Here is a 144,179-nt window from a genome sequence, read left to right as displayed (position 1 = left end):
TAACATCATATACATTCAATTTTACATCCTTTAACTACCTCTTTGTACCACTTTTATACAAGTAAATTTAGGCCCATATTTTGACTCTAATCAACCATGTAAGTCACTCTTCACAATATTAGAGTCAGTTTGCACCCTATAAGAGTCACTTGCCACCATATATTGGCACAATTGACCTATAAACATCATATACATGCAATTTGACATCTTTTAACCACATCTCGGTACCACTTTTATACGAGTCAATTTTGGGAAACATTTTGGCTCTAATCAACCATGTAAATCACTCTTCACCATATTTAAGTCACTTTTCACCCTATAAGAGTCACTTGCAACCATATATTGGTAAAATTGACCTATTAACATCATATACATGCAATTTAACATCCTTTAACCACCTCTTGGTACCACTTTTATATAAGTCAATTAGGGCCACATTTTGACTTAAATCAACCGTGTAAGTCACTCTTCACCATATTAGAGTCACTTTGCACCCTATAAGAGTCTCTTGCCACCATATATAGGTACAATTGATCTATTAACTTCATATACATGCAACTGGACATCCTTTAACCACCTCTGGGTACCACTTTTATACAAGTCAATTTAGGGCCATATTTTGACTCTAATCAACCGTGTAAGTCACTCTTCACCATATTAGAGTCACTTTGCAACCTATACGAGTCTATTGCCACCATATATTGGTACAATTGACCTATTAACATCATATACATGCAATTTGACATCCTTTAACCACTTCTATGTACCACTTTTATACAAGTCAATTTAGGGCCATATTTTGGCTCTAATCAACCATATAAGTCACTCTTCACCATATTAGAGTCACTTTGCACCCTATAAGAGTCACTTGCTACCATATATTGGTACAATTGACATGTTAACATCATATACATGCAATTTGACATCTTTAACCACCTTTTGGTACCACTTTTATATAAGTCAATTAGGGCCACATTTTGACTCTAATTAACCATATTAGTCACTCTTCACCATATTAGAGTCACTTTGCAACCAATAAGAGTTACTTGCCACGATAAATTGGTACAATTGACCTATTAACATCATATACATGCAATTTGACATCTTTTAACCAGCTCTTGGTACCACTTTTATATAAGTCAATTAGGGCCACATTTTGACTCTAATCAACCATGTAAGTCACTCTTCACCATATTAGAGTAACTTTGCACCCTATAGGAGTTACTTGCCATCATATAATTGTATAATTGACATGTTGACATCATCTACATGCAATTTAACATCCTTTAAGCACCTCTTTGTACCACTTTTATACGAGTCAATTTTGGGCCATATTTTGTCTCTAATCAACCATGTAAGTCCCTCTTCATAATATTAGACTTACTTTGCACCCTATAAGAGTCACTTGCCACCATATATTTGTACGATTGACCTATTAACATCATATACATTCAATTTTACATCCTTTAACTACCTCTTTGTACCACTTTTATACAAATCAATTTAGGCCCATATTTTGACTCTAATCAACCATGTAAGTCAGTCTTCACCATATTAAAGTCCCTTTGCATCCTATAAGAGTCACTTGCCACCATATAATGGTACAATTGACATGTTAACATCATCTACATGCAATTTAACATCCTTTAACAACCTCTTTGTACCAGTTTTATACGAGTCAATTTTGGGAAACATTTTGGCTCTAATCACCCTTGTAAGTCACTCTTTACTATATTAGAGTCACTTTGCACCCTATAAGAGTCACTTGCCACCATATATTGGTACAATTGACCTATTAACATCATATACATGCAATTTGACATCCTTTAACCACCTCTTTGTACCACTTTTATATGAGTCAATTTTGGGCCACATTTTGGCTCCAATCAACCATGTAAGTCCCTCTTCACCATATTCGATTCACTTTGCACCCTATAAGAGTCACTTGCCACCATATATTTGTACAATTCACCTATTAACATCATATAAATTCAATTTTACATCTTTTAACCACCTCTTGGTACCACTGCTATATAAGTCAATTTAGGCCCATATTTTGACTCTAATCAACCATGTAAGTCACTCTTCACCATATTAGAGTCACTTTGCACCCTATAAGAGTCACTTGCCACCATATATTGGTACAATTGATATGTTAACATCATCTCCATGCAATTTAACATCCTTTAACCACCTCTTGGTACCAGTTTTATAGGAATCAATTTTGGGAAATATTTTGGCTCTAATCAACCATGTAAGTCACTCTTCACCATATTAGAGTCACTTTGCACCCTATAAGAGTCACTAGCCACCATATATTGGTACAATTAACCTATTAACATCATATATATGCAATTTGACATCTTTTAACCATCTCTCGGTACCACTTTTATACGAGTCAATTTTGGGAAATATTTTGGCTCTAATCAACCATGTAAATCACTCTTCACCATATTTAAGTCACTTTACAACCTATAAGAGTCACTTTCAACCATATATTGGTACAATTGACCTATTAACATCATATACATGCAATTTGAAATCCTTTAACCACCTCTTGGTACCTTTTTTATATAAGTCAATATGGGCCACATTTTTACTCTAATTAACCATGTAAGTCACTCTTCACCATATTAAAGTCCCTTTGCACCTTATAAGAGTCACTTGCCACCATATAATGGTACAATTGACATGTTAACATCATCTACATGCAATTTGACATCTTTTAACAACCTCTTGGTACCACTTTTATATAAGTCAATTAGGGCCATATTTTGACTCTAATCGACTATGTAAGTCACTCTTCACCATATTAGAGTCACTTTGCACCCTATAAGAGTCACTTGCCACCATATATTGGTACAATTGATCTATTAACTTCATATACTTGCAATTTGACATCCTTTAACCACCTCTCTGTACCACTTTTATACAAGTCAATTTAGGACCATATTTTGGCTCTAATCAACCATGTAAGTCACTCTTTACCATATTAGAGTCACTTTGCACCCTATAAGAGTCACTTGCCACCATATATTGGTATAATTGATATGTTAACATCATCTACATGCAATTTAACATCTTTTAACCACCTCTTGGTACCACTTTTATACGAGTCAATTTTCGGAAACATTTTGGCTCTAATCAACAATGTAAGTCACTCTTCACCATATTAGAGTCACTTTTGTAATAACCCCAATTTTTGGGAAATTTTTGAAACCCTTATGAATAGTGTTTTTGCTGAATGAGAAAACTTTTCATGCCACACTATGTAGGGGTTCTGATATGGATATTCTGAGATTTTATTAGTACTTTATATGGGATATAAGTGTATGTAAAGATCGTCAGAATCCAAATCCGAACACTTTGATTTTTCCCGGAAATACACTAGATACGGAAAGATTTGAGAAAAAGGTAACAAGATAAAAAGGATTTAAATTAAAGGATTATAGGAGAGGATCATAAAAGGAATATAATATATTGAGAAAGGTTAAGGGAACCTAAGTAATAAGATCCCGGGTATGATCCCTCAAACGATAAACGAAAACGAAAGTTAAGCGAACCGTATAACAGATCAGCGGTCATTAGGCAAACAATTAGGAAGTTAATCAAAGGGATTAGAGAGGATGATGTCACCCAACCAATAGAAAGAGGACAAAGGAGGGGTGATGACATCACAAAGTGATGTAGGCATGACATGGGAAGGAAGGAGGTGTGGTTGAATGAGAACCACACAAATTCAAGGGCAACAAGGTAATTGACTAAATCAAACAAAACAAAAACCTAGCAACCAAGCAAAACAAATCAAAAAACACCAAATCCTCCATTTCTTCATGAAGCTCTCGACTTCTTTCTTAAGAAATGGGAAGTCCAAGCTCCTCCACTTGCTATTTTACAAGGTAATTATCCTAGCTTCTCCTAGTTAAGTTACATACTTCCTAGAAATCTTAGCTTCAAAATCCTTTCCTAGCATTTCCTATAAATCATTCAAGAAGATGGTGAATAGTACTTTCTTGAAATTAATTTTTGTGTTCTTGATTTCTTTGAAAGAACAAGCTTGTAGGAGGTTAGATTAAGGCTTCCATGGGCATTCCAAGGACCTTTCATGGATTAAAAGCTTCAAGGAAGGTATAACTCTTCATGGTCTTAGTTTTAAGTTTTGTTGTTTAGATTTCCTAATGTTTAGATGATGGGTTAGTGTAATGGGTGTGTAATCATGTTTAGAGCTTGTTATGAGTAGTTTAGTTGGTGAGAGGCATGATTATTGTGTGTTTAGAGATTGGTTGATTTTGTGATATTTTTGGAGTTGGAAATCTTGGTTATTAGTTAATGAACTTAAGTAAACTCTTAGTTCATAATTGAGAAATAAGTATGAATTGGAAATATTGAATTGTTGGGGCTGTTGTAGTATGGTATGGATGGATGTTGGTTGTATGAATGATATGTGGTTGAATTGTGGTTGTTTTGAATTGGTTTAAAATTGGGAAATCGCGTAAACATAGCCGTCGTAACGTCCGATTTTCTTTGGACTGTTTTTGTGCATAGCATTAGGACCCGAGAACCCCCTGCTAGTTTATGACCACTGCCATGTTTAGATAGCTCATGTTACGAGCTTCGTTTTGATATGTAGTTCGTTCAATTCCGATGCACGGTTTAGGAGAAACGACCGTTTCAAGTAACGGCGTTTCGCGAACGAAACTTTTTCCCTCGCCTTACTTTGAAACATAGGTTAAAGACCAAAAAGGGGTAATTAATGTATGAAACATTTATGGTAAGTGTGTTAGGCAGTTGGTAAGACACTCGCGAAGGAATCGCTTTAAAACTCGTAAAGGTTAAATTATTAAAAATGGTGGAGCCGAGGGTACCCGAGTGACTTAAGCGAATCAGTGAGCGCAAAACAAGCGTTAGAGTCTAAGTTAGTTAAAGTATAGATTTACAAGTGACTTTGGTTTAATTCCAACTTACTTGTTGTTTATAGGTTACCAGACTCGTCCCGAGCCATTCGTAACCCCAGTCGCTCAGGCAAGTTTTCTACCCGTTATACTGTTGTTGTGATGTATATATGTATATGCATTATCTTGCGATAGATGCATGATGTTTATATTAGCAAATGTTGCAATATATTGAATCATGCTGCTATGGTATATATATGCATGCCTGTTTCATATTCTTTCCATATATAATTGTTGATTCAGTTGATAATACCTATGCTAGAGGATAGCGGTAACTTGCATATACCCTTAGTATAGGGACCCAAAAGGTGGAAATATTTTCTAAACCGGGAGTCGAGGATCCCGAGTATAATATATATATTTATATAAATATATGGTTATAGTTTTCAAAACTATTAATCGAATAAGGTTTATTCGATAACTTTATTTTATTTAATGAATATTATCTTGAATATTCATTCGAGGACTTATGACTCCTTTATATTATTTATTGAATATTACTTGGATATTTATTTGAGGATGTATGACTCCTTTATTTTATTTAATGAATATTATTTATAATATTCATTCGAGGGCTTATGACTCAGCTTTATTTATTTATTTGAATATTATTTGAATATTCATTCGAGGGCTTATGACTCTCTTATATATTATTATTGAATATTATTTGAATATTCATTCAAGGACTTATGACTCAGTTTATATTATTTAATGAATATTATTTGAATATTCATTTGAGGATCTATGACTCCGATTATTTGCTGAAATATATTCTTTATTTTATTAAAGAATAAGGTGTTAATAATCAAACTTATTTTCGATTATTCAAATAAAGATAATACTTTCATATAAGTATATCTTTGGTTATTTAATACTCGTTTCAAGTATAAGTTTTAATACTTCTACTTCAATTATTTTTATAAAGATTATTCTTTATGGGACTATTATTTAAATAATAATATTCAGTCATTTTCTAAATATTCTGGGGACTGATTTACTTCATTAAATCAGCTTTACTCCAAACACTCTTTAAAGTGTTTTCGAGTCTTCAAAATGATTTTTAAAGTCAGAGCGGATCCCAAAACTCATTTTTATATTTAAGATCTTCCTTTTTAAGGGGATTTAAATACTCGCTCAAAACCTGGGGAATCCGGCTCTGTGGTGTATTTTATATTCGCAACGAGGTTGCAGTTTTGGTAAATGAATTGATTACTTGCCCAACGTTCGGGAAGTAAGCCCATCTAATTGAGTCGGCATAAGCGACAGGCCGGGGTACGGTCTATTATTGTGTAAGTGGCTGGGTGGCAGTCCATCAACGCGTGAGGGGCCGGGTAACGGTCTAGCGCGAGGTCCTAATGCGGCCAGGGTGATGACCGGTGAGGAATTCATCCATCTACAGTAGAAAAGGTTACTTATTGGTATCTTTGCCTGATCAGCAAGATATCTGGTTTATGCCAAAATTCTTTTCCTTTCCAAAATTCATTGGATGTTTCAAACTCTGTTCATACTTTATATAACAGAGGTTCCAGGAAATGTTTAAAGAGATATATATGTGGATATATATATATATTGGGACTAAATAAAGTATCTCGTAACTTTATTTCATTCAATAATATTTCAAAGATTGAATCTATTCAAATCTTGTCTTGTAGTCTCATCTATGTGATGAACTTTTGAAACTGGTTATAACTTGAACGGTGGTAGTTCAAGTAGTATTGGGAAAGATATAAGTATATTGGGGTATTTGGTAACCTCATCTTTTAAACTTATATCTAATTAATAATTGTCTTATGAATGACAAAGATTTTCAGAAAAACGTTGAGACAAGGTTAGATATATGAGATCACCTTGCAACGATATTTTTATACAGTTATACACTGGAACTCTGTGTATATTATGCATGGAAGAGGACTTCCCATATTTTGAAAAGTATATATATATATATATATACTGAATATTTTGCGACTTCATCGCATTAAGATATCAACTTGGTTCATTTCTTTTGACCAAGACTTTCATGAGTGCTATGAGAAGGCTCATATATTGTTAATCATTATACATATTATTTTGGTGGGCTTGCTGCTCACCCTTGCTTTATTTCTTCATCACACAACAACAGTTAGGAAAGATGGCCAGACTCCAGCAGACCCAGCGCAAGCGCGTGGGAAGCGTCCCGCGTCTTCCCGTTGATGTTGTAGCTGCTATAGCTGCAGAGGTAGATCTATTGTAGATCAGACCATCTACTTTTGAGAATCAATTATGTATAATTATAACTTGTGGCAGATAATGGCAATTAACTGTAAATTTATCAAGTAATCATTTTGGGTTGTAATAACTTTTAAATTGTGGATTCAAAGACTTGTACTTATTTCAATTTCATCTCTGAGACTATAACGGGTTGTGGTGTGTGTTAGTGTGGGGTCACAGCATAAGGTTATTTATTATTAAGTAAGTGAAGTGATATTGTGGAAAGAAAGACCGTGACAACCCGGATCCCCGACCCCGGATCTGGGGGTGTTACAGAAATGGTATCAGAGCTAAGCGTTATAAACCTCAGAGATGATGGGACGTTAAGATAATAAGTTCACTAAGATAATAAGAACTCTTGCCAAGTTCATAGTCGGGCTACCTAACGTAGCACTGACAGTTAAAACCCTTACGGGAACCCTTATAAATATCGTGATAGGAGCGTAGTTCTTTATCGTATATGGTAGCGGGACTCCGAACCCTGAGGTTGAGGAGAAACAGTGTGATGATGTTTTATTACTCATTGGAGATCAGATTATGGATCCGATAGAGCGTCCTAACGCAGGACCGGATGATGTTGATATTGAGGATGTAGCGGTTAAGGATGTTGTCCTAGAAGGGATAGTTGTTGAGGAGGATCCATGGAGGATCCTGACAAGATTGGATAAAGGACCACTGATGAATTGATGACCATGGTTAGGTCGACTACCAGAGGTAGGATTGGCCGGTCACTACCGGAGGTTCGTTCAAGTTTGTAAAGATAGTAACCCCTTTAACGCGGCTTACTCGTAAGACTGAGAAGTTCGAATGGACAGAGAAATACGAGAACAGCTTTCAAGAACTGAAGCAGAGGTTGGTGATGGCCCCTATGCTGGCATTGCCGGATGGAAAAGGAGATTTTGTGAAGTGTAGTGACGCTTCGCACAAGGGCTTAGGGTGCGTGCTTATGCAGCACGGTAAGGTAATCGCGTACATGTTAAGACAATTAAGGTAATATGAAATTCGATATCCCCGCCCATGAGCTTGGGCTCGTGGCAATAGTTTTTCCCTAAAGATTGGAGGCACTACTTGTATGGAGAGAAGTGCAAGATTTACACAAACCATAGGAGCTCTAGTACATTTTTACGTAAAAAGAGCTCAACATACGCCAGAGGAGGCGGTTAGAGCTAATCAAGAATTATAATTGGGAGATTCTTTATCATTCGGGGAAAGCCAATATGGTGGCTGATGCCCTTAGTAAAAAGGAGAGACTCAAGATGATAATGTCTTTTGGAGAGTTTATAAGAGATTTTGAGAAAATGGAAATAGTAGTGAAGGTAACCGGAGCCGGTACCGAAAAGCTGTTTGAGATTGCAATACAGCCCGAATTATTGGAAAAGATCATATTGTGCCAGAAAAAGTTATGAATGAAGGCAGGGAGCCAACAATTAGATAAAAGATTAATATCGAGAAAGATAATAAGGGAATAATGAGGTATTCCTATAGAATTTGGGTTCCGAAAGTTCAAGAGCGTAAGGATGAGAACTTAGATGAAAGCTAGTTTGAGGAATAAGAGTTAGAGCAAACCCTGAACGTGATAGTCAGGGAGGTTGCCACCACGACAAAAGGAACCCATAATATGATGAAGTGGAAAATGAGGATTTAAATTATGTAAGATGACCCCAATTATGGGGAGTAGGAAGAAATATTTAGACTGAGGAAACAAAAAGTCGAGTAAGGAAAGGAGACCCGAGATGGTACCCCTATACGGCAATTCATGGACCTGTCTAAAGAGAACTTAGACTATTATCCCCAACCACCACCCTGAGGAGACAGTGCGGTGAGAAATTCTTTCAGGACCTTTAAGTCGCTAAGCTCTCAGAGTTCCATGGAACAAGCTGACCCAGCCGAGGCAAGAGCCTGGCTAAAGGAAATATAGGAATCATTTGAGATTCTAAATGATTGACGAATCTCAAAAGGGTTGTTTTTGTCACTTACCCTCCTAAGAGAGGCCACCCGCTGGTGAAAGGCCAAGGAAGGCACGGAGCAAGAGATTATAATAAACTGATTTAAGTTCAGTCAATTGTTTACAGGAAAGTACTTCCCAAGGTTATGAAGATAGTGTAAAAGCTTTAGAGCCAGAACAAAGGCAGACAAGTATGATAAATTATGAATCTAAGTTGTAAAAGTTGTCAAGATTCGTTCTGAGGACACGAATCCAGAATGACGGGATGTTTGAAATCAATGCTTATATTGTGATTGGTTTGTGAAATAATGATAAGAGAAAGGAAAATAAAAAGAAACTGAAGTGGAAAGGAATATAAAGGTGATAGAGTTTGAGGAATGATAAGGGAGTTGGGTATGAGGAAACCCTAAAGACTCATAGTAATAGAAATAGAAAAGTAAGTAATCGTCAGGATGAGGGTGATTCACCATGAGTTAAAATTGATGGTTGAAGGCATAAGAGTTATGTATATTTTATCCCCTTTAAGTTGGGAGGATTCGAGGAAAACCTTGAGATAGTTTGAAGAATAAATAATGAGACGCGGATAGACTGAGAAGACAAGAAAGTAAGAAATTAGGAAAATTGGATGAAGGAAGTGACCTTCAAGAATGTGAAGTGTAAGACCGGTGGCTTGATACCCAGAAAGGGAGACGCCAGGTATGAAAGATATCCCAACATTGAGGTGACTGTTGAGATAAACAACAAAAGTAAATAAGGAATTATTAAGAAGAAGTTCACGTTGAATACGGCCAATATTCTCCAGAACATCCTTGTTATCGTTACCAAATTAGGCGAGTCAAGCGGACAACCGTTGTTATCTTTTGGAGGCCATATTGATTGACCCCATTTTGAATACATATGTCATTGTGAAATTAGGCATATACTATCGAGGTGGGAATGATTGAATAAGACACCCTTATCAGGGATATATGACTTGATTTATCCATGGAAGGATGCAGGTACCTTTTAAAGGTGGAATTAAGGATAGAACATCGGTAACTTAAAATGAATCCTAGGGGAATGCATAAAGGTTGGCATTTCACCCTTAATAGGGACAGTATGAGTTTTGACAGAATGATTGGGAAAGGGTTAAGGTAACAACAACCTTTAAGAATCAGTGGAGAAATTTTTCAGAAGTATATAGACAATGATTCTGGTATTAATAAATGGTATCTTGATATGCTCTGTATCTAGGGAATACATGAGGAATGATTGAAGGATAACCTTAGAGGTTTTACAAGGAGAAAGGTAATATTCAAAATTCTCAAGAATAGAAATGTTGATAAAGAAAATATGACGTAAGTATAATGTTGCCAAGTGGGGCACGTGTTAAACCACGAGAAAGTATGGATCGAACCAGTAATGGTCGAAATTGTTCAGGGCAATTAGGACTTAAGATAAAAGATGTTCTAAGTATGATTAAGAGTCAGTCTTGACAGTGATTAGCCTCTAAAGACTGAGGCAATAACTTATGGAAAAATGGTGATATTTTTTTTTCTTTTTCCCATCTGATTTTAAGGAAAACATCTTCACTCAAGCAGTGATCGGAAATAAGGTAGAAAATTTATTTGGAGGTGGTTAAAATGACATTGACTGTAAGGAAATTTTACTATCAGGAAAGGCCAAAGAGGTGGCCGATACTTTAAAGGTAAGTGGATAATTATAGGCGCGTGTGCCAAAAGAATACAGTGATGATGGTTAAAAATGTGAAGGTTGAATTATGGTTTGGAAGATTGACATTCCTTCTGATGACTGTGCAATACCCAACCGTAATAGTAGTTGGTAAAGGTTTAATTCGTGTAATCGCCATGAACGGGCTATCTATCTTAGAAGGTCCTATCTTGAGATAAGCCAGGACCATGTTTCAAAAAGGACTAGATGAACCCTTGAGTTAATTCTTCTATTTAGGGCGTATGATTAAAAATGGTATTAACCTGCTATCGTTGCTTTGATTGAAACTCTTCTGCACTTTTATCTGCTTCATGTCATGTATGTATGTCAGGATCAGGAGTGTTCTTCATGAATCAGGAATGGTTATTATGTTACCTCCTTAGAAGGATTTGATACGAGATGTATGGACTCTGTATGGTTAGCTATTAAGACTTCAGGGAAAATGAATGACTACAGTGGGTCAGTGGTGGACCATAGTAAGGCAGCAATGATTCTGCGAGTAGTGAGCTGATTACAACCATGAGAGTTGTATTGGAATGGGTGTTGAGATTGAGTACCACTAATCGGGTCGTGGTAGTGTATAAGTTATCATTGATAGACTAATTAAGTAGAGTATCTACCTAGTGAATAATTATTCTTTCTTATCAATAGAGAGTCGTATTATTATACGAGGAAGGTTGCGGTGCAAGCATAGAATTCTAGTAACGATGATGTATAGAATGAGATCCCAGATTCGATTTTCGATGTCGAGGGAGTTTCAAAGGTGATTATGTATAAGCTCGAGGAAGAGTGTGGGTCCATAGAATGATGGACGGGATAGCGAAAATATTTAGGCATGGGAAATACGAGGCTATAATGCTTAATGTTGATTTATATACGTATATGATTTGTTCTCCTATGACAAACCTCTATAGTTCAGAGGTAGGTTCCAAGCCAGATATTTTGTGGCAGTATATTTTTTTCATATATACAATTCTCTTCAGTTCGTTCTTTTCTTTTCTTTTCATTTCATGTAAGCTGAGAAAAACAACCCTTCCAAAAGGGGAGGTATTGCCGAATGACTATCTATCTGTGTGATAGAAGCCGAGTAGGATACCAACTATTGTTTAATTGCTTGTCAAGTACTAAAGGCTGGCCACCTTCTGTACTAACTATGTGATATAACAAGTGTTCATGATCATAGTGATCTCTCAACAAATTCCTTTACTTCTATATGATTAATCAAACTTTGGAGAATAGAAATAACTGAAAAAGGAGTAATAAAGTGGTGGTAGTATGCGGAATGGAAACACATTCGTGATACTAAGGTTGACGTGGTTATTAAAAGGTTATAGAACGCTAACGAGCAAAAGTATAACCCGTGTAATATTAGGAACGGAAGGTAGTAGCGATTACGAACTGGAAAAGAATGGGTATTGAGAAGCAGAAGCTCTAATGCTAAAAGCAATAATGAGAGTCTGTGCAATAGACTTGAAAGAATTTGGAATGATCACTTAATTCGGATTGAGTTATCTTACGACAATAGATCATATGTCATTATCGAGATGTCGCCTTATGAGATCCTTGAGGGAAGACAATGTCGATCTCCCTTATGTTAGGATGAAGTTGTAGAGCGCAAGATGCTCGGACCCGCAGTAGTCCAAAGAACCAAGGATATGATAGATCTAATCAGAGGACGGCTGGTAGTAGCCCAAGATGGACATGATAAGTATGTTGATTTGACACGAAAGGATAAAGAGTATGAAATAGGGGACCTAGTAATGTTATAGGTATCCCTTGGAAAGGATTGATGAGGTTCGGAAAGAAAGGAAAGCTAAGTCTACAATTTGTTGGACCCTTGGATATATTAGGACGTTTGGGAAGTTAGCATATGAGCTAACCCTACCCCCGAACATGTAGCAGGTCGTAACGTGTTTCACGTATCAATGTTAAGGAAGTGTATTCGGATGCCAGATAAATAGAGGCATATGAGCGCATAGATATGCAACCAGACGTAACCTATATGGAGCAACCAGGAAGGGTATAGAGTAAAAAGGAACGAGTGCTTAGGAGAAGGGTTATCAAACTAGTAAGAGTTTGATGGTAGAACCACAATGTGGGAAAATTTACTCGAGAGTTAGAAAGTGCAATGCTAAGAGAGTATCCCTATTTACTTTCTATCTGATTCCGGGACGGAATCCTTTTAAGGAGGGGAGACTGTAATAACCCCAATTTTTGGGAAATTTTTGAAACCCTTATGAATAGTGTTTTTGCTGAATGAGAAAACTTTTCATGCCACACTATGTAGGGGTTCTGATATGGATATTCTGAGATTTTATTAGTACTTTATATGGGATATAAGTGTATGTAAAGATCGTCAGAATCCAAATCCGAACACTTTGATTTTTCCCGGAAATACACTAGATACGGAAAGATTTGAGAAAAAGGTAACAAGATAAAAATGATTTAAATTAAAGGATTATAGGAGAGGATCATAAAAGGAATATAATATATTGAGAAAGGTTAAGGGAACCTAAGTAATAAGATCCCGGGTATGATCCCTCAAACGATAAACGAAAACGAAGTTAAGCGAACCGTATAACAGATCAGCGGTCATTAGGAAAACAATTAGGAAGTTAATCAAAGGGATTAGAGAGGATGATGTCACCCAACCAATAGATAGAGGACAAATGAGGGGTGATGACATCACAAAGTGATGTAGGCATGACATGGGAAGGAACGAGGCGTGGTTGAATGAGAACCACACAAATTCAAGGGCAACAAGGTAATTGACTAAATCAAACAAAACAAAAACCTAGCAACCAAGCAAAACAAATCAAAAAACACCAAATCCTCCATTTCTTCATGAAGCTCTCGGCTTCTTTCTTAAGAAATGGGAAGTCCAAGCTCCTCCACTTGCTATTTTACAAGGTAATTATCCTAGCTTCTCCTAGTTAAGTTACATACTTCCTAGAAATCTTAGCTTCAAAATCCTTTCCTAGCATTTCCTATAAATCATTCAAGAAGATGGTGAATAGTACTTTCTTGAAATTAATTTTTGTGTTCTTGATTTCTTTGAAAGAACAAGCTTGTAGGAGGTTAGATTAAGGCTTCCATGGGCATTCCAAGGACCTTTCATGGATTAAAAGCTTCAAGGAAGGTATAACTCTTCATGGTCTTAGTTTTAAGTTTTGTTGTTTAGATTTCCTAATGTTTAGATGATGGGTTAGTGTAATGGGTGTGTAATCATGTTTAGAGCTTGTTATGAGTAGTTTAGTTGGTGAGAGGCATGATTATTGTGTGTTTAGAGATTGGTTGATTTTGTGATATTTTTGGAGTTGGAAATCTTGGTTATTAGTTAATGAACTTAAGTAAACTCTTAGTTCATAATTGAGAAATAAGTATGAATTGGAAATATTGAATTGTTGGGGCTGTTGTAGTATGGTATGGATGGATGTTGGTTGTATGAATGATATGTGGTTGAATTGTGGTTGTTTTGAATTGGTTTAAAATTGGGAAATCGCGTAAACATAGCCGTCGTAACGTCCGATTTTCTTTGGACTGTTTTTGTGCATAGCATTAGGACCCGAGAACCCCCTGCTAGTTTATGAACACTGCCATGTTTAGATAGCTCATGTTACGAGCTTCGTTTTGATATGTAGTTCGTTCGATTCCGATGCACGGTTTAGGAGAAACGACCGTTTCAAGTAACGGCGTTTCGCGAACGAAACTTTTTTCCTCGCCTTACTTTGAAACATAGGTTAAAGACCAAAAAGGGGTAATTAATGTATGAAACATTTATGGTAAGTGTGTTAGGCAGTTGGTAAGACACTCGCGAAGGAATCGCTTTAAAACTCGTAAAGGTTAAATTATTAAAAATGGTGGAGCCGAGGGTACCCGAGTGACTTAAGCGAATCAGTGAGCGCAAAACAAGCGTTAGAGTCTAAGTTAGTTAAAGTATAGATTTACAAGTGACTTTGGTTTAATTCCAACTTACTTGTTGTTTATAGGTTACCAGACTCGTCCCGAGCCATTCGTAACCCCAGTCGCTCAGGCAAGTTTTCTACCCGTTATACTGTTGTTGTGATGTATATATGTATATGCATTATCTTGCGATAGATGCATGATGTTTATATTAGCAAATGTTGCAATATATTGAAGCATGCTGCTATGGTATATATATGCATGCCTGTTTCATATTCTTTCCATATATAATTGTTGATTCAGTTGATAATACCTATGCTAGAGGATAGCGGTAACTTGCATATACCCTTAGTATAGGGACCCAAAAGGTGGAAATATTTTCTAAACCGGGAGTCGAGGATCCCGAGTATAATATATATATTTATATAAATATATGGTTATAGTTTTCAAAACTATTAATCGAATAAGGTTTATTCGATAACTTTATTTTATTTAATGAATATTATCTTGAATATTCATTCGAGGACTTATGACTCCTTTATATTATTTATTGAATATTACTTGGATATTCATTTGGGGATGTATGACTCCTTTATTTTATTTAATGAATATTATTTATAATATTCATTCGAGGGCTTATGACTCAGCTTTATTTATTTATTTGAATATTATTTGAATATTCATTCGAGGGCTTATGACTCTCTTATATATTATTATTGAATATTATTTGAATATTCATTCGAGGACTTATGACTCAGTTTATATTATTTAATGAATATTATTTGAATATTCATTTGAGGATCTATGACTCCGATTATTTGCTGAAATATATTCTTTATTTTATTAAAGAATAAGGTGTTAATAATCAAACTTATTTTCGATTATTCAAATAAAGATAATACTTTTATATAAGTATATCTTTGGTTATTTAATACTCGTTTCAAGTATAAGTTTTAATACTTCTACTTCAATTATTTTTATAAAGATTATTCTTTATGGGACTATTATTTAAATAATAATATTCAGTCATTTTCTAAATATTCTGGGGACTGATTTACTTCATTAAATCAGCTTTACTCCAAACACTCTTTAAAGTGTTTTCGAGTCTTCAAAATGATTTTTAAAGTCAGAGCGGATCCCAAAACTCATTTTTATATTTAAGATCTTCCTTTTTAAGGGGATTTAAATACTCGCTCAAAACCTGGGGAATCCGGCTCTGTGGTGTATTTTATATTCGCAACGAGGTTGCAGTTTTGGTAAATGAATTGATTACTTGCCCAACATTCGGGAAGTAAGCCCATCTAATTGAGTCGGCATAAGCGACAGGCCGGGGTACGGTCTATTATTGTGTAAGTGGCTGGGTGGCAGTCCATCAACGCGTGAGGGGCCGGGTAACGGTCTAGCGCGAGGTCCTAATGCGGCCAGGGTGATGACCGGTGAGGAATTCATCCATCTACAGTAGAAAAGGTTACTTATTGGTATCTTTGCCTGATCAGCAAGATATCTGGTTTATGCCAAAATTCTTTTCCTTTCCAAAATTCATTGGATGTTTCAAACTCTGTTCATACTTTATATAACAGAGGTTCCAGGAAATGTTTAAAGAGATATATATGTGGATATATATATATATATCGGGACTAAATAAAGTATCTCGTAACTTTATTTCATTCAATAATATTTCAAAGATTGAATCTATTCAAATCTTGTCTTGTAGTCTCATCTATGTGATGAACTTTTGAAACTGGTTATAACTTGAACGGTGGTAGTTCAAGTAGTATTGGGAAAGATATAAGTATATTGGGGTATTTGGTAACCTCATCTTTTAAACTAATATCTAATTAATAATTGTCTTATGAATGACAAAGATTTTCAGAAAAACGTTGAGACAAGGTTAGATATATGAGATCACCTTGCAACGATATTTTTATATAGTTATACACTGGAACTCTGTGTATATTATGCATGGAAGAGGACTTCCCATATTTTGAAAAGTATATATATATATATACTGAATATTTTGCGACTTCATCGCATTAAGATATCAACTTGGTTCATTTATTTTGACCAAGACTTTCATGAGTGCTATGAGAAGGCTCATATATTGTTAATCATTATACATATTATTTTGGTGGGCTTGCTGCTCACCCTTGCTTTATTTCTTCATCACACAACAACAGTTAGGAAAGATGGCCAGACTCCAGCAGACCCAGCGCAAGCGCGTGGGAAGCGTCCTGCGTCTTCCCGTTGATGTTGTAGCTGCTATAGCTGCAGAGGTAGATCTATTGTAGATCAGACCATCTACTTTTGAGAATCAATTATGTATAATTATAACTTGTGGCAGATAATGGCAATTAACTGTAAATTTATCAAGTAATCATTTTGGGTTGTAATAACTTTTAAATTGTGGATTCAAGGACTTGTACTTATTTCAATTTCATCTCTGAGACTATAACGGGTTGTGGTGTGTGTTAGTGTGGGGTCACAGCATAAGGTTATTTATTATTAATTAAGTGAAGTGATATTGTGGAAAGAAAGACCGTGACAACCCGGATCCCCGACCCCGGATCTGGGGGTGTTACAACTTTGCACCCTATAAGAGTCACTTGCCACCATATATTGGTACAATTGACCTATTAACATCATATACATGCAATTTGACATCTTTCAACCACCTCTTGTTACCACTTTTGTATAAGTCAATTAGGGCCACATTTTTACTCTAATTAACCATGTAAGTCACTCTTCACCATATTAGAGTCACTTTGCACCCTATAAGAGTCACTTGCCATAAAAAATTGGTACAATTGACCTATTAACATCATATACATGCAATTTGACAACTTTTAACCCCTCTTGGTACCACTTTTATATAAGTTAATTAGGGCCACATTTTGACTCTAATCAACCATGTAAGTCACTCTTCACCATGTTAGAGTCACTTTGCACGCTATAAGAGTCACATGCCACGATATATTGGTATAATTGACATGTTAACATCATCTACATGGAATTTAACGTCCTTTAACCACCTCTTGGTACCACTTTTATACGAGTCAATTTTGGGAAACATTTTGGCTCTAATCAACCATGTAAGTCACTCTTCACCATATTTAAGTCACTTTGCACCCTATAAGAGTCACTTGCCACCATATATTGGTACAATTAACCTATTAACATCATATACATGCAATTTGACATCCTTTAACCACCTCTTTGTACCAGTTTCATACGAGTCAATTTTTGGCTACATTTTGGATGTAATCAACTATGTAAGTCACTCTTCACCATATTAGAGTCAGTTTGCACCCTATAAGAGTCACTTGCCAGCATATATAATTGTACAATTGACCTATTAACATCATATACATGCAATTTGACATCTTTTAACCACCTCTGGTTTCACTTTTATACAAGTCAATTTAGGGCCATATTTTGACTCTAATCAACCATGTAAGTCACTTTTCAACATATTAGAGTCACTTTGCACCATATACGAGTCTCTTGCCACCCTCTTGGTACCACTTATATATAAGTCAATTAGGGCCATTTTGACTCTATTCAACCATGTAAGTCACTCTTCACCATATTAGAGTCACTTTGCACCCTATAACAGTCTTTTACCACCATACATTGGTACAATTGACCTATTAACATCATATACATGCAATTTGACATCCTTTAACCACCTCTTCGTACCACTTTTATACAAGTCAATTTAGGCCCATATTTTAACTCTAATCAACCATATAAGTCACTCTTCACCATATTAGAGTCACTTTGCACCCTATAAGAGTAACTTGCCACCATATATTGGTACAATTGACATGTTAAGATCACCTAAATGCAATTTAACATCCTTTAACCACATCTTGGCACCACATTTATACAAGTCAATTTTGGGCCACATTTTGGCTCTAATCAACCATGTAAGTTACTCTTCACCATATAAGAGACACTTTGCACTCATTACGAGTCACTTGCCACCATATATTGGTATAATTGACCGATTAACATCATATGCATTCAATTTTACATACATTAACTATCTCTTGGTACCCTTTTTATACAAATTAATTTAGGCCCATATTTTGACTCTAATCAATAATGTAAGTCACTCTTCACCATATTAGAGTCACTTTGCACCCTATAAAAGTCTCTTGCCACCATATATTGGTACAATTGACCTATTAACATCATATGCATGCAATTTGACATCCTTTAACCACCTCTTGGTACCACTTTTATATAAGTAAATTAGGGCCACATTTTGACTCTAATCAACCATGTAAGTCACTCTTCACCATATTAGAGTCACTTTGCACTCTATAAGAGTCACTTGCCACCATATATTGGTACAATTTACCTATTAACATCATATACATGCAATTTGACATCTTTTAACCACCTCTTGGTACCACTTTTATATAAGTCAATTAGGGCCACATTTTGACTCTAATCAACCATGTAAGTCACTCTTCACCATATTAGAGTCACTTTGCACCCTATAAGAGTCACTTGCCACCATATATTGGTACAATTGACCTATTAACATCATATACATGCAATTTGACATCTTTCAACCACCTCTTGTTACCACTTTTGTATAAGTCAATTAGGGCCACATTTTGACTTTAATTAACCATGTAAGTCACTCTTCACCATATTAGTGTCACTTTGCACCCTATAAGAGTCACTAGCCACCATATATTGGTACAATTGACCTATTAACATCATATATATGCAATTTGACATCTTTTAACCACCTCTCGGTACCACTTTTATACGAGTCAATTTTGGGAAATATTTTGGCTCTAATCAACCATGTAAATCACTCTTCACCATATTTAAGTCATTTTACAACCTATAAGAGTCACTTGCAACCATATATTGGTACAATTGACCTATTAACATCATATACATGCAATTTGAAATCCTTTAACCACCTCTTGGTACCTTTTTTATATAAGTCAATATGGGCACATTTTTACTCTAATTAACCATGTAAGTCACTCTTCACCATATTAAATGTAACACCCCCAAATCCGGGGTCGGGGATTCGGGTTGTCACGAGTTCCATTTCCCTTATTAACACCCAATCTTAATAATTACTCAACTACTCTGTATTGTGACCCCACAATAAACACACACACCACACGTTATAGTCTCAGAGATGAACATCCAAAAATAACCACAAGTCATTTTATTCCACAATTATCTGCTAATACACCTTAAAAGGGTTCTGAATAAATTTACATTTCATTGCCATTATTTCAATTCATAAATATACATAAATCTGGTACATCAAAAGTTGAAGCCTAGTCTATTGGTAGTTCCCTACCTCAGCTATAGTGACTTCAATGCCTATAGGAAGCTGCGGAACGCTTCCTATCCGCTCGCGAATTGGGAGCTTGGTCCTGTTCATCTTATCTATCTGATGTTGTGTGATGAAAGAAGAAAGCAAGGGTGAGCAGCAAGCCCACCAAAATAATATGTATAATGATTAACAATATATGAACCTACTCATAATACTCACGAAAGTCTTGGTCAAAAGAAATGAACCAAGTTGATAACTTAATGCGATGAAGTCGCAAAATATTCAGTATATATATATACATATATACTTTTCAAAATATTGGAAGTCCTCTTCCATGCATAATATACACAAAGTCCCAGTGTATAACTGTATATAAAAAAAATATCGTTGCAAGGTGATCTCATATATCTAACCTTGTCTCAACGTTTTTCTGAAAATCTTTGTCATTCATAAGACAATTATTAATTAGATATAAGTTTAAAAGATGAAGTTACAAGATACCCCAATATACTTATATCTTTCCCAAATACTACTTGAACTACCACCGTTCAAGTTATAATTAGTTTCAAAAGTTCATCCCACTGATGAGACCACAAGATAAGACTTGAATAGATTCAATCTTTGAAATATTATTGAATGAAATAAAGTTACGAGATACTTTATTTAGTCCCGATATATATATATCCACATATATATCTATTAAACATTTCCTGGAACCTCTGTTATGTAAAGTATGAACAGAGTTTGAAACATCCAATGAATTTTGGAAAGGAAATTTTTTTTGGCATAAACCAGATATCTTGCTGATCAGGCAAAGATACCAATAAGTAACCTTTTCTACTAGTAGATGGATGAATCCCCCACCGGTCATCACCCTGGCCATATAAGGACCTTGTGCTGGACCGCCACCCGGCCTCTTACGCGTTGATGGACTGCCACCCAGCCACTTACACTTTCATAGACCGTACCCCGGCCTGTCGCTTATGCCGACTCAATTAGATGGGCTTACTTCCCGAACATTGGGCAAGTAATCAATTCATTTACCAAAACTGCAACCTCGTTGCGAATATAAAATACACCACAGAGCCGGATTCCCCAGGTTTTGAGCGAGTATTTAAATCCCCTTAAAAAGGAAGATCTTAAATATAAAAATGAGTTTTGGGATCCGCTCTGACTTTAAAAATCATTTTGAAGACTCGAAAACACTTTATAGAGTGTTTGGAGTAAAGCTGATTTAATGAAGTAAATCAGTCCCCAGAATATTTAGAAAATGACTGAATATTATTATTTAAATAATATTCCCATAAAGAATAATCTTTATAAAAATAATTGAAGTAGAAGTATTAAAACTTATACTTGAAACGAGTATTAAATAACCAAAGATATACTTATATGAAAGTATTATCTTTATTTGAATAATCGAAAATAAGTTTGATTATTGACACCTTATTCTTTAATAAAATAAAGAATATACCTCAACAAATAATCGGAGTCATAGATCCTCAAATGAATATTCAAATAATATTCATTAAATAATATAAACCGAGTCATAAGCCTTCGAATGAATATTCAAATAATATTCAATAAATAATATAAAAGAGTCATAAGCCTTCGAATGAATATTCAAATAATATTCAGATAAATAAATAAAAGGAGTCATACGCCTTCGAATAATATTCGAAATAATATTCAATAATAAAATAAAGCTAAAGTTATCGAATAAACCTTATTCGATTAATAGTTTGGAAAAGTATAACCATATATATATATATATAAATATATATATATATATATATATATATATATATATAAAATCTACTCGGGATCCTCGACTCCCGGTTTTAGAAAATGTTTTCACCTTTGGGTCCCTATACTAAGGGTATACGCAAATACCGCTTATCTCTAGCATAGGTATTATGCAACGAATAAGCATTTGAACCAACAGATATATAAATCAAGAATACGAAACAGGCATGCATATATATACCATATCAGCATGCTTCAATATATCGCAACATTTGCTAATTAACCAACATGCATCTATCGCAAGATAATGTATATACATATATTCATCACAACAACAGTATAACGGGTAGAAAACTTGCCTGAGCGACTTGGGGTGATAAAAGGCTCGGGACGAGTCTGGTAACCTATAAACAACAAGTAAGTTGGAATTAAACCAAAATCACTTGTAAATCTATACTTTAACTAACTTAGACTCTAACGCTTGTTTTGCGCTCACTGATTCGCTTAAGTCACTCGGGTACCCTCGGCTCCACCATTTTTAATAATTTAACCTTTACGAGTTTTAAAGCGATTCCTTCGCGAGTGTCTTACCAACTGCCTAACACACTTACCATAAATGTTTCATACATTAATTAACCCTTTTTGGTCTTTAACCTATGTTTCAAAGTAAGGCGAGGGGAAAAGTTTCGTTCGCGAAACGCCGTTACTTGAAACGGTCGTTTCTCCTAAACCGTGCATCGGAATCGAATGAACTACATATCAAAACGAAGCTCGTAACATGAGCTATCTAAACATGGCAGTGGTCATAATCTATAAGGGGGTTCTCGGGTCCTAATTCTATGCACAAAAACAGTCCAAAGAAAATCGGACGTTACGACGGCTATGTTTACGCGATTTCCAATATTTTAAACCATTCAAAACCATTCCAAATCAACCTCAAATCCAACATACAACCAACATCCATCCTCATCACATCATAACAACCCCAACCAATTCAATTTAATCATTCATACTTATGCCTAAACTTAACTTTAATCATACTTAAGTTCTTTTAATCAAAACAACAACATTTACCAATCCAACAACATCCCAAAACTCACTAATCTCTACATACACAACCATCAAGCCTCTCATGAACTAAAATACTCATATTATGCTCTTAACATTCAATAACAAAGCTTGGTTAAGAGATTATACCTTCCTTGAAGCTTTTTAACACAACACAAGAGCTTTGAATGCCTAAAGAACCTTGATCCTTGCTTGTATAACCTTAATCTTTCATAAAAATTCAAGAAAACTAAAGTTATTTCTTGAAGGTTACTATTCACCATCTTCTTCCTTGATTTATAGAAAAAGATTGACTTGGAATTAGAAGCTTAAACTTATAGGAAGTATGTAACTATCCATGGGGAAGCTTAGATAATTACTTTGCTAAATAGTAAGTGGTGGAGCTTGGACCTTCAAATTTTAAGAAAGAAGCCGAGAGTTAGCTTGGGAAGATAGAGATTTTTGTGTTTTGTTTGATGAAAATGAAATGATTTGCTTGGTTGGTTGATTTTTGTGTTGTTTTTGGTTAATGACTTAATTAACCTTGATTTTGTGTGGTTATAATTCAACCACACTTCCTTCCCTTCTATGTCATGCTTATGTCATCCTCATGATCTCATCCTCCCCTCCTTGTCCTCTTCTCATTGGTTGGGTGACATCATCCTCTCTAATCCCGTTGATTAACTTCCTAATTGTTTGCCTAATGACCGCTGATCTGTTATACGGTTCGCTTAACTTTCGTTTTCGTTTATCGTTTGAGGGATCATACCCGGGATCTTATTACTTAGGTTCCCTTATCCTTTCTCAATACATTATATTCCTTTTTATGATCCTCTCTTATAATCCTTTAATTTAAATCCTTTTTATCCTGTTACCTTTTTCTCAATTCTTTCCGTATCTAGTGGATTTCCGGGAAAAATCAAAGTGTTCGGATTTGGATTCTGACGATATTTACATACATTTATATCCCATATAAAGTACTAATAAAATCTCAGAATATCCATATCAGAACCCCTACATAGTGTGTCATGAAAAGTTTTCTCATTCAGCAAAAACACTATTCATAAGGGTTTCAAAAATTACCCAAAAATTGGGGTTATTACAGTCTCCCCTCCTTAAAAGGATTCCGTCCCGGAATCAGATAGAAATGAATAGGGATACTTTCTTAGTATTGCACTTTCTAACTCTCAAGTCAATTTTCCCACATTGTGGTTCTACCATCAAACTCTTACTAGTTTGATAACCCTTCTCCTAAGCACTCGTTCCTTCTTAATCTATACCCTTCCTGGTTGGTCCATATAGGTTACGTCTGGTTGCATGTCTATGCGCTCATATGCCCCTATTTGACTGGCATCCGAATTACACTTCCTTAACATTGATACGTGGAACACGTTATGAACTTGCTACAGGTTCGGGGGTAGGGCTAGCTCATATGCTAACTTCCCAACGTCTTAATATATCCAAGGGTCCAACAAATTGTAGACTTAGCTTTCCTTTCTTTCCGAATCTCATCAATCCTTTCCAAGGGTTTCCAAGGGAATACCTTTAACAACACTAGGTCCCCTACTTCCTATTCTTTGTCCTTTCGTGTCAAATCAACATACTTCTTTTGTCCATCTTGGGTTACTACCAGCCGTCCTCTGATTAGATCTATTATATCCTTGATCCTTTGGACTACTGCGGGTCCGAGCATCTTGCGCTCTACAACTTCATCCTAACATAAGGGAGATCGACATTGTCTTCCCTCAAGGATCTCATAAGGCGATATCTCAATACTGACATATGATCTATTGTCGTAAGAAAACTCAATCCGCGTTATGTGATCATTCCAATTTCTTTCAAGTCTATTGCACAGACTCTCATTATAGCTTCTAGCATTATAGCTTTTGCTTCTTAATACCCATTCTTTTCCAGTTCGTAATCGCTATTACCTTCCGTTCCTAATATTATACTGGTTATACTTTTGCTCGCTAGCGTTCTATAACCTTTTAATAACCACGTCAACCTTAGTATTACGAATGTGTTTCCATTCCGAATGCTACCACAACTTTATTACTCTTTTTTTTAGCTGTTTCTATTTCCCAAAGTTGATCAATCATATAGAAGTAAAGGAATTTGTTGAGAGATCACTATGATCATGAACACTTGTTATATCGCATAGTTAGTACAGAAGGTGGCCAGCCTTTAGTACTTGACAAGCAATTAAACAATAGATGGTATCCTACTAGGCTTCTATCACACAGATAGATAGTCATTCGGCAATACCTCCCCTTTCTGGAAGGGTTGTTCTTCTCAGCTTACATGAAATGAAAAGAAGAGAAAAGAACGAATTGAAGAGAATTGTATATATGAAAAATATACTGCCACAAAATATCTGGCTTGGAACTTACCTCTGAACTATAGAGGTTTGTCATAGGAGAACAAAACATAAACGTATTTATATCAGCATCAAGTATTATAGCATCGTATTTCCCATGCCTAAATATTTTCGCCATTCCGTCCATCATTCTATGGACCCATGCTCTTCCTCGAGCTTATACATAATCACCTTTGAAACTCCTTCGACATCGAAAATCGAATCTGGGACCTCCTTCTATATATCACCGTTACTCGGATTCTATGCTTGCACTGCAACCTTCCTCGTATAGTAATACGACTCTCTATTGATAAGTAGAATAAATATACAATAGGTAGATACTCTACTTAATTAGTCTATCAATGATAACTTATACACTACCACGACCCGATTAGTGGTACTCAATCTCAACACCCATTCCAATACAACTCTCATGGTTGTAATCACTTTTCCATAAAATCTTAATATCTAACCATACGGAGTCCATACATGTCGTATCAAATCATTCTAAGGAGGTAACATAATCACCATTCCTGATTCATGAAGAACACTCCTGATCCTGACATGCATACATGACATGAAGCAGATAAAATTGCAGAAGAGTTTCAATCAAAGCAACGATAGCAGGTTAATACCATTCTAAATCATATGCCTTAAATAGAAGACTTACTCAAAGGTTCGTCTAGTCCTTTTTGAAACATGGTCCTGGCTTATTTCAAGATAGGACCTTCTAAGATAGATAGCCCGTTCATGGCGATTACACGAATTATACCTTTACCAACTACTATTACGGTTGGGTATTGCACAGTCATCAGAAGGAATGTCAATCTTCCAAACCATAATACAACCTTCACAGTTTTAACCATCATCACTGTATTCTTTTGGCACACGCGCCTATAATTATCCACTTACCTTTGAAGTGTCGGCCACCTCTTTGGCCTTTCCTGATAGTAAAATTTCCTTACAGTCAATGTCATTTTAACCACCTCCAAATAAATTTTCTACCTTATTTTAATCACAGCTTATGTGAAAATGCTTTTCTTTAATATCTGATGAGTAAATAAAAAAAAATATCACCATTTTTCCATAAGTTATTGCCTCAGTCTTTAGAGGCTAATCACTGTCAAGACTGACTCTCAATCATACTTAGAACATCTTTTATCTTAAGTCCTAATTGCCTTGAACAAATTTCGACCATTACTGGTTCGATCCATACCTTCTCGTGGTTTAACACGTGCCCCACTTAGCAACATTATAATTACGTCATATTTCCTTTATCAACATTTCTATTCTTGAGAATTTTGAATATTACCTTTCTCCTTGTAAAACCTCTAAGGTTATCCTTCAATCGTTCCTCCTGTATTCCCTAGATACAGGGCATATTAAGATACCATTTAATAATACCAGAATCATTGTCTATGTACTTCTGAAAAATTTCTCCACTGATTCTTAAAGGTTGTTATTACCTTAATCATTTCCAATTCATACTGTCAAAACTCACACTATCCCTATTAAGGGTGAAATTCCAACTTTTATGCATTCCCCGAGGATTCATTTTAAGTTACCGATGTTCTATCCTTAATTCCACCTTTAAAAGGTACCTGCCTCCTTCCATGGATAAATCAAGTCATATATCCTTGATAGATTATCTTATTCATCATTCCCACCTCGATAGTCTATACCTAACTTCATAATAGCATCCTTATTCAAATTGAGGTCAATCCATATGGCCTCCAAAAGATAACAATGGTCATCCGCTTTTCTTTCCTGATTTGGTAATGATAACATGGATATTCTGGAAGATATTGGTCATGTTCAACGTGAACTTCTTCTTAATAATTCCTTATTTACTTTTGTTGTTTATCTCAACAGTCACCTCAATGTTAGGATACCTTTCATACCTGGCGTCTCCCTTTCTGGGTATCGAGCCACCGGTCTTACACTTCACATTCTTGAAGGTCACTTCCTTCATCCAATTTTTCCTAATTTCTTACTTCCTTGTCTCCTCAGTCTATCCGCGTCTCATTATTTATCCTTCGAACTATTTCAAGGTTTCCTCGAATCCTCCCAACTTAAAGGGGGTACAATATATGTATCTCTTATGCCTTCAACCATCAATTTTAACTCATGGTGGATCATCATCATCCTGACGATTACATACTTTTCTATTTCTATTTTCTATGAGTCTTTAGGGTTTCCTCATACCCGACTCCCTTATCATACCTCAAACTCTTTTGCCTTTATATCCCTTACCACTTCAGTTCCTTTTTATTTTCCTTTCTCTTATCAGTTTTTTTTTGAACCAACACAACATAAGCATTGATTTCAAACATCCCGTCATTCTAGATTCGTGTCCTCAGAACGAATCTTGATAACTTTTACAACTTAGATTCATAATTTATCATACTCGTCTGCCTTTGTTCTGGCTCTAAAGCTTTTACACTATCTCCTTATCTTTGGGAATTACTTTCCCGAAAACAATTGACTGAACTTAAATCAGTTTATTATAATCTCTTGCTCCGTGCCTTCCTTGGCCTTTCACCGGCGGGTGGTCTCTCTCTTAGGAGGGTAAGTGATAAAAACAGTCTTTTGTGATTCGTCAATCATTTAGAATCTCAAATGATTCCTATATTTCCTTTAGCCAGGCTCTTGCCTTGACTGGGTCAGCTTGTTCCTTGGAACTCTGAGAGCTTAGCGATTTAAAGGTCCTGAAAGAATTTCCCACCGCACTGTCTCCTCAGGGTGGTGGTTGGGGATAATAGTCTAAGTTCTCTTTAGACAGGTCCATGAATTGCCGTATAGGGGTACCATCTCGGGTCTCCTTTCCTTACTCGACTTTTGTTTCCTCAGTCTAAATATTTCTTCCTACTCCCCATAATTGGAGTCATCTTTTAATTTAAAATCTTCATTTTCCACTTTATTATATTCCGGGTTCTTTATATCTTAATTGCGACCTCCCTGATTATCACGTTCAAGGTTTGCCCTTAATCTTATTCCTTGTGGGGGCATATTACTTGGAAAATTTTGAGAATCTCCGGATATTTGTCTTACTTACTTTGCTTAAGTCTTCCCCTCGTTTAGTCCTTGCACGATTGCAAATTATGAATTCTCAAGTTCGATAAACTTCATGACACTCTCTTAAGTGTTAATAGAGCAATTAACAATGTGATTTTATCACAAACAAACTGATCTGAACTGAAATTAACGAATATATACATAACCATTTGTTCGAGGGTACAACAACTGAACATATTAAAGAGGATTACATCATATGAACTTATCGCTCCTATCCCAAAAGTACTACCATAGATAGTCATCTCGTCATTAAAACTAATCATTCATAACTTAGGCTAATCCTCCAAAAGCGGTACTACATGAAACCCTAGTTTGATTGCTCTGGCTCTGCACACTACCGTGGATTAAGAGATGCGAGCACGCACGACATCCCTAACCTGCTCCATCACAGAGGTGATGAGGTCTAAGATAGTCGCAAGTAGAGCTGGATCAACCTGACCCTCAAATTGGCCTCTAGCTGTAACACGGGTGGTAGCCTCAATCCTTTCCATGCTATACGCTAATCCTGCCGGAAGTATCCCACCCTCAATCCTTGGTGTAGTAAGTCGATCCAACAGATCACTCCTAACATTCCGGGCCTCTGACAGGCCACCCAAAGTCATATGATAATCAGCGATAAGAGAAGCCTGAGTGGTAGCATCTAGCAGTCCATGGGGTGCAGGTGGTGCAGACCCAGGAGATCCAAATGGATAACCAAGCACGGTCTCAGGTGACAATGGTGCAGGGGATAAAGGTGGAATTTCCTCAGTATGTGCTGGGCTATGTACAGGGGAGGGAACAGGAATTGGTAGAACCTCATGGATGTCTATAGGAGCCTCTGGAAGAGGGTCTGATACTGGTATAATTGGGGTCGTGGAAGGCCCCACTTCTTCTGCCCTCATTAACCTTTGTGCCCTTGGTAATTCTTCATCCTCTATTGCCACCCTCGCGGCCATTCTTGCTCTTGTAGTCGCCCTGACTACGGTCATCTGTTCCTCAGCGGTCCTCTCTTCATTCTCATCAGGATCCTTCATGAGATCCTCCTCAGCCACAATCCTTTCCGGAATAACATCCTCAACCGCAACATTCTCTATCTGAACCTCATCCGGTCCCTCATTAGGGTACTCCATCGGATTCACAATTTGATCTCCAACTTGTAATAAAACATCCTCATGTTGATGCTCCTGAACCTCAAGGTTCGGTGCCCCGCTGCCCTATACGAGAACGAACTATGATACTATCACGATACTTATAAGGGTTCCCATAAGGGTTTTAACTGTCAGTGCTACGTTAGGTAGCCCGACTATGAACTTGGCAAGAGTTCTTATTATCTTAGTGAACTTATTATCTTAATGTCCCATCATCTCTGAGGTTTATAACGCTTAGCTCTGATACCACTTCTGTAACACCCCCAAATCCGGGGTCGGGGATTCGGGTTGTCACGAGTTCTATTTCCCTTATTAACACCCAATCTTAATAATTACTCAACTACTCTGTACTGTGACCCCACAATAAACACACACACCACACGTTATAGTCTCAGAGATGAACATCCAAAAATAACCACAAGTCATTTTATTCCACAATTATCTACTAATACACCTTAAAAGGGTTCTGAATAAATTTACATTTCATTGCCATTATTTCAGTTCATAAATATACATAAATCTGGTACATCAAAAGTTGAAGCCTAGTCTATTGGTAGTTCCCTACCTCAGCTATAGTGACTTCAATGCCTATAGGAAGCTGCGGAACGCTTCCTATCCGCTCGCGAATTGGGAGCTTGGTCCTGTTCATCTTATCTATCTGATGTTGTGTGATGAAAGAAGAAAGCAAGGGTGAGCAGCAAGCCCACCAAAATAATATGTATAATGATTAACAATATATGAACCTACTCATAATACTCACGAAAGTCTTGGTCAAAAGAAATGAACCAAGTTGATAACTTAATGCGATGAAGTCGCAAAATATTCAGTATATATATATACATATATACTTTTCAAAATATTGGAAGTCCTCTTCCATGCATAATATACATAAAGTCCCAGTGTATAACTGTATATAAAAAAAATATCGTTGCAAGGTGATCTCATATATCTAACCTTGTCTCAACGTTTTTCTGAAAATCTTTGTCATTCATAAGACAATTATTAATTAGATATAAGTTTAAAAGATGAAGTTACAAGATACCCCAATATACTTATATCTTTCCCAAATACTACTTGAACTACCACCGTTCAAGTTATAATTAGTTTCAAAAGTTCATCCCACTGATGAGACCACAAGATAAGACTTGAATAGATTCAATCTTTGAAATATTATTGAATGAAATAAAGTTACGAGATACTTTATTTAGTCCCGATATATATATATCCACATATATATCTCTTAAACATTTCCTGGAACCTCTGTTATGTAAAGTATGAACAGAGTTTGAAACATCCAATGAATTTTGGAAAGGAAAAGAATTTTGGCATAAACGAGATATCTTGCTGATCAGGAAAAGATACCAATAAGTAACCTTTTCTACTAGTAGATGGATGAATCCCCCACCGGTCATCACCCTGGCAACATAAGGACCTTGTGATGGACCGCCACCCGGCCTCTTACGCGTTGATGGACTGCCACTTACACTTTCATAGACCGTACCCCGGCCTGTCGCTTATGCCGACTCAATTAGATGGGCTTACTTCCCGAACATTGGGCAAGTAATCAATTCATTTACCAAAACTGCAACCTCGTTGCGAATATAAAATACACCACAGAGCCGGATTCCCCAGGTTTTGAGCGAGTATTTAAATCCCCTTAAAAAGGAAGATCTTAAATATAAAAATGAGTTTTGGGATCCGCTCTGACTTTAAAAATCATTTTGAAGACTCGAAAACACTTTATAGAGTGTTTGGAGTAAAGCTGATTTAATGAAGTAAATCAGTCCCCAGAATATTTAGAAAATGACTGAATATTATTATTTAAATAATATTCCCATAAAGAATAATCTTTATAAAAATAATTGAAGTAGAAGTATTAAAACTTATACTTGAAACGAGTATTAAATAACCAAAGATATACTTATATGAAAGTATTATCTTTATTTGAATAATCGAAAATAAGTTTGATTATTGACACCTTATTCTTTAATAAAATAAAGAATATACCTCAGCAAATAATCGGAGTCATAGATCCTCAAATGAATATTCAAATAATATTCATTAAATAATATAAACTGAGTCATAAGCCTTCGAATGAATATTCAAATAATATTCAATAAATAATATAAAAGAGTCATAAGCCTTCGAATGAATATTCAAATAATATTCAGATAAATAAATAAAAGGAGTCATACGCCTTCGAATAATATTCGAAATAATATTCAATAATAAAATAAAGCTAAAGTTATCGAATAAACCTTATTCGATTAATAGTTTGGAAAACTATAACCATATATATATATAAATAAATATATATATATATATATATATATATATATATATATAAAATCTACTCGGGATCCTCGACTCCCGGTTTTAGAAAATGTTTTCACCTTTGGGTCCCTATACTAAGGGTATACGCAAATACCGCTTATCTCTAGCATAGGTATTATACAACGAATAAGCATTTGAACCAACAGATATATAAATCAAGAATACGAAACAGGCATGCATATATATACCATATCAGCATGCTTCAATATATCGCAACATTTGCTAATTAACCAACATGCATCTATCGCAAGATAATGCATATACATGTATTCATCACAACAACAGTATAACGGGTAGAAAACTTGCCTGAGCGACTTGGGGTGATAAAAGGCTCGGGACGAGTCTGGTAACCTATAAACAACAAGTAAGTTGGAATTAAACCAAAATCACTTGTAAATCTATACTTTAACTAACTTAGACTCTAACGCTTGTTTTGCGCTCACTGATTCGCTTAAGTCACTCGGGTACCCTCGGCTCCACCATTTTTAATAATTTAACCTTTACGAGTTTTAAAGCGATTCCTTCGCGATTGTCTTACCAACTGCCTAACACACTTACCATAAATGTTTCATACATTAATTAACCCTTTTTGGTCTTTAACCTATGTTTCAAAGTAAGGCGAGGGGAAAAGTTTCGTTCGCGAAACGCCGTTACTTGAAACGGTCGTTTCTCCTAAACCGTGCATCAGAATCGAACGAACTACATATCAAAACGAAGCTCGTAACATGAGCTATCTAAACATGGTAGTGGTCATAATCTAGCATGGGGTTCTCGGGTCCTAATGCTATGCACAAAAACAGTCCAAAGAAAATCGGACGTTACGACGGCTATATTTACGCGATTTCCAATATTTTAAACCATTCAAAACCATTCCAAATCAACCTCAAATCCAACATACAACCAACATCCATCCTCATCACATCATAACAACCCCAACCAATTCAATTTAATCATTCATACTTATGCCTAAGCTTAACTTTAATCATACTTAAGTTCTTTTAATCAAAACAACAACATTTACCAATCCAACAACATCCCAAAACTCACTAATCTCTACATACACAACCATCAAGCCTCTCATGAACTAAAATACTCATATTATGCTCTTAACATTCAATAACAAAGCTTGGTTAAGAGATGAAAATGAAATGATTTGCTTGGTTGGTTGATTTTTGTGTTGTTTTTGGTTAATGACTTAATTAACCTTGATTTTGTGTGGTTATAATTCAACCACACTTCCTTCCCTTCTATGTCATGCTTGTGTCATCCTCATGATGTCATCCTCCCCTCCTTGTCCTCTTCTCATTGGTTGGGTGACATCATCCTCTCTAATCCCTTTGATTAACTTCCTAATTGTTTGCCTAATGACCGCTGATCTGTTATACGGTTCGCTTAACTTTCGTTTTCGTTTATCGTTTGAGGGATCATACCCGGGATCTTATTACTTAGGTTCCCTTATCCTTTCTCAATACATTATATTCCTTTTTATGATCCTCTCTTATAATCCTTTAATTTAAATCCTTTTTATCCTGTTACCTTTTTCTCAATTCTTTCCGTATCTAGTGGATTTCCGGGAAAAATCAAAGTGTTCGGATTTGGATTCTGACGATCTTTACATACACTTATATCCCATATAAAGTACTAATAAAATCTCAGAATATCCATATCAGAACCCCTACATAGTGTGTCATGAAAAGTTTTCTCATTCAGCAAAAACACTATTCATAAGGGTTTCAAAAATTACCCAAAAATTGGGGTTATTACATTAAAGTCCCTTTGCACCTTATAAGAGTCACTTGCCACCATATAATGGTACAATTGACATGTTAACATCATCTACATGCAATTTGACATCTTTTAACAACCTCTTGGTACCACTTTTATATAAGTCAATTAGGGCCACATTTTGACTCTAATCGACTATGTAAGTCACTCTTCACCATATTAGAGTCACTTTGCACCCTATAAGAGTCACTTGCCACCATATATTGGTACAATTGATCTATTAACTTCATATACTTGCAATTTGACATCCTTTAACCACCTCTCTGTACCACTTTTATACAAGTCAATTTAGGACCATAATTTGGCTCTAATCAACCATGTAAGTCACTCTTCACCATATTAGAGTCACTTTGCACCCTATAAGAGTCACTTGCCACCATATATTGGTACAATTGATATGTTAACATCATCTACATGCAATTTAACATCTTTTAACCACCTCTTGGTACCACTTTTATACGAGTCAATTTTCGGAAACATTTTGGCTCTAATCAACAATGTAAGTCACTCTTCACCATATTAGAGTCACTTTGCACCCTATAAGAGTCACTTGCCACCATATATTGGTATAATTGACCTATTAACATCATATACATGCAATTTGACATCTTTCAACCACCTCTTGTTACCACTTTTGTATAAGTCAATTAGGGCCACATTTTGACTCTAATTAACCATGTAAGTCACTCTTCACCATATTAGAGTCACTTTGCACCCTATAAGAGTCACTTGCCATAAAAAATTGGTACAATTGACCTATTAAAATCATATACATGCAATTTGACAACTTTTAACCCCTCTTGGTACCACTTTTATATAAGTTAATTAGGGCCATATTTTGACTCTAATCAACCATGTAAGTCACTCTTCACCATATTTAAGTCACTTTGCACCCTATAAGAGTCACTTGCCACCATATATTGGTACAATTAACCTATTAACATCATATACATGCAATTTGACATTCTTTAACCACCTCTTTGTACCAGTTTCATACGAGTCAATTTTGGGCTACATTTTGAATGTAATCAACTATGTAAGTCACTCTTCACCATATTAGAGTCACTTTGCACCCTATAAGAGTCACTTGCCAGCATATATTGGTACAATTGACCTATTAACATCATATACATGCAATTTGACATCTTTTAACCACCTCTGGTACCACTTTTATACAGGTCAATTTAGGGCCATAATTTGACTCTAATCAACCATGTAAGTCACTTTTCAACATATTAGAGTCACTTTGCACCATATACGAGTCTCTTGCCACCCTCTTGGTACCACTTATATATAAGTCAATTAGGGCCATATTTTGACTCTATTCAACCATGTAAGTCACTCTTCACCATATTAGAGTCACTTTGCACCCTATAACAGTCTTTTACCACCATACATTGGTAAAATTGACCTATTAACATCATATACATGCAATTTGACATCCTTTAACCACCTCTTAGTACCACTTTTATACAAGTCAATTTAGGCCCATATTTTAACTCTAATCAACCATATAAGTCACTCTTCACCATATTAGAGTCACTTTGCACCCTATAAGAGTAACTTGCCACCATATATTGGTACAATTGACATGTTAAGATCACCTACAAGCAATTTAACATCCTTTAACCACATCTTCGCACCACATTTATACAAGTCAATTTTGGGCCACATTTTGGCTCTAATCAACCATGTAAGTTACTCTTCACCATATAAGAGACACTTTTCACTAATTACGAGTCACTTGCCACAATATATTGGTATAACTGACCGATTAACATCATATGCATTCAATTTTACATACATTAACTATCTCTTGGTACCATTTTTATACAAATTAATTTAGGCCCATATTTTGACTCTAATCAATAATGTAAGTCACTCTTCACCATATTAGAGTCACTTTGCACCCTATAAAAGTCTCTTGCCACCATATATTGGTACAATTGACCTATTAACATCATATGCATGCAATTTGACATCCTTTAACCACCTCTTAGTACCACTTTTATATAAGTAAATTAGGGCCACATTTTGACTCTAATCAACCATGTAAGTCACTCTTCACCATATTAGAGTCACTTTGCACTCTATAAGAGTCACTTGCCACCATATATTGGTACAATTGACCTATTAACATCATATACATGCAAATTGACATCTTTTAACCACCTCTTGGTACCACTTTTATATAAGTCAATTAGGGCCACATTTTGACTCTAATCAACCATATAAGTCACTCTTCACCATATTAGAGTCACTTTGCACCCTATAAGAGTAACTTGCCACCATATATTGGTACAATTGACATGTTAAGATCACCTACAAGCAATTTAACATCCTTTAACCACATCTTCGCACCACATTTATACAAGTCAATTTTGGGCCACATTTTGGCTCTAATCAACCATGTAAGTTACTCTTCACCATATAAGAGACACTTTTCACTAATTACGAGTCACTTGCCACAATATATTGGTATAATTGACCGATTAACATCATATGCATTCAATTTTACATATATTAACTATCTCTTGGTACCATTTTTATACAAATTAATTTAGGCCCATATTTTGACTCTAATCAATAATGTAAGTCAGTCTTCACCATATTAGAGTCACTTTGCACCCTATAAAAGTCTCTTGCCACCATATATTGGTACAATTGACCTATTAACATCATATGCATGCAATTTGACATCCTTTAACCACCTCTTAGTACCACTTTTATATAAGTAAATTAGGGCCACATTTTGACTCTAATCAACCATGTAAGTCACTCTTCACCATATTAGAGTCACTTTGCACTCTATAAGAGTCACTTGCCACCATATATTGGTACAATTGACCTATTAACATCATATACATGCAAATTGACATCTTTTAACCACCTCTTGGTACCACTTTTATATAAGTCAATTAGGGCCACATTTTGACTCTAATCAACCATGTAAGTCACTCTTCACCATATTAGAGTCACTTTGCACCCTATAAGAGTCACTTGCCACCATATATTGGTACAATTGACCTATTAACATCATATACATGCAATTTGACATCTTTGAACCACCTCTTGTTACCACTTTTGTATAAGTCAATTAGGGCCACATTTTGACTCTAATTAACCATGTAAGTCACTCTTCACCATATTAGTGTCACTTTGCACCCTATAAGAGTCACTTGCCATAAAAAAATGTTACAATTGACCTATTAACATCATATACATGCAATTTGACAACTTTTAACCCCTCTTGGTACCACTTTTATATAAGTTAATTAGGGCCACATTTTGACTCTAATCAACCATGTAAGTCACTCTTCACCATATTAGAGTCACTTTGCACCCTATAAGAGTCACATGCCACCATATATTGGTATAATTGATATGTTAACATCATCTACATGCAATTTAACGTCCTTTAACCACCTCTTGGTACCACTTTTATACGAGTCAATTTTGGGAAATATTTTGGCTCTAATCAACCATGTAAGTCACTCTTCACCATATTTAAGTCACTTTGCACCCTATAAGAGTCACTTGCCACCATATATTGGTACAATTAACCTATTAACATCATATACATACAATTTGACATCCTTTAACCACCTCTTTGTACCAGTTTCATACGAGTCAATTTTGGACTACATTTTGGATGTAATCAACTATGTAACTCACTCTTCACCATATTAGAGTCACTTTGCACCCTATAAGAGTCACTTGCCAGCATATATTGGTACACTTGACCTATTAACATCATATACATGCAATTTGACATCTTTTAACCACCTCTTGGTACCACTTTTATACAGGTCAATTTAGGGCCATATTTTGACTCTAATCAACCATGTAAGTCACTTTTCACCATATTAGAGTCACTTTGCACCATATACGAGTCTCTTGCCACCCTCTTGGTACCACTTATATATAAGTCAATTAGGGCCATATTTTGACTCTATTCAACCATGTAAGTCATTCTTCACCATATTAGAGTTAGTTTGCACCCTATAACAGTCTTTTACCACCATACATTGGTACAATTGACCTATTAACATCATATACATGCAATTTGACATCCTTTAACCACCTCTTAGTACCACTTTTATACAAGTCAATTTAGGCCCATATTTTAACTCTAATCAACCATATAAGTCACTCTTCACCATATTAGAGTCACTTTGCACCCTATAAGAGTAACTTGCCACCATATACTGGTACAATTGACATGTTAAGATCACCTACATGCAATTTAACATCCTTTAACCACATCTTGGCACCACATTTATACAAGTCAATTTTGGGCCACATTTTGGCTCTAATCAACCATGTAAGTTACTCTTCACCATATAAGAGACACTTTGCACTCATTACGAGTCACTTGCCACCATATATTGGTATAATTGACCGATTAACATCATATGCATTCAATTTTACATACATTAACTATCTCTTGGTACCATTTTTATACAAATTAATTTAGGCCCATATTTTGACTCTAATCAATAATGTGAGTCACTCTTCACCATATTAGAGTCACTTTGCACCCTGTAAAAGTCTCTTGCCACCATATATTGGTACAATTGACCTATTAACATCATATGCATGCAATTTGACATCCTTTAACCACCTCTTGGTACCACTTTTATATAAGTAAATTAGGGCCACATATTGACTCTAATCAACCATGTAAGTCACTCTTCACCATATTAGAGTCACTTTGCACCCTATAAAAGTCTCTTGACACCATATATTGGTACAATTAACCTATTAACATCATATTCATGCAATTTGACATCCTTTAACCACCTCTTGGTACCACTTTTATATAAGTCAATTTAGGCCCATATTTTAACTTTAATCAACCATATAAGTCACTTTTCACCATATTAGAGTCACTTTGCACCCTATAAGAGTCACCTGCCACTATATATTTGTACAATTGACATGTTAACATCATCTACATGCAATTTAACATCCTTTGACCACCTCTTGGTACCACTTTTATACAAGTCAATTTTGGGCCACATTTTGGCTCTAATCAACCATGTAAGTCACTCTTAACCATATTAGAGTTACTTTGCTCCCTATAAGAGTCACTTGCCGCCATATATTTGTACAATTGACCTATTAACATCATATCATTCAATTTGACATCCTTTAACTACCTCTTGGTACCACTTTTATACAAGTCAATTTAGGGCCATATTTTGACTCTAATCAACCATGTTAATCACTCCTCACCATAATAGAGTCACTTTGTACTCTATAAGAGTCACTTCCCACCATATATTCGTACAATTGACATATTAACATCATCTACATGCAATTTAACATCCTTTAACCACCTCTTGGTACAACTTTTATACGAGTCAATTTTGGGCAACATTTTGGCTCTAATCAGTCATGTAAGTCACTCTTCACTATATTAGAGTCACATTGTACCCTATAAGAGTCACTTGCCACCATATATTGGTACAATTGACCACTTAACATCATATAAATGCAGTTTGACATCCTTTAACCACCTATTGGTACCACTTTTATATAAGTCAATTTTGGGCCACATTTTGGCTCTAATCAACAATGTAAGTCACTCTTCACCATATTAGAGTAGCTTTACACCCTATACGAGTCACTTGCCACCATATATTGGTATAATTGACCAATTAACATCATATGCATTCAATTTTACATACATTAACTATCTCTTGGTACCATTTTTATACAAGTTAATTTAGGCCCATATTTTGACTCTAATCAATAATGTAAGTCACTCTTCACCATATTAGAGTCACTTTGCACCCTATAAAAGTCTCTTGCCACCATATATTGGTACAATTAACCTATTAACATCATATGCATGCAATTTGACATACTTTAACCAAATCTTGGTACCACTTTTATATAAGTCAATTTAGGCCCATATTTTAACTTTAATCAACCATATAAGTCACTCTTCACCATATTAGAGTCACATTGCACCCTATAAGAGTCACTTGCCACCATATATTGGTACAATTGACATGTTAAGATCATCTACATGCAATTTAACATCCTTTAACCACCTCTTGGTACCACTTTTATACAAGTCAATTTTGTGCCACATTTTGGCTCTAATCAACCATGTAAGTCACTCTGAACCATATGAGAGTCACTTTGCACCCTATAAGAGTCACTTGCCGCCATATACTGGTACAATTGACCTATTAACATCATATCATTCAATCTGACATCCTTTAACTACCTCTTGGTGCCACTTTTATACAAGTCAATTTAGGGCCATATTTTGACTTTAATCAACCATGTTAATCACTCCACACCATAATAGAGTCACTTTGTACTCTATAAGAGTCATTTGCCACCATATATTCGTAAAATTAACATATTAACATCATCTACATGCAATTTAACATCCTTTAACCACCTCTTGGTACAACTTTTATACGAGTCAATTTTGGGCAACATTTTGGCTCTAATCAATCATGTAAGTCACTCTTCACTATATTAGAGTCACATTGCACCCTATAAGAGTCACTTGCCACCATATATTGGTACAATTGACCTCTTAACATCATATAAATGCAGTTTGACATCCTTTAACCACCTATTGGTACCACTTTTATATAAGTCAATTAGGGCCACATTTTGACTCTAATCAACCATGTAAGTCACTCTTCACCATATTAGAGTCACCTATGCACCTTATCAGAGTCTTTTGCCATCATATATTGGTAAAAATGATATATTAACATCATATACATGTAATTTGACATCTTTTAACCACCTCTTGGTATTACTTTTATACAAGTCAATTTAGGCACATATTTTGACTCTAATCAACCATGTAAGTCACTCTTCACCATATTAGAGTCACTTTGCACCCTATAAGAGTCACTTGCCACCATATAATGGTACAATTGACGTGTTTAAGATCATCTACATGCAATTTAACATCCTTTAACCACCTCTTGGTAACAGTTTTATACGAGTCAATTTTGGGAAATATTTTGGCTCTAATCAACCATGTAAGTCACTCTTCACCATGTTAGAGTCATTTTACACCCTATAAGAGTCACTTGCCACCATATATTGTTACAATTGACCTATTAACATTATATACATGCAATTTTACATCTTTGAACCACCTCTTGGTACCACTTATATATAAGTCAATTAGGGCCACATTTTGACTTTAATCAACCATGTAAGTCACTCTTCACTATATTATAGTCACTTTGCACCCTATAAGAGTAACTTGCCACCATATATTGGTACAATTGACATGTTAAGACCATCTACATGCAATTTAACATCCTTTAACCACCTCGTGGCACCACTTTTATACAACTCAATTTTGGGCCACATTTTGGCTCTAATCAACCATGTAAGTAACTCTTAACTATATTAGAGTCATGTTGCACCCTATAAGAGTCACTTGCCACCATATATTGGTACAATTGACCTATTATCATCATATCATTCAATTTGACATCCTTTAACTAACTTTTGGTACCACTTTTATACAAGTCAATTTAGGGCCATATTTTGACTCTAATCAACCATGTTAATCACTCTTCACCATAATAGAGTCACTTTGTACCCTATAAGAGTCACTTGCCACCATATATTCGTACAATTGACATATTAACATCATCTACATGCAATTTAACATCCTTTAACCACCTATTGATACCACTTTTATATAAGTCAATTTTGGGCCACATTTTGGCTCTAATCAACCATGTAAGTCACTCTTCACCATATTAGAGTCACTTTGCACCCTACACGAGTCACTTGCCACCATATATTGGTATAATTGACCGATTAACATCATATGCATTCAATTTTACATATATTAACTATCTCTTGGTACCATTTTTATACAAGTTAATTTAGGCCCATATTTTGACTCTAATGAATAATGTAAATCACTCTTCACCATATTAGAGTCACTTTGCACCCTATAAAAGTCTCTTGGCACCATATATTGGTACAATTGACCTATTAACATCATATGCATGCAATTTGACATTCTTTAACCACCTATTGGTACCACTTTTATATAAGTAAATTAGGGTCACATTTTGACTCTAATCAACCATGTAAGTCACTCTTCACCATATTAGAGTCACTTTGCACCCTATAAAAGTCTCTTGCCACTATATATTGGTACAATTAACCTATTAACATCATATGCATGCAATTTGACATCCTTTAACCACATCTTGGTACTACTTTTTTACAAGTCAATTAGGGCTACATTTTGACTCTAATCAACCATGTAAGTCACTTTTCACCATATTAGAGTCACTTTGCACCCTATAAATGTCTCTTGCCACCATACATCGGTACAATTGACCTATTAACATCATATACATGCAATTTGACATCCTTTAACCACCTCTAGGTAACACTTTTACACAAGTCAATTTAGGCCCATATTTTAACTCTAATCAACCATATAAGTCACTCTTCACCATATTAGAGTCACTTTGCACCCTATAAGAGTAACTTGCCACCATATATTGGTACAATTGACATGTTAAGATCATCTACATGCAATTTAACATCCTTTAACCACCTCTTGGCACCACATTTATACAAGTCAATTTTGGGCCACATTTTGGCTCTAATCAATCATGTAAGTCACTCTTCACCATATTAGAGACACTTTGCACCCTATACGAGTCACTTGACACCATATATTGGTATAATTGACCGATTAACATCATATGCATTCAATTTTACATACATTAATTATCTCTTGGTACCATTTTTATACAAATTAATTTAGGCCCATATTTTGACTCTAATCAATAATGTAAGTCACTCTTCACCATATTAGAGTCACTTTGCACCCTATAAAAGTCTCTTGGCACCATATATTGGTACAATTGACCTATTAACATCATATGCATGCAATTTGACATCCTTTAACCACCTCTTACTACCACTTTTATATAAGTAAATTAGGGCCACATTTTGACTCTAATCAACCATGTAAGTCACTCTTCACCATATTGGAGTCACTTTGCACCCTGTAAAAGTCTCTTGCCACCATATATTGGTACAATTAACCTATTAAAATCATATGCATGCAATTTGACATCCTTTAACCACCTCTTAGTACCACTTTTATATAAATAAATTAGGGCCACATTTTGACTCTAATAAACCATGTAAGTCACTCTTCACCATATTAGAGTCACTTTGCACCCTATAAAAGTCTCTTGCCACCATATATTGGTACAATTAACCTATTAACATCATATGCATGCAATTTGACATCCTTTAACCACCTCTTGGTACCACTTTTATATAAGTCAATTTAGGCCCATATTTTAACTTTAATCAACCATATAAGTCACTCTTCACCATATTAGAGTCACTTTGCACCCTATAAGAGTCACTTGCCACCATATATTGGTACAATTGACATGTTAACATCATCTACATGCAATTTAACATCCTTTAACCACCTCTTGGTACCACTTTTATACAAGTCAATTTGGGCCACATTTTGGCTCTAATCAACCATGTAAGTCACTCTTAACCATATTAGAGTCACTTTGCACCCTATAAGAGTCACTTTCCGCCATATATTGGTACAATTGACCTGTTAACAACATATCATTCAATTTGACATCCTTTAACTACCTCTTGGTACCACTTTTATACAAGTCAATTTAAGGCCATATTATGACTCTAATCAACCATGTTAATCACTCCTCACCATAATAGTCACTTTGTACTCTATAGGAGTCACTTGCCACCATATATTCGTACAATTGACATATTAACATCATCTACATGCAATTTAACATCCTTTAACCACCTCTTGGTACAACTTTTATACGAGTCAATTTTGGGCAACATTTTGGCTCTAATCAATCATGTAAGTCACTCTTCACTATATTAGAGTCACATTGCACCCTATAAGAGTCACTTGCCACCATATATTGGTACAATTGACCTCTTAAAATCATATAAATGCAGTTTGACATTCTTTAACCACCTATTGGTACCACTTTTATATAAGTCAATTAGGGCCACATTTTGACTCTAATCAACCATGTAAGTCACTCTTCACCATATTAGAGATACCTACGCACCTTATAAGAGTCTTTTGCCATCATATATTGGTACAATTGATCTATTAACATCATATACATGCAATTTGACATCTTTTAACCACCTCTTGGCATTACTTTTATACAAGTCAATTTAGGCACATATTTTGGCTCTAATCAACCATGTAAGTGACTCTTCACCATGTTAGAGTCACTTTGCACCCTATAAGAGTCACTTGCCACCATATATTGTTACAATTGACCTATTAACATTATATACATGCAATTTTACATCCTTGAACCACCTCTTGGTACCACTTATATATAAGTTAATTAGGGCCACATTTTAACTCTAATCAACCATGTAAGTCACTCTTCACCATATTAGAGTCACTTTTCACCCTATAAGAGTAACTTGCCACTATATATTGGTACAATTGACATGTTAAGATCATCTACATGCAATTTAACATCCTTTAACCACCTCTTGGCACCACTTTTATACAAGTCAATTTTGGGCCACATTTTGGCTCTAATCAACCATGTAAGTCACTCTTAACCATATTAGAGTCATGTTGCACCCTGTAAGAGTCACTTGCCACCATATATTGGTACAATTGACCTATTAACATCATATCATTCAATTTGACATCCTTTAACTACCTTTTGGTACCAGATTTATACAAGTCAATTTAGGGCCATATTTTGACTCTAATCAACCATGTTAATCACTCTTCACCATAATAGAGTCACTTTGTACCCTATAAGAGTCACTTGCCACCATATATTCGTGCAATTGACATATTAACATCATCTACATGCAATTTAGCATCCTTTAACCACCTATTGGTACCACTTTTATATAAGTCAATTTTGGGCCACATTTTGGCTCTAATCAACCATGTAAGTCACTCTTCACCATATTAGAGTCACTTTGCACCCTATACGAGTCACTTGCCACCATATATTGGTATAATTGACCGATTAACATCATATGCATTCAATTTTACATACATTAACTATCTCTTGGTACCATTTTTATACAAGTTAATTTAGGCCCATATTTTGACTCTAATCAATAATGTAAGTCACTCTTCACCATATTAGAGTCACTTTGCACCATATAAAAGTCTCTTGGCACCATATATTGGTACAATTGACCTATTAACATCATATGCATGCAATTTGACATCCTTTAACCACCTCTTGGTACCAGTTTTATATAAGTAAATTAGGGCCACATTTTGACTCTAATCAACCATGTAAGTCACTCTTCACCATATTAGAGTCACTTTGCACCCTATAAAAGTCTCTTGCCACCATATATTGGTACAATTAACCTATTAACATCATATGCATGCAATTTGACATCCTTTAACCACCTCTTGGTACCACTTTTATATAAGTCAATTTAGGCCCATATTTTAACTTTAATCAACTATATAAGTCACTCTTCACCATATTAGTGTCACATTGCACCCTATAAGAGTCACTTGCCACCATATATTGGTACAATTGACATGTTAACATCATCTACATGCAATTTAACATCCTTTAACCACCTCTTGGTATCACTTTTATACAAGTCAATTTTGGGCCACATTTTGGCTCTAATCAACCATGTAAGTCACTCTTAACCATATTAGAGTCACTTTGCACCCTATAAGAGTCACTTGCCGCCATATACTGGTACAATTGACCTATTAACATCATATCATTCAATTTGACATCCTTTAACTACCTCTTGGTACCACTTTTATACAAGTCAATTTAGGGCCATATTTTGACTCTAATCAACCATGTTAATCACTCCTCACCATAATAGAGTCACTTTGTACTCTATAAGAGTCACTTGCCACCATATATTCATACAATTGACATATTAACATCATCTACATGTAATTTAACATACTTTAACCACCTCTTGGTACAACTTTTATACGAGTCAATTTTGGGCAACATTTTGGCTCTAATCAATAATGTAAGTCACTCTTCACTATATTAGAGTCACATTGCACCATATAAGAGTCACTTGCCACCATATATTGGTATAATTGACCTCTTAACATCATATAAATGCAGTTTGACATCCTTTAACCACCTATTGGTACCACTTTTATATAAGTCAATTAGGGCCACATTTTGACTATAATCAACCATGTAAGTCACTCTTCACCATATTAGAGTCACCTATGCACCTTATAAGAGTCTTTTGCCATCATATATTGGTTCAATTGATCTATTAACATCATACACATGTAATTTGACATCTTTTAACCACCTCTTGGTATTACTTTTATACAAGTCAATTTAGGCACATATTTTGACTCTAATCAACCATGTAAGTCACTCTTCACCATATTAGAGTCACTTTACACCCTATAAGAGTCACTTGCCACCATATAATGGTACAATTGACGTGTTTAACATCATCTACATGCAATTTAACATCCTTTAACCACCTCTTGGTAACAGTTTTATATGAGTCAATTTTGGGAAATATTTTGGTTCTAATCAACCATGTAAGTCACTCTTCACCATGTTAGAGTCAGTTTGCACCCTATAAGAGTCACTTGCCACCGTATATTGTTACAATTGACCTATTAACATTATATACATGCAATTTTACATCCTTGAACCACCTCCTGGTACCACTTATATATAAGTCAATTAGGGCCACATTTTGACTCTAATCAACCATGTAAGTCACTCTTCACCATATTAGAGTCACTTTGCACCCTATAAGAGTAACTTGCCACCATATATTGGTACAATTGACATGTTAAGATCATCTACATGCAATTTAACATCCTTTAACCACCTCTTGGCACCACTTTTATACAAGTCAATTTTGGGCCACATTTTGGCTCTAATCAACCATGTAAGTCACTCTTAACCATATTAGAGTCATGTTGCACCCTATAAGAGTCAATTGCCACCATATATTGGTACAATTGACCTATTAACATCATATCATTCAATTTGACATCCTTTAACTACCTTTTGGTACCACTTTTATACAAGTCAATTTAGGGCCATATTTTGACTCTAATCAACCATGTTAATCACTCTTCACCATAATAGAGTCACTTTGTACCCTATAAGAGTCATTTGCCACCATATATTCGTACAATTGACATATTAACATTATCTACATGCAATTTAACATCCTTTAACCACATATTGGTACCACTTTTATATAAGTCAATTTTGGGCCACATTTTGGCGATAATCAACCATGTAAGTCACTCTTCACCATATTAGAGTCACTTTGCACCCTACACGAGTCACTTGCCACCATATATTGGTATAATTAACCGATTAACATCATATGCATTCAATTTTACATACATTAACTATCTCTTGGTACCATTTTTATACAAGTTAATTTAGGCCCATATTTTGACTCTAATCAATAATGTAAGTCACTCTTCACCATATTAGAGTCACTTTGCACCCTATAAAAGTCTCTTGGCACCATATATTGGTACAATTGACGTATTAACATCATATGCATGCAATTAGACATCCTTTAACCACCTCTTGGTACCACTTTTATATAAGTAAATTAGGGCCACATTTTGACTCTAATCAACCATGTAAGTCACTCTTAACCATATTACAGTCACTTTGCACCCTATAAAAGTCTCTTGCCACCATATATTGGTACAATTAACCTATTAACATCATATGCATGCAATTTGACATCCTTTAACCACATCTTGGTACCACTTTTATATAAGTCAATTAGGGCTACATTTTGACTCTAATCAACCATGTAAGTCACTCTTCACCATATTAGAGTCACTTTGCACCCTATAAATGTCTCTTGCCACCATACATCGGTACAATTGACCTATTAACATCGTATACATGCAATTTTACATACTTTAACCACCTCTTGGTTCCACTTTTATACAAGTCAATTTAGGCCCATATTTTAACTCTAATCAACCATATAAGTCACTCTTCACCATATTAGACTCACTTTGCACCCTATAAGAGTAACTTGCCACCATATATTGGTACAATTGACATGTTAAGATCATCTACATGCAATTTAACATCCTTTAACCACCTCTTGGCACCACTTTTATACAAGTCAATTTTGGGCCACATTTTGGCTCTAATCAACCATGTAAGACACTCTTCACCATATTAGAGACACTTTGCACCCTATACGAGTCACTTGCCACCATATATTGGTATAATTGACCGATTAACATCATATGCATTCAATTTTACATACATTAACTATCTCTTGGTACCATTTTTATACAAATTAATTTAGGCCCATATTTTGACTCTAATCAATAATGTAAGTCACTCTTCACCATATTAGAGTCACTTTGCACCCTATAAAAGTCTCTTGCCACCATATATTGGTACAATTGACCTATTAACATCATATGCATGCAATTTGACATCCTTTAACCACCTCTTGGTACCACTTTTATATAAGTAAATTAGGGCCACATTTTGACTCTAATCAACCATGTAAGTCACTCTTCACCATATTAGAGTCACTTTGCACCCTATAAAAGTCTCTTGCCACCATATATTGGTAAAATTAACCTATTACATCATATGCATGCTATTTGAAATCCTTTAACCACCTCTTGGTACCACTTTTATATAAGTCAATTTAGGCCCATATTTTAACTTTAATCAACCATATAAGTCACTCTTCACTATATTAGAGTCACTTTGCACCCTATAAGAGTCACTTGCCACCATATATTGGTACAATTGACATGTTAACATCATCTACATGCAATTTAACATCCTTTAACCACCTCTTGGTACCACTTTTATACAAGTCAATTTTGGGCCATATTTTCGCTCTAATCAACCATGTAAGTCACTCTTAACCATATTAGAGTCACTTTGCACCCTATAAGAGTCACTTGCCGCCATATATTGGTACAATTGACCTATTAACATCATATCATTCAATTTGACATCCTTTAACTACCTCTTGGTACCACTTTTATACAAGTCAATTTAGGGCCATATTTTGACTCTAATCAACCATGTTAATCACTCCTCACCATAATAGAGTCACTGTGTACTCTATAAGAGTCACTTGCCACCATATATTTGTATAATTGACATATTAACATCATCTACATGCAATTTAACATCCTTTAACCACCTCTTGGTACAACTTTTATACGACTCAATTTTGGGCAACTTTTGGATCTAATCAATCATGTAAGTCACTCTTCACTATATTAGAGTCAGATTGCACCCTATAAGAGTCACTTGACAACATATATTGGTACAATTGACCTCTTAACATCATATAAATGCAGTTTGACATCCTTTAACCACCTATTGGTACCACTTTTATATAAGTCAATTAGGGCCACATTTTGACTCTAATCAACCATGTAAGTCACTCTTCACCATATTAGAGTCACCTATGCACCTTATAAGAGTCTTTTGCCATCATATATTGGTAGAATTGACCTATTAACATCATATACATGCAATTTGACATCTTTTAACCACCTCTTGGTATTACTTTTATACAAGTCAATTTAGGCACATATTTTGACTCTAATCAACCATGTAAGTCACTCTTCACCATATTAGAGTCACTTTGCACCCTATAAGAGTCACTTGACACCATATATTGGTACAATTGACGTGTTTAACATCATCTACATGCAATTTAACATCCTTTAACCACCTCTTGGTACCAGTTTTATACGAGTCAATTTTGGGAAATATTTTGGCTCTATTCAACCATGTAAGTCACTCTTCACCGTGTTAGAGTCATTTTGCACCCTATAAGAGTCACTTGCCACCATATATTGGTACAATTGACCTATTAACATTATATACATGAAATTTGACATCCTTTAACCACCTCTTGGTCCAACTTATATATAAGTCAATTAGGGCCATATTTTGACTATAATCAACCATGTAAGTCACTCTTCACCATATTAGAGTCACTTTGCACCCTATAACAGTCTCTTTCCACCATACATTGGTACAATTGACCTATTAACATCATATACATGCAATTTGACATCCTTTAACTATCTCTTAGTACCACTTTTATACAAGTCAATTTAGGCCTATATTTTAACTCAAATCAACCATATAAGTCACTCTTCACCATATTAGAGTCACTTTGCACCCTATAAGAGTAACTTGCCAAGATATATTGGTACAATTGACATGTTAAGATCATCTACATGCAATTTAACATTCTTTAACCACCTCTTGGCACCACATTTATACAAGTCAATTTTGGGTCAAATTTTGGCTCTAATCAACCATGTAAGTCACTCTTCACCATATTAGAGACACTTTGCACCCTATACGAGTCACTTGCCACCATATATTGGTACAATTGACCTATTAACATCATATGCATTCAATTTTACATCCTTTAACTACCTCTTGGTACCACTTTTATACAAGTCAATTTAGGGCCATATTTTGACTCGAATCAACCATATAAGTCACTCTTCACCATATTAGACTCACTGTGCACCCTATAAAACTCTCTTGCCACCATATATTGGTACAATAAACCTATTAACATCATATACATGCAATTTGACATTCTTTAACCACGTCTTGGTACCACTTTTATACAAGTCAATTTAGGCACATATTTTGACTCTAATCAACCATGTATGTCACTTTTCACCATATTAGAGTCACTTTGCACCCTATAAGAGTCACTTGCCACCATATATTGGTACAATTGACCTATTAACATCATATGCATGCAATTTGATATCCTTTAACCACCTCTTGGTACCACTTTTATATAAGTAAATTAGGGCCACATTTTGACTCTAATCAACCATGTAAGTCACTCTTCACCATATTAGAGTCACTTTGTACCCTATAAAAGTCTCTTGCCACCATATATTGGTACAATTAACCTATTAACATCATATGCATGCAATTTGAAATCCTTTAACCATCTCTTGGTACCACTTTTATATAAGTCAATTTAGGCCCATGTTTTAACTTTAATCAACCATATAAGTCACTCTTCACCATATTAGAGTCACTTTGCACCCTATAAGAGTCACTTGCCACCATATATTGGTACAATTGACATGTTAACATCATCTACATGCAATTTAACATCCTTTAACCACCTCTTGGTACCACTTTTATACAAGTCAATTTTGGGCCACATTTTGGCTCTAATCAACCATGTAAGTCACTCTTAACCATATTAGAGTCACTTTGCACCCTATAAGAGTCACTTGCCGCCATATATTGGTACAATTGACCTATTAACATCATATCATTCAATTTGACATCCTTTAATTACCTCCTGGTACCACTTTTATACAAGTCAATTTAGGGCCATATTTTGACTCTAATCAACCATGTTAATCACTCATCACCATAATAGAGTCACTTTGTACCCTATAAGAGTCACTTGTGTAATAACCCCCAAAATTTTCAACTTTTTGTAACCCTTGTGAATAGTGTTTTAGCTGAATGAGAAACCTTTTCATGCCACACTATGTAGGGGTTCTATTATGGATATTCTGAGATTTTATTAGTACTCTATACGGTATATGAGTGTATGTAAAGATCGTCAGAATCCAATTTCGAACACTTTGGTTTTTCCTGGAAATCCACTAGATACAGAAAGAATTGAGTATAAGGTAACAGGATAAAAAGGATTTAAATTAAAGGATTATAATAGAGGATCATAAAAAGGAATATAACGTATTGAGAAAGGTTAAGGGAACCTAAGTAATAAGATCCCGGGTATGATCCTTCAAACGATAAACGAGAACGAAAGTTAAGCGAACCGTATAACAGATCAGCGGTCATTAGGCAAACAATTAGGAAGTTAATCAAAGGGATTAGAGTGAGTGATGTCACCCAACCAATGAGAGGAGGACAAAGAGGGAAGGATGACATCACAACATGACATAAGCATGACATGGGAAGGAAGGAGATGTGGTGGCTTTTTAACCACACAATATCAAGGGCAAATAGGTAATTGACTAAATCAAACACAGAAACAAATCAACCAAGCCAAGCAATTTCATTCTTCATCAAAATCAAAAAAGAAACCAAGGCATTGTTCTTGAGAACTCTCGGCTTTTTACTATTGCAAAAGGCAAGAAAATTCAAAATCAAAGATCCAAGCTTCCAAAATTGGTGAGTTAATTCCCTAATCATCTTCATGCTTAGTTAGGGCTATATCATGAGTTTAAGCCATCAATTCCTTCTCAATCTTCTTCATTTAATCAAAGAAGAAGATAATGAATAGTGTTTTCAAGTTTTTAACTTGAAATTTTTCTTGTTTTCCTTGAAGATCCAAGCATTCCTAAGACTTCTCAAAGCTTCTTAAGGCTTCCTAGCTACTCCCACCACTTCAAGGAAGGTATATAATCTCCAAACCCTAGATTCCTATTTATTATAAGATGATTTTGATTAGTAGGGTGATATTGTAGCTTGATGTTGGTGATTTAGAGTTTGGGATTGAAATGGTATTGAAATGGAATGGTAAATGTTGTTGTTTTGATTGAAAGAACTTAAGTATGGTTAAAGTTAAGCTTAGGCATAAGTATGAATGTTAAAATTGAATTGGTTGGGGTTGTTATGATGTGGTAAGGATGGATGTTGGTTGTAGGTTGGATTTGAGGTTGAATTGGGTTGGTTTTGAATGGTTTAAAATTGGGAAATCGCGTAAACATAGCCGTCGTAATGTCCGATTTTCTTTAGACTATTTTTGTGCATAACATTAGGACCCGAGAACCCCCTGCTAGATTATGACCATTGCCATGTTTAGATAGCTCATGTTACGAGCTTCGTTTTGATATGTAGTTCGTTCGATTCCGATGCACGGTTTAGGAGAAACGACCGTTTCATGTAACGGCGTTTCGCGAACGAAACTTTTCCCCTCGCCTTACTTTGAAACATAGGTTAAAGACCAAAAAGGGTTAATTAATGTATGAAACATTTATGGTAAGTGTGTTAGGCAGTTGGTAAGACACTTGCGAAGGAATCGCCTTAAAACTCGTAAAGGTTAAAATATTAAAAATGGTGGAGCCGAGGGTACCCGAGTGACTTAAGCGAGTCAGTAAGCGCAAAACAAGCGTTAGAGTCTAAGTTAGTTAAAGTATAGATTTACAAGTGACTTTGGTTTAATTCCAACTTACTTGTTGTTTATAAGTTACCAGACTCGTCCCGAGCCTTTTATCACCCCAAGTCGCTCAGGCAAGTTTTCTACCCGTTATAACTGTTGTTGTGATGTATATATGGATTTGCATTATCTTGCGATAGATGCATGTTGGTTAATTAGAAAATATTGCAATATATTGAAGCATGCTGCTATGGTATATATATATGCATGCTTGTTTCGTATTCTTTCCATATATATCTGTTGATTCAGTTGATAATACCTATGCTAGAGGATAGCGGTAATTTGCATATACCCTTAGTATAGGGACCCAAAGGTGAAAATATTTTCTAAAACCGGGAGTCGAGGATCCCGAGTAGATTTTGTATATATGGATATAAATATATATATATATATATATATACTTATATATATATATGGTCATAGTTTTCAAAACTATTAATCGAATAAGGTTTATTCGATAACTTTAACTTTATTTTATTATTGAATATTATTTCGAATATTATTCGAAGGCTTATGACTCCTTTATATTAAATGCATATTATTTTGAATATTCATTCGAGGGCTTATGACTCTTTTATATTATTTATTGAATATTATTTGAATATTCATTCGAGGGCTTATGACTCTTTTATATTATTTATTGAATATTATTTGAATATTCATTCGAGGGCTTATGACTCAGTTTATATTATTTAATGAATATTATTTGAATATTCATTTGAGGATCTATGACTCCGATTATTTGCTGAGATATATTCTTTATTTTATTAAAGAATAAGGTGTCAATAATCAAACTTATTTTCGATTATTCAAATAAAGATAGTACTTTCATATAAGTATATCTTTGGTTATTTAATACTCGATTCAAGTATAAGTTTTAATACTTCTACTTCAATTATTTTTATAAAGATTATTTTTTATGGGAATATTATTTAAATAATAATATTCAGACATTTTTTAAATATTCTGGGGACTGATTTACTTCATTAAATCAGCTTTACTCCAAACACTCTTTAAAGTGTTTTCGAGTCTTCAAAATGATTTTTAAAAGTTAGAGCGGATCCCAAAACTCATTTTTATATTTAAGATCTTCCTTTTTAAGGGAAATACTCGCTCAAAACATGAGGGATCCGGCTCTGTGGTGTATTTTATATTCGCAACACGGTTGCAGTTTTGGTAAATGAATTGATTACTTACCCAACGTTCGGGAAGTAAGTCCATCTATTGAGTCGGCATAAGCAACATGGGCTCAGTGGGCGTCCATGATAGTGTAAGTGGCTCAGTGGGAGTCCATCAAATGCATAAGTGGCTGAGTGGCAGTCCAGCATAAGGTCCTATTACGACCAGGGTGATGACCAGTGGGGAATTCGTCCATCTACTAGTAGAAAAGGTTACTTATGGGTATCTTTGCCTGATCAGCAAGATATCTGGTTTATGCCAAATTCTTTTCCTTTCCAAATTTATTGGATATTGCAATTCTGTTCATACTTTACATGACAGAGGTTTTCAGGAAATTGTATAAAGAAGATGTATATGTGGATATATATATATATATATATATCAGAACTTAATGAAATATATCATAACTTCATTTCCTTTAATAATATTTCAAAGATTTAATCTATTCAAATCTTGTCTTGTAGTCTCATCTATCTGATGAACTGTTGAAAGCTCATTATACTTTGAACAGTGGTAGTTCAAGCAACTTTTTAAATGATATAAGTATAGTGAAGTATTTGGTAACTTCATCCCTTGTTTTTACTTATATCTAGTAAGTAATTATCTTACGCATGATAAAAGATTCTAGTAAGTATCCATTTAGATACTTATATTATTGTTATCACTATATATTATCTTGCGAGCTGTAAGGCTCACTCTTGCTTTATTTCTTCATCACACAACAACAGTTAGGAAAGATGGCCAGACTCCAGCAGACCCAGCGCAAGCGCGTGGGAAGCGTCCCGCGTCTTCCCGATGATGTTGTAGCTGCTATAGCTGCAGAGGTAGATCTATTTGTAGATCAGACCATCTACTTTTGAGAATCAATTATGTATAATTATAACTTGTGGCAGATAATGGCAATTAACTGTAAATTTATCAAGTAATCATTTTGGGTTGTAATAACTTTTATATTGCGGATTCAAAGACTTGTACTTATTTCAATTTCATCTCTGAGACTATAACGGGTTGTGGTGGGTGTGTTAGTGTGGGGTCACAGCATAAGGTTATTTATTATTAATTAAGTGAAGTGATAATGTGGAAAGAAAGACCGTGACGACCCGGATCCCCGACCCCGGATCTGGGGGTGTTACAGAAATGGTATCAGAGCTAAGCGTTATAAACCTCAGAGATGATGCGATGATATAATAACAAACTCACAAAGATAATAAGAACTATTGCCAAGTTCATGGTCGGACTACTTAAAGTAGTGCTGACAGTTAAAACCCTTACGGGAACCCTTATAAGTATCATGATAGTAACTTAGCTCGTTTAATGTGTAGGCGCCTGAGATAGAGGACCCTGAGATGTTCGAGCGTGAGCATGATGAGGCACTGCTAGATGTTGAGGATCAGGAGGAGCCTGAGATGGAGGAGGATGAGGAGGACCCCTCAGAGGAGTCAGAGACGGAGGTCATTGCTATTTCAGATGAGGAGGACCCCTCAGAGGAGTCAGAGACAGAGGTTATTGCTATTCCAGATGAGGAGGACCCGGATGAGGTCCCAGTAGCTGAGGAGCGTGTTGGACCTATGGTAGTGTATGCTGGTACCCCATTACCCACACTTCTGGTGGTCAGAGCCCCTACCCCTCCACCACTATCCTGGATTCCCGATGATGACAGCTCAGAGACCCATACTTCCGAGCCTAGGCAGACCGAAGAGGCACCCTCAGCGGCTCCGGATTCACCACCTCTTGACCCTGCCCACAGGCAGTCTTCGTTAGCTCATGGATATGTTCAGGATGTTCTGAGGACCCGAGTGGCTGTTGCCGAGGGCCGACTGGATGAGGCCAGGAGGGAGTTGGATGCAGAGAGGGCGGGTAGGCGTACCCGAGCTTATGAGACTAGGGCTTCTATACCCCGATCCTTGAGGAAGGAGCTTACGGGGATAGAGCTCACATCCCGAGCGAGGCTCAGATCGCTCCAGGGGGACAGGCATGGTAGGATCTCCAGGCGGCAGGCCGACTATATCTTCCGTCGTGCGATGGAAAGGGTATGGGAGCTGACCCGCTCTGGTGTATGATTCAGGATTGATGATGGAATAGTCTAGTTGTCTAGTTAGCCGAGGCCTTAGTAAGAGCCAATTTTCCGGGATAGTTGACTTGTATATAGCATCCCTTTTTCTGACTAGACAGATAGACTCTTGTGTATCACTTTTGGGACAGATGACTGTAGCACTGTTGTACTTTTAACCAGATCAAACTATGTATTTCTCGCATTATGTATATATTTGTTTCCTTTGGTTCAGTTCATTAGTGACGGGATCACTGTTTTTATCATTATTATTACTGCACTTCGTATTAGAACTTTCTTAAAATAATAGAATTGCGATATACGTTTTCCCCATTATAAGAGCTGTGCAAGGCACAATGTTGTATATGATTGTGACCTAACGTTGAATTTCCCAATAATTTTTTTTTATTGTCAGAATCATGCCGCCAAGAAAGATTGGAACTAGGGCGAACCCTGGATCTGAGGACCAGGGAAGCCATAACCAGGATGATAGGAACCAGGAACACAGTGAAGAGGAAGATGAGGATTATGTGGAACAGGATGACTCCCTGTATGAAGAGGAAGAGGAAACATATGATGTTGAGGGATTTGAGATAGAGGCTGAAGAAGGAGAAACCGAGGTTGAGCAACCAGTACCAAACCCAGGCATGGATCCCATGGGCCAGTTCATACAACTCCTAAGGCAGAATTTGGAACGTCAACCCAACCCACCCCCTCAAGGAAATAACAATACTGTGGCAAACTCTTTCAGGACTTTTAAGTCCCTTAAGCCCCCTGAGTTCCACGGATCAGCCGACCCAGTTGAGGCAAGGGCATGGTTAAAGGAAATGGAGAAATCCTTTGAGATCTTGAGTACCGATGAGGCACAGAAAACTGTATTTGCTACCTACCTTCTGAAAGGAGAAGCTAACTACTGGTGGGAGGCCAAGAAAAACATGGAGACAGATGCTATTATAACCTGGGAGAGATTTAGTCAGTTGTTTCTAGGAAAGTATTTCCCGAGGTTTATGGAAAACCAGATGGAGCTCAAGTTCTTGGAGCTAAAGCAGAATAACTTGTCTGTAGCAGAGTACGAAGCGAAATTTACTGAGTTATCAAGGTTTGTGCCGGAGTTTGTGAGCACCGAGTAAAAGAAAGCTAGGAGGTTTCAGCAGGGACTGAAACCGTGGATTCAGAATAGGGTGGCAATCCTTGAGCTTACGGACTATGCCACTCTGGTGCAAAAGGCAACGATTGTAGAAGTCGGAAGTGAACAGATGCAGAAGGAAAGAGAGAAGAAAGGAATAAAGAGGAAAAGTATGAGCATGGGTGCAGGTTCCGCAGGAAGGAGCTTCCCAACTAGATTTAATCGAGGAGCAGTGTCCCTACCAGGAAGGAACACTGGGTTTAAGCGGCCAATGAGTGAGTGTGAGCCAGGGCGGCCAGAAATCAAGAATGTCCTATTCCAACCAGTCTCGACCCCCATTTCCAGCCTGTAACATATGTGGAAGGAATCACACTGGGGAGTGTAAAGGAAAGCCAGTAACCTGCTTTAAGTGCGGTCGGGAAGGCCACTATTCAACTAAGTGCCCCTCATCAACCCCTGCCGTCATTCCAACAACCACTTGTCATCAGTGTGGACGCCCAGGTCATTGGAAGAGGGAATGCCCAATGAACAAACCAGCAGCTTCGGGAGCAAGCAGGGCTGCTTCTAATAAGCCACCTACTGCGAGGACTTTCAACATGACAGTCCAGGATGCTATGAAAGATTCAGATGTGATAGCAGGTACCCTTTCTCTAAATTCAGTCAGTGCAAATGTTTTATTTGATTCGGGAGCAACTAAATCTTTTATATCAAAGGACTTTGCGCGTAAGTTAAGACTTAAGGCTGAACCCTTGATAGAACCCTTGCAAGTAGAAATAGCCAATCATGAAATTATTCCTGTTAACCAGATTCACCCCGCCTGTGAGATAGGCATAGGGGAGCAATCCTTTAGTGTTGATCTGTTTCCTTTTAAATTAGGGGAGTTTGATGTAATTTTGGGAATGGACTGGCTATCTAGCAATGATGCTCAGATAGACTGTAAAGGGAAGAAAGTTAAGCTAAATGTCCCAGGGAAGAAAGAAGTTATATTTAGAGGAAAGAGGCAGACGCAGAAATTTTTGACCATGGCCCAGGCTAAAAGGATGCTACGAAAAGGAAATGAGGCCTACCTAGCCTATGTGGTGGACACGCAGAAGGAGGTGCCCAACTTACAAGATATTCCAGTATTCAACGAATTTGACGATGTATTCCTACAAGACCTTCCGGGATTACCACCCGATAGAGTGATTGAATTTGCTATTGAGTTGGCCCCAGGGACGGCGCCAGTTTCAAAAGCACCTTACCGGTTAGCCCTGTTAGAAATGAAGGAATTAGCTATCCAATTGCAGGAACTCTTGGATAAGGGTATGATAAGACCCAGTGTGTCTCCATGGGGAGCACCAGTTTTATTTGTTAAGAAGAAAGATGGGAGCATGAGGCTGTGCATAGACTATCGAGAGTTGAACAAGCTAACCATAAAGAACAGGTACCCATTACCTAGAATAGACGATCTGTTCGACCAGCTAAAGGATGCTGTTTATTTTTCCAAGATCGACCTGAGAACTGGATATCACCAACTAAAGATTAAACCCGAAGATATTTCCAAGACAGCGTTCCGTACCAGGTATGGGCATTATGAGTTCTTGGTAATGTCCTTTGGATTAACCAACGCCCCAGCGGCTTTCATGGATTTAATGAATAGAGTATTTAAGAAGTACTTGGACAAATGTGTGATAGTTTTTATCGATGATATTTTGATCTACTCAAGGACTGAGACAGAACATGCAGATCATTTGAGGATAGCTCTAGGAATACTCAGAGAGGAACAGTTATATGCCAAATTCTCGAAGTGTGAATTCTGGCGGAATGAAGTACAGTTTTTAGGACATGTGATCAATAAAGAAGGAGTATTGGTCGACCCCTCCAAGATAGAGGCGGTCTCAAATTGGGAAAGGCCAACCACACCCACAGAGGTAAGGAGTTTTATAGGATTGGCCGGCTACTATCGTAGATTTGTACAGGACTTTGCGAAGATCGCAGCCCCTTTGACCCGACTTACTCGTAAGACAGAGAAGTTTGAATGGACGGAGAAATGTGAGAACAGTTTTCAGGAATTAAAGAAAAGGTTGATAACGGCTCCGGTGTTGGCATTGCCGGACGGAAAAGGAGATTTTGTGATATATAGTGACGCGTCGCACAAAGGATTAGGATGTGTGCTTATGCAGCACGGTAAAGTGATTGCGTATGCGTCGAGACAATTGAAGGAATACGAGGTTAGATATCCTACTCATGACCTTGAGCTCGCGGCAATAGTATTTGCCTTAAAAATTTGGAGGCACTACTTGTATGGAGAGAAGTGCGAGATTTTCACAGACCATAAAAGCCTCAAGTACATATTTACACAGAAAGAGCTCAACATGCGCTAGAGGAGATGGTTAGAACTAATCAAGGACTATGATTGTGAGATTCTTTATCATCCAGGGAAAGCCAATGTGGTGGCTGATGCCCTTAGTAGAAAGGAAAGACTCAGAATGATAATAACTTCGGAAGAATTGATAAGGGATTTTGAGAGAATGGAAATAGAAGTAAAGGTAACTGGAACCGGAACCGGAACTGAAAAGCTTTTTGAGATCTCAATGCAGCCCGAGTTATTGGAAAAGATCAGATTGTGCCAGGAGAAAATAATGAATGAAGGCAGAGAGTCAATGACTAGAGAGGAGATCCATACTGAGAAAGATGATAAAGGGATAATGAGGTACTCCTACCGGATTCAGGTTCCGAATGTTCAAGAGCTTAAAGATGAGATATTGGATGAAAGCCATAGTTCAAGGTATTCCATTCACCCGGGAAGTACCAAGATGTATAGGGATTTGAAGGAATATTACTGGTGGCCCAACATGAAGAGGGACGTAGCAGAATGGGTAAGCAAATGTTTGACTTGCCAAAGGGTAAAAGCAGAGCACCAGAGACCCAGTGGACTCTTACGACCCCTGGAGATTCCCGAATGGAAATGGGAACAGATAGCGATGGATTTTGTTGTAGGCTTGCCAAGGACGAAGGCCAATCATGACACCATATGGGTAATTATAGACTGACTGACAAAGTCAGCTCATTTCATTCCTATCAATGAGAGATACACAGTCGATAGACTGGTGGACATTTACCTTAAGGAAATAGTGACGCGACATGGAGTCCCAGTGTCCATTGTCTCAGACCGAGACCCCAGGTTCAACTCCAGATTTTGGAGGAGCTTTCAGGAATGTGCAGGGACCAAGTTAAATATGAGTACCGCGTACCATCCCCAGACGGATGGGCAGAGTGAAAGGACCATCCAGACACTAGAGGATATGTTGAGAGTCTGTGCAATAGACTTTAAAGGGAGCTGGGATGATCAATTGCCGTTGATCGAGTTTTCTTATAACAATAGCTTTCATGCTAGCATCGGAATGCCGCCTTATGAGGCCCTGTACGGAAGAAGGTGTCGATCTCCCTTATACTGGGATGAAGTAGGAGAGCGGAAGATGCTCGGACCTAAAGTGGTCCAAAGGACCAAAGATATAGTGGATCTTATCAGAGGGCGACTTGTAGCAGCCCAAGACAGACAGAAGAAATATGCAGACCTAGCCCGAAAGGACAAGGAATATGAAGTAGGGGACTTAGTACTGCTAAAGGTATCCCCTTGGAAGGGATTAATGAGGTTCGGAAGGAAAGGAAAACTAAGCCCAAGATACATTGGACCTTTTGAGATATTAAGACGAATTGGAAAGTTAGCTTACGAGCTAGCCTTACCCCCTAATTTGCAACATGTTCATAATGTGTTCCATGTGTCAATGCTAAGGAAGTATCATCGGGATGCCAGACACATAGTGGAGTACGAGCAGGTGGATATGCAGCCAGATCTAACTTACGTGGAGAAGCCAGTAAGGATTATAGATAAGAAGGAGCAGGTGCTTCGGAACAAAGTAATCAAGCTAGTCAGAGTACTATGGCAGAATCATAATGTGGAAGAATCAACTTGGGAACTAGAGAGCACAATGCTAGAAAAGTACCCCCATTTGTTTTCTGTTTGATTCCGGGACGGAATCCTTTTAAGGAGGGGAGACTGTAATAACCCCCAAAATTTTCAACTTTTTGTAACCCTTGTGAATAGTGTTTTAGCTGAATGAGAAAACTTTTCATGCCACACTATGTAGGGGTTCTATTATGGATATTCTGAGATTTTATTAGTACTCTATACGGTATATGAGTGTATGTAAAGATCGTCAGAATCCAATTCCGAACACTTTGGTTTTTCCTGGAAATCCACTAGATACGGAAAGAATTGAGTATAAGGTAACAGGATAAAAAGGATTTAAATTAAAGGATTATAATAGAGGATCATAAAAAGGAATATAACGTATTGAGAAAGGTTAAGGGAACCTAAGTAATAAGATCCCGGGTATGATCCTTCAAACGATAAACGAGAACGAAAGTTAAGCGAACCGTATAACAGATCAGCGGTCATTAGGCAAACAATTAGGAAGTTAATCAAAGGGATTAGAGTGAGTGATGTCACCCAACCAATGAGAGGAGGACAAAGAGGGAAGGATGACATCACAACATGACATAAGCATGACATGGGAAGGAAGGAGATGTGGTGGCTTTTTAACCACACAAAATCAAGGGCAAATAGGTAATTGACTAAATCAAACACAAAAACAAATCAACCAAGCCAAGCAATTTCATTCTTCATCAAAATCAAAAAAGAAACCAAGGCATTGTTCTTGAGAGCTCTCGGCTTTTTACTATTGCAAAAGGCAAGAAAATTCAAAATCAAAGATCCAAGCTTCCTAAATTGGTGAGTTAATTCCCCAATCATCTTCATGCTTAGTTAGGGCTATATCATGAGTTTAAGCCATCAATTTCTTCTCAATCTTCTTCATTTAATCAAAGAAGAAGACAATGAATAGTGTTTTCAAGTTTTTAACTTGAAATTTTTCTTATTTTCCTTGAAGATCCAAGCATTCCTAAGACTTCTCAAAGCTTCTTAAGGCTTCCTAGCTACTCCCACCACTTCAAGGAAGGTATATCATCTCCAAACCCTAGATTCCTATGTATTATAAGATGATTTTGATTAGTAGGGTGATATTGTAGCTTGATGTTGGTGATTTAGAGTTTGGGATTGAAATGGTATTGAAATGGAATGGTAAATGTTGTTGTTTTGATTGAAAGAAATTAAGTATGGTTAAAGTTAAGCTTAGGCATAAGTATGAATGTTAAAATTGAATTGGTTGGGGTTGTTATGACGTGGTAAGGATGGATGTTGGTTGTAGGTTGGATTTGAGGTTGAATTGGGTTGGTTTTGAATGGTTTAAAATTGGGAAATTGCGTAAACATAGCCGTCGTAACGTCCGATTTTCTTTAGACTGTTTTTGTGCATAACATTAGGACCCGAGAACCCCCTGCTAGATTATGACCATTTCCATGTTTAGATAGCTCATGTTACGAGCTTCGTTTTGATATGTAGTTCGTTCGATTCCGATGCATGGTTTAGGAGAAACGACCGTTTCATGTAACGGCGTTTCGCGAACGAAACTTTTCCCCTCCCCTCATTTCATGTATATATGGATTTGCATTATCTTGCGATAGATGCATGTTGGTTAATTAGCAAATGTTGCAATATATTGAAGCATGCTGCTATGGTATATATATATGCATGCCTGTTTCGTATTCTTTCCATATATATCTGTTGATTCAGTTGATAATACATATGCTAGAGGATAGCGGTAATTTGCATATACCCTTAGTATAGGGACCCAAAGGTGAAAATATTTTCTAAAACCGGGAGTCGAGGATCCCGAGTAGATTTTGTATATATGGATATAAATATATATATATATATATATATATACTTATATATATATATGGTCATAGTTTTCAAAACTATTAATCGAATAAGGTTTATTCGATAACTTTAACTTTATTTTATTATTGAATATTATTTTGAATATTATTCGAAGGCTTATGACTCCTTTATATTAAATGAATATTATTTTGAATATTCATTCGAGGGCTTATGACTCTTTTATATTATTTATTGAATATTATTTGAATATTCATTCGAGGGCTTATGACTCTTTTATATTATTTATTGAATATTATTTGAATATTCATTCGAGGGCTTATGACTCAGTTTATATTATTTAATGAATATTATTTGAATATTCATTTGAGGATCTATGACTCCGATTATTTGCTGAGATATATTCTTTATTTTATTAAAGAATAAGGTGTCAATAATCAAACTTATTTTCGATTATTCAAATAAAGATAGTACTTTCATATAAGTATATCTTTGGTTATTTAATACTCGATTCAAGTATAAGTTTTAATACTTCTACTTCAATTATTTTTATAAAGATTATTCTTTATGGGAATATTATTTAAATAATAATATTCAGACATTTTCTAAATATTCTGGGGACTGATTTACTTCATTAAATCAGCTTTACTCCAAACACTCTTTAAAGTGTTTTCGAGTCTTCAAAATGATTTTTAAAAGTTAGAGCGGATCCCAAAACTCATTTTTATATTTAAGATCTTCCTTTTTAAGGGGATTTAAATACTCACTCAAAACCTGAGGGATCCGGCTCTGTGGTGTATTTTATATTCGCAACACGGTTGCAGTTTTGGTAAATGAATTGATTACTTACCCAACGTTCGGGAAGTAAGTCCATCTATTGAGTCAGCATAAGCAACATGGGCTCAGTGGGCGTCCATGATAGTGTAAGTGGCTCAGTGGGAGTCCATCAAATGCATAAGTGGCTGAGTGGCAGTCCAGCATAAGGTCCTATTACGACCAGGGTGATGACCAGTGGGGAATTCGTCCATCTACTAGTAGAAAAGGTTACTTATGGGTATCTTTGCCTGATCAGCAAGATATCTGGTTTATGCCAAATTCTTTTCCTTTCCAAATTTATTGGATATTGCAATTCTGTTCATACTTTACATGACAGAGGTTTTCAGGAAATTGTATAAAGAAGATGTACATGTGGATATACATATATATATATATATATCAGAACTTAATGAAGTATATCATAACTTCATTTCCTTTAATAATATTTCAAAGATTTAATCTATTCAAATCTTGTCTTGTAGTCTCATCTATCTGATGAACTGTTGAAAGCTCATTATACTTTGAACAGTGGTAGTTGAAGCAGCTTTTTAAATGATATAAGTATAGTGAAGTATTTGGTAACTTCATCCCTTGTTTTTACTTATATCTAGTAAGTAATTATCTTACGCATGATAAAAGATTCTAGTAAGTATCCATTTAGATACTTATATTATTGTTATCACTATATATTATCTTGCGAGCTGTAAGGCTCACTCTTGCTTTATTTCTTCATCACACAACAACAGTTAGGAAAGATGGCCAGACTCCAGCAGACCCAGCGCAAGCGCGTGGGAAGCGTCCCGCGTCTTCCCGATGATGTTGTAGCTGCTATAGCTGCAGAGGTAGATCTATTTGTAGATCAGACCATCTACTTTTGAGAATCAATTATGTATAATTATAACATGTGGCAGATAATGGCAATTAACTGTAAATTTATCAAGTAATCATTTTGGGTTGTAATAACTTTTAAATTGCGGATTCAAAGACTTGTACTTATTTCAATTTCATCTCTGAGACTATAACGGGTTGTGGTGGGTGTGTTAGTGTGGGGTCACAGCATAAGGTTATTTATTATTAATTAAGTGAAGTGATATTGTGGAAAGAAAGACCGTGACGACCTGGATCCTCGACCCCGGATCTGGGGGTGTTTACAACTTGCCACCATATATTCGTATAATTGACATATTAACATCATCTACATGCAATTTAACATCCTTTAACCACCTCTTGGTACAACGTTTATACGAGTCAATTTTGGGCAACATTTTGGCTCTAATCAATTATGTAAGTCACTACTCACCATATTAGAGTCACGTTGCACCTTATAAGAGTCACTTGCCACCATATATTGGTACAATTGACCTCTTAACATCATATAAATGCAACTTGACATCCTTTAACCACCTATTGGTACCACTTTTACATAAGTGAATTAGGGCCACATTTTGACTCTAATCAACCATGTAAGTCACTCTTCACCATATTAGAGTCACTATGCACCTTATAAGAGTCTTTTGCCATCATATATTGGTACAATTGTCCTATTAACATCATATACATGCAATTTGATATCTTTTACCCACCTCTTGGTATTACTTTTATATAAATCAATTTAGGACCATATTTTGGCTCTAATCAACCATGTAAGTCACTCTTCACCATATTAGAGACACTTTGCACCCTATACGAGTCACTTGCCACCATATATTGGTACAATTGACCTATTAACATCATATGGATTCAATTTTACATCCTTTAACTACCTCTTGGTACCACTTTTATACAAGTTAATTTAGGCCCATATTTTAACTCTAATCAACCATATAAGTCACTCTTCACCATATTAGAGTCACTTTGCACCCTATAAGAGTCACTTGCCGCCATATATTGGTACAATTGACCTATTAACATCATATCATTCAATTTGACATCCTTTAACTACCTCTTAGTATCACTTTTATATAAGTCAATTTAGGGCCATATTTTGACTCTAATCAACCATGTTAATCACTCCTCACCATAATAGAGTCACTTTGTACTCTATAAGAGTCACTTGCCACCATATATTCGTACAATTGACATATTAACATCATCTACATGCAATTTAACATCCTTTAACCACCTCTTGGTACAACTTTTATACGAGTCAATTTTGGGCAACATTTTGGCTCTAATCAATCATGTAAGTCACTCTTCACGATATTAGAGTCACATTGCACCCTATAAGAGTCACTTGATAACATATATTGGTACAATTGACATCTTAACATCATATAAATGCAGTTTGACATCCTTTAACCACCTATTGGTACCACTTTTATATAAGTCAATTAGGGCCACATTTTGACTCTAATCAACCATGTTAATCACTCCTCACCATAATAGAGTCACTTTGTACTCTATAAGAGTCATTTGCCACCATATATTCGTACAATTGACATATTAACATCATCTACATGCAATTTAACATCCTTTAACCACCTCTTGGTACAACTTTTATACGAGTCAATTTTGGGCAACATTTTGGCTCTAATCAAAGGAAAACAGAGAAAGAAAAATAAAAATGATAAGAGGATGACCCTTATCTAGTTATTATCCCGAAAAACTGGATTTTTTTATTTATCAAAATTTATCGATTCAACGAGTATTTAACGGGTAAAATAACCCGAGAATTCACAAAAATAGTTTTTAAAGGTCTCGGAATAATTAGGGGTTAATAAAATAAAATTTCTGGAATTTCTAAATCATTTTTGAAATGCAAATCGGACCCGCATTTTGACGATTAAACGAAACAATGTGTAGGTTAATTTAATCCCAAAAATTTCCAAAATTATTTTAAAATTCTCAAAATATTCTAAACCTAGTAAAATATGAATATTGTAATTTTTAAATAATTCTATAATTAAATATTGATTTCTCAATTAAATGCAATCATAAATTCATTTAATGTTAAATAATCAATGAAATATTGATTTCTAAATTTTATAAACTCCTAAAAATAATAAATAAAATTATGAAGCAATAAAAATGATTTTAGAGATAATTCAAATATTTATGGACATAATTCTTTAATAAAATCACTTTTAAATATAAAAACAAAACAACACAGTTTACAACTAATTACTCAAATGTATCTCGAACACCAATAATCACATATAACTCATCACAAAGTAATATTCAGCTGACGGAACCCACACACATATTTTATTTATTTAATTATTTAATAATTACACAGTTAAATAATACAGAAATATACGAGTCGTTATACAAGTTGAAGCAGAGAATACATCAAGTTGGAATTGGTTCTTGAGGATGTTGAAGGCATATTTGATGATAGAAAATACTGGAACTTACATTTTCATCTCAAATAGGCAAAATATACAACTTACTTTGAAGTTTATGTCAAAGTTATTTATCTTTATGTGTTCACTTATTTACAACAACATGAAGAGTTTATGCAAGGGACTTGGCATTTCAAAGACAATTTTGTTAGCAGCAATGTCAACCACATATTACTTCTTCAACATGAACATGGAATCCATCAAAAAGATTAATTACCACCTATCTATAATTAGGTGAACTTAATGCAGCATAGAGTTTTTTCTAATTTTTTACCTAATAATGGCAGATGTGAAAGACCTGTTTTGATTGGTTAAAAGCCAAGCCTAGGTCCCAATGGTCTACGTCTGGTTTTAGAGATGTTTGCAAATCAGTTGTCTTTGTCAATAACAATAGTGAGAGTTTCAATAATGCAAACAAAAAATTTAGAGATAATGGGATTGTTACAATGTTCAAGAATATCCACAATATATGCAGAGGATACAATAAAGGAAAGCATCCATGGATAAGAAGAATACCAAGTCTGTATCAAGGCCTTAAAGAAGATAAATTTGTAAGTTTCACCTTATTTAGTTTGAAAGTTAATTTCTTAACAATTTTCTTTGTAAAATGATATTACTTTTCCTTAAAAATTTTGTATAACATATAATATTGTCACTAAAGGAAATTAAACTGGATGCTAAAGCAAGTACAATTTGGAATGATGGTGATAAGTACCATGTTACAATATCAGCAGGAGGGCATGAGTTTATGGTACATTTGAAGGAGAGAAGTTGTGCTTGTAGGAAATGGCAGTTGACTGAAATACCTTGCTTCCATGCTGTGTCCTGCATACATTTCCAGAAATTGGACCCTAAGGACTTCATTCATCCATGCTATAACAAAGAGACATACATGCATGTTTATAGCCACATTTTGGAGCCAATAATTGGAGAGCCTTAGTGGGAAGTAACTGAAGCTGAGGAACCATTTCCTCCATTGAAGAGAACATCACCTGGTAGGCCAAAAAATGTTAAGCAGAAAAAAAATGATGCTCCTCAGCTAGAGAAAATAATCCAAGTATTCTTAAAAGACAAGGAACAAGTCTAAGGTGCACACAATGTGGTCAGTGGGAGTACAATTTGAGAAGTTGTCCAAGAAATGTGTGATTTCTTAATTTGACATTTATCATTCATAAGAATTAAATAATAAATTGTTTGATATTTTTTTTGTAGAAAGTTGAAGAAGAACATGGTGAAGAAGCACTGAAGTGGCAACCTACAATTATAAGGTGTTCATATTGCAAACATGAAGGCCACAACTTAATGCCTTGCACCTCTAGGGTGAGTACCTCTACATTTTTCTCCTTGAACTTGAGTTTCATTTTTTATGTAACTCTTTTCAATGTATATGTATAAAGTTGACCTTAAAACTAAGAACAAAGAAAAGAATGCAGAAGACCAAAGAGTATTCAAGGAGAAATTGTCAAATCTGCAGAAAGCTCAAACAGACATGTGTTCTAAAGCATCAGCACCAAGGAAGGCTGATGACAATACCAAGAATACCAACTCTCTAAGTTATGGAGGAATTGTGAGGCCCTTTAAACCACCAGCACAGGCAGGACCATCAGGGGTGGAATGTATAGACAGTGATGGTGATCAGTTCACAACACTAAAACAGCTGTAATCTGCACTAGTAAAGAAGAAAACTATGTTGGGAAAAAGGAAAAAGAAAGCTACTTAAGTGACTTGCTGCTAGACATTTACAACATCATACCCGTGTGTTCCAAATTATTTTTTTTGAATTTATGGTGACTTCCTTTGGGAACATTGATATAATATTATTTTGTGTAATATTGTGGTAAACTTAATTTGGTAATGATGCTTATGTGTAAGTTAAGTATGTTTATGACAATCTGGAACTGATTCGTAGATCACTTTTGGATCAAGTATGTAATTTATCCCATATGTGTTCTATTTTTGGTTTGCTCAAGTTAAAGTACAACTTGCAAATAACAACATCAAATACACATCAAACACAACTGGATTTTATTATAATCTACCAAATGCAGATACACCTAATGCAACAACATCCAACTACACTTGAATTAAACTAAACTAAATGCAACGGAAACCAACTATACTAAATGCAACAACTAAAGAAACACATGTCATTACAAGTGAATTATTACACTTCTTCTACAACTTCTGTCTTACAAATCCAATAGAGTAAGATTGCCATCCATGTCACAACCAACAAAGTTAGTGTTACGTTGCTACTTGATTTTTCATCTTCAATCATTATTTTCCCATCAACTTCATTCGAACAAGCCACGCTCCTCCTAACTTCAGCTTCAATTTGAAGGCTTTCAAGATAGCTAATCCTGCCTAAAAGCCCGAGAATGATGATTCTTTTATGCTCACACAACGGTGCATCCAACCACCGGAAATGACGACATCGGTCACACGATATAAAACATCGACCAGTATTTAAGTTTGTCCACGCCATTTTGACAATAATCCATGCTCCACATACACACCTTTCACTCATTTTTATTCAATAAATTGGTTCTATGGGCATATACATATAACATATAGCTTATTATTAAACCCTTCTTTTTTCTAAACTAACGACACAATCTAACGGAACACTGACGGAAGGGTGCAACAAGTAGCGCCGTAACATATCATGGGTGCAAAGTACAAATATGCAAACTATAGGTACCAAACTTACAATGGTCCAAACCAAAATATAAAGAAGAGTATTCAAGAAGTATTATTCATAAATCTAAGAATGATGGTAATAGCTTGCGTTTGGATATTCCAAATTTTGATGGGAGCATGAATCCATAATTTTTTGTTGAATGATTGAAACATGTTGAATGGCGTTTTGACTATAAAGATTATGATGATCACAAGAGATTTAAAGTAGTTAGATCGACGCTTAGAGGTTATGCAAATTTGTGGTATGAACTTATGAAATTGAAGAGGAGAGAAGAAGGTAAATCACGAATTGATTCTTGGAAAGTACTTAAGCGGAGAATGGAAAACCATTTTATGCCAACTGATTATTTCCAAGATATATTGGTAAACTCACATGGTGTCAATCAAGATGCAATCTCCTTTTGTTGACCATACAATTGATTTTAAGAAGAAGGCATAAAATATGGCTCATTCTTCTACTGAAATTTCTCTTAAATATGATGCCTTGAAGAAAAATCATGATGACACATACCTTTAGTAATTGAAGACCAATTAGTTGAATTAAATTGCAAGGGTTATGAACATGTAAAAGAAGAATCCCCTAGTGACCTGGTAATGAATATGCTTCTTAATAGATCTGATTAACATAGAAAATATATATCATAAATCTTCCAGATTATACTTCTTGAAAAAGTTCTCTAATGTACTTAGAATGACAAATGAATATACCATCTTTCCTTTAACTCACTTGTATTCCAAGAAATTAATTCGACTCACCCATCATGATCATTTCATACTTTGCATTAACTTGGAAAATATCTTACATAGATCATCATTAGTAAATCCTCTTCTTAATCTCCCTGAGTTGACATCTCCGTGACTTGAAAAATCTAATCATTGATTAGTGGTTCTAGTAGGACTTTCCGTCTGCTCTGTATTATCACCACTATCACACTTGAGCCAGAATTATTGTTGCCATTAATAACATAAATAACGGGAACAACTTCAGGTTCGTCTTCCTCTAAAGGATCATCTAAAAGATTTTCAAATTCCAGAGATTCAGAATCCTTTTCTCTTTGATGGCTTGCAAGCTTGGTGTCATTGAATGCTGCATTAAGGCTTCCAATCATATTCTGATCGGCAATCACATAAACCCTGTATGCTTTAGATTTAAGAGAGTAGCCCAGATATATGTCTTCTTCTGCTTTAGCATCAAACTTTCTCAGATGTTCATTTCCTTCCTTAGGCATAAAATATTTTGCTCAAATTAAACATTTGAAATTATTTAAGTGTTGGTCTCTTATCATCCATAATCTCATAAGGAGTCTTATAATGATCTTTATTGATCAGGGTACGATTCTGAGTGTAACACGCTGTGTTGACTGTTTCAACCCAAAAGTAGGTTGAAAGTCTTGATTCACTCAAAATAGTCCTTATTGCTTCAACCAAGGTGCGATTCTTCCTTCCAACTACTCCATTTTGTTATGGAGTTCTTGGTGTTGAATACTGTCTTGAAATACCTTTCCTAAGTGCAGAATTGATTCAAAAATGCATTCTTGAATTCTGTTCCATTATCTGATCTGATCTTCCTTACAGGTACTTTCACTTCTATCTCAATCTTCTTACGTGATCGGCAATCATATATGGTGCTTCATCCTATGATTGTAAGAACAACTCCCATGTGTACTTTGATTAGTCATCGACTATCACTAAAGCATATATTTTTGTTAAAAGTGACAATACATTTACTGGACTAAATAAATCCATATGGATCAACTGAAGAGGTTTAGTGATACTTATCTTCTCCTTGTTTCTGTGTGACGCTTTTTTTGACTTTCCTTTTTCACATGCTTCACAGAGTCCTTCTTAATAAAATTCCATCTATGGTAGACCTCTCACCAACTCCCTTTTTACTGGTGAGTTCATCATCTTAAAATTCAAATATCAGTTCTTCTTGTGCCAAAGCCAACTTTGTTCTGATAACGCTTCGCTATAGAAACACCTCATTACCCTATCACAGGTAGAACTTAAATCGTGTATGAAAATATTACCTTTCCTTACTCCTTATAAAGCAAGCTTCTCATCTTTCCTTTTTGAGAGCATAGACCTTTCCTTTCTGAATTCAACGTTGTATCCCTTATAACAAAACTGACTGATACTTAGAAGATTATGCTTTAATCCTTCCACAAAACAAATGTTTTCAATGATGACATTCCCGATTTCCATATTACCATATCCCGTAGTAAATCCTTTTTTTCATCTCCAAAGGTAACTATAGGGCTAGCTTTCTCAACCACATATGTGAGTAGGGATATTTCTCCTGTCATGTGTCTAAAACACCCGTTGTCCGAAATCCACATGATCTTTTTCTTTCGTACCTTACCCTGTAAACACAGATTGATTAAGAAGATTTTGATACCTAAACAAGTTTGGGTCCTGAAGGTTTAGGGGTTATAACAGGATCAATATCTGATGTAACCTTAAAAGACTTAGTTTTCACTTTGACTGTTTCCTTCTCACTATCAGTCTTGACAGAGTTGTTGTCAGACTTAGAGATATGTGTAACCTTCCCAACTTTAGGAGGTGCTACAATCTTTTCCTATGTGTGCTAATTACTTATTCTTGTCTCAGTGTTAGTGCAAGTGCTAGAAGTTGCATGAAAAGCTTTAAAAAACGCAGACATGATAACAAATGCACATGGCATTCTACCACCTACGATACAGGGCTCATGAAAACTAGGCATATCAGGCATATTAAAAATGCAACAGATTCTACTTGAACCTTAGTGCATGCATGCGTAAGGTTTCCAGTAGAATTAAAATTATTACACAATTTTCTAGATACAGATGAAGAAGATGCACAATAAATTTCTTATTTACACCTAATTTTCCGTTCCTGATCTTAGAGTTAACCTTAACATACTCATCAGCCTTAGGGTCATCTACGGTCTTTGATTTCTTAAGTGTGTCCAGTCCTTGTTTATCCACCTTGATGTGTTGGTCATTTTTAGATTTCTCTTCTCTAACTGCAGCCTTAGGGGTCTTGGGGGATGTCTTTACCTTCTTCTTATCCTCAATAATAAATTTCTCATTTATTAACAAACTTACTTCATCCGAATGTCCTGGAACAGGTTCAGTGAACAACGGAGATGCTACATCCTTAACAACATATGGTACCTTTTCAGGGATAAACTCTTTTATCTCTGATGCACCAACATGTTTCTTACCGACTAGCTTAGAATAGTCAAGTCTTATAGCAATCTTAGAGTTATATCTTGGACTATCTTTTATCTTCTTATGAGTCAGAGCTAAATTCTTAAAGGCCTGCAAATTCTTTTCTAGGTCAGTAATTTGTGTACTAAGTATGGCCTCTATTTCTGTATTGCACGTAACCTTATTCTCTGAATACTCATTCTTTTGCTTAAGATCGTCTAATGATGCAATAAGTAATTCTAGTTCCTCATTCCTTAAAGTCAGATTCTCAATATTAAGAACTGGTTTATCATTTTGAAGTTTATATGCAAGCATGCTTGTATGAACATTATACAATTCTAAGGTAAGTTCATGCACATTAGTTTTATATTCAGATTCAGACATACCAATAGTTGTAAGATTTGGAACCTGAGATGATTGTGGTGATTCCTCTGCAGAGTCTTCCATAAGAGAAATATTTACGTACTCTTCCATTTCATCTGAATTAGTATAATCCCAGCTTTTTCCTTCAGCAATTTATGTTTTCCCTTTTTCTTTTACCACATATGAATTCAACTTCTGTTTCAGCTTCTCATTCCATCTCTTTATATCTTCGTAAGTTTCTTTCCTTTCATAGGAATACTTTCCTCTTGCTGCTTTAGGCTTTCTGTATTCAGATGCGAAATGCCCTAATTTATTGCACTTGAAGCATCTTGTTTTGCTTTTATACACCCAGTTTGACGTGTTCCCTCATCTAGAACTAGATTTTGATAAGTAGTTTCCTTTATGAAAATATCCCAATTGAATTATTTGACTTGTAGTTGGGTTTTCTTCTGAATCAAACATGACTGAATTTTGATGCCATGTAAGCCATTGATTTATCATCCAATGTTAGAAGAAATTGATGATATCAATATTTAAACTATTAGAGTTTATTGATCAGCATCAGTATTTGATAGTGATGACATCATCAACATTTACCATTAGTTTGCTGATCAGCTTTTGTCATCGGGATTTATTCATATCAGTATCTACCGAGATGGAAACTAGGAGATATCAAAGAAGGAAATATTTGCATAATATATGTCAGTGCAGGACTTTACTCATTGTAGCAATCAATAGATGGATATATTATAGGATTCCTTATTGTATTATAACCGGATGCCTTATTGATTATGTAACTATCAGTATATAAGCACATATTAGGTTTACATTATATGTGTTACGAATTGTTATATCACTCAGATAACCTAGAAGCTCTCAAGAATAATTGTTCATCCTTTGAGAAAGTAATGTAATCAGTTTTTATACAACAATAATAAAAATTATTGATTGAATTGTGTCTGTTATTTCAAATTGATTGATTAACTGTATTCACCCCCCCCCCCCCCCTCTACAGTTCATTAAAGGCCTAACAATTGGTATCAAAGCTTGTTGTTGATACACAAACAGTTTAAGATCCATAGAACAATCACTGATGGCAGACAAAGAAGGACAACGGGTTCCCCCCACCTTCACCAGCCAGAAATCCAATCAGCCACAACATGAGTAGGTATGAGGCTATCAAGGTTCCAATTCTGAAATAAATGAATATCCAATCTGAAAAGTGAAGATGGCCATATGCCCGGAAGCAACAGATCCTGAATATCTGAACAGGATTTATATTGGTCCTCACAGGCCAATGAAACTAGCAGTTGTTGTTGTCCAAGAAGAAAAGATGGTTGATAAAGATTAGAATGACTTTCTCTTGAGGAATTTTCATCTATTATGAAAGATTCAAAAGTAAGACATCTTTTGCATAGCAGTCTTGATAATGTCATGTCCAATAGAGTCAATAGATGCAAAACTGCCAAAGAAATTTGAGATACTTTTGAGGTCAAGTGTCAAGGTACTATTGCTATAAATAAGAACAGAAGAATAATACCAACTCGGGAGTATGAGCAATTTTATTCAAATTCTGATGAGTCCTTGGCTGAACTATATGATAGGTTTCAAAAGCTGATGAATGACATGTCACTAGTTGACAAAAAATGTGATCTAGAATATTCTAACTTGAAGTTTCTTCTTGCACTCCCTGAAAAGTGGGACTTGAAGGTCACATCAATAAGGGACAATTATGACCTTGATGATTCATCTCTAGATGAGATCTCTGGCATCCTGAAGACTCATGAACTGGAGATGGAGCAAAGAAGCAAGAGAAAAGGACCAAAAGCAAGACAAGTTGAACTTAAGGTTGAAGAAAAATCAATGGAGAAAGCTAGGAGAAAAAGAAACTTCAAAGGCAAGGTTTTGATTACAAAGTCTGATACTGAGTCTTCAAACTCTAATGATGACTCAAACTCTAAAAATGAATCAGACATTGAAGGTGATCATGATAACAATAAAGTTACTGCACAAATAATTGTTCTTTTGGTTAAAAGCTTCAAAAGGATGGTCTATAAGGACTTCAAGAAGGGAAAAAGGTTTTCCAGAAAGAGCTCTAGTTCCTCAAAAACTGATAAGAGGAATTACAGAAGAAACTCTAATGAGAAAGAGTCAAAGTCTGGGAAATATGAAAAGTCAAAGGAAAAGTGCTACAACTGTGATTGTGTAGGTTACTTAACAACTGACTGCAGGAAGCCAGGGGCTAGAAGAAACAAGCCTTGATGACCACGAGGAAGAACTGGGATGATACATCAGAATCAGATGATGGTGTTAACTATGCTCTTATGGAAAATATTGATATTGTAGCTGACACTGCTGAGTTAAAGGTACCTCAAACCATACTTTCTTTTGATACTGATGATATTTATGAACTAAGGCTATTTCTAAAATCTTTGCATGTTAGTTATAGGAATCAAGCACTTGAGAATACTAGGATTAAAATTGATAATTCTGATCTTAAGAAAAGGAATTATCACCTAGAATTTGAGTTAATTTTCATGCTAGAAACTCAAAAGGAAAGAGATGATGCTTGGTATGTTAAAGAAAAACTGTTAGAAAAGCATTCTTATCTAGAAAAGGAACTAACTGAAAAAAGGAAGTTATTAATCTTTTGACTAGTTCAGGAAAAACAACTCAGGGTTTAATAGAAAATGGTTGTTGGGGATCCAGATTAGGATATGCTGATAAATCTAATTCTGATAAGTGTAATAAAAGGGAAACTGAGAAAGTTAAACTAGTAAATATTGATGAGAAGGTAAAAATGAATAAATCTCAGTTAAGACCTATTAAGTTTAACTAAAGTGTTGATGTTGTTAAGTCAGTTAATGAAAAAGGGTCAACATCAGCATTTAAGTCAAATTTTTAGTTTAATGACTCGGAAACAGCTTAATCAAAAGCTGAAAGAAGTTAAAATGAAAAACAAGGAAAAATAGCCTAGAAAGAATAAAAATGGAAAAAAAAAGATGTTGTGACGGCCTCAACCCCGGGGTCAAGAGTTGACGTCACTAATCATAATATAATTTAAATCATTAATAATATAACTACGACCCCTTTACCAAGACCATTTCCAGGTTTAAGTATGACTTAGGTTACATTTAATACAAAACCAACCTATAACAATAATCTGAACAATACTATCTTAATACAGCAACTCAACAGACCATCTTTGGTCCAACACAACTACCTCAGAGGAGCCTGACGCGAAAGAAACTGGAACTCTGCCTTGCCTATCACGGAAGAATCCCCTAGGCATCTGCAATACATATATAAAATATTCCGCAAGAGTGAGCAATCAATTGCTCAACAATACCACTATATGAATACCAAGTAAAAACGATTTAAAGTAAAACAATTATAGGAACAAAATTCATAACTTGTTAGAAACATGTAAAACAGGTATTAACTGGATATCAAAACTAGCATGCTCTGTAAAAACAAAATCAACAGTCGCGTGATGTGCATAAATACCAGAGTTCAATTTTAGCATGCCATTCATATTTATAAAACCAATGTATCAACTACATATATCTTTACGAGAATCCCAAATCCAAATCAGATACATAACGGATATGTGAAGACAGCTGATCAGGCTATCAACACCAGACGGCTCTAACTGCCAACCCATTTACCTGTTCCGGAACTCAGAGACTAGCTAGGTCTCTGACCTGCTGGACTAATCGGTTATATGGTGCGCACAACCAAATTAGCCTCTTACTTCACATCAATAGGCCTACTTTGGCCCCTATGTATCCCATATCTGATCGTTTTATCCAGTTTTCAAAACACTTGTACCTATATCATTTTCAAAACCATTCGTTTTACCAACACACATATAAAAATCCAGTTCGTAAATCATTTCATTCGAGATAGGTACCTTTCGAATTACTTTTCCCCAAAACAGGTTTGAAAATAGTGATTTATAACTATAGGGGATACGTAACTTAAAATGTTTCTGTTCCATTACGAGAATAAAATATTTAGCTATTCATATGTACTGAACCATAAAAGAATGGTCAGGGGTACTTGCCTTGCAGAGCTTATGACTATCTCTGATTGACCTTGGACTGACTTGGACACTCGGCTTTATCGCCTTACTATCAGACTATCCTGGATCGGACTTCCACGCTCGGGTCCTTCGTTGGAACCTCGCCGCACTTGACGACTGATCCCTAGGTTATCTTTAATTTGACTTCAATTCCTGAGTCCCACGACTAGAACCTAAAGAGTCGAAATACCCTATATTAGATGACCAGGTATGCTTGACATATCCTCGCTAACAACCTACCCATTCGATATCAAATCTCGACTCGTAAATATATATATTACCATAATACATATAACAATTATGGGTACAAGCATTCGCAACTCGATTCCATAATCTTTTTCAAAAGATACACGTACCCGACATTTCGTAAGGTAGGGTTGTAAATTATGTTATAGAATGCTTTATCCTGATGCGCAAATGCGTTTCGTACAATACTTATAATTATACAATCATATACACTTGATTAGTAGTTCCGATAATCATAGGATATGCTCCCATATTTTTGAATTTAATTTTCCCAAAAATTCGGGCAACACCTCCTATTTTTATCAGCCTACCCGTCGAACAATTCGACGTCAACCTAATCAATTAACAACCACAATCCAACCAACAACGCAATAAAATGATCAACAAAATTCTAGTCCCAACCAAACACATCACCCAACAATCTTGAACCTAATTATTTACTATTACTTTTGTTTCGAATATTCTAAAAATAAAATTTATAAATTATTATTATTATTATTAGGCTCAAGATTCATGATTGCCATTTATCCGTCAGCTCAACGAGTTCATCGCTGACGACGGCATAACTTCAACGGTACCCGTACGGGTTTCCTGTCGAAATTTCACCATAGCTGTAAATCTGAATAATTAAATCATTCGCACAATTCGTTAAATCACATAAATCATTTGAATTGTATACGAATATAACCACAAATAATTCGAACTGAAACCAAGTACTAAATCAACACAGCATAACAAAGATACGGGGACAACAGCCTTGCCAAATCATAGGTGCGCATACACGCGCCGCGTATACACACCCCTAAAGCCACCACCATCTCGCTGGAATCCGGCGAGAGGCGGAAACAATCCGCAGCAACCACACACTGGAATACATACACATGCGCACATAACACACACACTCACGCACACTTAGCAGACACACTTGCGCACCCACGCAACCAAGTCCACCGGAACCGAAACAGTAAGGGGAGAACACGGCAGCGAAATCGCCGGAAAAATTAGAGCAACAACGGCAAAACGCCGAAGAACAGGGGAGATGGGAAGGGAGAATAAGAGAGAGAGAGAGAGACACGGAGTTGAGACAGACTGGAAGAGATAAAACAACGGGAGAGGAACTATGTGATTTTTGTGAAGAAAAGAACAGGGCGAAGAAGAACCAGTGGTTTCATTCTCTTTCTTTTTTTTATATATTGTTTTTTTTGTTTTTCTGCAGCAACCAATGAAAAATAGCCACGAATCTAGAGCATAATTGAAGTTGTGCCACGTGTCCACTCCTATAATTACAAGCTCGATTTTTGTTCCACACTCGCATTTAACGAACCAAGTGGCACAAAAATAGTCTCTGAAAAATTATCAATATAATCTTAAAATGTTAGAAATATCCCGAAGTAAGTAAAAACGTAATTTTCATGATTTTAAAACAATTTCTGAAATATAATTTATACTCGCTTTTAACAATTAAACGAAACAATGCGCGGGTAAAATAAATCCCAAAAATTTCCAAAATAATTTTAAAATTCTCGAAATATTCCAAACTTAAATAAATATGAATTTCATAGTTTTTGAAGAATTATGGAATTAAATACGGATTTTACAAATAAATGAAATCATAAAATCATATAGGGCTCAATAATTGATGAAATATTGATTTCTAAATTTTATAAAATTTCAAAAATAATTATTGTAATTATAAAATCACAAAAACAATTTTAGAGACATTTCAACTATTTATGCAAATATATTTGCATTAAAATCACTTTTAAAAGTGAAAATAAATCAATATAACTCAATACTTAATTACGCGAACAACCCTGTACACCATACATCCTACATAGATAATAATAAAACAACACATAGCTGACAGAAACTATACACATATTTTATTTATTTAATAATTCCATAAGCACACATTTAAATAATATGAAAATATACGAGTCGTTACATCCTTTCCCCCATAAAAAGATTCTGTCCTCAGAATCTAATATAACTAAACAAGTGAGGATATTTGTCAAACATATCTGACTCTAACTTCTAGGTAGACTCTTCTACTCGAGGATTATTCAAACATACTTACTATAGATATAAATTCATTCCTAAGGACTCACCCTTATCGATCAAGAATTTGGATCGATCACTCTACGTAGAACAAATTTAGGTAAGAACTCACTGGCTCATAATCAACGACTTGATTAGAATCGGAAACATATCGCCTTAACATGGACACGTAAAATACACTATAAATTTTCTGCAACTGCGGCTACAATACTAATTCATGAGGGACTCTATCTATTTTCCTCGATACCTCAAATGGGTACAATATATTTAGGATTCTACTTGGCCCTTCTATTCAAAGTTAACCAATCTCTTTCAAGGTGAAACTTTTGTCAATACCAATGATCCTATTCTATATCCATCTCTTTCGATGCAAATCCGGCTTTTTTCTTCGTCTATCCCGAGCTGCTTCAATTCTTTTCCAAATCAACATCACTACGTCCTTGGTGGGCTGAATTAACTTAAGACTTGACATCTTATTTTCTCTCACTTTCTCTCACTAGTGTGGGGACCTACACTTATGTCCACACAGGGCTTCGCAAAGTAGCATGTTCTATTAGCATGATAACTATTAGTATAGAAAAGCTCAATCAATGGTAGGTGATTACCTCAGTTTCCTTTTTAGATCCAGAATATATACTCTCAACATATCTTATATTGTCTGAGTCGTCTTTTCACTTTGACCCTTCATCTACGGATGATAGGCGGTGCTCATTTTCAGCTTAGTTTCCGAACATTCGAACACTTTCTACTCCTTTCCATCAATAAAGGCTGGAAAATAATCTCATATACTCACTTCTTATCACCTTCAGATATTCAACTTCAACTCCCACAATTTCCAATTCCTTTACCAATTCCTTAGCAATCTTAACAACATTTAATCCTTTTTTCTCTACATGAGGCATAAGCTACTACACTGGATTTGCTTAGATGGTTGTTAGTAAAATACTCAAAATCTTTTGTTATTTTCAACAACAATTCATACTTGAAAACTTAGCGTAAAATTGCTTCCTTTCTAATCTTCGTAGGGAAATCCTTGGGCGTTCTATATAGAATTTCATACTCTTTGAATAGTTGAGGATGTTATCAATAAATAAAATTTACTTATCCAAGTACTTCTTACACACTACGTCCCTTAAATCCTTATAGACAACTAGTACACTTGTGACTCCACATACTATCACCAGAACTTACAATGCTCATAACTTATCTTAATCGTAATCCCTGATATGATATCAGGTTGAATCTTACCTCAATTCCTGAGAAATAACACACTCTTTGAATTAGGTTGCATAAGTATTCAATTCTTAATAGGGGGTTACTTATTCCTATTCAGCGTCTTGTTAAACTCCTGATAATCAGTATATACTCTCAAAATTTTCTCTTTCTTTTCCAACAACATCACTGGTGCATCCCAGAGGACTATATCTAGTATACTTACTTTATTTTGAAATAACTTTTACAATCATCGAACTAACTATTTCGTTCCACCGGCCTCCAGAGACTCCAGGGCATTTATTTATTACTCAAACTTCTTCCAGCTTAAGTATTTTCTTCTTTGCATCTTTACTCATGGTGGGTCTACCTTATATTCTTAGCTTATTACTTCTTTTCTCGTATAATTGGAAGAACTTCTTATATTGCTTCCGCATCCAGAAACTTACCTTAATATTGGCTTACGTACACTTTACACTCCGCTTCTTCTAAAACCACTTCTTGCCAACTACAGGACAACCAAGCCGATCCTAAAATGACATCAAATTCTTCCTAGCTCGAGGGGTGTCAGATCAACTGCAACTACGTCCAACTTCTAAATGCTCGATCTTTTGGTCCTTTTAAAGGTTATGCCTCTAGCTGTGCTAGATGTTGGCCCTTGGAATGTAGTATCCTAAGTAACCATTCTACAACTCCTTGCAATATTCCCCACTTTTCCACAATTGTAACACGTAACTCCTGAATTTTCTGGATTACATTCCGAAGCATAATGACCCTTATGTCCACACTTGAAATATTGTACATTCTTTTTACATGAACCACTGTGTCTCCTGTCACAGGACTTGCAATCCACTGCTGACTTGACTGACTGGGCTGGAGTGGAAGCAACTGAAGTAGCACTAGACCTAGCCTGAAATAAACCGTGTCTCCGGAATCCCTTACTCCTGCTTCGGCCAAACCGATTCTCAAATTCTTGACTAGATTCTCCTTGGTCTGCCTTGCCCATAACACCTTCCGACTTCCTTTTCTTATCACTTTCTTCCTTAACAGCCAACTTCTGGTCAGTTTCCATTACCAGGGCAGCCTGAACCATAGAGGAGTAGGTCTTGAGTTGCAATGCCACAACTCCTCTGCGAATCTTTGGTTTCAATCCTTGTTGAAACCTCCTTTCTTCCTGAATCTCCGTACCTATATACTCAGGAACTAATCGGGCCAATTCTATAAACTTGGCCTCATACTCCAACACACTTCTTTCACCTTGTTTCAGTTCTAGGAACTCGACTTCCAACTGATTCCTTAAACCATCGGGAAATACTTCTCTAAGAATAATTTCGTAAATCTTATCCAAGATACAGGGCCTTCTCCTTCCAACGCTCGAGTGGATTTCCAGCAATAATTTGCTTCATTCTTAAGAAAGTAACTCGCATGATCGGTCTTAAGATCATCACTTACTTGCATGAGGGTAAATACCTTTTCCATTTCCTTCAACCAATTTCTGGAAATAACAGGATCCACTTCACCTTTGAACTCTGGGGGCTTAGCATACTAAAAGGATTTAAAACTGGTAGTTTGGTTTCACTCTCCTTGTTGATGTTGTTGCTGTTGAATCTGTTGGATTAACTGCAACTGTTGTTGTTGTTGCTGACGCAACAAGTCTAGAATTTCATTTATAACTGGACCCTCCGCCAAACTACTACTATTTTCTTTAGACTGGGTAGCTTTCTTGGGTGGCATTTTCCTGAAATATAACAAGAAATTTATTCAAAAACTTAACGGGGATGTATAACAAAAATATCACCGTTCAAATGGTGCACTTGTCTCAGGAAAATGCTGCCCAATCAAAGCACCCATGTCTTTATTCTTAGGATCCATTTATAAAAGATATCTAGATTAGCAACACTAGCAACAATAGCAATAATAACAGTAGCAGAATCAACAACAGTGCAGAAAACTGGGATGTAAAGGTACTAAACATTATAACATGCCTTCTCAATATAACAACAACCGAGAAACCTTCCAGCACCATTAAAAATACAACATTAACAAATTTCTTATACCGCAAAGCTAGACGGGCTATACTAGGCACCATCCAAAAAGGATAAACTGGTAAGTCGAGTTAAACTTAAAAGTCACATACGTGGCTAACGCAATAGTCCGAGTTTAAATCAACCATCCTTCCCAAGGAGATTTCTTATCTTTTACAATTGACCCATCTTCTAATAAGTTAACTTTTCTAAAGTTGCAACCCGATACAAAACTTCTATTCCTCTAGACAGTCAACTCTTGTTTACTTTTAATAACCAGGACTGTCTAATTACAAAAGCTACTGACAATTCATTACCTCGGGACTTCAAATGAAATTTCAAAGTCAAGGAATTATTGATACAAGGAGGATAGGAGAAGAAGATATAGGTATGACTGAGAGCAACCATACAAGTACATAAGATGGCCAGTCTTAGTACCGCATAGCTTACAACACATACTTCGGTGGGGTCCCACCAGACCCTTTTGTCACATAGAAAAATGGTCAACTCATATGCATTGTTTGCCCCAATCAACCGGTAAAATCTTCGAGAAAAGAAATAATGTTTAAATAGAGATTTAGAAATAAAGAGGGAGAAAATCTAATTTATAATTGAACCAACAGAACCCTAGGTGGCTTACTCCGAGTTCTCAGCTTTCTCACAGGAAAAGTAAGCAAGTTATAGGATAAGAAACAATGACTCTGGAAACAAAGTACGTTTCAAGAAAGAAGTATAAGGGTTCAAAGATACCACCTCCCGTTCTGATCCACATTTACTATAAAACTTGGCCATCATAGCAGCCACTGACTATTATCATATTATCTAAACTCACCAAGGTCACACGATCGGTCCAATAACAGCCCTTTATATAGAAAATCTGATATTTAGAAATAACGTTGGTGTATCTTCAGCTGACACATCAAAGGTCTGCTTAGAAGCTGAATTCTCTCAATCAGACTCGAATTCTCGAAAGGGACATTAGAAATCTCTATCGAACATTACTAATAATACATATACGAAGGAAACGTATTCTAAGTTAGGGCAGTTCCAGCCAATCCTCAATAGACGTCAGAGTTACGTCTCCGAAACCCTTGACTAAACTCATAGACCCGCTCCTCTAATTGAGTTGCTGACTCACATCTACACATGAACCTTTTTGCACTCTTTTGACTTTACTCTTAGCCTAAATCAGGGAGTCAAACCTGTAGCTCTGATACCAACTATGTCGGCCTCAACCCCGGGGTCAGGAGTTGACGTCACTAATCACAATATAATTCAAATCATTAATAATATAACTACGACCCCTTTACTAAGACCTTTTCCAGGTTTACGTATGACTTAGGTTATATTTAATACAAAACCAACCTATAACAATTATCTGAATAATACTATCTTAATACAACAACTCAACAGACCATCTTTGGTCCAACACAACTACCTCAAAGGAGCCTGACGCGAAAGAAACTGGAACTCTGCCTTGCCTATCATGGAAGAATCCCCTAGGCATCTGCAATACATATATAAAATATTCTGCAAGGGTGAGAAATCAATTGCTCAGCAGTACCACTATATGAATACCAAGTAAAAACAATTTAAAGTAAAGCAGTTATAGGAACAAAATTCATAACTTGTTAGAAACATGTAAAACATATATTAACTGGATATCAAAACTAGCATGCTCTGTAAAAACAAAATCAAAAGTCGTGTGCTGCCATAGTTCAATTTTAGCATGCCATTTACATTTATAAAACCACTGTATCAACTACTTATATCCTTACAGGAATCACAAATCCAAATCAGATATGTAACGGATATGTGAAGATAGCTGATCAGGCTATCAACATCAGACGGCTCTAACTGCCATCCCATTTACCTGTTCCGGAACTCAGAGACTAGCTAGGTCTTTGACCTGCTGGACTAATCGGTTATATGGTGCGTGCAACCGAATTAGCCTCTTACACCACCTCAATAGTCCTACTCTGGCCCCTATGTATCCCATATTTGATCGTTTTATCCAATTTTCAAAACACTTGTACCTATCTCATTTTCAAAACCATTCGTTTTACCAACACACATATAAAAATCCAGTTCACAAATCATTTCATTCGAGATAGGTACCTTTCGAAGTTACATTTCCCAAAAACAGGTTTGAAAACAGTGATTTATAACTACAGGGGATACGTAACTTAAAATGTTTCTGTTCCATTACTAGTATAAAACATTTAGCTATTCATACATCCTGAACCATAAAATAATGGTCAGGGGTACTTGCCTTGCAGAGGTTATGAATATCTCTGATTGACCTTGGACTGATTGGACACTCGGCATTATCGCCTTACTATCAGACTATCATAGATCGGACTTCCATGCTCAGATCCTTCGCTTGGAACCTCACAGCGCTTGACGACTGATCCCTAGGTTATCTTTAGTTTGACTTCAATTCCTGAGTCCCACGACTAGAACCTACAGAGTCGAAATACCCTACGTTAGACGACCAGGTATGCTTGACATATCCTCACTAACAACCTACCCATTCGATATCAAATCCCGACTCGTAAATATACATATTACCATATTACATATAACAATTATGGGTACAAGCATTCGCAACTCGATTCCACAATCTTTTTCAAAAGATACACATACCCGACATTTCGTAAGGTAGGGTTGTCAATTATGTTATAGAATGCTTTATCCCGATACGCAAATGTGTTTCGTACAATACTTATAATTATACAATCATATACACTCGATTAGTTGATCCGATAATCATAGGATATGCTCCCATATTTTCGAATTTAATTTTTCCAAAAATTCGGGCATCACCTCCTCTGTTTATCGGCCTACCCGTCGAACAATTCAACGTCAACCCAATCAATTAACAACCACAATCCAACCAATAACGCAATCAAACGATCAACACATTTCTAGTCCCAACCAATCACATCACCCAACAATCTTGAACCTAAATATTTACTATTACTTTTTGTTTCGAATATTGTAATTTTTTTTATAAATTATTATTATTATTATTATTAGGCTCAAGATTCATCATTGCCATTTATCCATCAGCTCAACGAGTTCATCGCTAATGGCGGTATAACTTCAACGGTACCCGTATGGGGTTTCCTGTCGAAATTTTGCCATAGCCGTAAATCCGAATAATTAAATCATTCGCACAATTTGTTAAATCACAAAAATCATTTGAATTGTATACGAATATAACACAAATAATTCGAACTGAAACCGAGTGCTAAATCAAAACAGCACAACAAAGATATGGGGACAACAGCCTTTCCAAATCACAGGTGCGCATACACGCGCCGCGTGTACACACCCCTGAAGCCACCACCATCTCGCCGGAAACCGGTGAGAGGCGGAAACAATCTGCAGCAACCACACACTGGAATACACACACGCGTGCACTTAACACACACACTCATGCACACTTAGCACACACACTTACGCACCCACGCAAGCAAGTCCACCGGAACAGAAACAGCAAGGGGGAGAACACGGCGGCGAAATCGCCGGAAAAATTGGAGCAACAACGGAAAAAAGCCAAAGAACAGGGGAGACAGGAAGGGAGAATAAAAGAGAGAGAGACACGGAGTTGAGAGAGACTTGAAGAGATAAAACAACGGGAGAGGAACTGTGTGATTTTTGTGAAGAAAAGAACAGGGCAGAGAAGAACTAGGGGTTTCATTCTGTTTGTTTTTCTTTATATATTGTTTTGTTTTGTTTTTCTGCAGCAACCAATGAAAAATAGCCACGAATCTGGAGCATAAATGAAGTTGTGCCATGTGTCCACTCCTGTAATTACAAGCTCGATTTTTTTACCGCACTCGCATTTAACGAACCAAGTGGCACAAAAATAGTCTCGAAAAAATTATCTAAATAATCTTAAAATGTTAGAAATATCCCGAAGTAAAAACGTAATTTTCATGATTTTAAAACAATTTCTGAAATATAATTTATACTCTCTTTTAACAATTAAACAAAATAATACGCGGGTAAAATAAATCCCAAAAATTTCCAAAATAATTTTAAAATTCTCGAAATATTCCAAACTTAAATAAATATGAATTTCATAGTTTTTGAAGAATTATGGAATTAAATACGGATTTTACAAATAAATGAAATCATAAAATCATATAGGGCTCAATAATTGATGAAATATTGATTTCTAAATTTTATAAAATCCCAAAAACAATTATTATAATTATAAAATTACAAAAAAAAAATTTAGAGACATTCCAACTATTTATGCAAAAAAATTTACATTAAATTCACTTTTAAAAGTGAAAACAAATCAATATAACTCAATACTTAATTACGCGAACAACCCTGTACACCATACATCCTACATAAATAATAATAAAACAACACATAGCTGACAGAAACTATACACATATTTATTTATTTAATAATTCCATAAGCACATATTTAAATAATATGAAAATATACGAGTCATTACAGGTGTTAATAAGGAGAACAAATATAAACCCATTCCCAATACACCTAGAAAGGTTTATTTTAACTGTGGTAATGCTACTTATCTTGTCGTTGCTTGCAGGTAGAATAAGGGGATAAATACTAGTTATTCTAAGTCAGAGCTTAGGAATAGAACAGTTAAATATAAACCACAGAATCCATGCTTTCACTATAGTAGTGTTTGGCATTCAATTTATATATGTAAAGAGTATCACAGTGTGTACTATGATTATTATGAAATAAAACCTTCTTTAAATGAATCAAAAGTTATTTCTGCATGTGTAAACTCTGATATTAAGAATGTTGGTAAAAACTCTAATTTAAAGTCTTATGTTGTAAATGTTAACAAACTTAAAAAGGCCAAAGGATCCAAGCAAGTACAGTTAGACCTCTTTAAAGTAATAGGGTTTGGACTAAGAAAAAATATACTTTAGAGAGTTTATTACTTTATCGGGAGTAAAGATACATTGTGTCTATTATGTTGGAACCGGAGAAAAATATTATTTTAGCAAGGTTATTACTTTATTGATTATTACTTAATCGAGGTTAAATATATGGGTCCTTAATGAAAACTAATTAATTGTTAAATCTGATTGCAGGGTAATAGGAAAAATTCTTTAGTCTTGGACATTGGATGTTCAGGACATGTGACTGGAAATAAATCCCTGCTATCAGAGTTTAAGGAGGAGGTTGGCTCAAATGTTTCTTATGGAGATGGAAACTTAGGAAATACTTTGGGATATGGAAAGATCAAGCTTGGAAATCTCATCATTGAAAATATAGCTCTAGTTGCAGGACTCAAGCATAATTTGATTTGTATGAGTCAAATATGTGACAAAAGTTACCATGTGACTTTTTATGAAGAACATTATGATATTTTTACTAAATCATATGGCAAGGTTGCAATGACTGGTTACAAACATTATAACTTATATGAATCAAGGGCTCCATAAATACTGATAATTCTGAAATATGTCTACTTAGTAGAGCATTTGTGAAAGACAGCTGGAACTGGCATAAAAGACTTTCTCATCTTAATTTTAACAACATCATTGAACTTCTAAAGAAAGATCTTGTGAGAGGATTGCCCAATATAGTATTCTCCTGATGGCTTATGTGATTCATGCCAGAAAGCCAATTTAAGGAAATCATCTTTCAAGAGTAAAGCTAAATCCTTAGTTCTTGAACCATATCACTTTCTACATATTGATCTCTTTGGTCTAGTCAATGTAATGTCTATTACAAAGAAGAGGTATGCACTTGTTATTGTTGATGAAATACAAGCTACACATTGGTGTATTTTCTGCACACCAAGGATGAGATACCATCCATTCTTCTTGATCCTGTAAGAGAACTGAAAAAAGGATCAAATCACAAAGTAAAGATTATTAGAAGTGGTAATGGAACTGAATTCAAGACCAACACTATGGAAGAATTCTGCAAATACAAGGGGATCAAACAAGAATTATCTGCCTCTGGAACTCCACAACAAAATAGAGTTGTTGAAATAAAGAATAGAATTCTCATAGAAACTGCAAGGACCATACTTGATGAAGCAAAATTGCCAACCTACTTCTGGGTAGAGGCTGTGCAAACTACATGCTTTACACAAAATGCGACATTGATAAACAAGCATGGCAAAATACCATTTGAGATGGTGAAAGGGAAGAAGCCAAATTTGAAATACTTTCATATATTTGGTTGCAAATGTTTTGTTCTTAAAACTCATCTTCAACATCTTACTAAATTTGATCTAAAAGCTGATGAAGGCATTTTTGTTGAATATCCATTGTCAACAAAAGCTTTCAAAGTTTATAATTTGAGAACAAGGGTGGTCATGGAATCTATTCATGTATCTTTTGATGAAAAGAAGATTACATGTCTAGAAGATTTAAATGACCATGAAGAGTTGAGATTTGAAAATGAAGTACCATATTCTGAACAGTTAAATCTTGATAATCCGACAAATTCTGATACTGCAAATCCTGATGTCACTATAAACTCTGATGAGCCACATGTCAGTGGCAACTCTGAAAATATTGAAGCACATGTTGAGGGGGAGCAACATGATTCACATCAAGTAATTCAAATCAACGAACTTCAGTATATACTCCTCAGGCTCTGATTCCTCAAATACTGATGAAGCAAATATTGATAGTACTGGAAATAGTAATTTAAGGGGAATTCAGGGAATTATGGTGGTACAAGGCAAAATGAAACTAGACACTTCATGGATCAAGGGGGACGTTCTACTTCAAGAAGTCAACTTCCTTCTGCAAGAAAATGGACTAAGTCACACACACCTAACTTAATTATTAGAAATCCTGATAATGGTGTAAAGACCAGAAAATCCACTCAAAATAAATGTCTTTACCATTCTTTTCTATCTCAAACCGAGCCCAAGAATGTGGAAGAAGCTCTGCAAGATGATGATTGGATCACAGCAATGTAAGAGGAATTGAATGAATTTGAAAGGAACAAAGTCTGGACATTAATATCAAGGCCAAAGAATAGATCAATAGTTGGTACAAAGTGGGTGTTCAGAAACAAGACTGATAGTGAGGGCATTATTATAAGTAAAAAAGCAAGACTGGTTGCAAAGGGTTATTCACAACAAGAAGGCATTGACTATGATGAGACTTTTTCTCCAGTTGCAAAGCTTGAAGTAATCAGAATTTTCTAGCCTATGCTGCTCACATAAAACTCAAAGTGTTCCAAATGGATGTAAATAGTGCATTTTTACATGGTGAACTTGAAGAGGAAGTTTATGTTGAACACCCTCCAGGGTTTATTGATCCAAAGTATCATGAGCATGTCTATAAGCTGGATAAGGTACTCTATGGATTAAAGCAAGCTCCAAGGGCATGGTATAGAACACTTGCTCAATTTTTGTTGGAAAGTGGTTCCAAAAGAGGTACAATTAATAAAACTCTATTTTATAAATTATTAGATATAATTGATGATATAAGGATATAAACTATCAGGACCTAATATTAGTACTTACTGAAGGTGGTGTCATCAGTACTTGTCTATCAGTACTTGATGATCAGCATTTGATGTCATCAGAACTTAGTCACTTTAGTAGATATTTGAGAAGGAAAAGGATTGTAAAATTCAAAACGGTGAAGGACTTTATATCAGAAGCAATTATACATGGATATATACTAGGTTTTCTTATTGTAATAGAATGGGATTCCTTATTAATTGTGTAACTATGCACTATATAAGCACGGATTAGGTTTACTCTTTATGAGTTGCGTTAATGAATTATAATATCTTTTAGATAACCTAGAAGCTCTCAAGGATAGTTGTTCATCTTTTGAGAGAGTACTTGTGTAACAGTTTTTATCATATTAATATAAAATCTGTTGATTCTGTTAAAGCTTTATCGAATTATTTGCATAAATTGTATTCACCCCCCCTCTATAGTTGATTACGTACCTTACAATTGGTATCAGAGCATTCTTTTCATATACAAAAAGTTTAATTTATATTTGGTTAGTATAATGTGTCTCGAGCCAGGAAAAAAAATAAGATCTAAAAATTAATCTTTAATGGCAGACAAAGAAGCTCCACAGAATCCACCACCACCACCCCAACCATAGGACATATTAGTAGTAATATGAGTAGGTATGAAGCTATAAAGGTTCCAATACTAAAGATACAAGAATATCCAATCTGGAAGGTTAATATGGCTATGTGTCTGGAAGCAACAGATCCTGAATATTTGAGCAGAATTTATGATGGTCCACACATGCCAATGAAACTGGCTATTGCTGGACAAGATGAATAGATGATTGATAAAGTCAATAAGGACTATTCTCCTCTTTCATCTATTATGAAAGATGCAAAAATAAGATATATTCTTCACAACATTCTTGATAGTGTTATGTCCAATAGGGTTATTGGATATAAAACAATAAAGGAAATTTGGTATGCTTTAGAAGTAGAGTGTCAAGGTACTACTGCTATATAAAAAACAGGAGGACAATACTTACTCAGGAATATGAGCACTTTGATTCAAGAGACAATGAGTCCTTAACTGAGATCTATGATAGATTTCAAAAGTTGTTGAATGACTTATCTCTTGTTAATAAGAAATATGATTTAGAGGACTCAAACTTAAAGTTTCTACTTGCACTCCCTGAAAAGTGGGACTTTAAGGTCACATCAATAAGGGATAATTATGAACTTGATGAAACAACCCTAGATGAGATCTATGGCATATTGAAGACTCATGAACTAGAGATGGAGCAAAGAAGCAAGAGAAAAGGATCAAAGACTAGACCAATGGCACTTAGAGTTGAAGAGAAGCCAAAGGAGAAAGCTTGGAAAAAGGTTACTCCAAAGGAAAAGATATGATTGCAAAGTCTGATACTGAGTCATCAAACTCTGATGATGACTCAAATACTGATAATGAATCAGATACTGATAGTGATCATGACAACAATGAAGACATGGAAAAAATGGTTGCTCTATTGGTTAAAAGCTTCAAAAAGATGGTCTACAAGAACTTCAACAAAGGGAAAAGGTTTTCCAGAAAGGGTTCCAATTCCTCAAACTCTGATAAGAGGAATGAAAGAAGAAATACTGATTGAAGGGAGTCAAAGTGTAGAAATTTTGATAAGTCAAAGAAAAGATGCTATAACTGTGATGGAATTCGACACTTTGCAGCTCACTGCAGAAAACCAAAAGCTGAGAATAAAACAAGCCTTGGTCACAAAGAAGAAAAACTGGGATGATTCATCAGATTTGGATGATGGTGTTAACTATGCTCTCATGGAAAATGCTGAAATTGAGGCTGAGAATGTTGAATTCAAGGTAACTCAACCCACCCTTGCTTTTGATACTGATGATATCTATGAATTAAGATTGTTTCTTAAATCTCTGCATGTTAGTTATAGGGGTCAAACATTAGAGAATAATAGAATTAAGAGTGAAAACTCTTAGTTAAAGGAAAGGAATGCTCACCTAGAAATTGAGTTGCATTCCGTGCTAGAAATTCAAAAAGAAAGAAATAAGGTTGTTTATGTTAAAGAAAAACTGTTAGAAAAAAAGCATGCTTATCTAGAAAAGGAGTTAGCTAAACAAATAGAAGTTATTAAGATTTGGACTAACTCAGGAAAAACAACTCAGAAAATTTTAGAGAATGTTTGTTGGGGATCAGGATTAGGATATGCAAATAGATCTAATTCTAATAAGAAAATTGGAAAAGAAACTGAGAAAACTAAACCAGTAAATACTGATACTAAGGTTAAACTGAATAAGGTTCAGTTGTAGCCCATTAAGGTTAATTCAAGTGTTGATGCTGTTAAGTCAGTTTATGAGGTAGGTTCAACCTCAACACCTAAATAAAACTTAAATACTGATAAGAGTGAACAGGTTCACAGAAGATCAGTAAATATTGGTTTAATGACTCAAAAATAGCTTAAGCAAAAGCTGAAGGAAGTACACATCAAAGACAAGGAGAAAAAGCCTAGGAAAAACAGAAATGGTAAAGTAGGTGTGAACAAGAATGGTAATTGTGTAACTGCTCCCAATGCACCTAGAAAGACATGTTTAAACTGTGTTAGTGTGTGGCACTCAATTTATACATGTAAAGAGTATCACAAATTATATTATGATTATTATAAACTGAACTCCTCTTTAAATAAAGAAAAAACTATTTCTGCTTGTGTAAATACTGATAGTAAGAATATTAACATAAACTCTGATATGAAGTCTTTTGCTGCATATGTTAATAAACTTAAAAAGGCCAAATGATCCAAGCAAGTCTGGGTCCTTTAACTGATTTAAATACTGATTGCAAGGTAACAGGAGAAATTCTCTAGTCTTAGACAGTGATTGTTCATGACATATGACTGGTTATAAATCCTTGCAATCAGAGTTTAAGGAGAAAACTGGCCCAAGTTTTTCTTATGGAGATGGCAATTTAGGAAAAATCTTGGGATATGGCAAAATCAAAGTTGGGAATGTCATCATTGAAACTGTACCTCTGGTTGCAAGACTCAAGCATAATTTGATCAGTGTGAGTCAAATATGTGACTGAGGTTACCATATGAATTTTTATGAAGAACATTGTGATATTGTCAGTAAGTCTGATGGCCAGATTATAATGACTGGTATAAGACATGGTAACTTATATGAAGCTAGGGTCTCTAAAACTACTGATGAATCAGAAGTTTGTCTACTTAGTAGAGCATCTGTGGAAGACAGCTGGAACTGGCATAAAAGACTTTCCCATCTCAACTTCAACAACATCAATGAACTTGTGAGGAAAGATCTTGTGAGAGGATTTCCCAATGCAGTATTTACTCATGATGGCTTATGTGACTCATGCTAGAAAGCCAAATAAAGGAAAACATCTTTTAAGAGTAAAACTGAATCCTCTATTCTTGAACCATGTCATCTACTTCATATTGATCTCTTTAGTCCAGTCAATGTTATGTCAATTGCTAAGAAGAGGTATGCACTTATAATTGTTGATGAATATACAAGATACACATGGGTGTTCTTTTTGCACACTGTTGTGGAATAAAAACTAGAGTGTGTTAGTATTTAATGCTAGGATTTGTGATCTTCGAGCTTTAATGGCTGCTCTTGCGTTTGAGACTATCGGTCCTTGCAAGATGCCTATGTATCTTTGTGTGGTAGAGAATCAAGCCAAAAACATAGTTCTAGGTTGATGGGTATAGCCCTTTTATATAGAGATGAGTCTAGGGTTAGACTTCTGTTGGGAGACTTGGTGGACAGGTCTCCAAACTAGATGGTGATTAGGAGTCCTATAAGGGAAGGAACTTCAGAAGCTTCTTCGTAGGACTTTGAGTCCATTTAGAACACATGTCTCTGCTCTTCCAGCCGTATTGGGCCTAGTCCGTGAACAGCTTGTGTTCGTGGACCTTGACGACCTCAGCTGGTGGGCCTTGTCTACATGGATCGTCTTGAGTCTGCTATGAGCTCGGACCAGACAGGTCTGTACTAGACTTTAGAAAAGAAGCCCAAGTGTAATTAATGTGATATTTAATGTGTCTTTAAGATGTATTTTCTATTCATATCATTTTCCCCCCAACTTCCGTGAATACTACTCGAGTTTTCGTGGAAGTTATAATGGTCTTTTCGCGACTCGGGGTACTTTTGGCCCTTCTCGGGTATCAACCCTTAATGGGTATCGGCCCTTCATGGGTATCGCGGTTTTATCATAAAGTGTGGAGCAACCTACATATTTACAACGACTTATTAGTGTGAGTATACACAGTTAAGGCCTTTGCACATGCTATTTGGATAGTGTTTAACATAAACGCTCCTAATCGGGACTAAAAAGCGAGCATTTATCACCCATTAACCTTCATCAAGGTTAATTATAGGGTAAAAGCTGCTAAATGGCCCTAATCTTGACTAATCGTCCTTAATCGGGGCTAATTTCCATGTATAAGCTGTTAATTAGGCTTAAAATAGCCTAATTTCAAGCTAGAATGCACTAATTGGCCTTAATCAAAGCTAATCTTCCCTAATTGGGGCTAATAAGGACTAATTAGCCTGCATGAGATGCTAATTACCCCTATTCACACTAATTACAAGAGTAAATAAGTTAAACGACAATAATCTGGGCTAATTTTATCACACAAGTCGTTAATTTCCCTTGATTTAGGTTAATTGTGCTTAATATACACTAATCGGCCCTAATCTGAGCTATTTTTCGCTAATCAGCCCTAATATGGGCTTAATCTTAAAATCCTGAAAATTTAAAAAAAAATCAAATTTTTCTGATTTTTTTTCCTTTTTTTTCAAAATTTTTGAAAATTTTCGCAAGGGGTCACCAGGGCCGAGCAGAACCTTCTGTTGCAGAAGGCTCTGCTCGGCCACATGCCCTTGCATGTTGGTTGCTCAGCCTGTAGAGGTCGGCCACCCCTGGTCGGCCTGGAGCAGGTCCTCCTGCTCCGTGCTGTCCAGGGGTGCCTGCTCCAAATTTATTTATTTATTTTGAACCTCTTACTCAGAGTAAAGTCTTTTACATACCTTAAAATGCCTTTCTTGCTCTTGGTTGTCCATGGAATTAATTTCATGGTTTCCTTTGAGTTCCTCAGGGCTCTGCTACGGTTGTTTCAGTGAACATCATATACTCATCCTAGCGGACGTTATGTACTCGTTCTTTCTAAATGTTCTGTGTTCTATTGAACTTGTTCTTATAGGAAGTCTTATGCTTCATTGAACTTGTCCAAATTTCCTTTGTAGGATATTCTGTACTCCAACGAACTTCGTCCTCGTGGCGTTCTAGTCTTCATGAATCTTAGTTCTGCTGAGAGTTATCCTTTCCGAGAAATTTCCAAAGGACCTCTCAAGAGGGCCTACGAGAAAACTTTTAAAGGCCAGAGGGCTCTCTTACAGGAGTTTCTGGTCGGCCAAAAGGCCTCAATTGGCTGGCCAGTCGGCCAGGGCCATTATGGAGGCAAATTGTGGTCGTCTTGGCTCTGCTACGAAGGCTCGTGGTTGGCCAAAAGGTCCCAACTTGTTGGTTGGTCGGCCGGGAGCACTACGGAAGCAAATTATGGTCGTCATGGCTCTACTACGGAGGCTCCTGGTCGGTCATATGCCCCTCATTTGTTGGATGGTCGGCCAGGGCCACTACAGAAGTAAGTTATGGTCGTCATAGCTCTACTACGGAGGCTCCTGGTCGGCCATATGCCCCCCATTTGTTGGTTGGTCGGCCAGGGCCACTACGAAAGTAAGTTGTGTCCATCATGGATCTGCTATGGATGCTCTTGGTTGGCCAAAAGGTCCTAATTTGTGGGTTGGTCGGCCGGGAGCACTACGGAAGCAAATTGTGGTTGGCTAGGGCTACTCCGGATGTACCTTGGGAGCCTCCTGCAGGGTAGTCTGACCTGTAATGAGGAGAACGTTATGTTCTCGCACTCGTGAGTTTAGCTGAAAAGCTAATCTTGTCTTAATCTTTACAAGTTTTTCTAATCATGGTGATTCACATAATCATCCCTTAGTTAAGACTAATGACTTGTATTTAGTCCCGACCAGGCTTTTCTCAGAGGACTGATACGATAAGCGATGTCCTGCACCGCTTTTTTCATTTATTATGTCGCCCTTTCTTATTTCTTGATCGTTCTTCTCCACCATTTCCGGTGTTCTTTTAGGGAGGTACCTACTAGCGCGAACCAGACAGACTTATGACCTGTTGTAGTAGGTGACCCTTTTCCTATAAAAGAAGATGAGAAGTGCTCATTTTCATTCACACTTTCATTTCTCAAATTCTCAAACTCTCTCAAGCTTCTATCTTTCTTCAAGCTCTTCAAGAATGTCTAGCACAAGGTCCTAGCAAGTCCTCTTTCTCCCAGAAGAAAGCTCTACAGAAGAGGGCTACTCTTCACTCCCTTCAAGGTATAGCTCTCATCTATCCCCTCTCCATTAACCATTGTTCGAACAGCCTGAAGAGTATGTTAGACGAGAGGGCGGACGAGTCCCTAGTATCGTCCATTTTGATATGCTCCGCGAGAAAGAGATCGAAGAAATTCAGTCGACTTACTCCTGGCCCGACTGTTTTAGGGTTCGCAAAGCTAATCCTAGCGAGAGGGCTTGTAACCTCTGCCACCAAAGTTTATTCATGTATAAGTCGGCCCTTAAGTTCGGGCTACGGTTTCCCCTGCATCCCTTCATTTCAAGGCTTCTGGAAGAGCTAAAGATTCATCCATGCCAGCTTTACCCCAACGGGTGGGCTTTCATTATTCTGTTCATAGTGAGATGTCACGACTTGGGCATCCCCTTGAGTGTGACGATGTTTTGAAGCATTTTCATGATGAAAGCTTCTCCTTTGAGCATACCTGGTTGGATTATGATACAACATAGAGCTCAAGTTCCTCATATGGTGAATGCCAACTCTTTCATGACTCGAACCACAAGTGGAAAAGAAGTTCGTGGTAGTCGAATGGAAGAGTGGAGACTAGGGAGGTACTTCAGACGTGATTTTAGCAGCCCATTTGATAGTTCTCAATTCATTCTTAATCTTTCGGATGCCAAGCTTCTAGCCCGAGATCTCCTTATTGATGATGACAGGAGAACCTGTGACGACCTCAACCTCGGGGTCAGGAGTTGACGTCACTAAACACAATTACCAAAAATATAAACAACGGAATTATTATTAAAATATACTAACTTGACCCCGAACCAAGATCTGATCTAGGTTCAAGTATAATTCAGGTTCTCATTATTACAAACTTTTTTTTATTCAACATCTAAGACACACTAACTTTATTCAGCACCTCCTCAGACCTCATGGCTTGATACAAACTACCTCAGAGGAGCCGGGTCCAGTAGGGGCGGGAACATAGGTCGGTCTGACTGATCTTCTAGGCATCTGCGAAATATACATAACAGTTTGCAAGGGTGAGCATAATCGCTCAGTAGTACCAAAATATGAATAACAGAATAAAATAGTAATGCAACAATAATAGGAACAAAACTGTAATCATGATAGCAACATTATGCAACAAAATCAGAGAAAAAAAAACTGGATATCGCTAACTAGCATGCTTCATTAAAACAACGTAGCAGTGTGCTGTAAAAACACCAGAGTCCAATTTTAGCATACTAGTTATTCTTATAAAATCACTGTATCAACTACCCGTACCCTTACGGGAAGCACAAAACCCAATCAGTTACTTAATGGATATGTGAAGACAGCTGATCAGGCTATTAACACCAGACGGCTCTAACTGCCATCTTATTTATGGCTCCAACTGCCAACTCATTTATCTGTTCCAGAACTCAGAGACTTGCTAGGTCTCTGACCTGCTGGACTAATCGGTTTTATAGTGCGCGCGACCGAATTAGCCTCTTACGCTAACTCAATAGGCCTACTCTGGCCCCAATGTATCCCATATCTGACCGTTTTATCCAGTTTTCAAAACACTTGTACCTATCTCATTTTCAAAATCATTTATTTAACCAGCACCCCATATAAAATCCAGTTCGCAAATCAATTCATTCGAGATAGGTACCTTGCGAAGTTACTTTTCCCCAAAACAATTTGAAAACAGTGATTTATAACTACAGGAGATATGTAAATTAAAACGTTTCTGTTCCATTACGAGAATAAAACATTTAGCTATTCATACGTACTGAACCATAAAAGAATGGTCAGGGGTACTTGCCTTGCAACGCTTTACAAAACCCTAAGTAGCTTTCATGCTGACTTTAATCCTGGGAAAACTCGCTCGGAATCTACAAATACAGAATACCCTAATCAGTTACACCGACATGCTTGATATCCTCAAATTCTAACAACTCAATCCGATAACCCGACTCATATTATTACTATACACACAAACCCGTAATCACATAGTCACGTCGTCGGAAATATTGTTAGGGGTAATACGTAGAATATAATTATGTATATTTTCGAATATATATTTTTAGGAAATTTTGACAGCATCTTATTTATTTATAAGACTACCCGTCGATTACAATCGACGTCAACAATCACAACAATTTATAATATCAAATCCACCATTTTCATACAACTTGCACCACAACACAATTCGTAATACAATTAATTATTTAAATCCGAAAATATTTTACGCAAATCATTTTTATTTATTTATAAAATTTAGGACTCAGAACATCGTCATCACCGTCCACCGTCCGCTCGTAAAAGTCATCGCGGACGGCGGCAAAATTTCGCGGGTACCCGATAAATTCTCGGGTTTCCAACGCGAAACTTCACCGATTAATTATAAAAATTAGTTTCGGTACGAACAGTTTAATATCACGAAAATAATCAATAAACCCCTGCAAGAAAAGGAATTTAAATTAACAAAATTCTACAACAGTCCAATCCAACAACACAAACGGCCCACAGAAGGCCCAACAGAGAAGACCCAACAGAACCAAGCCCAACCAAAATACAGTCACGCAACACTGCAAAGCGGTGTTACACACGCGCCACTGCGCAACACACACACAAGCTCACACACACAATAACACACACGTATATATGTATATATATATACAATTACAGAAGCAACAATCAAGGAACCAGAGAACCGATCGACACCAGCCGGCCGGAAACTCACCGGAGACAACACGGCGGCGGCGGCAACAGAAATGAAGAAACAGGGAACCGGAGAGAGAGACGCCGGAAAAAGAAAAGAAAAGAAAGGACGGGAGAAAAAAATGGGAAGGGAGAGAGAGAAGTAAGGGGAAGAGAGAGAGCAACAGGAGAGAGTAAGAGAGATCGAGAGAGTGATGTTTTCCCAAGGAAAATGAGTCACCATACTGCTATGCCAATTACAAGCCGCGTGTCCAATTGATAGGACATGTGTCTTGTTTTTCCCGACTAAAAACCCGAATACACGTTATTTTAACCTTCTCACGTGCCGTGATACGAATTAATTTTGATCGGAATAGAACCAAATTAGTTTTAAAACCTTATAAATATCCCGAACTAAATAGAAACATAAATTTTGTAATTTTAAAATAATTTCTGAAATACAATTTATACCCGCTTTTAACAATTAAACGAATCAACGCGCGGTTGAAACGACTTCCGAAAATTTCCAAAATAATTTTATAATTCTCAGAATAATACTAATTTAATAAAATATAAGTTTAATCATTTTTAAAGATTCCCATAATTAAATATGGATTTTAGCATTTAACACACTCATAAAATCATTTAAAATGAATAATTAACGAAATATTGATTTCTCAATTTTATAAAGTCCTAAAAATAATTATTGAAATTATGAAATTAAAAAATCAATTTTAAAGATAACCCAAATATTTATGGACTTAAAATTACAATAAAATCACTTTTACAAGAGAAATAAAATCATATAACTCACTAATAAATCACACAATTCAATTCCACATATCAATAAATCATAATTAATTAAGTACAATCAATACTGCTGCCAAAAACCATTATACACATTTTATTTAATTATTTAAACCTTTATTACACTTCTAAATATTAGAAATAAAATAAAAATACACGAGTCATTATATCCTTTCCCCCTTAAAAAGATTCTGTCCCCAGAATCTAACTCAACTAAACAAATGAGGATATTTATCAAGCATGTCTGACTCTAATTCCCAAGTAGACTCTTGTACTCGAGGATTTCTCCACAAAACTTTTACTATAGGAATTGACTTATTCCTAAGGACTCGTTCCTTACGGTCTAGGGTTTGGACAGGTTGTTCCACGTAAGACAAATCTGGTTGAAGCTCAATCGGCTCGTATTCTATGACTTGATTCGAATTAGGGAGATAGGGCTTCAACATAGACACGTGGAACATATTATGAATGTGCTGCCACTGTGGTGGTAACGCTATCTCATAAGCGACCTTTACCACTTTCTTCAAAACCTCAAAGGGTCCTATGAATCTAGGGCTAAGTTTACCCTTCTGACCAAATCGTACTAACCCTTTCCAAGGTGATACTTTTAGTAACACCAGAGCTCCTATCTCAAAGTCCAAATCTTTCCTATGCAAATCTGTGTATTTTCTTTGTCTATCTCGAGCTGCTTCCAACCTTTTCTGAATCAATACTATGGCATCGTTGGTCTGCTGAACCAACTCAGGGCCTAACACTTTCTTTTCTCCTACCTCATCCCAGTACAATGGTGATCTACACTTTCGTCCATACAAAGCTTCGTAAGGTGGCATCCCTATACTGGCATGGTACCTGTTATTATATGAGAACTCAATCAAAGGTAGGTGTTCATCCCAATTACCCTTAAAATCTAGAACACAAACTCTCAACATATCCTCTATGGTTTGAATCGTTCTCTCACTTTGGCCATCCGTCTGAGGATGATAAGCGGTGCTCATATTCAATTTTGTTCCTAGGCATTCTTGGAATTTAGTCCAGAACCTGGAATTAAATCTCGGGTCTCGATCCGACACTATAGAAACAGGAACTCCATGTTTGGTAACTATCTCATCCAAGTATAACTTAACTAGCCTTTCCAATGAATACCTTTCATTAATCGGAAGGAAATGCGCCGACTTAGTCAATCTATCAATGATTAACCAAATAGCATCGTGAATTGCTCTCGTCTTTGGCAATCCCACTACAAAATCCATAGCAATCTCTTCCCATTTCCACTGGGGAATCTCCAAAGGTTGTAACAATCCACTCGGTCGTTGATGCTCTGCTTTCACCGTTTGACACACGTGACACTTACTTACCCAATTGGCAATATCCTTCTTCATTCCTAGCCACCAAAATTTTTTCTTCAAATCCTGGTACATCTTGGTACTACCAGGGTGGATAGAAAACCTAGAATTATGAGCTTCCTGCAATACTTCGTTCTTCAATTCCGTTACATTAGGAATCCAAACTCTGGACGAAAATCTATTCAAATCTTGACTATCTTTTTGAGTACATAACTCTTCTCCTGTCAAAGTATCCAACTCTTGTTCCATAACTCCTTCTTGACACCTTTTGATCTTTTCCATCAATGCTGGCTGGAAAGTAACTTCATATAGTTGCTCCTGGCTTTCATTAGGTACTCGAACTTCAATTTCCATTCTTTCCAAGTCTCGTGCCAACTCTTCCGCAATCTTAACCATATTCAGCCTTTCTGTAAGTCATATGTCATAGCCTATTTGTATATTCGAGGATTCAACTCAACTTAAATAAGAATGTAATAAGTAAATAGTGGATCTACCGTCAGAGAGATCTCACAGAGTAATATCTGTCAAAGGATTCAGAAACAAGGTTCATCTACAGACTTGAGGAATTAATTCACTGGAAGAAGTTCAAGAAATTGATCATGCCTCAGTGATATAACTCAAGAGTGTGGATTTAATCAAGTGACAGAGATCTCATCAGAGTATCATTAATTGCAAGGATTTAATCTGAAGAAAATCAAAGTATCAAAGTCAAGACATGAAGAAACGTCACGGAAGTTAGTCACTCATGAACCAGACAGTACATCGAGTGTCAACATTGAAGTGGTGGAATTGATTCATAATTCTCAGTGATTTTCAGAAGATATTCAGAAGATTGGTTGCTGCTCAGGGTTAGTATTAATTCTCTATTAATTAATTAAGTCATATAATTTAATTAAGAAAATAAATTATATCTGCAAAGATTAATTTATTTGATTAATTAAATTAATTGATTAATTAATTCAGAATTAATATTAAGGATTTTCAGAAGTTAAATTGGATTAAAAACAGTCTTAAATCAGCAAGACAATTGAAAATGAACTAGCATGATAATCAGGATTGTCATACCGATTGTCATGCCAAGTCATTTCAATTGTCCTACCGAAAGTTCTACTGGGAAGGAGATAGTCTTGCTAGTTCAACTGATTGTCATACCGAAAGTCATTGTAGTTCAATCAGATTGTCTTGCTAGTTCAATCCATTGTCCTACCGAAAGTCTTGCCAGCTATAGGATTGTCATTCCAGTTCAATTCAATTATGTTGAATGAATTAAAAAGACATAAAAGTAGCAGAAAGAAAAATAATCATCCAATCAAGAACACAGAACTCGAGAACAAAGAAAAAGAAGCAAACACAAATATTTCATCTCATCTGCAACTTCAAGATCAATTTCTAGATTGTAAAGTTAAATCCAATCAACTAGAAATCTTTATCTTGTTCTTGTGTAACAATCTAGCGGATCAAAATCCCTAGAACTTAATCTCAAATTGCATTTAGCATTTGAATCTTTTTATTACAAAAATAGAAAAAGTTCATGTCGAATTTATTCTAGATTTGTGATAATTAATTTGAGATTAATTCCTTGTAATCGATACAGTTGTTGTAACACCTTTCAAGTTTAACAATATTTTTATTTAACTTGAATTTTGTTTCACATTTTTTATTCCGCATTTAATTCGATTATTCGGTACTGTTTGTATTCAACCCCCCTTCTACAAACACATTGGGACCTAACAATTGGTATCAGAGTCTTCTGATTAACGAACAAATCAAGATCCTAGACTTTTGTGATTTTTCAACTCCTTGAATTTTTATTCATTCAAAAATTCATAATGACTTCACAAAAAGTTGGAACCGTTAAAATTCCACAATTTGATAAAGAGAATTATATTATGTGGAAGAAGAAGATGCTCTTATTTTTACAAGTGGCAAATCCCAAATACTCAAACTTGTTAAAGAAGGGGATAAGAACTCCGATGGTTATTGAACCGGAGGTGATAGTAGATGATGTTGTGATCACCAAAGCCAGAACCTATCCTAAAGATCCTGAGGATTTTTCTCCTGCTGAAAAAGATGAAGCCTCCTTGGATGCCAGCCTTCAGTTAATTTTAATTGATTCCCTTGATCCCTTGATGAACAGACATGTGATGAACTGTAAAAATTCCAAACATATGTGGGAAACTATTGAGGTGATCAATGAAGGCACAGAGGAAGTTAGGGAGAACAAGTTGGAGATCCTAACCTCTGAGTATGAATATTTTAAATCAAATCCAGGAGAAGGAATTACTGAAGTGTTTGAGAGGTACAATGCGTTGATCAACAACCTGCACATAAATGGGAAATATTATTCAATCAGGGAGGTCAACAAAAAGTTCCTTTAACACTGCCAACTCATCTTGAACATAAAATAACTGCCATTAGAGAAGCTAGAGATCTGAGTGAGATTTCTTTGGACAGGCTCTATGGAGTGTTAAAAACCTATGAGTTGGAGCAGATTCAACAGAAGGAAGTCTACGGGAAGGATAGAATGGTCAGCACATCTACTGCACTTGTAGCTGAAGGTCAACAACAACAGCAATCTCAACAATTGGAGAGAATGGTACAGTGTTCCAAGGCTGAGGAAAATATGTTAGTAGCAGAATATGATCCTCCTACTACAAATCAATCAAGTAATGATTTTTATTCCTTGGAAGAGCTGGAGCAATTGGAAGACGAGTCAATGGCCCAAATTGTCAAGAGATTCTCCCATGTCAGATTCAAGAGGAATCCCAAGCTTAAGTACAAGTCCAACTACAACAAATTCCAGAAAGGTGGATCTTCATCATCTAACACCAGCAGTGGTGGATACAAAACAAGGATGGTTGATCGGAGCACCATTAGATTCTATAACTGCAATGAGTTGGGACACTTTGCCACAGAATGTAGGAAGCCAAAGCAAGTAAGAAAGAACTCTGAAAGGGCTTATCTGGCAAAGGGAAGAAGCTGGGATGATACTGACAGTGAAGATGAAGATGAAGGAAATCTTGCTCTTATGGCTATTGATGGAAAATCTTCATCGTCAAGAATAAAGGTAAAACTTTCCGATGCTGAAATGGTTTATCATCTAAGAGGTAACTTAGATTGTGCACGTCGTGATAATGAATTGTTAAGTTTACAGATCACAGACCTTGAGAAAGAGGTCGATGAATTAAGACTTGTGCACATTAATCAAGACAAATTAAAAGAACAAGTATCTTTTCTAGAGAATAGAGTCGACTGTTATAGAAAACTCGAAACTATTCTCAAAGACAAGATCACCGGTCTTGAGACTAAGGTTAGAGCCTACTTCAATTCTTGTTCGAAGGCTAAAGAGTTCTACAGTAAGCAATCTGTTAATCAAACATCTGGAATAAGTTATGATTACAATGTTGCTATTGGAGAATTAGGCATAAACTCCCCTCCTCGTGTCTGTGCTAAAGGGAGGGAAGTACCACATGTGCTTAAGGGTGTTGATAAACCCCTCTATAAACCATCAATTGCTGAACCATTTGATGCGACCTCTTCTGTTATTCAAGAAGAAATACGTGCTGAAGATCTTGCTAATGAGAAGGTTGTTTCCAAGTCAAGTGTGTCGAAAGTTCCAGTCAAAGTTGTGAAAGCAACTGAGACTAACTCAGACACACATGAGTTGGATAACAAAAATGCCATGTCTACCATGCATAAATTGCCTGCTGTTAATCACTCTCATAAAGCATGTGGTATTTCTAATTGTATGTCTTGTGCTTTTAATATAATGTATGCTTATTTTAATGGTAAGAATGTTTCTAATGATAAGACTACTCCTCGTCAGCATGTGAATAACAAGAAGCATGATAGGTCTAAGACTGCCAGTCCTTCTAAGGCTAGAAAGGAGACATTTGTGCCTAAGCTTAAACAGAAATTTGTTAAGGCTGTTTATAAGGTCAAATGTTCAGTCATTGAGAAAGTTGAGACAATTAAAATTAAAAATGTTGTTTTTCCTGACAAAGGACAATTCTACAAGTATGTCGGGCCCAACCAAGTTTGGGTTCCGAAGAAGGTCTAATCCATTTGTAGTACAGGGCGTTAAACAGGTATAACCGGTAGTGTGGATTCTTGACAGTGGATCATCAAGACATATGACTGGAGATAGAGCCCTACTATCAAATGTGGTTGAGAAAGCTAGCCCCATGGTTACCTTTGGAGATAACAGCAAAGGTTTATATGAGGGATATGGTTGTTTGCAAGCTGGATATGTTATCAGTGAAAATTTTGTATAGTGTGCTAGGTTATTATCAGGAAGCATCATCTAACATATAGCACCAGTGACGAGACTTGAGAATATTATGACATATCAGGCACCTGCTGCACATTACACTTGGAATTGGACTCTAGTAAGATGTGTACAAGTGTACTCCTGGTTGGTGAGTCAAAAGAGGAAGTCAATGCACCACAATTCATGGACTTTGCAGCTGCAGATCTATTGGACTATGCAATCTCTTCTTCACAATCTCACTTCAGGTTGGTATGAACTAGTGTACTACTCAAGCAATCGTCAAGAACATGGTATGGCACTCTAACTGAAGTTATTGTTTAATATGAACTAGTAGAGTCGTCATATTTTTAACTCTCTTATCATTAGGCACAATCATATTGTTTTATATGTGCAGTGATATATTGTTAATGCAACATAACAATTAGTATCTAAAGTACTTGACAAGTATCGGTCAATGATATGTTGTTAACATTATGTTGCAGATATTTGTAAGCTTTTGACATGAATGAGAATTACTTAGACTTTACCCTAAGTGATCAATGTTTTATCAAAAACTCATTCATATTGAAAAACAAAATCAAACTTCTTTCTACATTAGTGATTTCTTATTTCATGTAAAATCTTTTGAAATCACTATTGTAAATCATTTTCTCTCTATTACCATATGTTCTGTGTTACAGGTTCAGTCTCCAATGACTTTCTTTCATTGACAGTCATGAGGTTGAAAACCCACAACGTCTATCCAAGACTGTAAAGACAATCACAAAAACAGAACCAACCAACACTCTCTTACCACTAAATGTAGTATGAATGAGCGTGAGGGAGATAGTGCCTTAGTGCACCACATAAGGAAGGTTCTGTAGTCAACCCAGTAGCTCTGTCTCCTACATAGATGAGTAGTATTTAAACCGAGACAACTGCTAGCCCCCATACATCTTCTCAAAAAGATGTAATGGCTGAAAAGGCACAAAAACAGTTACTAGATTCATTCTCTCAACAGGGTGCGTCTATTGAAATTTGCCTGTCGGCCAAGGTATCCTATGTAGTGTCACCACTTCAAACATAAACAATTCTTGATGCACAAGGAAAGGTTACACACACAAAGGATGAGTTGACGGAAACAAGAGTTTCTACCATTTTAAGGTCAGATTCGATTGTTTAAGGTTCGTTAGTGGACCAATTGCCTTTACAGGTGTTAGGAGAGGATACTGATCCAAAAGCCATATGTCAGTGGTCAGTGTCTACCTCCCCAGGCTTAAATCCCCTGGATGCATCTACGGATAGTGGATCTGACATAGGTGCAGATCGACAACTTGTTGACAATGATTCAGATATTACCTGATGAGTCACAAGGAAATGTCTTCACAGACATTAGAAGGAAACTTTGATCTTTATTCTAAATTCGTTGGATCATTGTTTACCTTCCCAGAATTCAAATCTGGAACCCTAAAAGGGAAACTAGCAACTTGTAGATTATGACTCAGATTCATCTGACGAGTTTAACAAGGATGGGGATTTGTGAACTGCCATTGCACCACCTGTGACCTCCTTAAGGATGGCTAAGGTGATTTTCCTTGCAGGTACAGCTGATTTTTGGAGCTATGAGTGGAGTGATACACTTGTGAGAATGAGTGTAAACACGAGTGGAGAGAAGAGTGAAACACATATGAGGTACACTAAACAGAATTACACACTCACAGTGAGGAAGAAAGAGAAACACTTGTTATTTCTTTTCCAACCAAGTGAAATATGAGAACTCCTTCAGATGACGGCATACATTCCTTCTTTAAGGGGGAGATAAAAGCTTAAGTAATAGTTTGGAGGATTCCTCAACTAAGGGGGAGAAATAGCAGGGAGTAAGAAAAAGATCCTACATGTACACTACACCACACCATTGTTGTTCGTAACTACGGATCCTATTGTACGGGAGAGGTGGTAAACACAAGGTAATTTTCTAAGTAAGGGAAGAAGCTGTTTTTAAAAGGGGAGTACCATTGGCTTTTTATCTGCGGATCCTATTGTACGGGAGAGGTGGTAAACGAAGGTGATCTTCTTTAATTAGTTGATTCTCATAGGGGGAGAAGCAAGAGAGATATGGGCTTCTCAACAGGAAATATGGTTGTACAAATGAAAATGAAACTACTTGAAGATATGATCAGTCTAGAGGAACATCTACTTGGAATCTGGAAAATGTTAAATCTAGTCCAGAACTTTTCTACTATTTACTTTGCATTTCTTTTTATATCTTTTTCTTATTTGTTAGTTGAGTTATCCTCTAGGTATTTGTGTGTTATTGTCTAACAAACAAATAGGGGGAGATTGTAAGTCATATGTCATAGCCTATTTGTATATTCGAGGATTCAACTCAACTCAAATAAGAATGTAATAAGTAAATAGTGGATCTACCGTCAGAGAGATCTCACAGAGTAATATCTGTCAAAGGATTCAGAAACAAGGTTCATCTACAGACTTGAGGAATTAATTCACTGGAAGAAGTTCAAGAAATTGATCATGCCTCAGTGATATAAATCAAGAGTGTGGATTTAATCAAGTGACAGAGATCTCGTCAGAGTATCATTAATTACAAGGATTTAATCTGAAGAAAATCAAAGTATCAAAGTCAAGACATGAAGAAACGTCACGGAAGTTAGTCACTCATGAACCAGACAGTACATCGAGTGCCAACGTTGAAGTGGTAGAATTGATTCATAATTCTCAGTGATTTTCAGAAGATATTCAGAAGATTGGTTGTTGCTCAGGGTTAGTATTAATTCTCTATTAATTAATTAAGTCATATAATTTAATTAAGAAAATAAATTATATCTGCAAAGATTAATTTATTTGATTAATTAAATTAATTGATTAATTAATTCAGAATTAATATTAAGGATTTTCAGAAGTTAAATTGGATTAAAAACAGTCTTAAATCAGCAAGACAATTGAAAATGAACTAGCATGATAATCAGGATTGTCATACCGATTGTCATGCCAAGTCATTTCAATTGTCCTACCGAAAGTTCTACTGGGAAGGAGATAGTCTTGCTAGTTCAACTGATTGTCATACCGAAAGTCATTGTAGTTCAATCAGATTGTCTTGCTAGTTCAATCCATTGTCCTACCGAAAGTCTTGCCAGCTATAGGATTGTCATTCCAGTTCAATTCAATTCTGTTGAATGAATTAAAAAGACATAGAAGTAGCAGAAAGAAAAATAATCATCCAATCAAGAACATAGAACTCGAGAATAAAGAAAAAGAAGAAAACACAAATATTTCATCTCATCTGCAACTTCAAGATCAATTTCTAGATTGTAAAGTTAAATCCAATCAACTAGAAATCTTTATCTTGTTCTTGTGTAACAATCTAGCGGATCAAAATCCCTAGAACTTAATCTTAAATTGCGTTTAGCATTTGAATCTTTTTATTACAAAAATAGAAAAAGTTCATGTCGAATTTATTCTAGATTTGTGATAATTAATTTGAGATTAATTCCTTGTAATCGATACAGTTGTTGTAACACCTTTCAAGTTTAATAATATTTTTATTTAACTTGAATTTTGTTTCACATTTTTTATTCTGCATTTAATTCGATTATTCGCTACTGTTTGTATTCAACCCCCCATTCTACAAACACATTGGGACCTAACACTTTCCTTCCTACTCAAGGCATCAGCCACTACATTGGCTTTACCTGGGTGATAATTAATTGAACAATCGTAATCCTTAATCAACTCCAACCACCTTCTCTGTCTCATGTTCAGATCTTTCTGCATAAATATGTACTTCAGGCTCTTATGATCTGTGTAAATATCGCATTTCTCTCCATATAAGTAGTGACGCCATAATTTTAAAGCAAATACTATAGCCTCCTATTCAAGGTCATGAACTGGATATTTCTGCTCGTGAGGCTTTAACTGTCTGGAGGCATACACAATTACCTTGTCATGCTACATTAGCACACATCCCAATCCTTTCAAAGAAGCATCACTATAAATTACAAAGTTTCCTGTCTCATCTGGCAATGCTAACACTGGAGCCGTCACTAATCTTCATTTTAACTCCTGGAAACTCTCTTCACACTTTTCCGTCCAAACGAACTTCTCATTCTTCCTGGTCAACTTAGTTAGTGGGGATGCAATCTTCGAGAAATCTTTCACAAACCTTCGATAATATTCGGCTAATCCAAGAAAACTTCTTATTTCCGTTGGTGTCTTCGGTTGCTCCCACTGTGATACATCTTCGATCTTTACCGGGTCAACTTTGATACCTTCCCTACTCACCACATGTCCAAGAAACTGTACTTCTGTCAGCCAAAACTCACACTTAGAAAACTTAACATACAATTGCTTTTCTCTTAACTTCTGATGGGCAATCTGTAGATGCACCGTGTGATCTTCTGGATTCTTCGAATATATGAGGATGTCATCAATAAATACAATAACAAACTTATCCAAATACTCCTTGTATACCCTATTCATCAAATCCATGAAAGCCGCTGGCGCATTCGTCAATCCAAACAACATTACTAGAAACTCATAATGGTCATACCTTGTTCTAAATGCAGTCTTGGGGATATCCTCGGGCTTTATCTTCAATTGGTGGTAGCCAGATCTTAAGTCAATCTTTGAAAAGTAACATGCTCCCTTAAGCTGAAAAAACAAATCATCGATTCGCGGCAAAGGATACTTATTCTTTATCGTCAACTTGTTCAGCCCTCTGTAATCAATACATAATCTCATACTTCCATCCTTTTTCTTCACAAATAGCACTGGAGCAACCCACGGGGAAACACTAGGTCGAATAACTCCTTTATCCAATAATTCCTGAAGTTGTTTAGCCAATTCTTTCATTTCCATCGGGGCCATCCTATATGGAGCCTTAGAAACTGGTTCAGCTCCAGGTATCAAATCAATAGAAAACTCTATCTCTCGATCAGGTGGCAATCCTGGTAATTCTTCCGGAAAAACATCAGGGAATTCTCTTACTATAGGGATCTCATCCAAAATAGGGATCTCTTTCTTTGTATCCACCACATAAGCCAAATACGCTTCACATCCTTGCCTCATCAATCTTCTTGCTTGCATCACTGAGAGGAACTTCCTATCTTGCCTCTGCCCTTGGTAACTGATCCTTTTATTATCTGGGGTGTACATAACAACTCTTTTTTTCTTACAATCAATATTTGCCCTATATCGAGACAACCAATCCATACCTAAAATAACATCAAAGTCTCCTAACTCGAAGGGTATTAAATTTATAAGAAACATTACCCTGAAATTTCTAGGGAACAACTAGGACAAAATTGTTTTACAAGCACTTTATCTTTATTAGCCACTTCTATGGTTAGAGGTTCGTCTAGGTCTTCTGACATCAATTGCATTTTATTCACACAATTCACAGATATAAAAGATTTGGACGCTCCCGAATCAAACAAAACGTTAACAGGTACGGAATTAAGAGTAAGCGTACCTGCAACCACATCAGAGTCATGAACTGGAGACTTCTGGGTCATCTTAAAAGTCCTAGCTCTAGCAGTACTGGTTGCCGGTCCTTGAGACACACTCCTTCCCGCATTACCTTGGGTCACTGACTTGCAATTCCTAGCTATGTGTCCCACTTTGCCGCAACTAAAACAAGTAATTCCTTGAATTTCAGACTTACATTCCATGGAATAGTGACCTTTCTGTCCACACTTAAAATAATTAACATTCTCTCGGCACTGTCCACTATGCTTTTTCCCACACATCTTACAATCAGTCACTGGCTTACTCATTCTCGTCAGGGCAGAGTTAACTGATGTTGTACCGGGCTTCGCCTGAGGAACATCCTGCCTCTTGAACCTCTTATTCTTATTCCTTCCAAACCAACGCTGAAACTTCTGACTCGCTATTCCTGATTCTGATCTAGCGGGTCCACTTTCAAATTTTCTTTTCCTCTAACCCTGCTCTTTTGCAGCTAATTTCTGATCACTTTCTATCACTAGGGCAGCCTGAACTACCGAAGTATATGTCTTGAGTTGTAAGGCTACAACTCCACTCCTTATTTCTGGCTTCAACCCTTGCTGAAACCGCTTCGCTCGTTGAGCTTCTGAACTCACATATTCTGGTGCTATACGAGCCAACTCCGTAAACTTTGCTTCATATTCCGTGACACTTTTATCCCCTTATTTCAGTTCCAAAAATTCCACTTCCATTTGACTATGGAAACAATCTGGAAAGTATTTCTCCAAAAACAACTCTGTAAATCTGGTCCATGGAACTGGACCTTCTCCTTCTAGGGCTCGCGTAGACTCCCACCAATAATTCGAATCATTCCTTAGAAAATAACTAGCATAATCAGTCTTTAAATTCTCACTCACCTTGGTGAGAGCAAACGCCTTTTCCATCTCTTTTAACCATATCCTGGCAGCAACATGATCTACCTCTCCCTTAAACTCTGGGGGCTTCACTGCTTGAAAAGACTTAAAACTAACATCCTGATTTGCCCCTCTTATCTCATGCTGCTACTGGATTTGTAGTTGTTGCTGTTGGATTTGTTGTTGTTGTTGTTGTATGAGCTGTTGTTGCTGTTGTTGTTGTTGTTGTTGTTGTTGCAATTGTTGTTGTTGCTGCTGGAATTGTTGTTGCTGTTGGGCCAGCTGTACAGACTGCTGATGCAACAAATTAATCATGTCACTCATGGAAGGATCCCCAGCAGATCCGTTATTGGGCTGAGAATTTCTCTTTGGTGGCATCTCCTGAAATATAAATGTCATATATAAGAAAATGGATTGCTCTGACAGTTTATATTTATGCATCAGGAGAGCGTTGCCGCTAAGACAATATTCTCATCCCCATTATAATTGGATCCGTCCTGAGTGAATGATTATAATCTAAAAATGCCAGCAACAGAAACAACAATAATAATAACAACAATAATATCAACGCACAATATATATATTAAAAACTGAACAATAAGATAAAGCAGCTAAAATACAATAACCAACAGAATCCAACTAGTACAACTGGAAATCCAACTAAAAAGAACCATCTGAATACACGCCAAAAATTGGCTGTCATAACAGCCTCGCCTACTACAAACTATCACAGCATAATGTACATATACAAAGAAAACAACCACAGAACTCCTAGAAGTCACTCTGAGCTCTGCATCTCTCTGCTGCAACTCTGTCTAGCCACTACCACTGCCACCAGTGGAACCTAGCTCAAACACTAGCCAGTTCACTAGCAACTGATACTGCACTGCTCTGAACTCTGAGCTAATGAAACAGTCAACAGATCTAGCCCTCTCTACCGCCATCTGGGTCAATGCTCGCACACGGGCTCGCACCTCAGGGGAAGGGGCAGAAATACCCTGAAATGGTGCAATAGGTACCTGGTCCAACTGGGCAGCAAACTCTGGACTCTGGTCTCTGATAAAGGAAGTATTCACCGCCCTATGAACATGGTAAGGGATCGGTGAAGAAGTACCATTAGGGGCCATAGGAGGTACTGGAGGTCTCATCATGAAAGAACTGGGACCTCAACCGGGAGGGAAATCCCTGACAGCAGACACAGACCTACGTACCCAACGGGGACGAGGACCAGATCCATGGATGTCTCGAGGCACAAAAGAAGGAACTGAGGGAGGAGGCATAGGGGTCTCCTCAGTAACAGCATCAGGGGGTCTCTCAGAATCTGAGCTATCCGAATCAGAAGGATTCTCCCGAGATGGAGAACTCGAAATCGCAATAGGCCACTGCCAATATAATAGATATACAGGCAAGACACAACCAGGTCAAGGCAATTCTATCAAAATATTTAATAGATGTCAGGGTAACGCCGTCGGAACCCTCGACTGACTCTAAAGGTTTGCTCCTCTATATGAGTTGCTGACGCACACTTAAAGACTCACGTTATCACCTACCTGACATAATCCCTAACCTGATTCAGGGACTTGAACCTGTAGCTCTGATACCAACTGTGACGGCCTCAACCCCGGGGTCAGGAGTTGACGTCACTAAACACAATTACCAAAAATATAAACAACGGAATTATTATTAAAATATACTAACTTGACCACGAACCAAGATCCGATCCATATATATTTTTAGGAAATTTTGACAGCATCTTATTTATTTATAAGACTACCCGTCGATTACAATCGACGTCAACAATCACAACAATTTATAATATCAAATGCACCATTTTCATACAACTTGCACCACAACACAATTCGTAATACAATTAATTATTTAAATTCAAAAATATTTTACGCAAATCATTTTTATTTATTTATAAAATTTAGGACTCAGAACATCGTCATCACCGTCCACCGTCCGCTCGTAAAAGTCATCGCGGACGGCGGTAAAATTTCGCGGGTACCCGATAAATTATCGGGTTTCCAACGCGAAACTTCACCGATTAATTATAAAAATCAGTTTCGGTACGAACAGTTTAATATCACGAAAATAATCAATAAACCCCTGCAAGAAAAGGAATTTAAATTAACAAAATTCTACAACAGTCCAATCCAACAACACAAACGGCCCACAGAAGGCCCAACAGAGAAGGCCCAACAGAACCAAGCCCAACCAAAATACAGTCACGCAACACTGTAAAGCGGTGTCACACACGCGCCACTGCGCAACACACACACAAGCTCACACACACAATAACACACACGTATATATGTATAAATATATACAATTACAGAAGCAACAATCAAGGAACCAGAGAACCGATCGACACCAGCCGGCCGGAAACTCACCGGAGACAACACGGCGGCGGCGGAAACAGAAACTAAGAAATAGGGAACCGGAGAGAGAGACGCCGGAAAAAGAAAAGAAAAGAAAAGAAAGGACGGGAGAAAGAAACGGGAAGGGAGAGGGAGAAGTAAGGGGAAGAGCGAGCAACAGGAGAGAGTAAGAGAGATCGAGAGAGTGATGTTTTCCCAAGGAAAATGAGTCACCATACTGCTATGCCAATTACAAGCCGTGTGTCCAATTGATAGGACACATGTCTTGTTTTTCCCGACTAAAAACCCGAATACACGTTATTTTAACCTTCTGACGTGCCGTGATACGAATTAATTTTGATCGAAATAGAACCAAATTAGTTTTAAAACCTTATAAATATCCCGAACTAAATAAAAACATAATTTTTGTAATTTTAAAATAATTTCTGAAACACAATTTATACCCGCTTTTAACAATTAAACGAATCAACGCGCGGTTGAAACGACTTCCGAAAATTTCCAAAATAATTTTAAAATTCTCAGAATAATACTAATTTAATAAAATATAAGTTTCATCATTTTTAAAGATTCCCATAATTAAATATGGATTTTAGCATTTAACACACTCATAAAATCATTTAAAAATGAATAATTAACGAAATATTGATTTCTCAATTTTATAAAGTCCTAAAAATAATTATTGAAATTATAAAATTAGAAAACCAATTTTATAGACAACCCAAATATTTATGGAATTAAAATTACAATAAAATCACTTTTATAAGCGAAATAAAATCATATAACTCACTAATAAATCACACAATTCAATTCCACATATCAACAAATCATAATTAATTAAGTACAATCAATACTGCTGCCAAAAACCATTATACACATTTTATTTAATTATTTAAACCTTTATTACACTTACAAATATTAGAAATAAAATAAAAATACATGAGTCTTTATAGAACCCCTTATTGGGAGTTCGTAAAAGAGACCAAGCTCGTCAAAGTTGGCCTTAGCGGCCTCTCTATAGAGGATATTTATTTTTATTTCTCCTTAACTTTGTGCAAGTTTATTCTTATATCTGCTTTATTTTCTTCTTGTTGAACTGCTGAGGCTCTCGATGCCAATGTCAACATAAGAGATGCTGTTACGGGTAGGATGGCCAGAGATGCAGCCAAGATGGCCAGCCGTATTCCTAAAATTCATGCCTTCCTTGAGGCGTCAAATCCAGTCAGAAAAGGACTAAAGACTTTGATGGGAATTTTAGGACCCTTTTTGAGCCAGGATGGGGTATCTCTACCAATGACTCTGTACTCGGCAATCCAGGCTTTGCCCTTGAGTGGTCGAAGAGATGCATTACTCATCCTGACTTCTTATTTATCTTTTCCGGTGAGAAGCTTCTCGAGGCCGGGATGCTGGGGGCTCAAGCCTTGTACCAGGTACACTTTTCCTTGTATATATCTCCGTTTAAGTGCACTTTTTATTAGAACTTAGAAAATGTTATAGGAATCACTCCTCGGGGACTCGACCCTTCTTACTTAAACTTTTTATAACTCTATCCATGTTTTTCTTGTCAGGCCAACGCCCACTTCACGGCGTCCTCCACTCAAGCTGTCAAGATGAGATGTGAGTATGCTGCATTGTAGACTTCCATGAACAAAATGACTATCTCCTCGGGGGAGTGGGAGTCCAAAGCTCATGAAGTAGAGGGTAAGCTTGCATCCATGGAGAGGAAATACGCCAAGACAGAGGAGAAAAGGAAGAAAGAATGGAGAGAGATCGTAGACTCATGCCACAGATCCTCGTCATTAAATAAGATGATGGAAGAGCATGATGATCAGATGCGCCTTATCAACCTTGCTCTGGGTTGGAAGAGGGGAGTTCGATGCTCAAGGCGTGTGGCCGGATGTCGTCGACCCAGGTGTTCTATCTTGCCCTTGGGAGCTACCCGTTATGGATCATCAGGACAAGCTTCTCGATCTGTGCCCTCGACTCCTCGTGTGAGGTCTCAATCGAGTTCTAGTCACAGGGGATCCGGTTCCAAGGGTAAGGCCCTTGTATGGCTTTAGTTGCCTCTCGTGGCTATATTTTCAGGACTTATTTATTCGAACCTTATTGATTGTAAACTATTGGTCCTTCAGGACTTTAACTCATGATCCTTCAAAATCTCTATCTATGCAATTCATTTAGTTTCATTTCATACTTGTCTTTTATTTTTGGTGTTTGGTCCTTCGGGACTTGCATTCTTTAGATGCCCGTACTTAAATAAATTGGTAGACAAGATGATGGAAATAAACTTGCATAAATAGATAACATCTCTAAGAAATGAGTTCAACCGTTACAATAGATGGTTTCATCGACCTTATTTATAAACTTAATACTAAGTACTAGGAACATGTAGTGAATGTCCTAAACATAATAAACCTTCAGGTTTGAAGCATGCCAAGTGCAGGGAACTTCATCACCATTAAGGTTTCTAACTTGTAGGATCCTCATCCCAATGCCTTCCTGACCGTATAAGGTCCTTCCCAGTTAGGGGATAGCTTTCCCTTCTCCCCGATTCCTGATGCCTCAGTCTTCCTTAGAATCAAGTCTCCTTGTTGAAAGAACCTTTCTTTAACCCTTCTGTTGTAATAGAGGGAGGCTCTTTGTCGATGCTCTGCATTGCAGGCGCTGGCCTCATCTATGACCTCGTTAATGAGATCGAGAGTGAGCCTCATGCCTTCTTCGTTGGTCTCTGGCTCGAAAGCTTCGATCCTAGGGGATCTATGAGTGATCTCAAGGGGCACCACTGCCTCGGTTCTGTAAGCCAGCATGAATGGGGTAGCATTAGTCGTCACTTTGCAGTTGGTACGATATGCCCATAGTATAGGTAGGAACTCATCCACCAAAGTGTTTCTCGAGCGTTCGACCCTCCTCTTAAGTCCATCAAAGATAATTCTGTTAGCAACTTCCGCTTGCCCGTTTTCCTAAGGATGTGCAACCGAGGTGAAGCAAAGTTCTATGCTATTATCGTCACAGTACTCTCTGAACTCTTGAATTATCCAATTGTTTCCCATTATCCATGACAAGTATGCGTGGGATTCCATATCGGCATATCACATTCTCCTAGAAGAATTGGACAATTTTCTTGGTGGTTATCTTGGCTAGTGTTTTAGCCTCAATCCACTTCGTAAAGTAGTCAATGGCTACCACAATGAACTTCCTCTGTCTTCGATTTTGGTTGTGTTTTTGGAGTTCCGGGTTTGTCCGTCGTGTTCTTCGCGGTTGACCGAATTTTTGAACGGATTTTGAGTTGTGTCAATCGTTTCTGATTATTGTTGGGTTGTATGCATTGCTGGAGTGTGTAGGAACAATTTCGGTGCATAAAACGAAAGAAACAGAGCTTATTTAACCATGCTAGAGTTGACTGGATTCTGGAAAAGCTCTCTAGAGTTTTCATAATTTTCGGCGAGTTCTTAACATTTTCCGGTCATCTTCTTCAGTGTTCCCCTTTCGATCCATTTTGCCCTAAGTGCATTCCAGAAAAGTGTTTCTGTAATTTTTTTAATTCAAAAATTTAGTTTTAAAATTTTCAAAAATCATTTTAATTCCAAAAATAATTTAGTTAATTATTTCAACAATTAACTGAATTATTTTAAATTCCAAAAATAATTTTCTTTTATTATTTTCAAAATTTTAAATTTGATTTAATTATTTATAATTTATTTTAGTTAATTATTTATGGATTTAATTGATTGATTATTTCATTTAATCAATTCATTTTATTTATAAATAGGTAAATAAAATATAATTATTTATAATTAAGCTAAATAATTCCTAAAATAGGTAAATTATTTTTGTCTTTTAAAAATATTTATAGAGTATTAAATATTCAATTAATACTATTATTAATTGAATTATTCGTAGAAAATAGACCGTTCATCCGTTTAATACGAAACGAACGCGTCTAGACTCAGAAAAATATTCCGCTTTCATCAAAAATACTTTTGAGACCCAAATTCTTTTGTTTTGAAAGGTCGCTTGTTTTACAAGTCATTCTGAGTCAATTATTGATCGATAAATCATATTTTGACCCGATTTCAGTTTTAAACGTACCGAGTCGAATCTTTTGACGAACTGAGGAATGTGTGATATGAATTATGTGATACGTGAGTTATGTGCTTACGTGTTATGTGAATTATGTGCGTACGTGGGTCAAGAGTCTTATGTTCTAATGTTTCCTTTATGAGTGGGCTATCGTATGGGTAGACGATAGGGTTTTGACGCGCAATTCATCGAGTAATTATCATTTAGACGATTAAAGTTGTATCTTTTAATTGTATATGCGGATCATTCGAGTTGATCGGGACCTGACATGGAAAGAGTGAAATGGAATGGTGTTGGTTATAAGGCTTCTAGTAATCGCAGGAGCAGTATGTCAGTGAATTGTTGAAATAGAGAGACCGTGATGTCTTGAGATGCCAGACTGAGATAATTACATTATTGCGGGTGTGACTAACTGCTAAAAACCAAAGGCAAGTATTCCTAAGTTTTCTTATGATATACTGTAAGTATTTTTTCCATATTCTAAATTCATGTTAGGAATATGTTGTGAACTTGATGATAAGTTAAACAAAATACCTTAGTAGATTTAACTTAGTGAATTTGTAGCACTCGACAGATGATCTAATATAGTCCCGACGGATGACAAATTAACATTCATCTAGTGAGTAACTTATGTAACAAATAAGTATTATAGCACAAATCTGCAAGCAACAATGTGTAGATTCTGTAGGAGTTTATAAGTCATGTTGACTACTGGTTGATATACAAAATAGGGTGACTAATTATAAATAGAAGATGTCTTGTAATTATGTATAAATAAAATGGAGTCAAGTGACAGAAACGACTCCCGACGGATGATCAACAAAGTTCCCGATGGATGATCAGCAATGTCCCGACAGATTATCAAATTCAAATAGTTGTTGACAGTGACAACACAGTCACATGCGTTGGGTGTTTGCAAAAGGAATGTGGCAGCCTATTAAGTAGGATTTCGAGAACAAAGAAGCATTACAATATCCATGTAATTGTGAAGATTTTCAAAGATGCTGGAATAAAGTAGTGAAGCAGCATGGAGTTAGACTAGATATGTTTTGTTTTATTATCTTGTCTTATTGTCATGTAAACTTGGTGATATATAAACCAAGTGTAGCAAGTAGAACAATCAACTAAGCAAGCTTATTTTCAGAGAAATATATCAAGATATATTCTGTAAGCATTTCTCTGTAGTTTAGTTGTTCAAACTTGTAAGCAGCTGTGAGCTATTCAAAGCTTCACAGAGTTCTCAATTTTATATATATATATATGGTGGATACTTTCAAATCCACCAGAAAGTTTTAAAAACTTATGTTTTTATTACTTAGTATTTTGATTTCCATCACTCTTTTATTCCGCACCATTGCTAATCAAACACTCTTATATTTATCAAGTTAGAACATTCTTTAAATTTGAAAATTTAGCCAGAATTACATTCAAACGCCCTTCTGTAATTCTTGTTGTATTGTTAAGGAATAACAATTGGTATCAGAGCAAGCTCTTGAAGAACAAAGAGTATAAAGATCACAACAAGCAACAAGATGAACAAAAAGGATGTTGGAGTGAAGATCCCATTTCTGGACAAAGACAACTATCACCACTGGAAGGTGAAGATGCACCTAAATCTTTTTTCGCAAGATGAGGCCTATGTGGACTGCATTGCAAGAGGTCCTCATGTACCAATGAGAGCTGCAACTGGCAATGAACCATATGTTCCAAAACCTAGGCATGAATGGTCAGATCCTGACATAGAACAAGTCAGGAAGGATAAAAAGGCCATAAATATATTGTTCAATGGAGTTGATGGTGATATGTTTGATAACATCATTAACTGTAAAACAGCCAAAGAGATTTGGGACACAATCCAGATTATTTGTGATGGTACTGAGCAAGTAAGGGAGAACAAGATGCAGCTACTGATTCAGCAATATGAGCATTTCTACTGTGAAGATAGTGAGTCTCTCACTGATATATTTAGTAGATTTAAAAACCTACTAAATGCTCTAAAGTTGCATAAAAGAGTCTATCAAATAAAAGACTCTAACCTCAAGTTCCTTAGATATCTTCCAAATGAGTGGAAACCAATGACAGTCTCATTGAGAAATTCACAGGATTATAAGGAGTTCGCCTTGGAGAGATTGTATGGTATCCTGAAAACCTATGAGCTTGAAATAGAGCAAGATGAAAGGATGGAGAAAGGAAGGAAGAAAGGAGGGTCCATAGCTCTGGTTGCTGAGTTAGAAAAAGAGAAAGAGATGAAGGTAGAAGCCGTTGAGTCTACTTCAAAGGTCTGTGAAAGCAAGGGTAAAGGGCTGGTAGCTGAAAATGAAGATCAGTTGAGCCAAGATGACATGGATGATATTGATGAACATCTAGCATTTTTATCTAAGAGGTTTGCCAAGCTAAAATTCAAGAAGAATTTTGGAGCATATAAGCCAAACAGAAATATGGTTGATAAGTCAAAATTCAAGTGTGTCAAATGTGGCTTGGTGGGTCATTTTGCCAGTGAATGTAGAAAGTCTGATTCCAGCAAAAAGGAGAGGGCTTTCATCACACAGGAGAATGACTGGGCTGCAGATGGATTGGATGAGGATGAAGAAACAAGCTATGTCAATCTAGCCCTAATGGCCAAATCTGATGAAACAGAAACAAGTTCTTCATGCAATCAGGTAATCACCACTAACGTAGCACATTTATCTAAAGCTGAGTGTAATGATGCAATAAATGACATGTCTACAGAATTATATCACCTGCGTTTTACACTTAAGTCTCTCACTAAGGAAAATGCTAAAATTAAAGAAAACTATTTGTTTTTAAGTGAGAGGAATATGTGCTAGAGTCTCAGTTTATTGAATTTGAGAAATTGAGAATTGAGTGTAAGATTACTAAGGATGAATTAATTTAGTCCTTGAAGAAAGAAGAGATTTTAAAGAAGCAGCTTGAACGAGAATAGGAAGTGATTAAGGCATGGAAATCATCCAGAGATGTTCATGCTCAAATCACTAAAGTTCAAGGTATTAAGTCCTTTTATGATGCAGCCTTGAAGAAGAGTAAAGAGAAGCTTGAGTCCAATTTGGTTGAAGGATTATTGACAGATGTGGACTCGATGGATGATGAAAATCATCCGTCGGATAATCAAAAGGATTATTTGTCGAGTGACAAGGAGCCATATCCGTCTGCTGTGAGTAAACCAATTAGCAAAGAAAAGCTAGCTAAGTTGAATGAGAAATATGGATCAGTTTCTAAGAACATTATTCTAGGAGAATCAAGTCAAGCCAGGAAGGAAAAGAAAGTGAATGTTGGTCATCTGTCTATCAAGCAATTGAATGGAAGATTAGAAAAGATTGAGGTTAAAACAGAGGCTAAAAAGAAAAAAAATAGAAATGGGAAAGTAGGAATTAATAAAAATAACAACTACGCGCCTGATATATATGCACCAAGAAAATTATGTGTTAAGTGTGGTAGTGTTAATCATTTGTCTGTTAATTGCAAACTTACTATGCCTACTCCCATGTCTGCACCTTCTTCTTTTCCCAACATGACTACCATGCCTATGAATGCTATGTCTACTCAGAATATGAATGAACAATTTGCTAATATTCCATTTGCACCTAATTCTTATTATGCTAAATTTAGTATGCCTCAAATGTCATTTAGCATGCCTTACTGGAATAACATGTTTGCAAATAGAATGCCTTTTCCTGTTAATCAAAATGTGCATGATAATTCTGTTTTAATGATTGGTTTCGAAGGTCCAACTCAGATGATTAAGGATGAATCAGAAATTCCCAAGTCAAATGAGATCAAAACTAAGAAACCAAAGAAGAAAGCTAACAAGGCAGGACCCAAGGAAACTTGGGTACCAAAATGAACTTGATTTGATTTTGATGTGTGCTGGGAAATAGAAAGAATCTTTTGTACGGATAGTGGTTACTCAAGGCACATGACTAGAGATTCTACCATGCTCACTGAGTTCAAGGAAAGAGCTGGCCCAAGTATTACTTTTGGAAACGACAGCAAAGGTTATACTATGGGATATGGCTTGATTTCAAAGAATAATGTCATCATCGAAGAGGTTTCCCTAATGGATGGTCTCAAACATAATTTGTTGAGTATCAGCAAGCTTTGTGATAAGGGCAACTCAGTTACTTTCAATTCAGAAGCTTGTGTTATGACAAACAAAAGGAGCAATATGGTGCCCCAAAATCCGGGGTCAGGAATCTCGGAGGCCACGCCATCTAAACTACTACAAACCACATACCTTACACTACAATATATAAATACTCACACTTTACGACCCGACACTTAACACACACACACACACTTACAGGTTATTATCTTGGAAACGAACCATTCATAGCTAGAGTAATTCAACCATAAAATGATAATTATTACATCCCAAAAGTAATTAAATCTTACCGGGGAGTAACCTTTAAGTAAGGCAAGTCTGTCGGTCAAATATATGTTTCTTGTTTATTACCTTACATAAGTCATACTTATAAATAAGTCGAACTAAAAATAACTGAAAACCAATCTAGCTTATTCGGACTACCTGTGGTACAGCACCAAACAATCTATGAAACAGCTGACCATTTCATACCCGTTTCCTGGCTGTGGTTCTCATGGTAGGCATCTTGATTAACTGTTGTGTTGTGTCTATTTAAGAAAACAAGTGTGAGCTATAATGCCCAGTATAATAATGTACAGTATGAAAATGATTGTATGATAACTTACGTAAAGCATCATATATGATACTTATGTTTTATTCGAAATTAGTTTTCCCTTTGTGATACACACCTTCTATGAAAAAAATTCTTTAGGGGATTTTATTATCCTGCGAATACCTTAATAGTAAACCCAGCACCTAGGCTTGGGTTACGGTATTGCGTCACAATTCCAATTGGAAGAATTAGGACACCCGTTGGAGCCACCGCATACGATGATCAGTTGTAATATGATAATAGTAACCTTTTCTACTAGTAGAAGGATGACACCTTTGTATCCCGGTTATCACCCCTGCCGCATTCGGGCTACGTGTCCCATTTTTGGGTATACACATACTTCACAAGTTCTTCAGTACACAGAGTACCTTCGCCTGCGGTACCTTTGGTAGTCCATATAGCACACATAGTACCAGAGTCTACCCCTCCCTTGTCCTTTTAAAAAGAATTCTATCATATCTCGAGAACTCGAACCACATCAAAGTTCCCCAAGCGTTCTGCTTGTTGATATATATATATTACGTACTTCCAAAATTTTCGGAGGAAGTACTAAGGATGTGAGTTGACCGTTGTCAACAGATAATTAAATAAGGGGGAAAAGTTTCTCCTTGAAACTATATTCAAAATATTAAATAAGTCGGGATAATATTCTCCGACGATCTAAAATTATTCGAATGATTTTTGAAAATCAGAAAGTAATTTAAATCCGGTTCTATGATTTTTAAATCATAAATAAACCCTTTAATAAATAGTAAATAATTAAATGATAATCGATAAATAATTAAACCTCGAAGGAGTTTACTTTTAAAAGAATAAATAATATTCCTTAACTAATTTATGTTTAATACATTAATAACTTTAATATTTATTCGAGATTGAAGTAAATATTTAATGGAGAATACTTCTCCTTAATAAGTGAATAGTAAGTAAATATTTCTTATCCAAATGATAAAGTATAGCTGAGGGAATACGATCTTTGGAAATCATTTTAATAAAAGCTCGAGGTGTTTAATATTGGTAAGTGGACGTCGAGTCCCTTTAAAACGTACTACTATGGACTTGTAATCGTCCTATAATATCACCGGAATGATTCCCGGGTTTTTATCTTGAAATCCCGACCGACTCTCGGTCTTATTATATGACGTTACGCTTATAGCGGAATTAAACATTTCACGATATATACTTATCGTACAACATCGCTATATCATGCAAAAATTCAATAACTACGTATCATGGCAAACATGGTACTTATGCAATGATAATAAAACAATCCTCTTATGGATTAAAACTAATATATATATAATTGCTGTATCTAATAATAAGGAACGTGAGCTTTGAGACTCGATTTGACTGCTCTTGTGTTTCGTGACTCAATCTGCCTTAACAAGATGCCTACGTACCTTGCTGATTGCCAATGATCAAGTCAAAAAATGTAGTTCTGATCTGTGGGGTGAGACCCCTTATATAGATGTTGGGAGTCCTTGAATTTGACTTGGTATAGGAGACTTGGTGGTCAAGTCTCTGATTTAGGATAGACTTAGGAGTCCTAAGGAGTAGGAAGCTGATTCCTTATCCCATGAGGTTCCTTGGAGGCCAATCTACAAGGATTTATATCCTCACTAGGACTTATCTTAATAGCTGTTTTTCTCCCTTATTTATTAATTACGAAATTAATAAATAATCAGGGTTTTTGGGCCTTCTTTGTTCCATTAGGCCTGATCTGGTCCATCAGGCCTGATCGATATGTTAACCTTTCTGGTCTGAATGTCATACATCTTCTTATTGGGCCTAGCAGCCCATACCTTGTACAATTAATGTAATATTTAATTATACAATCAGGATTTATTTATCCCTATCATTTGCCCCCCAACTTATGGGAAACATTGATTAGGTTTCGCAGAAGTTAAGTCTATTCATTCCTTTACAGGGTTTCGTTTTTGCGTAAAGTGTGGAGCGACCTACACATTTACAACAATTTTTCCTTTAATTCAGGAATTATCTTAATTTCCAGGAAATTTTCCCTCATTTTCTGGATTTTTCCCTTAATTTCTGGGATTTATCCTTAATTTTCTGGATTTTTCCCTAATTTTCTGGATTTTTCCCTAATTTTCTGGGATTTATCCTTATTTGCTGGATTTTCCCCTTATTTTCTGGGATTTATCCTTAATTTTCTGGATTTTTCCTTAATTTTCTGGATTTTCCCCTAATTTTCTGGGATTTATCCTTATTTGCTGGATTTTTCCCTTAATTTCGGGGATTTATCCTTAATTTTCTGGATTTTCCCTTAATTTCTGGGATTTATCCTTAATTTTCTGGATTTTCCCTTAATTTCTGGGATTTATCCTTAATTTTCTGGATTTTTCCCTTAATTTCTGAAAATATTAGTATTTTTCAGAAAATATTTTAAGGAATTTCCTTCTTTTTCCTTTTTTTTTCCTTTTTTTATACAGATTTCGACCAGGATCCTGGTCGAATTAACCTTCAGTGTGCCTTGGTCGACTGTATTTCGAGCAGGGTGCATTCGATCAGGAATCCTGGTCGAATTTCGGCCAGGATTTTCCCCTATATATATATATTTTTTTTTTGTTATTTCGAGCATGGAATTTTCAGTCAGGATTTTGGGTCAGAACTCCTTGCCTTGACCGAATTAGCCATCCTTTTGAGCCCTGATCGAAGCAATTTCGACCTCCAGCATTTCGACCGGGATTTATTCTGGCATTCTGGTCGAATGAATTTGTTTCTTGACCAAATTAGCTCCCTTTTTATCCCTGGTCGAAGCCTATTCGACCTCAAGCATTTTGATCAGGATTTTCTCATGATTCCTGGTCGAATTGGGTCAGGTTTCTGATCTTTTTATCCACTTTTCCCTGGGCTTTGTTTTCGGGCCATCTTCACTTAGCTGGGCCTTTTTCTAGGCTTGTATTTAGGAAAGTATTTAGGCCTTAATCTTGGTCTTTTTAATCAATTTTTGGGCCCTTTTTCCGGGCCTTTATTCTTTTGGCCTGTTCTGACTGGATTTTGGCTTATGGGCTTTTAATCTCAAATATCTGGGCCCTTTTCTGGGCTTTTGTTTTTATTGGGCCCATCCTTAGGCCTATTTATTCAACTGGGTTTTTTCTGGATTCTTCCAGATTCTTCAAAAACTCAATTTTTTCTCTTAAATTTTCCAGGAACTTCCTGGATAATTCCAGAACCTTCTAGCTTTTGGGCCCAAATGGGCTTTTTAAGGCCCATTATCCACTTTTTCTCCTATATATAGGTGAGGGGAGTGTGCATTCACTTCACACTCTTCACTCTTCATTTCATCTCAAACTTTCTCCCCTCTCTTTCTTCCCTTAGCTTCCAGTATTTCATTTCTCAAATCCCTTCCCTTAGTTTTCCAGCTTCAGGCTTTTTCCAGCTCATTAATGGCTGACAAGAGTTCCGAGAGGGCGGCAAAGATAGCCTCGGCTTCGAAACGAGGTAAGGATATCGAGATCCGTTCTTCGTATATGTCTTTAATCGATATGATTAACACTAGGGGGGATGAATATCCCTCTACTGCACATCTTGATTCTTTTAATCATTGTAATACTTGGCACAATATAGATTTCGATAAACTAAATGCACGTTATAACGTCCTTCCTCCTCTTAGATTAGTTCCAGTCTCTGGTGGTGACCGTACTTGCCATTGGAGACCCGACACTCTCTTTATTTACACAGATGCCCTTAATGCTGGCCTTAGGTTTCCTTTCCACCCTTTTATTCCTCATCTTTTAGCTGATTTACAAATCAACTCGTGTCAGCTTCCTCCAAACGCCTGGAGAAAAATTTTATGTTTTATGGTCTGCTGCCTTAGGGAGGGCTTTCCTCTTTCTGTAGCTGTCTTTAGGAAGGTCTTTCAGTGCTATAATAGCTTTTCCAGTATTTGTGGCTGGGTCTATGTCAAGCAAAGGCCCAAAAGTAAATACATCTTTAACAGCGCCTCCATTCCTGATAACAACCAAAACTGGAGGAATAGTTTTGTTGGGTTACGTTGGGAGAATGGTGACTGGGGCACACTCTTCCGATCTTCCTTCGGGATGGTCAATGATGGTAGCCTCAAATCCATTCACTTAACTCCCGAGGAAACTATTATTTATAATGGGCTTACTCAGGACAACGGCACTACTACCAGCTGGACTCTCTTAGAGGAGTTCTCCCTCATTCACGTGGGACTATCCTCTATTTCTCAACAGGGTATTTTTCTTCCCTTATCATCTTTATTTCATTTCATGCATTATTAACATCACTTATTTTGTCTTTTGCTTTGTTTTGCAGCTGCTAAGGAGATCAACGAGGACAATGTACCTCTCGTTGAAGAGACTGCTAGGATGAAAAAAGCCCGTCTTGCAGGCCTAGACACCCGAGGGATGGCCACGGAGCCTAGCTTCTTGAGAAAACACAAGGAGCCTATGGGGGAGGCTTCAACTGAAGTAGATGAGGGTCACAACGCTCCCATCACTGCTGTTGTTCCTGCTGCTGCTGCTACAGGCGCCTTCCAGCCTCTCTGGGGATTTCGCCAAGGGGATACCGTGGTTAGATCCACGAAGCATGCATGGGATTGGTCCTACCATAGCGTGACTCCCAAGGACTTTACTGACGTGGTGGCCACCCCTGACCTTGAAAGGATTAAGCTCATGGGAGCCCAATCTCTGGCTTCGGTATGCCTTCTCTTTTGAACTTATCTTTCATTCTTGTAGCATTTTCTTGCCTTATACTTTGTTGATTGCTTTGTTTCAGTCTAACGCCTATTTCCAAGGCGCTGTGAGGCAAGCCGAGTCATGGAAGCGGGCTTCTGATAAGGCCGATAATGCCCTCAGGAGGCAACAGAAGAAGTATGCTACCTTGGAGAAGAAGCTCAAGCGCAAGGAGGAAGAACTCGGAGAGTCCAACGCCGAGCTAGTGGTACTTCGGGCGGAGAAGGATAAAGCTATAGACAACTATCTAGACTCGGAGGAGTTTGCCCAATCCATGAGGATTAGGGATGATTCAGTCTTTCCCGGGTTTTTTAGGACTGGTTGGGACACGGCCCTTGGGACCGTGAACGAGGCTTGTCCTGATATTAACCCGGCGGACTATGTCTGCCCTGATGACGAGGCTTTGCTACAGAGGTTTCGTACCCGAGTAGTTGTCTTAGATCATGTTCCTCATGATCCACTCCTTCCTCCTCCAGAGTCTTGTTCCAGACCTGCTGAGGATGATAACTCTTCCTCCTGCTCCGAGACGACAGAGACATCCAGCGAGAGCGGAGAGGACGATGATATGGATGCCGAGGGTACTTCAGCTCCTTAGAGCTTTTTTCAGCCCTGCGTGGCTTGCTTTTTATCCTATTTTCGAGACTTTATTTATCAAACTTTTGTAATATTTATCAGATCTATTTTATTTATCACCTTTTATGCTTGCATCCATGCATTTGGTTTTTACTTGTTAGGCCATAAACATTTTTGAAGAACTCATGAATTTCATAAAATTGTCTGGGATTCATCCCTTACACAAGTCTTAGTAAACTTCGTAATAAAACTAGAACATATAAATCCTAAGCAAGCAAAGCTTCAAGGTGCTTTTCAACCTACTCGCCATCCTGACGAGTGAGAATCGTATCCAGCTGCCTTACACATAGTAAACCTTCAGGTTTTGTGCATGCCAAGTTCTCGGGACTTCAAAACCATCCATAGTCTCTAGCTTGTAGGTTCCTCTACCCTGAACATTCTTGACTCTGTACGGCCCTTCCCAATTCGGGGCAAGCTTTCCTTTCTGTCCTACACCAGAAGCTTCTATCTTTCTCAAGACTAGGTCACCTTGTTTAAAAAACCTTTCTTTAACCCTTAGGTTGTAGTAGAATGAAGCCTTTTTCTAATATTATACTATCTTTGCATATGCCCCATCTCGCACTTCGTCGATTAAGTCCAGAGCTAACCTTTGTCCTTCCTCATTTTCCTCAGCATTGAAAGCCTGAATCCTTGGAGAGGAATGTGATATCTCCACGGGAACTACTGCTTCTGCCCCATATGCCAACATAAAAGGAGTTGCTCCTGTCGTGACTCTACAGGTAGTCCTATAGGCCCCTTGGAGAGGAATGTGATATCTCCACGGGAACTACTGCTTCTGCCCCATATGCCAACATGAAAGGAGTTGCTCCTGTCGTGACTCTACAGGTAGTCCTATAGGCCCATAATATGGGAAGTATCTCATCCACCCAATTATTTCTTAACTTCTCGATCCTCTTCTTTAATCCATCCAGGATTATTCGATTTGCTACTTCCGCTTTCCCATTAGCTTGTGGGTGAGCCACAGAGGTGAACCGTAACTCAATTTCATTTTCTTCACAATACTTCTTGAATTCCTCGTTGTTAAATTGTGTTCCATTGTCAGTGACTAGGATAGGGGAATTCCATATCGGCACATAATGTTTTCCCACAGGAATTGTGCAACCTGTTTAGTTGTGATTTTGGCCAAGGGTTTGGCTTCAATCCACTTGGTGAAATAATCAATGGCTACAATCAGAAACTTCCTTTGTGCCGTGGCCATAGGGAAAGGCCCCAGGATATCCATCCCCCACATAGCAAAGGGAATGGGCGAGTTGATAGATGTCAGCATCTCGGGAGGTTGTCTAACAACAGGTGCATGCTTCTGACAGCGATCACACTTCTTCACATATTCTTTGGCATCAGCCATCATTTCTGGCCAATAAAAGCCTAGACGAGTTATCTTATGAGCCAAGGCCCTGCCCCCCAAGTGTTGTCCACAAATACCTTCATGCACTTCTTCAAGAGCCAAGCGTGCCTCATCGGGCCTGAGACACCTCAAGTAAGGAACCACGAAAGATCTTTTGTAAAGAATCCCATCTATCAAAGAGTACCTTAGTGCTCGAACAGTTAACTTCCGTGCTTCAGTTGCATCGCTTGGCAGCCAACCAATTTGAATGTGAGCCTTGATGGGAACAATCCATGACATCCCCAGGCCTATGGGAGCCACAAGCTTAACATCTAGGCTTCGTGTCTTCAAAACATGGAAGTACACACTTCCTGAACTTTCTTCTATCTCAGATGAAGCAAACTTTGATAGCACATCTGCCTTAGCATTTCCTTCCCTTGGAATGTGTTCAACATGGCATTCATTAAATTGGGTCATCACAGGCCTTACTAGGAGGACATACTTAGCCATCGTATCATCCCTTGCCTCAAATTCTCCCTTTACCTGGGATATGATCAGCTTCGAGTCTCCACGAACCTTTAAGTTTTTGACTCTAAGTGTCCCAGCTAGACCAAGGCCAGCTATCAGGGCTTCATATTCTGCCTCATTATTTGTGGTTGGGAAGTCTAGCTTCATAGCATACTCAATTAAGAACCCATCAGGGCTTTGCAAAACCAATCCTGCTCCACTGGAGTTTGTTTTTGATGCTCCATCAAAATAGAGAACCCAATATTCTTTATCATCCTTCTCTTTGCCCCCATTATCGACTCCCTTGTCTTGAGGTATGGCATCTTCCTGCCCCCGACTTCTTGGTTGGGTATGGTACATTCCACCACGAAGCCAGCTAGTGTCTGGGCTTTTATTGTCGTACTGGCTTATACTTGAGATCGAACTCTCCCAGCTCTATTGCCCACTTAATCAATCTCCCACTTGCCTTGGGACTGTGAACGATATTTCTCAGGGGCTGATTTGTTAGCACCTCAATCTGGTGAGCCTGAAAATAAGGACGCAGCTTTCTCGAAGCCATTACCAAGGCTAAAGCGAATTTCTCAATAGTTGAATAATTCAACTTAGCACCATGCAAAATTTTGCTGACATAGTATACGGGATTCTGGACTTTCAGTTCCTCCTTAACCAACACCGCGCTCAAGGAGCTCTCTGAAACAGCTAAGTACAAGAATAAAACTTCACTCAGAACTGGCTTGGCCAACAACGGGGCCTGGGCCATATACTTCTTTAACTCTTCAAATGCCTTCTGGTTTTCCTCACTCCATACAAAGTCTTTGATGTTCTTTACTGACTTGAAGAATGACAAGCACTTGTCTCCCGACTTGGAGATGAATCGTCCTAGCGCAACAACCCTTCCTGTGAGCTTCTGAACATCATTGACAGTTTTTGGTGGTTACATGTCCAGGATCGCCTTTATTTTATCGGGGTTAGCCTCAATTCCCCTCTTTGAGACCATCAATCCCAAGAATTTTCCAGATCCTACTCCGAAAGCACACTTCGTAGGATTCAACATCATCTTGTGGTACCTTAGGAGCTCAAAAGCTTCCCTCAAATGGGTTGTATGATCAGTCTTTAGTAGACTCTTGACTAACATGTCATCAACATAGACTTCCATAGTCTTACCAATAAGATCCTTAAAAATTTTATTCACCAACCTTTGAAAGGTGGCTCCTGCATTCTTGAGACCAAATGCCATAACAAGATAACAATAAACACCAAAGTCAGTGATGAATGATACCTTTGGAATGTCATCCTTATGCATTTTGATCTGGTTGTATCCGCTAAATCCATCCATGAAACTCAGCATCTCATGTCCAGCAGTGGCATCAATCAAAGTATCAATTCTTGGCAGCGGAAAACAGTCTTTAGGGCATGCATCATTCAGATCAGTAAAGTCTATACACATCCTCCACTTTCCATTAGCCTTCCTTACCATTACAGGATTTGCTAACCACTCCGGAAATTGGATCTCCTCAATGAAACCAGCCTCTAAGAGCTTTTCTACTTCCTGTTTTATAGCCTCTTGTCTTTCTGGGGCAAAATTTCTTTTCTTTTGTTTTACTGTCTTTCAGCTTGGATCCACGTTTAACCTGTGAGTAATCAATTCCGGGTCTATGCCTGGCATATCAGCTGCTGACCATGCAAACACATCACTATTTTCTTGCAAAAATTTCACCAACTTTCCTCTAAGGGGCTCTTCTAATGTGGCTCCAATGAAAGTCATCCTCTCAGGATTCTTGGGGTCTAAAGGAACGGGAACCAAGTCTTCTGCTGGCTTTCCTCTCTTCTCATCATTTTCTCGGACATCCATATCTTCAATAGGAAGAACCTGCCCCCCGACTCCATCTGCCCTCAAAGAGGCCACATAACAGCTTCTAGCCATTTTTTGATCTCCTCTCTCTTCTCCAATCCCATTTCGGGTGGGAAACTTCATAACTGAATGGTAGGAAGAGGGGACTGCTTGAAGGCATGTATCCCTGTTCTCACCATGATAGCATTATAAGTTGAACTAGCTTTTACCACCACGAAATCCAACATCTGCGTCGCTTGCCTTGGTTCCGTACCTATGGTGGTTGGCAATTTGATTATCCCTTCCACAGGACATTCTACTCCAGCAAATCCATATATTGGCATGTCGGTTGGTGTCAACTGGGAGTCATTATACCCCATCCTTAGAAAGGCATCGTGGAGCAATATATCCACGGAAGAACCATTATCTACAAGAACCCTCTTAACCGGGCTATTTCCTATTATTGGTGTTATGACCAGCGGGTCGTCATGAGGAAACTTTACACCCTCTAGGTCAGAATCATCAAAAGTCAATGTTACTTCTGTCCTGGCCCTCTTCGGGGCTTCTCCAACAATATGCATAACCTCTCTAGTATATGCCTTTCTGGAATTTTTGGACAATCCAGCAGCAGTTGGACCTCCAAAGATCGTGTTTATCACAGGTCCTCAAGGTCGCGGCCCTCCAAAAATTGCATTTATAACCGGCCCTCTAGGTTGGGGATTCCGCCCCTGATCGTCTTGGTCCCTCCTACGATCTTCAAAGTTCTTCCTTCCATTATTATTCCTGTCCCCTCCTTCTCCAGTATACTTGTTCAATCTTCCTTTTCGAATCAAAAACTCAATTTCGTCTTTCAATTGCCTACACTCATCGGTGTCATGGCCAACATCTTTTTGGAATCTGCAATACTTGCTCTTATCTAGCTTGGCTGGATCAGCCTTCAAGGGCTTAGGCCAACAAATATCTTGATCTTTCTCGATTTCCATCAAGATCTGGCTTCTAGGAGCTTTCAGCTTAGCGTATTCGGTGAACTTTTGCCCAGGTCCTCCCTTCTTGGGGGTTGAATGAGGGTTTTGTTCGGTTCTAGGATACTTGTCCTTAGCGATATACTCCAGATCAGTTTTTCGCTTCTTGCCTCCAGTGGGCTCATTACTTACTACGGTCTTCCTCATGCTTTCTTCAACCTTGATATACTTCCCTGCCCTCTCTTGGAGCTGCAACATGCTTTCAGGGGGACGTTTGGCCAAGGACATCTTGAAAAACTCATCCCTAGTTCCTTGTTGCAGTGCTATCATGGCTACCTTATCATCAAGGTCCGGGACTTTTAAAGCCTCCTTTGTGAAACGATTCAGGTAATCTCTCAAGGATTCCTTAGCTCCCTGCACAATACTCATAAGAGATGCTGAAATTTTCTCATGGACTCTTCCACTGATGAACTACTTAATAAAAGCCTGACTTAACTCTCTGAACGATCCAATAGAGTTTGGGGGCAAGCGACTGTACCATCTTTGAGCCATACCCGATAGGGTTTGAGGGAAGGCCCGACACTTTATAGCATCATTCACGGGTTGCAGCAGCAGTGCATTGGAGAATGTCCTAACATGATTAGCGGGGTCTCCCGTGCCATCATAGGCTTTGATAGTGGGCATCTTGAATTTCCTTGAGATATGGACATTCATTATCTCTTCTGTGAAGGGTGGAGTTGGATCATCAGGATCTCCAAGGGGAAGGAGATTGCTTGGATCAGTTCTTGGGACGACAGCCCTTCTTCGTACCGGACCTTCCAGGTCTATGACAGGAGGAGGATTTCTCCCCCTAGGAGGTATCTGGGGTCTGGTGGCCTGGTGAGCCTCCAGATCACGCCTCAGCCTTTGGATCTCAGCCTCATGAGCCCTGATCCTTTCCTGCACTTCTTGGGGATTTGCCCCTTGGGTGCTTTGAGGGCGTTGCCTTCCATCGGCCATTGGCTCTTTGCCAGGACGCCTCCTTCTCGGGGCCACTTTATCATCCGAAGATTCAGAGTCTCTCTCAGTGTAAGGACCAGAAAAATCCCGATCCTCGGGGATAGGAGCCAAACCTCGTATATAGGGGGCGATTGCCCTCGAGCTTTACTTCGCCCAGCATATCCACTTCCTCCAACCTCGGGGTGAAGGGGCATCCCATAAGGGGGGTTAGTAGTAACAACAGTTGAGTATTCATACCCGACGGGTCGGGAATTCACAGGTATATGTACTTGTTGAACTTGAGGATTCGTACCTTGAATAGTCGAGGGAGTCGTACCTTGTGGCTGAGGTTGAATTGCCCCTATCTGGGTTTCCGCTTGAGTAGATGCATAAATTGAGTGGGGAGGTATTTCCATGGTGGAAGAAATCATCTGGGTTGTTCCCAATGGTGTTCCTTCCTCCAGAGCTCTAGTTGTTCTCCGTGTTCTCGCCATGGTTGTTGTTGTGCCTTTTTCCCATAGACGGCGCCAAATATTATGGAGTAAAACTAATATATATAATTGTTGTATCTAATAATAAGGAACGTGAGCTTCGAGACTCGATTTGACTGCTCTTGTGTCCTTGAATTGGACTTGGTATAGGAGACTTGGTGGTCAAGTCTCTGATTTAGGATAGACTTAGGAGTCCTAAGGAGTAGGAAGCTGATTCCTTATCCCATGAGGTTCCTTGGAGGCCAATCTACAAGGATTTATATCCTCACTAGGACTTATCTTAATAGCTGTTTTTCTCCCTTATTTATTAATTACGAAATTAATAAATAATCAGGGTTTTTGGGCCTTCTTTGTTCCATTAGGCCTGATCTGGTCCATCAGGCCTGATCGATATGTTAACCTTTCTGGTCTGAATGTCATACATCTTCTTATTGGGCCTAGCAGCCCATACCTTGTACAATTAATGTAATATTTAATTATACAATCAGGATTTATTTATCCCTATCAAATCCTTTCACAACACAACAGTAAATGGAATTGGTTTCATAAACTTTCCTGGGTATCTCGAGGCGGAGGATGCTCTAGGTTCCGCTCGGAAATCTATAATCATAAACACAATTCATTTTGTTAGGTCCCGTTCTAATTTAGGGCGACTCGCACTCATGCACTACTTATTATGCACCCTCTCAACTTATATTACCCTTATTATTCCTTTAAGTCCTTATTCACATCATGGTCGCTTCATTTTTCTAAGTATCTTAGGTTCATTTTCATTTTCGCCGTCGGCTCCGCTTATGGATTCTACGGTTTCTAATCGTGCGCTCTCGGGTCCAATATTTTTATAAAACTGAAAAATCATTATTTTCACTTGAAATTTTTATTGCAGTTAGGAAACTCAAAATACTGCTCTCTGTAAAAATTTCATGATTTATGAACATTCTTAAGTCGATCCTTTATATTTTCAAAGTTCGTAATTGATAGCAGTTTTTGTCGCGTAAATCACTTTTAGTAAAACGGCCATAACTTTTGATACGTAAATCGGAATCAAACGATTCAAGTTCCTAAACGATCCTTATAACATTTTATATCATAATCAAGGGTTATTTTGAAGAAACTAAAGTTTAAATCTTCTGGAATTTCTGCAGAAATGTAAAGTTACGTTTTATTCATTTTAGCGAGATTACGTTTACGATCGGAGTTTCGTTTACGCCTTAAATCTCTATACTACCACCAACAATCGTTATATCATCATCGAACACACTAAATACTCTCAAGAACATAATGTTCTTGAGGCAACAACATTCAACCTTAAATCTACTTAGCTAAACATCAAGATTTCAACAATATCACCTCTAAAACTAGGTTTATAACTACATACTAAAAGGATCTTTAAATTTAATCTAAATAAAGTTGGGTCGAATATTTTTACCTTTATTTAAAGCTTGAGATGTGTTCTTGAGGATGGTGGAGTCTTAGGAGTGCTTGGTATGGTTTTTGGAACCTAAAACCACCATTGAAATCAAGAAACCAAAGAAGAGTTACTATTCATACTATTCACTAGCAACTTTCTTGATTTTATTTCACCCATCAAACCTTGATAAAAAGATATCAAAAAATTATATTAACTTATATTGGTTGTTAGGAAGATTGAGAATTAATGAGAGGATTTAACCATGGCTAGAACTTGAGATTTTGATTTTGAATTCCTTCCTTGAAGAAGAAAGCCGAATGGAAGAAATGAAGAAGGGGGAGTGAATTTTATGCTTGCTTCCTTGGTTGCTTCTAGGAAATGGGATTGGTGATATCTTATATTTATTTGATATTCTCCTTGTATAGAATCCTAGGTTTATTCTTGTTGCCAAATCTATGGACAAATCTAAGTAGCTTCCTAGTTTACAAGCTAAGCTACTTGTTTTAGCTTCCTTAGCACACTATTTGATTAACCTTGGTTGACAATCCTATATCTAGCTCACTATTTGATAAAGTAACCATGGTTACTTTCATACCATGGTTAGTTAGTGCGTTACATTTATTTAATCATTTACGCATTTGCTCGGTCGCTTAAACGTTTTCGTAATACTTCCTCGTAAATGGTCCGCGATGTACTTCCTTTCGCATTTATTCCTTATGTTTTAAATTATCATACTTGGATATAAATCCGTAGGGTTTTAATCTTGTAATTATATTGGGATTACCGTAATCCTCGATGAGTCGTAAATATGGTCATTTTTCAAAGTTCATTTTCTTCGAAAACTAATAGAGTTTACATACACTCATTTGGTACGTATAATCATAATATCAACTCCGAAACTCATTTTCTCATACACTACATAGCGTGGGTTCAAAAGTTTTTCCCGTCCGTCAGGGTTACTGTTCATTAAATGTTTTACAAGGTCTCAAAAATTCGAGTTATTACAAGCAACAAAGTGGTTCTCACTGGAGTGAGAAAAGGAAATGTGTACCTAGCTATGGCACAAGAAGTTGTCCCTTCTAAACTTCAAGACCATGAATGAGCTTGTCAAGAAAAAATTGGTTAGAGGTATTCCTCAAGTGAAGTTTACAAAGGATGGATTGTGTGATGCCTGCCAAAAAGGAAAGCAGATCAAAGCCTCATTCAGAAAGAAGCTTGATTCAACAATTGAAGAACCTTTGCAACTGTTGAACATGGATTTGTTTGGACCAGTCAATGTGTTGTCCATCTCAACAAAAAGATATTGCCTATTAATTGTAGATGATTTCTCAAAGTTCTCTTTGACATATTTCTAAAATCTAAAGATGAAGCTAGTGAAATCATCATCAATCACATAAGGCAAGTCAACAATCATCCTGACTTTAAAGTGAGAAGAATCAGGAGTGACAATGGAAATGAGTTCAAGAATTCTGTGATGAGATCATTTTATGAAGAGAATGGGATTATGCTTGAATTTTCTGCAGCAAGAACTCCACAACAAAATGGATTAGTGGAAAGGAAAAACAGATCTCTTATTGAAGCTGCAAGAACAATGCTTGAAGAATCGAAGTTACCAACATATTTTTGGACTGAAGCTGTGAATACTGCCTGTTACACTCAGAATATCTCTTTGGTTAATCAAGCAAACTGCATGACACCCTACCAATTATTCAAGAATAGGAAGCCAACTCTAAACTTTCTTCATGTCTTCGGCTGCAAATGTTATATTGTTATATCTTAAGGAATCAAACTGATCAACATGGAAAGTTTGATGCTAAAGCAGATGAAGGAATTTTTGTTGGATATGTTGTGGGAAAAGCATACAGAGTCTACAATATAAGAACCAACATTGTTATGGAATCAGTACATGTTGTGTTTGATGATAAAAAGATTGAAGGACTGCAAGATGGAGATTTCCATGAGAGCCTCAAGTTTGATAATATGGAGATGGTTAGTGATGACAGTGATAATGAAAGTGATCAAGAAACAGTGACTAGGATAATGCAGAAAAATCTATAATTAATGAAGCATATAATTCAACATCTGTCGAGTTACAAAATGCTTCATCCGTCGGGAGATAAACTGCCTTATCCGTCGGGAGACAATCAGCTTCATCCGTCGAGATACAAAGTGCATCATTCGTCGGAACAATGAGGGATGTTGAGAGTCAGAATAGATCACCAACCGGAAGTACTCCTTTCTCAAATCAAAGATTCACAAATTCAGGGGGGGGTTTCTCATAATAAAAACTCAGTCATACATCAAGACAACAATGAGGCCTCTTCATCTAGAGCTCAACAAAGGAAATGGACTAAAGATCACCCTTTTGAGCTCATCATTGGTGATACATCTTCTAGAGTTTAAAGAAGGAGAGCAACTCAAGAAGAATGTCTATATAGCAGCTTCCTTTCTAAGGAAGAACCAAAGAAGGTAGAAGAAGCTTTGTTGGATCCTGATTGGATTTTAGCTATGCAGGAGGAGCTAAACCAATTTGAAAGGAATAAGGTATGGAAGCTGGTACCCAAACCTAAAGGAAATAATCCAATTGACACCAAGTGGGTATTCAGAAACAAGATGGATAAAAATGGCATAGTGATCAGGAAAAAAACTAGATTGGTTGCTAAAGGCTACTGTCAACAAGAAGGAATATATTTTGATGAAACTTTTGCTCCTGTTGCAAGACTTGAAGCCATCAGAATTTTTTTAGCGTATGCAGCCCATGCCAATTTCAAGCTCTATCAAATGGATGTCAAAAGTGCCTTTCTGAATGGAGATTTGGAAGAGAAAGTCTATGTCAGTCGGCCTCCTAGTTTTGAAGATCCAAATTTTCCAGAATATGTCTAGTATCTTTTGAAAGCACTTTATGGACTGAAGCAAGCACCTAGAGCCTAGTATGACACTTTATCAAAGTTTCTTTTGGAAAATAACTTCACAAGAGGTACTGTTGATAAAACTTTATTCTTTAGAAATGTTAATGGCTCTAGTATACTTGTTCAAATTTATGTAGATGATATTATATTTGGCTCTACAGATGAAAAACTTTGCAAAAAAATTTCCAAATTGATGCAAAGTAAGTATGAAATGAGCATGATGGAAGAACTAACTTACTTTCTTGGTTTACAAGTTAAGCAAGTTAGTGATGGAATATTCATTAGTCAACCAAAATATATTTATGATATTTTAAAGAAGTTTGATCTAATGGATTGCACATCCACAAAAACTCACATGGCCACTGCAACTAAACTTGAATTAAACACTACTGAAAAGTTTGTGGATATTTCAAGCTATAGGGGCATGGTTGGCTCACTTCTGTACTTAACATCTAGTAGGCCAGATATAATGTTTGCTACTTGTCTTTGTGCTAGATTTCAGGCTGATCTTAGAGAATCTCACTTAGTAGCTATAAAGAGAATTTTCAGATATCTCAAGGGAACACCAAAACTTGGCATTTGGTAACCTAGAGATTCTGGTTTTGATCTAACTGGCTATTCAGATGCAGATTATGCTGGTTGTAAAATAGACAGAAAGAGTACAACAGGAACCTATCAGTTTCTAGGGAACGAGCTTGTGTCTTGGTTCGATTTCTACTTCTACAGCTAAAGCTGAATATATTACTGCCGGTAGTTGTTGTGCACAGATTTTGTGGATGAAAAACCAATTGTTGGACTATGGTTACAAGTGGACAAAATTCCCATTTTCTGTGATAACACAAATACAATTGCCATCACTGAAAATCCAGTACAGCATTCAAGAACAAAGCACATACACATCAAGTACCACTTCATTAGGGAACATGTGATGAATGGTATTGTGGAACTTCATTTTGTTCTAAGTGAAAAGCAGCTTATAGATATCTTTACCAAGCCACTTGATGAATCCATATTTTCAAGGTTGGTAAGTGAGTTAGGTATGCTTAATTATTCTTAAATCATTTTAGATATTTTTGCAAGTTATAATGCAGCCAGAAACTTAATTGATTTTTTTTTGGATGGAATTTTGGCTAAGTCAAAATTTCATCCCGAAGGATGCTCATTATCCATCGAGTTTGATCATCCATCGGAATACTATTTATTAATTAAAATCAATTACTTTTATGGATTATTTTATAACCCGACAGATAATTATTTTATTCTCATCCGTGTCAATCTTAGCCGTTAAAACTCTGAACGTTATCCATCGGGTATACTTACATTTTGTAAGTATAACACGATGGATAATTGACAGAATTTTGACAGTTTATTTATTTTAAACGGCTATTTTAGGCTATTTTGATTGGTTACTTTATTTCACTTTATTATTTTTGACAATTTATTTCTGAGATAGTATAAAAGTAGAATTCATTTTTTATTCTATTCTTTTATCATTCTCATATCAATTGCTCTAACTTCTTTCTTCTCCAAAGCAAATACTCTCTCTACAAATTTCCATACTTTAACAATGTCACCAGTAGTCAAAATCATGTCTCAGTCTGGGTTCATCTATGAAAAGAAAAAATTTGTAGCTCTTGTGAACAAAGAGATTCCACAATCTGGAGATTTTCACAAAATGATGGATTTTGTGAAGGAATGTAAACTCAGTTATGCTATGCTGGAATCACCCACAATCTACTGTGAGGTTATGGAGGAGATATGGATAACATATGTGTATCATTCTACTGACAAGGCCATAACTTTCACTCTCAAAGGTAAGCAGTTCTGCATTAATAGTGACATTATCAAAGCGTGCTTTAAAATTTCAGATAACACTACTACTATTCCACACACTGATGCTAATTTAGTTACCATGCTAAATTCTATGGGATATGCACTTTCTACTTCTAAGTTAAGTGAGATTAGGAGCCTAGGTCTTAGAAAGGAATGAAGCTATCTGTGTGATGTGGTAACTAAGGTATTTTCTGGTAAAGTGAGTAATTTTGATTTTGTTAACATTTCCATGCTTTATATGCTAGTTACTGATAAGTACTTTAACTTCAGTGACGTGATCATGTTTTAGTTAGGTTATAAGTTAGGGGAACTTAATAAGAGAGGTAAAAGTGTCTATTATGCTAGATTCTTTATGATGCTTTCTAACCATCTTATTGAGAATATTGCTGTTGAGAACCCAACCAACAAACTGAATTGTTGGGTTCAAGAAAGGAGAATCATTGCAGATCTTAACAGAGCAAGTCACCACAAAGAGGTGGCCCTCTTCTACTTTTCAATCATAGAGGGCCCTCATGTAAGTGAGGTAAGCACCACTATCTCTACTCTTCCAACCTCACAAATTTCTTTTCCTTCAAGTGTAGCTATGGCATCTGTGTCAATAACCCAACAGATGCCTACCCAAGCTACCAAATCAACAACTTCAAAATCCAAAACAAAGAAAACCCCCTCTGGTTTCTTTCAAAAGAAACCAGTTGCAAAAATGACCAAACACAAATAGGGGAATGTGAGTGAGTTAGGTGAGGGACAGGGTGAAAAGCAAAGAAACCCTAAGGATGGTGAGATTAGTGTACCAAGCCTAGCCACACCACAGTTTCCCAACAAACTGTGGTTGTTAACAAGAAAATCAGCTCAATTCTAGTTTCATCCTCCCAAAAGGATGTTACTATTGAAACAAGCTCCCAACCAAAAGCATAGGCCAAGAGGGTTAGGGAAACAAGTTTACCACAGACTTATGCCAGAAAGAAAAGATTTAAAACCCTTGGGGATGCACAGGGAACACACACACAGTGCAAACTGGAGCTCCAGACTCAGTCACTGCAACATCTCAATGTCAGCTTGATGTTGCTCCAATAAATGTGGAGTCACATCCAAAATCATTGATAATTCAAGCACCTGAAACACCAAATTCACCCACACACTCACTGGATGTAGACATGATTCATACATCACTTCCAAATTCTCCATATTTAACTCTATTGGAGAAGCCAAAAATCCAAGCAAGTGAGCATCATCTTTTATATGATTTGTTGGCTCACTTGCCAATTCTTTCTGAGTCTATTGAGACATCTGTGCCCAAATTCTCATCAATATGCACAGAGTCAACAATAGTCTCCACTCCAAACTCATTCATTTTTTCTATCTCGATGGATATTGTTCATCCGTCAAGTAGTGATTGTATCCCGACGGATGTGCCCAACAGTAGTCATCCGTCGGCTAGCCAAACTATTATCCCGATGGATATTCCTCATCCGTCGGTACTCTCTGCAAAACTTCAAATCCCAACAATTGTCACAAGTACAAATGACCTAGTAGTAGTATAATCACTCTTAGCATTGAGGGCAGGGAGTGAATTGAGTGAGAGGCTGGGCTGCTCCCAGGCAAAAGGAGAGGAAATGAGTGAACCAATGCATACCATTTCTTCAGGTCTGGAAAAAGTGAGTAAGCGGAGTTCCACCTTAGATGGCGAAGGTGAGGGTGTGAGTGTGGGAAGCCAAGGGGAGCCATTAATGCAACAACAGAGAGAAAATGAGAGAAATGCAGGTACAAGAGAAATAAGGATGGACATTATTGTTAGTGAGTCAATGAATGTCAATAATGCAGACAGAGAGAAACTATCTCAGCATGATCAAGCTGTCATAGATTCCATCTCTTTGGATGCTGAGACATTTACTCATCCTGTTCCGGCATATCAACTGTTGGCTGGATAGGGCAATAAAAAAGCAGAAAAGATGCTGAACTTGGTGCATACTACTCAATAAATGTAAAGAGAAAAGGATGCCATTATAGCCATGCCACCTAGAGCTGGTGATGATGTTGACTATGGTACTGGAGAGTCTGCAGATTTCTTTGGAGATAAAGGTGATGATAGTGAAAAGCTCATGGACATAGGGGGAAGCAGGCCCTAGCTCCAGATCTGGCATGCCATCATGGGCATTCTCCAAGGAATGTGATATTCAACACTTCAAAACCACTCTCATCCATCAAATTCAGGAGACACGTAATGCTCTTCAGTCTACCACAAATGCTAGCACCAGGAAGCTCTTACAGGAACATCTCAACTCTCTACAATTACATCAGATTCAAGCTCTTCAACACAATCAGGATGTCACTTCTATCAAAACTGAGATTGATCAAGTAAAGAAGGATGTCTCTGAAAGATTGGATGCTAAACTTCCAGATGCAACAATGCTTGATATTAAAAAACAGCTAAGGAAGAATTCTGATCTTGCTACTAAAGTGGATTCCCTGGATGCAAGGCTAACTGCAATAGAGGTATCTTTCACAGGTATCCATCTATATCAAGCGCAACTAACTCAGATGCTGCAAAAGCTGGTGGCTACACAAACTTCTACCTCCACTCTACTTGATGATAACAAAAAAGGGGAGAAAGATTCAACAATCCAAGTCAATCCAGTAGAGCCAACTAGTGAGGGGGGCATGTGGTAAATGTTCAAATCAGTCAAGTAATTGTTCCAGAAATTACTCTGCCAAAGCTACCAGTATTGGACAACATTGATCTAATCCAAATAGCAGCTGCTAAACTTGATTCAAAGACAAATCCCAAGATGCTTGATGTTGTAGCTGTTGAGAAGGAACTAGATGAGAAATGGAGAAGATTGATGCAGCTATTCAGGAGAAATTTGGTCAGCTACAGAAGCCAGACAAGACCTTTCATCACCATTCTCAAGTCAAACAACTCTCAGTGCATGAAATGAGTCTGGGCAACTTGGAAAAAGGCCAAACCTCATGCATCAAATTTCCAAAAGCAAATCTAATCTTGAAGCCTAAAAGAAACTACTCAAAGTTCTTAGACAAATATCCTTTGGATCTTGTGTTTGAGACACCTATGCTAGATGAAAAGAAGCTGTTGGCTAGGTCAATTGCATTTTTCAAAGATCCAACTGATTCAACACTTAAAAGAAGGATTGCCAAAATCTACAGAAATGGTAAGGAAATCTGTGTGGT

Source organism: Apium graveolens, chromosome 8, assembly GCF_009905375.1.
Source record: "Apium graveolens cultivar Ventura chromosome 8, ASM990537v1, whole genome shotgun sequence".
In the NCBI taxonomy this organism is placed as follows: Eukaryota; Viridiplantae; Streptophyta; class Magnoliopsida; order Apiales; family Apiaceae; genus Apium; species Apium graveolens.
The sequence above is the reverse complement of the archived record's forward strand: the minus strand, read 5'-3'. Positions refer to the sequence as shown.